General features: G+C 43.5%; 9 protein-coding genes and 1 long non-coding RNA gene across 13 annotated transcripts; 6 read left to right on the forward strand and 4 right to left on the reverse strand.

Moving 5' to 3' along the window:
- The first annotated feature begins 996 nt into the window (after window positions 1–996).
- LOC140546882 (uncharacterized) lies at window positions 997–9,748 on the forward strand. Its single transcript, XM_072670329.1, has 6 exons — window positions 997–1,087; window positions 2,949–3,121; window positions 5,417–6,118; window positions 8,046–8,182; window positions 8,850–8,956; window positions 9,062–9,748. The coding sequence occupies exons 2-6, from the start codon at window positions 2,953–2,955 to the stop codon at window positions 9,261–9,263; spliced, it is 1,317 nt and encodes a 438-aa protein (XP_072526430.1). The 5' UTR covers window positions 997–1,087; window positions 2,949–2,952; the 3' UTR covers window positions 9,264–9,748.
- On the forward strand, window positions 9,722–16,466 carry LOC140546352 (uncharacterized). Its single transcript, XM_072669541.1, has 6 exons — window positions 9,722–9,726; window positions 13,493–13,677; window positions 14,468–14,728; window positions 15,290–15,426; window positions 16,095–16,201; window positions 16,307–16,466. The coding sequence occupies exons 1-6, from the start codon at window positions 9,722–9,724 to the stop codon at window positions 16,464–16,466; spliced, it is 855 nt and encodes a 284-aa protein (XP_072525642.1).
- A 2,710-nt stretch (window positions 16,467–19,176) lies between these two features.
- uba6 (ubiquitin like modifier activating enzyme 6) lies at window positions 19,177–40,284 on the reverse strand. Its single transcript, XM_072670308.1, has 33 exons — window positions 40,215–40,284; window positions 37,635–37,717; window positions 37,338–37,432; window positions 36,493–36,521; window positions 35,978–36,072; window positions 35,493–35,604; window positions 35,076–35,156; window positions 34,796–34,918; window positions 34,244–34,367; window positions 33,657–33,760; window positions 32,578–32,640; window positions 32,363–32,439; window positions 32,205–32,271; window positions 31,418–31,561; window positions 31,159–31,226; window positions 30,896–30,974; window positions 29,205–29,285; window positions 29,019–29,096; window positions 28,608–28,789; window positions 28,407–28,512; window positions 28,161–28,250; window positions 26,766–26,846; window positions 25,315–25,443; window positions 25,042–25,093; window positions 24,827–24,890; window positions 24,175–24,244; window positions 24,004–24,075; window positions 23,713–23,836; window positions 23,227–23,420; window positions 21,754–21,881; window positions 21,494–21,581; window positions 21,241–21,335; window positions 19,177–20,836 (listed from the first exon to the last, which is right to left on the reverse strand). Exons 2-33 carry the CDS (start codon window positions 37,670–37,672, stop codon window positions 20,686–20,688), a joined length of 3,084 nt encoding a protein of 1,027 aa, XP_072526409.1. The 5' UTR covers window positions 37,673–37,717; window positions 40,215–40,284; the 3' UTR covers window positions 19,177–20,685.
- Window positions 40,285–42,211: 1,927 nt separating this feature from the next.
- grhprb (glyoxylate reductase/hydroxypyruvate reductase b) lies at window positions 42,212–49,878 on the forward strand. Of its 2 annotated transcripts, XM_072670336.1 has the most exons (10): window positions 42,212–42,360; window positions 43,277–43,407; window positions 43,502–43,574; window positions 44,463–44,490; window positions 44,707–44,831; window positions 46,025–46,113; window positions 46,482–46,586; window positions 46,694–46,829; window positions 48,173–48,303; window positions 49,757–49,878. In XM_072670336.1, the coding sequence occupies exons 1-10, from the start codon at window positions 42,212–42,214 to the stop codon at window positions 49,876–49,878; spliced, it is 1,089 nt and encodes a 362-aa protein (XP_072526437.1). The 2 variants fall into 2 exon arrangements, with proteins under 2 accessions (XP_072526437.1, XP_072526436.1); XM_072670335.1 differs by lacking the exon at window positions 44,463–44,490 and having other exon boundaries at window positions 44,715–44,831.
- A 2,277-nt stretch (window positions 49,879–52,155) lies between these two features.
- zbtb5 (zinc finger and BTB domain containing 5) lies at window positions 52,156–63,547 on the reverse strand. The gene is made up of 3 exons (XM_072670315.1): window positions 63,269–63,547; window positions 60,515–61,618; window positions 52,156–60,379 (listed from the first exon to the last, which is right to left on the reverse strand). The coding sequence occupies exons 2-3, from the start codon at window positions 61,613–61,615 to the stop codon at window positions 59,291–59,293; spliced, it is 2,190 nt and encodes a 729-aa protein (XP_072526416.1). The 5' UTR covers window positions 61,616–61,618; window positions 63,269–63,547; the 3' UTR covers window positions 52,156–59,290.
- A 1,936-nt stretch (window positions 63,548–65,483) lies between these two features.
- fnip2 (folliculin interacting protein 2) lies at window positions 65,484–88,951 on the reverse strand. 2 transcript variants are annotated; one of them, XM_072670312.1, is made up of 17 exons: window positions 88,685–88,951; window positions 79,383–79,506; window positions 77,469–77,564; window positions 77,275–77,375; window positions 76,907–76,981; window positions 76,741–76,799; window positions 75,439–75,510; window positions 75,203–75,338; window positions 74,818–75,019; window positions 73,845–73,933; window positions 73,611–73,757; window positions 73,242–73,411; window positions 72,277–72,997; window positions 71,956–72,112; window positions 70,781–70,981; window positions 69,172–69,287; window positions 65,484–68,603 (listed from the first exon to the last, which is right to left on the reverse strand). In XM_072670312.1, exons 1-17 carry the CDS (start codon window positions 88,771–88,773, stop codon window positions 68,525–68,527), a joined length of 2,634 nt encoding a protein of 877 aa, XP_072526413.1. In that variant the 5' UTR covers window positions 88,774–88,951; the 3' UTR covers window positions 65,484–68,524. The 2 variants fall into 2 exon arrangements, with proteins under 2 accessions (XP_072526413.1, XP_072526415.1); XM_072670314.1 differs by lacking the exon at window positions 88,685–88,951 and adding an exon at window positions 79,738–79,961.
- On the forward strand, window positions 86,231–87,629 carry LOC140546906 (uncharacterized). Its single transcript, XR_011978372.1, has 2 exons — window positions 86,231–86,556; window positions 87,500–87,629. It is a non-coding gene; the product is annotated as an uncharacterized lncRNA (long non-coding RNA).
- A 920-nt stretch (window positions 88,952–89,871) lies between the features above and the next one.
- Window positions 89,872–95,629, reverse strand: LOC140546876 (uncharacterized). Of its 2 annotated transcripts, none has more exons than XM_072670316.1 (7): window positions 95,390–95,629; window positions 95,201–95,302; window positions 94,153–94,323; window positions 92,029–93,327; window positions 91,450–91,595; window positions 91,263–91,369; window positions 89,872–91,168 (listed from the first exon to the last, which is right to left on the reverse strand). In XM_072670316.1, exons 3-7 carry the CDS (start codon window positions 94,319–94,321, stop codon window positions 91,006–91,008), a joined length of 1,884 nt encoding a protein of 627 aa, XP_072526417.1. In that variant the 5' UTR covers window positions 94,322–94,323; window positions 95,201–95,302; window positions 95,390–95,629; the 3' UTR covers window positions 89,872–91,005. The 2 variants fall into 2 exon arrangements, with proteins under 2 accessions (XP_072526417.1, XP_072526418.1); XM_072670317.1 differs by having other exon boundaries at window positions 94,153–94,378.
- A 2,607-nt stretch (window positions 95,630–98,236) lies between these two features.
- On the forward strand, window positions 98,237–114,999 carry LOC140546353 (uncharacterized). The gene is made up of 8 exons (XM_072669542.1): window positions 98,237–98,768; window positions 99,841–99,984; window positions 101,420–101,690; window positions 110,285–110,549; window positions 113,845–113,979; window positions 114,062–114,168; window positions 114,252–114,298; window positions 114,860–114,999. Exons 1-8 carry the CDS (start codon window positions 98,609–98,611, stop codon window positions 114,997–114,999), a joined length of 1,269 nt encoding a protein of 422 aa, XP_072525643.1. The 5' UTR covers window positions 98,237–98,608.
- An 11,741-nt stretch (window positions 115,000–126,740) lies between these two features.
- On the forward strand, window positions 126,741–131,426 carry LOC140546881 (uncharacterized). The gene is made up of 3 exons (XM_072670328.1): window positions 126,741–126,843; window positions 127,819–127,873; window positions 129,937–131,426. The coding sequence occupies exon 3, from the start codon at window positions 130,028–130,030 to the stop codon at window positions 131,345–131,347; it is 1,320 nt and encodes a 439-aa protein (XP_072526429.1). The 5' UTR covers window positions 126,741–126,843; window positions 127,819–127,873; window positions 129,937–130,027; the 3' UTR covers window positions 131,348–131,426.
- Window positions 131,427–142,666: the final 11,240 nt, after the last annotated feature.

Below are 142,666 nucleotides of genomic sequence, written 5' to 3' on the forward strand. Positions count from 1 at the left end.
TTCCCCTGGGTGTCCGAACAGCAGAGTCCAACACTCACTGTCTTCAAACCCAGACTGAATACCCACCTCTTCTGAGAGTACTTGGGTGAATAGCAGAGTGGTCTCCTTACTGACTTGTGTTTAGTCGTGTCTAAACTTAGAGGATCTTTGGATTTTTAGTCTATTCAAACTACCTGAGGTTATTCTGGTAGACTACTTACTGGGGTTACCTGTGTGTTTCATGTGGAGTGTTCAACTGGAGGTTAGCTGTGGAGAGAAATGGAGAATTATTATGACAGCAAAATCACTGTTTTTCAGTCAGCTTTGCTAACCAGGAAGCATACTTCACCAATCAGCCATAACAAGTGAAGTACAACAACACTGATTATCTTCATCTACAGTGGCTCTTGTCAAGCGGTGGAAATATTAGGCTGCAAGTGAAGGTGACGTGTTAAAATCAAGACAAATGGGCAAGCATAAGACTCTGAGCCTAAGACTCTCTCCTTTAAGAGGAAGCTAACTGTGATGGCTAGACAACTGGATCAGAACTTCTCCAACACATCAGGCAGGTCTTGTGGGGTGTTCCGGGTATGCGGCGGTCAGTACCTACCAAGAGAGGTGCAAGAAAGGACAACTGGTGAAGCCAAAGGACACTGTCGGAGGTCTTGTGGAGTCCATGCTTCAAGTGGTCAGATCTGTAGTGGCAAAACAAGGGGGGCCTAGAAGCAAAGGCAATTGGTCTCTCTTCTCCTGTTGATCAGATATGAGACACTTCGGTCCCACACCAACTGGATGGACAAGGAGGGCTTGAAGTCGACTTTTAACTGAGGGTCCCTTTGCTTTTTTTTTAAAGCAATAAAGGCAGGTGGAAATATAATATCATAATATATAATATACTAATATAATTCGATGAAGTATAGCATGCCACTGGCAGCTCTTCACTTCACGCCTCAACTACAACAGCTTATTTAAAGGACAGTGAACTGTGTGGGTGAAGTGATGCTTGTGACTTCCTTTAGCACTTAAGAGATGAAGCAGCCCTCTGAGACAACACAAGTGAAGAGGAACAGGAGACGTGTTGACTGGTTTGCTGAGACTCCTAACATCGGTGAGTGGAACTGCTTACATTTAGTCAGTTAAATGTTCATGAACTTATGAATTCTCGACTTATTTTTTACATGATTTTTCTGCATTAGCTACATTTTAGGCATTCATGTTTAGATCCTCACTCCATTTGTGTTTCATTTCCTTCTTACTTGACCTCTCAGATAGAGCTGTAGCCAGGGGGGGGGGGGGGGGGGGGGGGGTCAGGGCATCAAGCCTTCTAAACTCCTTCTTTCCCATTACTTTCTAATAGGAACGCCTCCACATGTTCATCTGACAGAACACTGTTTCTAGTTCTCTAGGTCCTCACTGTATTAGCATGATGCTAGCACACACTCCCTCACTGCTAAAGCTAGCCAATATTGGATGTTTGATGTGTGATTCTGACTTCTCGGAATAATATCGAACCACCCTGTTAAAGCACGGCCTTTTCCGCAACGTCAGAATATATATATATATATCGCTGTGAGCAGGGTCATGTGTTAAGAGGGTGACCGCATTGTGGCTTTCATAATAAAAGGACACCGGAGACACATGCTGTGTCTGTACTGTGGTTAGTAGGTTGAGGCCAGAGAGGGGGGTTTCGAGGACAGCGGCAGTGTGTGTGCATGTGTGAGAATAGGAGGGAATCGTGTGAGCTGTGATAATGTAGATTAATACATGCACATTTATGCATTTATCAACACTAATACGTGGCCTTGATAGCCTATATGACTATTTTACATATATATATTTACATATATAAATATATTTTTATACTTCCAATATAAAAACACAATATATCATATATACACATTTTTATAATCATCTATATTCAAAGTGGATCTAAATGCTGGATTAATGTCATGATAACAGGCTATTATTATTATTATTATTATAATTATTATTATCAGGTATCAGGATTCATTCACAGGGAATCCAATTGTCATTGATTAAGTTAATCAATAAATGTAACCGTTCAGGCCATGTCCTGCTAAGTAAATTAATAAAGTAACCTATTAGAGCAAGTGTAAATAAGCATTTTTGTCTGTGTCTACAACAGTGGCATTACGCTTGGCTTAAGTCTGAGTCTATAATAATAGGGGTTCATTTGGAATGGTGGAGGGGGGGGGCCTAATTATCGGATGGGTGTGAACAATGTGGAAACAGTATTGTTCAGTATAGCCTATATGGACACTCAATTATTGGGACACTTGCTTATTCAATGTTTCTTCTGAAATTAAGGGTATATAAAGTTGTAATAATATAAAATATAGAGTTGATCCTGCTTTTGTTGGAGTAACTGTCTCTACTGTCAAGGGAAGTAGGCTTTCTTCTAGATTATGGACCATTGCTGTGATGATAAGAGCATTGGTGAGGTTAGGATGTTGGATGATGATCACCCCTCCCCCTTATCCCCAACTCCCCAACTCATTACAAAAGCATTTATCCAGCACCATCCATCTTTTCAGAGAACACAGTTCTTCCACTGCTCCACAGCTCAATGCTGGGGGGTTAATACCCCCCTCTAACCCATGCCTGGCATTAGGAATGGTGCCAATAAGTTTCTATTTATCTGCTCCAGAGAGTACTATTCTATTGGCAGTACTTCTCTACAGGTCTAGTACAAGCTGTATGTCTGCTCATCTGCATCTGCATAAGCATTAGAAAGCATGTCCATAATCATTTGGACGTATAATGTTTGTGGTAATGGACAGAGCCACTTCCTTAAAAAAACAGAGGAAATAGGCCTCTTTCCTTGGTCATTTCCAAGCCACACATTACTTTAGGTCATTGCTGTGTGTTATTTGGGTTTATGAACTTTGGAACCCTGTAAAATTGTAATGTTCATGCTCTTCTCCACCTCGTTATCTCCTGGATATTAGAAAGATGTCTCAGGATGATTACGAGAATGTGTGCCGTCCCTATCAAAGAGGAGATCGAATGGAGATGGTGGTGGACATCTACGAGAGTGCGGATGCTGTTAGAGCCCCTCAACCCACCAGGGTAAAGAAGGAAGATACCAGCACACATGGGGAGCTACAGACTCAGCACACAGGTATCATTACACTCCTTTGAAAGTAAAGTTGAGTCTGGATGTGAGAATATTTGGTTTTGCTCCCATGAGGAGATTTGCATTTCCCTCTGATTCATTTTTGCAAATACTTTTATAGACATTGAGACTTGCTAGTTTTTCAGACCAGAGTTTTCACAGAAGAATGTGTTAAACGTACCTACTGTGACAGGAAGATCGTTTCTCACTAGCATACAACCAACCACAGAGGGTGGAGTTTACAACTCCACCCTCCAAGTCAGTTACAACAACTACACAAGACAGGGTTACGAGGTTCACAATTTCCCCACCAAATGTGCTCATTGTTAAGAGTCCCTTTTTGTCTCCCTAAATGTACTGAAGGGTGTAGGAAAGGACAGCAAAGCACCATTGCATCAATGCATATTGGTCCTGGTGTTGTAGAGCAAGTGACCCAAAGACAGATATGTGTACAGTAAATGAGGTAGAGGAAAAAGTGTGGTGCAAGGATTGTATGTAATACCAAAAAAGACCTCTAGGACTTGACAGCTGGCAACTACAGCCATGTGAGCAACTGTCTCTACCATCTCTACCGTCTGGACAAAAACATTAATGAGGTCAGCATGTTGGATGATCACCACCCCACCTCATCCCCACCTCTCCAAAAACCTCCTCATCCTAAAAGTATTGGATGGAGTATCACCCATCATTCCAGAGAACACAGTTCTTCCACTGCTCCACAGCTCAATGCTGCTGGGGGGCTTAAAACCCCTCTAGCCCACGCCTGGCATTAGGCAACATGGTGCCAATAGGTTCATGTTTATCTGCTCCAGAGAGTCCTATTCTATTGGCAGTGCATCTCTACAGAGATTAGACAAGCTGTGTCTGTGTGTACATGCATGTGCACATCTAATTGTAATTGTAGGGCAGTGGTGGCTCAGCGGTTAGAGCTCCAGGCTGTCGATAACAGGGTTGTGGGTTCGATTCCCGGGCTCGGCAAGCTGCCACTGTTGGGCCCTTGAGCAAGGCCCTTTACCCTCTCTGCTCCCCGGGCGCTGGAGTTGGCTGCCCACCGCTCTGGGTGTGTGTGTGTACTCACTGCCCCTAACACGTGTGTGTGTGAGTGTGTGTTCACTACCAGATGGGTTAAATGCGGAGGACACATTTCGCTGTTAAGTTGTTCTGTTGTTTGGGCTTGTGGAGGGCTTTTGGTTTTGGAACATCTGGCTGGCATCCTTGCCTAAACCTCACTAGTCTGATGTGGAGCTGATCCAGGACAACTCCAATAAAAAAAGGTGCTAAATAAGGACACCAAGGAAACCAAATACAAATAGTTTTAGGGTCGAGGGTCAAAAAGACAAAGATGAAACATTCTCTTCAACATTTTAAATAATAATAATTCCTCATTTTTGTTTTGTACAGTTTCAGAGCAAAAAGGAAAGGAGCCACAGGGCTCATAGGATTGCTATGCAAAAGACTTTCAGGATGATTTAGTGAAGATTTAGACTCTGGAGTGGTGGTGCACTGTTCTACTGTGCAGTGATACCCTCACAGATCTGACCATCAGAAGAAAACCTCATCACAACATTCAGTGTCAGAAGTTGTAATAGGAGCAACTAAACAATCCTGAGGCAGTTCGCAGTTCTGTGAACTGGTGAAGTTACAACAGAACCGTTTGGTCGAAATGAGCCAAAATATGATGGGAGAAAAAAGGCTGTGGAATTTAATGAAAAGAACACCTTTGTTAAGCACAGGGGTGAATCGAGCGGGTTGTGTTGCAGCCAGTGGCCCAGGGAATATTTTACTGGTAGAGAGAAGAATGGATTTAGTTAAATAGCATCAAATCTAAGAAGTAAACATCTCAAACATGGCTGGCCTCCACAGCAGGATAATAATAATGATTATAAACACACCTTAAAATCCACAATGGAATACCTGAAGAGAAGCAAGCTAAATGTTTTACTATGTCCCTTACAGTTCCCTGACCTAAACATCAGTGACAATCTGTGGACAGACCTCATGAATTTCACTTTAAAGAGCAGAAGTTTGAATCCCAAAAACTCTACAGTGCACCATAATCAGGACACATCATGTTATGGAGGGTGACCTGCTGGTAAGAACTGGCAGTTAATAAACTGAGGGGGTAGTGGATTTAGATGACACCAGTGCACATCATCAGCTTTTTTGAGGAATAGAAACAAACTGCTGAATGAAATATGAAGGTTTGCATAGTTTGAGGAACTGAAACTGCATGCAGCAGATGCTACAGTTGAGCTAGACCAGAAAATAAGAGTGCATGTGTTTCTGTGCATTCACCACTAGGTGGAAACACAGCAGGAAGCAGACGCTACAGACCGGCTGCAGTGTGTCTGGGGCTGCTGTGTGTTTTCCTGCTGACTGCCATCACACTGCTGTTGATCAGCTTCATCAACCTGACTGCAGAGAGAGACCAGTTACAGACCAGCTACACCAACCTGACTGCAGAAAGAGACCGGTTACAGACCAGTAACACCAACCTGACTGCAGAAAGAGACCGGTTACAGACCAGTAACACCAACCTGACTGCAGAAAGAGACCAGTTACAGACCAGTAACACCAACCTGACTGCAGAGAGAGACCAGTTACACACCAGTTACAATCAACTTAGAAAAGAGAGAGACCAGTTACAGACCAGTTACACCAACATGACTAAGGAGAAAGACCAGTTACAGACCAGTTACAACCAACTTAGAAAAGAGAAAAACCAGTTACAGACCAGTAACACTAACCTAAATGTCAAAAATGTAAACCTGATTAAAGAGAGAGACCAGATACAGACCAGTAACACCAGGCTGACTGCAGAGAAAGACCAGTTACAGACCAGTAACACCAGGCTGACTGCAGAGAAAGACCAGTTACAGACCAGTAACACCAGGCTGACTGCAGAGAAAGACCAGTTACAGACCAGTAACACCAGGCTGACTGCAGAGAGAGACCAGTTACAGGGGGAGAGAGATGAGCTGCAGAAGAGGCTTTGTGAACTGAGTAAGTGATTATTGATGATTGATTATTGGGAACTGTAACACATCCTCTTCAGAAAGAGCAGAGCTTATTCACTCACTACAAAATAAAAGCTCCTCATTTAATGAGTTTGTGTTTTTTTTTTACCAGAGCTGTCAAAATAAAAGTCCACATTAGAAATGTAGAAAATCTTCATCTAGATGTTGAAAGCTACCTCAGCTCTGCCTCTGCTGACCATCACTGAAAGTAACCTGCAGTTTAGCTTTAATGAGGTTATTCAAATGTAGAGGAACATCTCCCAGCTCTTCAGCAGATCAGCTCATCTGAACAAAGCATCATGTTCACAAGGAACAGCAATACACTCTGTGCTTCTCTCAGTGCTCTGCCTCACATTTCAGACATTTCTGCAGGCTGAGAACCAACCAATAAGTTCATGCACATATACATACACTATATAAAAAGACACATATGCATTTTTTCTCACTGTCTGACATGAAATCAGAATAAACTTTTCCCATTTTAGGTCAATTAGGATGAACAAAATTATTTCCATTTGCTAAATGCCAGAATAACGAGAGAGACCTTTTTTAAGGCAATTTTTATTACTTTCTTCAAAAGTCAAAGGTTTAAATACATTTCATTAGCATTTGCTACCATTGCCCTTAAACTGTATGACTTGGGTCAAACGTATTGGATATTCTTCTACAAGCTTCTCACAATAGTTGGCAGGAATTTGGGTCCATTCCTTCTGACAGAACTGGTGTAAATGAGCCATGTGTGTAGGCCGCCATGCTCACATATGCCTTTTCAGCTTTGCCCATACATTTTCAATAGGTTCGAGATCAGGGCTTTGTGATGACCACTCCAAAACATTGCCTTTGTTCTTCTTAAGCCACTTGGTAACCAGTTTGGCAGTTTGCTTTGGGTCATTGTCCATTAAGAAGACCCATTTGCGCCCAAGCTTTAACGTCCTGGCTGATGTCTTGAGATGTTGAGGTTCAGTATTTCCACATAATGTTCTTATGTCATGATGCAGCAAAACAACCTCACAACATGATGCTGCCACCCCCATGTTTCACAGTTGGGATGGTGTTCTCAGGCTTGCAAGCTTCCCTTCCCCCTTTTTCCTCCAAACGTAACGATGGTCATTATGGCCAAACAGTTCAACTCTAGTTTTGTCAGAACACAGGACATGTCTCCAAAAATTAAGGACTTTGTCCCAGTGTGCATCTGCATACATTAATCAGGCTTCTTTATGTTTCTTTTGGAGTAATGGCTTCTTCCTGGCACAGTGGCCTTTCACACTCTTACCAGCTTCAGCCAGCATCTCCATAAGGTCTTTAGCTTTTGTTCTTGGGGTAATTTGGGCACATTTCGGACCAAAGCATGTTCATCTCTGGGACACAGAACTGGTCTCCTTCCTGAGTGGTACTGCTATTTTGGTTGTACTTGCGTATGAGGCACCTTCAAGCATCTGGAAATTGCAAATTGAAAGGATGAGCCAGACTTGTGCAAGTCCACAATTCGCATCCTGATCTCTTGGCTGATTTCTTTCGACTTTGTGTGTCTCTAATTACCTCAGATGTTGCCAAGAAACCTATCAGAAGCTTCCAAAGACATGACATCATTTCAATGACATGATAATTTGGGCTGTCCCAAATTGTTTAAAGGCACAATAATCTTAGTGTATTTAAAAATTGCCTCGGAAAAAAAAAAGTTTATTCTAAATTCATGGCAGACAGTGAGAAATAAAATGCATATGTGTCTTTTTATATAGTGTATGTAAACTTCTGGTTCTAACTGTACAGGCAGCAACTTTAGCTGGATTAGAAAAGCAGATTCTAGGTAGTTTAGCAGTTTTGTAACGAGGAGCTACATGCTGCAGACTTTTAGCTGTGTACTGACTTCTATATATCTGAACTGAGTAACGCATGACTTTCTCTCTGAAAAGTGCTTCACCAGGGATGGAGAAGATTTAGATCCAGTCTTTACTCCATCACTACTGAGAAGACAGGCTGGTCTGGGACCAGAAATGAGTGTCAAAGGAGAGGAGGAGACCTGGTGATCATTAACAGCAGAGAGGAACAGGTGAGAGAGAGTTTTGACCCTCTGGTAAAAGACTCAGGACTATCATAGCCAGCTCAGCTACACCTGCTACCAGCTTTTCCACTTCACAGTCACCCAGATGTCTGTGCTGCACCATTCCAACTACCCATCATTGCAATCTTCCATCAGTTTCTCCCTTCCATCCACATCCAGGGAGGTTAGCTACAGTGCCATGGGCTGTAAATGTCTTAATGACGTAGTGCACAGTGGACCCAGGAACATAAAGCTCTCTGGAGATGGACTTGTAGCTTTGAGATTGTCCACACACTTCCACCATTCTGCTTCTCACATGATCACATGATTGAAGTCCAGTTATTTCTGACCGTTTTGAAAAGCCTGTACTTGATTCCAGTCCATTTCTGGAGCAGTTTCTGAAAGAAGTGCAGGGGTGCCAATATTTCTGTCCATGGCTGTACTTTCACAGTGGAGGTTTATGTGCTTCTGTCTGGTGTTTATATCCTTATTAGAAGTGTAAGCCTTGTCCCCTAGTTCGGTCCTGGTCCACAGCCTGTGTTGGAGTCTAGTCTGATTACTGTGTGTGTGTGCACTCAAAGACCAATTCGAATGTGTAACAAACTTCTGATTCTGAGACAGAGACTCTTCTCCAGCTGTATCTGTTCACATGCTGTCACACTGTGCTGGATTTCAGGAGTTCCTCAATAAAGAATTTGGCAGCAGTGAAGCTTGGATTGGTCTGAGTGACTCAGAAAAAGAGGGGGAATGGAAATGGGTGAACGGCTCAGCACTGACCACCAAGTAAGAGACCACTGAACTGAACTCTGACCATGATGCAGTTCTTCACTGTAGCTGTCTGAAGATCTAGATGTGAAATAGTGAACAGTCTGATTCTGTGTGTTTCAGATTCTGGTGGGGGAAGGAACCCAATGATTATGGAGGAAATGAGGACTGTGCTGTAACTGGATATAACGGAGCTACACCTGGTGCAGTAGAAACCTGGGCTGATTTTCCCTGTCTACACTCTACAGTCGGGATCTGTGAGAAACCTTTAGAGGGATGTAAATCAGAGTCAAGAGCAGAGGATGGTGTTAAAGCTCTGCACTAACATCTGTGTGTTTACATGGTAAATCTTCCTCACTGCAGCTGTTCTCACTTCAGTCTCAATACAGAAGACTTAAGATGCTTCACGAATCCAAGTGCAGAGTTTGTTTCATGTATTTATTCATGAGCTGAGTGTGAGGTATCTATCTGCACACCTCTGTCATTCTGTAGTGTGGTAATTGTCATATTCCTAAAATGTCTATGTCTACAGCTTTCCACCAGGGGGCGCTACTGACCTTTCAGTAGCTTTAACTGAAGGATTTACTGTAAATCTACAAAATCTCACAAGCTTCCAATGTCTGTTTAAGCTACAGCTGATCTACCTGCTATTAAAGTGAATGTACAGCACTGTTAGCTTGGTGCTATCTAAGAGGGTTCAGTGGAGTTCTGCTGGTAATCACTCCATTTCCATCATCTGAGATCTGCAGTCTTATTTTTAATAGTGCTATTTTTCAAGTTGTGATGAGGTAACACTGCTACTATGGAAGTCTGTCAGTTATAATAAAGTTTGCAGTGTTTCTTCATTGCGTTGTATCCTTTCTGTGTGATTGTCTTCTGTGGTGGAACTCACCTCAATCACCTGAAATAAGAATATACAGAATATAGAGTCCTGTGTCAATGTTGGAAGCATCTGTGGATATTACTGAAAAGCACTGATGGTGGCAGTGGTCTTGGTTTTGCTTGTAAAGACACCAAAGTCACCTTATTCTGCTATATGGTAAGAAGGCGGGATTACACTTAAGAATAAAGTGATTGACAGCCTTGGCTGGAACAAACCAGTCGTCTTCAGGACCTGCATGGCGCCCTTTCTGTTCATTACATGGAGGAGCTGAGTTTGTAGTGGAACTTCTATGAACTGCGTTTTTACTGTTGAAGCATCCACTTACCGGACAAACTAGGAGCTTCTGCTCTGTAAGCTCAGTGAAGTCGGTCTGAGACACGCTTGGTCTGGGAGAGCATGAGTAGACGAGTCTGGCTCCATCTCTGGTCTCTACTGCACAGATTCTGGTTGTAAATTTGACAGCATGGTTAAGAGTTTTGGCTTAGTTTCTACAAAACATGTCAACAGAACTTGTCAGCAGTTTTTAACCTAGGCTGTAAAGCACACAGACATTTAATGGGTGGAGGACTTGTTTACATGATGACTGAAGGACTGTGACAACACGGTCCTCCTAACAGCAAATGTAAGTTGATTGTATTCAACATGTATTTAGCATATCAGACTTTACTGGCATTTAGTTTTCCTCCCATTAAAGCAAGATAATACAGATGTATTACAGATGTAGGCTGTAATGATGATGATTTAGTCCTAATGTAAAGCAGACTGTATCTGAACTGTAGCCTCCACTGACACAGTTTTCACACCTCTGTCACGGGGTCACTTAAAGGAAGCACAAAGTCACAACCAAAGGGTGGTGACTTCTGTTTACAGACAGCTTCACGAATAAACCGCCATCGTAAACAAACACCATTAAAGAGGAGCACTGTCCTTAAAAACACACACACACACACACACACACACACACACACACACACACCGAGTTCAGAGTTCCTGATTCTCCTGTCAGAGGTGAGTAGCTACTTTATGTACGTGTGATTCTTCAAGACGTTTCTGAGAGATTTATACATTTACTCAGACGTGAGGAAAAGTTTTCCTTAGTGTTATTTAGCCTCACATTTAACCATTTAGCCTCACATTTAACCATTTAGACTAACATTTAACCATTTAGCCTCGCATTTAACCATTTAGTCTCACATTTAACCATTAAGACTCACATTTAGCCATTTAGCCTCACATTTAACCATTTAGCCTCGCATTTTACCATTAAGACTCACATTTAACCATTTAGCCTCACATTTAGCCATTTAGTCTCACATTTAACCATTTAGTCTCACATTTAGCCTCACATTTAACCATTTAACCTCACATTTAGCCTCACATTTAACCATTTAGCCTCACATTTAGACTCACATTTAACCATTTAGCCTCGCATTTAACCATTTAGTCTCACATTTAACCATTAAGACTCACATTTAGCCATTTAGCCTCACATTTAACCATTTAGCCTCGCATTTTACCATTAAGACTCACATTTAACCATTTAGCCTCACATTTAGCCATTTAGTCTCACATTTAACCATTTAGTCTCACATTTAGCCTCACATTTAACCATTTAACCTCACATTTAGCCTCACATTTAACCATTTAGCCTCACATTTAGACTCACATTTAACCATTTAGCCTCGCATTTAACCATTTATCCTCGCATTTAACCATTAAGACTCACATTTAACCATTTAGTCTCACATTTAGCCATTTAGCCTCACATTTAACCATTTAGTCTCACATTTAACCATTTAGTCTCACATTTAGCCTCACATTTAACCATTTAGCCTCACATTTAGCCTCACATTTAACCATTTAGCCTCACATTTAGACTCACATTTAACCATTTAGCCTCGCATTTAACCATTTAGCCTCGCATTTAACCATTAAGACTCACATTTAACCATTTAGTCTCACATTTAGCCATTTAGTCTCACATTTAACCATTTAGTCTCACATTTAGCCATTTAGTCTCACATTTAACCATTTAGCCTCACATTTAGCCATTTAGCCTCACATTTAGCCATTTAGTCTCACATTTAACCATTTAGTCTCACATTTAGCCTCACATTTAACCATTTAGCCTCACATTTAACCATTTAGCCTCACATTTAACCATTTAGTCTCACATTTAGCCATCTAGCCTGACATTTAACCATTTAGACTCACATTTAGCCTCGCATTTAACCATTTAGCCTCACATTTAGACTCACATTTAACCATTTAGCCTCGCATTTAACCATTTAGCCTCGCATTTAACCATTAAGACTCACATTTAGCCTCACATTTAACCATTAAGACTCACATTTAGCCTCACATTTAACCATTTAGCCTCACATTTAGCCAATAAGCCTCACATTTAACCATTTAGCCTCACATTTAGCCATTTAGTCTCACATTTAACCATTTAGTCTCACATTTAGCCTCACATTTAACCATTTAGCCTCACATTTAACCATTTAGTCTCACATTTAACCATTTAGCCTCACATTTAACCATTTAGCCTCACATTTAGCCATCTAGCCGGACATTTAACCATTTAGACTCACATTTAGCCTCGCATTTAACCATTTAGCCTCACATTTAGACTCACATTTAACCATTTAGCCTTGCATTTAACCATTTAGCCTCGCATTTAACCATTAAGACTCACATTTAGCCTCACATTTAACCATTAAGACTCACATTTAGCCTCACATTTAACCATTTAGCCTCACATTTAGCCAATAAGCCTCACATTTAACCATTTATCCTCACATTTAGCCATTTAGTCTCACATTTAACCATTTAGTCTCACATTTAGCCTCACATTTAACCATTTAGCCTCACATTTAACCATTTAGTCTCACATTTAACCATTTAGTCTCACATTTAGACTCACATTTAACCATTTAGCCTCACATTTAGACTCACATGTAACCATTTAGCCTCGCATTTAACCATTAAGACTCACATTTAGCCATTTAGCCTCACATTTAACCATTTAGCCTCACATTTAGCCAATAAGCCTCACATTTAGCCATTTAGCCTCGCATTTAGCCATTTAGACTCACATTTAGCCATTTAGACCCACATTTAGCCATTTAGACTCACATTTATCCATTTAAGCCCTCATTTAGCCATTTAGACTCACATTTAGCCTCACATTTAACCATTTAGCCTCACATTTAGCCTCACATTTAACCATTTAGCCTCACATTTAACCATTTATCCTCACATTTAGCCTCACATTTAACCATTTAGCCTCACATTTAACCATTTAGCCTCACATTTAGCCTCACATTTAGCCATTTAGCCTCACATGTAACCATTTAGACTCACATTAAGCCTCATGTTAGGCTCACATTTAGCCATTTAGCCTCGCATTTAACCATTTATACTCACATTTAACCATTTAGACCCACATTTAACCATTTAGCCTCACATTTAGCCTCACATTTAACCATTTAGACCCACATTTAACCATTTAGACTCACATTTAGCCATCTAGCCTCACATTTAACCATTTAGACTCACATTTAGCCTCGCATTTAACCATTTAGACTCACATTTAGCCTCACATTTAACCTCTCTCAGACTCTCTCTACCTCTTTCAGACTCTCTCTACCTCTGTCTCTGTTCTACAGAGAGATGTCTCTCAGTGTTTATGAGGATGTGAGCTCCTTTGGGCAGCTGAACAGTGAAGACCTAGAGGACTTAGTGGTGGTTGTCTATGAGAGCACAGACACTGTCACAGGCCATGATCCCGACACAGAGATGGAGTACACCAGCCTGAAGAAGAAACTCCAGCTCCTCCACTCAGGTTTCAGCAGTAAGTCTTTTTTCCCACTGAAATGTTTAATCGTTCATTTATTAGTTTTTTCTGATTTAAGGAGAAGCTAAAGTTGCTTAAACTGGTTGTTGGTTTTCTACCCAGTGTCCTCCTCTTCAGTTTATTCATTAGTATCCACTGACCTCCTGACCCAGGAGGTTCAAACCTATGACCTTATGATTGTATGCGTAACTGCACTACTCCACAGCTGGAAAAGCAAATTCTGTGTCCAAGATAAGAATAAAAGGTCAGTTGACTCAGAGCAGAGTGACCTGGGTTTAGGGAGTTTCTCAGGGTCAGAGGTCATTGTCTATGCTAAGATAATGAACCAAAACCAGTACTGGAAACCAGTTTACCAGAGCAGAGTGTTTAAAGTAATGCTTATACTGGGACATTTTCTGACTGAGTGGCGCAACTGTCTAACTGTCTGACTGCCAAGAAACAAGAAACATCACATCTTCCATCATCAGAAATCTCCCAGTCTGGGAAAATCATATGATGGAGGGTGATCTAATGGTGAGAGTTAGCGATGAACAGATTCAGGGGGCCGTGGACACTGAGTAAACACACCTTCAGCAGCTACGTCTTATTAAGAGGCAGCACACTCACTGCTGTTACTGAGCTATACTTACATTCTACTGTGGATTGAGGAGAGGTGAATTATCAGGTACTGTGGTGAATTATGAAGTACTGTCTTTAGTCTGAGGAGCTGAAACTGCAGGCAGCAGATGCTACAGATGAGCTACACTAGAAAATAAGAGTGCATGTGTTTCTGTGCATTCACCACTAGGTGGAGACACTGCAGGAAGCAGATGCTACAGACTGGCTGCAGTGTTTCTGGGGCTGCTGTGTGTTCTCTTGCTGGCTGCCATTACACTGCTGTGGATCAACTTCACCAATCTGACTGCAGAGAGAGACCAGTTACACACCAGTTACACCAACCTGACTGCAGAGAGAGACCAGTTACAGACCAGTTACACCAACCTGACTGCAGAGAGAGACCAGTTACAGGGGGAGAGAGATGAGCTGCAGAAAAGGCTTTCTGAACCGAGTAAGTGATTATTGATTGTTGATTATTGGGAACTGTAACACATCCTCTTTAGAAAGAGCAGAGCTTATTCACTCACTACAAAATAAAAGCTCCTCATTTAATGTGTTTTTTAACCAGAGCTGTCAAAACAAGAGTCCACATTAGAAATGTAGTAAATGTTCATCTAGATGTTAAAAGCTACCTCCGCTCTGCCTCTACTGACCATCACTGAAAGTAACCTGCAGTTTAGCTTTAATGAGGTTATTCAAATGTAGAGGAACATCTCCCAGCTCCTCAGCAGATCAGCTCATCTGAACGAAGCATCATGTTCACTTTTAAGAGGAACAGCAATACACTCTGTGCTTCTCTCAGTGCTCTGCCTCACATTTCAGACATTTCTGCAGGCTGAGAACCAACTAACAAGTTCATGGACATATAGGCAGCAACTTTAGCTGGATTAGAAAAGCAGATTCTAGGTAGTTTAGCAGTTTGGTAAAGAGGAGCTACATGCTGCAGACTTTTAGCTGTGTACTGACGTCTATATATCTGAACTGAGTAACGCATGACTTTCTCTCTGAAAAGTGCTTCACCAGGGATGGAGAAGATTTAGATCCAGTCTTTACTCCATCACTACTGAGAAGACAGGCTGGTCTGGGACCAGAATTGAGTGTCAAAGGAGAGGAGGAGACCTGGTGATCATTAACAGCAGAGAGGAACAGGTGAGAGAGAGTTTTGACCCTCTGGTAAAAGACTCAGGACTATCATAGCCAGCTCAACTACACCTGCTACCAGCTTTTCCACTTCACAGTCACCCGGATGTCTGTGCTGCACCATTCCAACTACCCATCATTGCACTCTTCCATCAGTTTCTCCCTTCCATCCACATCCAGGGAGGTTAGCCACAGTGCCATGGGCTGTAAATGTCTTAATGACGTTGTGCACAGTGGACCCAGGAACATAAAGCTCTCTGGAGATCAACTTGTAGCTTTGAGATTGTCCACACACTTCCACCATTCTGCTTCTCACATGATCACATGATTGAAGTCCAGTTATTTCTGGCCGTTTTGAAAAGCCTGTACTTGATTCCAGTCCATTTCTGGAGCAGTTTCTGAAAGAAGTGCAGGGGTGCCAATATTTCTGTCCATGGCTGTACTTTCACAGTGGAGGTTTATGTGCTTCTGTCTGGTGTTTATATCCTTATTAGAAGTGTAATCCTAGTCCCCTAGTTCGGTCCTGGTCCACAGCCTGTGTTGGAGTCTAGTCTGATTACGGTGTGTGTGCACTCAAAGACCAATTCCTCGAATGTGTAACAAACTTCTGATTCTGAGACAGAGACTCTTCTCCAGCTGTATCTGTTCACATGCTGTCACACTGTGCTGGATTTCAGGAGTTCCTCAATAAAGAATTTGGCAGCAGTGAAGCTTGGATTGGTCTGAGTGACTCAGAAAAAGAGGGGGAATGGAAATGGGTGGATGGCTCAGCACTGACCACCAAGTAAGAGGCCACTGCACTGAACTCTGACCATGATGCAGTTCTTCACTGTAGCTCTCTGAAGATCTAGATGTGAAATAGTGAACAGTCTGATTCTGTGTGTTTCAGATTCTGGTGGGGGGAGGAACCCAATGATTATGAAGGAAAAGAGGACTGTGGTGTAACCGGATACAAAGGAGCTACACCTGGTGCAGCAGAAACCTGGGCTGATGTTCCCTGTCTACACTCTACAGTCGGGATCTGTGAGAAACCTTCAGCTGGAGTGTAAATCAGAGTCCAGAGCAGAGGATGGTGTTAAAGTGCTCTGCAAGTCCTCACTGCAGCTTTTGCTTGTATCATGTATTTATTCACGAGCTGAGTGTGAGGTGTCCATCTGTACACCTCTGTCATTCTTTAGCGTGCTAAATCTCATATTTCTAAAATGCCAATGTCTACAGCTCTCCACCAGGGGCGCTACTGGTCCTCAAGTAGCATTACTGCAGTATTAACTGCAGTCTCATAAGCTTCCAGTGTCTGTTTAAGCTACAGCTGATCTACCTGCTATTATACTTGCTATAATACAGTGTTTATATTCTGATGATGTCGGTCAGTTATAATAAAGTTTACAGTTTTGCTTAGCTGCTACAACCCTGTGTTATGCCATGTTTTGAACACTGTGGTTTGGACTCTGGGGTTTGAATGTCGTGTTTGTACCCCACTAGTAAGAGGAACCCTCTTAAAAAGAACACATTTGAGGCTTTAATCTAAAGTGTAATTAACGCTATCAAGCCTAGCAGAAGACAGCTGGACAGTGATGATGATGATAATGATGAAGAACCATCACCAAAAACACATCTCCTATCAGCTCCCAGGATAACACCACACCTGGGGATACACACTGGGCCCCGACCATTCTCTTCCCCAATCCTCTACTCACCCACTACATCATAGGCTCCTCCTCGGCACCTCCCTTCCCATGTTGTAACACTGGATAGTAAATGAACTAGCACACATATATAAGATGTTCCTACACCTGATAATAAAGGTTGCTGTGGTCGTTTATGATCCGGTCAGCAACGCTTCCATTGGGACATGGAAGAGGACAAGATGACAAGATCCTACACCTAACAGCTAATTACCTTCCCCTCACCCCCTAGACTGCAAACTCTTCACAGGGGTCATCTCCCTTTGTCGGCTTTCAGTGAATTAAGGCCAGTTACACTGACCTGACACAGATACACTGACCTGACTGCAGAGAGACCAGTTACAGACCAGATACACTGACCTGACTGCAGAGAGAGACCAGTTACAGACCAGATACACCGACCTGACTGCAGAGAGAGACCAGTTACAGACCAGTTACACCACCCTGACTAAAGAGAGAGACCAGTTAGACCAGATACACCAATCTGACTGTAGAGAGAGACCAGTTACAGACCAGATACACCAACCTGACTGTAGAGAGAGACCAGTTACAGCAGCCTGACTGCAGAGAGAAACCAGTTACAGGGGGGAGAGAGATGAGCTGCAGAAGAGGCTTTCTGAACTGAGTAAGTGATTATTGATTATGGGGATCTCCTACCTTAATTAGTTGCTTATTCTTCAAGGCTTCTACTTCTTAATTCTTGGGTCGTCTTGCTGCAGTTTGCTCTTTCGAGGACTGTCCACAGATTTTTTTTTTTTTTTTTTTTTTTGGATGATGTTTAGGTCAGGGGACTGTGAGGGCCATGACAAATCCCTCAGCCTCCACATCTTGAGCCAGTCCACAGCAACAGATTTTATGGTGTGTTTAGGATCATTTTCCTGCTGTGTTTGTTCTGCTGGCTGACCTTTTTTATACCGTTTTTACTGTGCTGCCCGCAGAATGTCTGCTCCCGAGCAAGTCCTGAAGCTTGGATTGGACGAACGAACCCACATGATGCAGTTCTTTGCTGTAGCTCTCACTGTAGATCTAGATGTGAAACAGTGAACAGTCTGACTCTGTGTGTTTCAGGTTCTGGTGGGAGGGGGGAACCCAATGATTATGAAAATGATGATAGTGTAGTCGGGATCTGTGAGAAACGCTTTACTGGGTTTTAAATGAGCTCTTCATTGGGGCCCACATATTTAAATCAGGCGACTGTGACGACCACTCCAGAATCTTCCAGGACTTCTTCTGGAACTAAGCCTCGGCGAACTGTCAGGTATGCTTGGGATCACTGTCCTGTTGGAAGGTCCACATGCTGTAGGTGGGGTGTTTTTTCCAGCGGATGCTTCATTCTTCCTCCTCCAGACACACCACCGATCCACAGTACATAAAAGCTCCAGTTCCGTTTCATCACTCCACAGAACAGAATCCCCAAAACGTCTGCGTTTTCATCAATATACAACAAACATGCTACGTTTATTACTACTTTCATTTATTAGCCAAAACTGTATCAGCGGCATATAGCTCACAGACTTTTAGCTTTTATAGAAAGCAGCGATTTCTGCTAAAGGTTTCCCTAAGTACTGACTCTTTGTTGTACCCCTATTATGTATTCAGGCTGACCACAGTCTTCACCTAAGCATGTTGAAACCTGATTTTCTTACTGTTAATGTTTCTTTAAATACTAGTGATGTCTTCTGAAGCTAAGAGACTACAGTACTTACTGCTAGAAGAGTCTAACTTCTTCTTAAACTTTGGAGGGACTCCCAAGTGGTGGAACCACCCAGGCTTGGGCCCTGTGGTTGAGGATTTGAGAGGTGTATTTGCCAGTAATCTGAATAAGGCCAAATTCATCCGTCTCTCCAAGATGCATTCACCAACCAAAACCCCTCACGGTACAACCCAAATACCAGTAACGATTGCCGCACACCGAGCATGAAGTGATAAGCAAGCCTCGCGTGACGCTGGACCTTTTGGCGCTCATTTGGCGGAAGGCAGGCCGACATTAGCACATCACCAACCAACTTCTGAAGCCCCCGAAAATATATCTTAATAATAATAATAATAATAAATAAATAAAATCCCATAATGACAGTTTTGAAAGTTGATGTTTATTGGACTCAACGGAATACTCCAGTCACAGTAATAATGCATAATATCATTCTGCCTCGCGCCTCTATCGCTGGTTTTAGCCGTGGAGTTTCTGACATCATTTAGCCACACATACGGAGGACATCATGACTAAGAGTTCTGTGCCATTTCAAAGGGAGCAACCAAAAAAATTAAAAGAAAAAAACAAAACAGTATTCTCCCTTACAATTAGCTCTGGCTTTTCATTCTTGGGACAGTCAGCTGTCACATGTTCTCACTGGTCATAATATACCATACAAGCCACTTTAGACCCTTTCCCACCAGTTTGTTGCCTAGCTGAGCCGACCAAAGTCCTGCTGGGCTGTATACACCAATGCAGCCAGTGTTCAGTCCTTAACAGAATCGTCCGGAGGGGTTTGAGAGGAAAGGTTCCACTTGTAGAGAAAGTCACAGTCAGAACTGTTTGTGGTGGTGGATGAATGGGAACCGGACACTGTGCTCAGGTGATGTCGGGCTAAAATATCCTTAAAAAAAAATGTAATTAATGGTGGAGAAGCACATGCAGGAGGTTGGTTCCCTGGTGGTTTTGGACAGTACATTAAAAAAGGCCTATATATTTGTTTTGTAGACAGTGTGACCCCAGCTTCCCATCATCACCATCACAGTACAGAAATCTGAGTGGGTTTGTCTCTCTAACATGAACCGTTTCACACCCAAGGACTCGATGGTTTACTTCTCAATGTTTTATTTGAGCAGAAATCTGGAAAACAATGCTGCCACAGCCCACATTCTCATTGCACCCACAAAGATGATCCCCCACTAAGAAACCCTCTGGGCCGAGTTTGAGCTCACCGCTCAGTACGCTGGTCTAACAGCACTGGCTTCCAGCAGGTCAGTGTAACGTTGGCATCAGAAACTCCGTGACCCGACACACAAGCCCTGCACATGGAGCCCAACTGCAGCTTTGGCCGGCCTCACTCTCTTCTTATAATACACCACTGTGTGTAAGCAACTCCCCACCAATCTGCACTACCGAACACTCAGGTCAACCCATTGTACTGTTCTGCTGAATCGGCCGATCTTCGCCCTCTGCCCCTTCAACCTGCACCCGTTTATGGCGTTCTCCCTCACTGAGTAAAACGGCGGGCATCGAAAGCCTTGCGTTCCTCTTGTCTGATTGCAGTCGTGTTTTTTTTTTGTTTTTTTTTTTGGGGGGGGGGGGGTCAATGTTATAATATTCATATCCTATCCTTGATATTATTGTCACATCGACGCACAATATTTGTTTCTTAAGGCATCAGCACAGACAAAGCTATGCAATAAAATAACAAACCCGTAGAAAAAAGGAAAAACCAAACAAACAAAAAAAATGTACTATGTACATCAAGTCTGATCAAGTGCTACTCCACTAGTGGTCCACAGGGCAAGGTAGGGGAGGGGGTAATAGGTATAGGTGTGTGAGTGTGTTTGGGTTTGTGTATAAATGCATGTGTGTATGAGTGTGGGTGCGTCAGGCTCTCTCGCCACTCTCTGTCTCCCGGCTGAAGTGGTAGCGCACTGGGGGGCCGGGCAGATCCTCGTCCCCGTCGGCTTCCGGGGCAAAAGACACGGTGAGGTCAACGTACTTCCTGTCTGCCGAGGGCTTGATCAGCTTCTGCATGCTAGAGAAAGAGAGAGAGAGAGATAGACTCAATGAAAAAGTTCATTTCAAAGCTTAATAGCTGTGGAAAAGGCTCTTTGTCACCCCCTACAGGAACTGTGTGTGAGCTACACATGAGGGAGATGCTCCTCCCTCTTGATACAGCATGGCTAGGTGCGACTCACCAGCTCCCCCTAGGAGTGATGTGGGGAGAAAGCACCATCAACCCACTGTAAATTGTGCTCTCTCTGACTCCGGCTGCTGATGGCAAGCAGCATGATCCGGGATTCAAACCAGCGACCCCCAAATCATAGTGGCAGCACCTCGGACCACTCGGTGCCCCGCATTCTTAGCTGAGGGTTGACCCTAAACGGTGACCATTCAGTGCTGAATGCAGTCGCATGTTTAAACGCAGTGATAGCTTACGTCAGTTTGAGTCTCTTGCTGTGTCCGGGCATGACAGGAACGTAGAGCATCTTCACTCCATGAACAACCATCGTGGGTTCAATCCCATACTTTTCCTGACGACAAGACATATGAATGTTAACAAATCACCAAGGCAACGATCTACTGCTAATGGCACGGTAGCGATGCTGAGAGAGGCTGGCACAGTAGCGCTGTTAACGCCACGGCAGTGATTGTAGTGCAACTAGTGCCGTAGTAGTCTGTCGTGGCTTACCCTGACAGCATTCATGAAGTCAGACAGAGTGAAGTCCTCATGGCCAACGATTGTCCAGCGATCCCAGATGGAGAAGGAGAGGTCATCTCTGAGAAAGAGAGAGAGGAAGAGTCGGACATGTGTGTTCTAGACACCCAATGACCTTAAAATGTGTGTTGTGGCTGCAGTATATAGACAATATACTATCATAAGGCAACTGCAGTATATACCATAAGTCATAGAGTATCAGGTGCACGTGCACCTGCGCATATTTTTGCTACCTGATCTGAGTCCTCTTGACCTGTGCAGTCTCTGTTAGGACCACCACAGGAATGGCCAGGTTGAAGAAGCAGTTTTTAAATGACTCGAAGCCAAATCCTGCAGCAACCTTGATCAACTCCAGCGCCACCTGCGTTCATTCCAACAGAAATAGGTCAACAGCTTGTTTATAAACACTGAAGCTCTTACTAAAGCCTGAGTAGACTGATAAATCACTGTGCTAATCAGTTATTGATCTCAGCGTTACTGAGCTCTACTAAAGCCTGAGTAGACTGATACATCACTGTGCTGATCAGTTATTGATCTCAGCGTTACGGAGCTCTACTAAAGCCTGAGTAGACTGATAAATCACTGTGCTGATCAGTTATTTATTCCAATGTTACTGAGCTCTACTAAAGCCTGAGTAGACTGATAAATCACTGCGCTGATCAGTTATTTATCTCAGTGTTACTGAGCTCTACTAAAGCCTGAGTAGACTGATAAATCACTGTGCTGATCAGTTATTTATCTCAGTGTTACTGAGCTCTACTAAAGTCTGAGTAGACTGATAAATCACTGTGCTGATCAGTTATTAATCTCAGTGTTACTGAACTCTACTAAAGCTTGAGTAGACTGATAAATCACTGTGCTGATCAGTTATTAATCTTAGTGTTACTGAACTCTACTAAAGTCTGAGTAGACTGATACATCACTGTGCTGATCAGTTATTGATCTCAGCGTTACGGAGCTCTACTAAAGCCTGAGTAGACTGATAAATCACTGTGCTGATCAGTTATTTATCTCAGTGTTACTGAGCTCTACTAAAGTCTGAGTAGACTGATAAATCACTGTGCTGATCAGTTATTTATCTCAGTGTTACTGAGCTCTACTAAAGTCTGAGTAGACTGATAAATCACTGTGCTGATCAGTTATTTATTCCAATGTTACTGAGCTCTACTAAAGCCTGAGTAGACTGATAAATCACTGTGCTGATCAGTTATTTATCTCAGTGTTACTGAGCTCTACTAAAGCCTGAGTAGACTGATAAATCACTGTGCTGATCAGTTATTTATCTCAGTGTTACTGAGCTCTACTAAAGTCTGAGTAGACTGATAAATCACTGTGCTGATCAGTTATTTATCTCAGTGTTACTGAACTCTACTAAAGCCTGAGTAGACTGATAAATCACTGTGCTGATCAGTTATTTATCTCAGCGTTACTGAACTCTACTAAAGCCTGAGTAGACTGATAAATCACTGTGCTGATCAGTTATTTATCTCAGTGTTCCTGAGCTCTACTAAAGCCTGAGTAGACTGATAAATTACTGTGCTGATCAGGTATTTATCTCAGTGTTACCGCGCTCTACTAAAGCCTGAGTAGACTGATAAATCACTGTGCTGATCAGTCTTATTCATATGTACAGTACAAATGCAGTGCATTACAGGACGCAAGGTAGAATCTGTATTTGCAGTCCAACTTTTTACACAAATTCTCACCAGGCCAGCAACAGCAGCAGTTGCCGTAGCAATGGCAGGGATGATTTTTCCTGCGATGCGTTTGGTCTGGAGGCGGTCAGCGGCCTCGATGGAGTACATCCTTGCCCGCAGCCCGGATGCCGACTCTACAAAGTCCATGTGGCCGTTGGAGTCGTCATCCTTTTCAAAGATCAGCGGTGTCATGCGCAAGCTCTCTGCAGAGATTAGAGGCAACGTGTTTGATGAAAACCGAACACTGCATTCCCTTAGTAGAACTGTATCCAACCTTGGGACCAGGATCACTTGCTATTAAGCACCTGTGAGGTCTCGACTGTACCAGCAAATTCTTCAAGAGAACATCAGGTTATCTGTCAGCGACTCTAAGCAAATCAGCCAATGTAACATTTTGGAATGGACAAGTCTAAGCTCAGACCTTGCAAAAATGGCAAAAAATGTTGTGCCATTGGCCAAATACTTGCTGTACCATATGAGCGTGTGTGTCTGTACCTGGTCTGATGAAACCAGAGCTGATGGCCTCCTCTAGTTGTGATATGGCTTCTCTCTCCTCCTCACTGCTGACAGTCAGCTTCATCTGATCAGGCTTCTTCGCGGTCTCATCTGTCTCAATACGCTAAACACACGCACACACCACCACAATTACAGGCGTTTTAACAACTCAAGAATCAATCAAAATTAAATGCAAATAGCATTAACTAAAAGGTACCAAAAGCTATTTCAAGGCCTAATGGCACCCTTGTAGAGAGGTAGACTCATGAAATGATGTGAAGCATGGGCTACCTTCTCTGCTGGTTTGTATTCTGGGACATCCACCACCGCTAAAATGCTGGATACAGCCTCGTGAGAGAGACACTATTGTTGGAACAAACACAAACACTTAATCAAAGAACACAGCAAACAAAGGCATTCAAAGAATTTGAGAAAAATAGCAAGACAGTATTTCAGCGGTACCTTTTCTGAATATGGCACGTTGTAAATTCCTGCGAACAGTCGAGCTGTGCTGACCACGAAACCAAAGTGCCTAAAAAAGAAAGAACAAATCGTACAAACTTATCTAAATAAATAAATTATGAACCTTGCTGTGAACATCTGGAGACAGATAACTCGACCGGAAATGACTATAAATAGATCATTAGTGATTAGAATTAGTGGACACTGCTGTTATCTGCATGTTCGGTCATTAAAACAGAACAGAGCTTTATTTGAACTGTTAAGTATGGTAACGTTACCAGTTAGCCGCTAATACAAAAGCTAAAATTGGTTCCAACTCAATTACATTCAGAATACCTTTATTAATTAATCTGCTTATTCGTTTCTTAGGATGTGCTGGTAATGAAGACATTCTGGACTGATTGATTTAGTAACGCTTTCTTTAAAATGAACATTTTAATAGCTTACAACCCAGTCTGACCTCCCTGACCATTCATCTCCCAGCTCCTTTACAACACTGTGCATGTATGTGTGTGTGTGTGTGTGTGTGTGTGTGTGTGTGTGTGTGTGTGTGTGTGTGTGTGGTGGTACACTCTGTGAAGTGATGTCTGTTGGGAATCTGCTAGGATTTCGTTCAGAACTTGAGCATCATCGTTGAAGTGCTTTCACTCACAGTGGGTCCTTGACATCAAATTCTACAGGAGACGGGGGACGTTTGGGAGACTGCCAGAAGAGACCTGGGGGGGGAAAAAAGAGGGGGGGGGGTGTTGATAGATTTTAGATAATATTATATATATTTATATCTACTACACATCGATACAAAAAACGTGTGTGTGTGTGTGTGTGTGTGTGTGTGTGTGTGTGTGTGTGTGTGGGAGAGAGACTTACTGCCGTCTTTTAGTCTGGTATCCAGTGGAAATGAGTGCAGTAGTTGTAGTGCCTGACAAAGCAAAGGACATTATTACGGTCACGATGCAGGAAATTCTACGTGACGTAGCAGCTTAAGCCACCATGCCTTACTGTTCTCGTGATAAATGAGGTCACTGCTACTATAGAGAACGTTGTGAGCGTTACTGATCCTGATCTAAAACAGGCCTCCACATGGTGTTCCCGTCTAAGGCCTGAAACGGCAAAGGTGCTAAAAATGAAAGACGACAGTACCTTTCTCTTGAAGTACTTGTCGAATTTGAGGCGTGCGAGGGTCAGGCAGTGCTCCCAGTGTGTGGGTCTTCGGCTCAGCAGCTTAATGACCTGAAACGCCCCCTCCATGCTCTCCCCCGCCTTCATTCTCTACACACACATACACACACACACACGCGCACAGAAAGACAGACATATTTAACTTTCGGAGAGGAACCTTCTTGAGGTTCAGTGGACATTGTGGTGCATTTCTATTGGTCTATTCATTCGCACTGGCTGCAATACAACCCCCATGCTTAACAGTTGGAGAGGCGTTCTTCTAATGAAATGCTGCTTCCTATCTTTCCTTTCAAACGTTTGATGAATTTTATGGCGAGGACGCAGGAAAGGTCTTCTTCTGATGACTCTCCCACGAAAGTCATATTGCGTGCAGGTGTTAACGATAAATTGTGCGTCATGTAAATGACACATGGGCTTATCTACAGCTTTTGGATCAGTCCAATAGTTTTTGAACAGGAAGCGGATGAAAAATGCTAGTGTGGCCAAAACTGCCCCATAGGAATGCGTTGACATGCGTCCATTAACTTTATCCAAAAATTCGGATTTCGACAGGACACGCTTTTTGAGCAGCAAACATCAAATTTGGCAAAATCATAAACCCAATTGCGTAGTTGAACCGATCCGACGTGCAGCTTTCCAAAAAAAATAAAATATATATTTTTTTCATACATTCTTTCCCCCCACAGGAATGAAAGGCGCAATGTTCGGAAAGGTCCCACTGATGAGGTCACTCTACCACAGATCCTTCTCTCCCATGCCCTCCAGGAGGAGGGCTCCTTGGAGGAGCTTATGGGCAACCGCTTCGGCAACACCACACCACAGTTTGGCCAAAAGTTTGTAGACGCAGCTCTTAGCCAGATGTATTAAAGGAGTCCTTGGGCCGACCATCTTTTGGTCTAAATATTTGGCACCCTATCGCTGCTGAGCTGCAATCACACCCGCAGCGTTTATTTATGGTCTGAGATCTTCTGCATGGTGTTCATTTTTTTTCCCCCACTCAAAAACTGCTTCATCTTATGTAAGCACACACACACACACACAGTGAGAATAAGGCGGCGGCGTGGCCAAAAAAATGCCATGCCCTGCACTGTAAAGGTGCCAGACACCTGTCTGCAGCTTCTCAGCGGAACTCGCTAACCCCTCATGAACTGTAATGAACTCGTTTGCACTTTCAGAAACCCTGAATGCACTCGCGCGCCCTCTCTGCAACCTCTCTCAGCCACCAACCCGCCCACGCTCTGATGAATCGCAGCGCACTCAAAGGACTCCGGTGACCTCCTGTGCACTCTGAGGCACTCTCTGAACTCCAGCACTCCCTTTCTGAACTCATGTGCACCTAGGACTCAGATGACAACTGCAGCACAGTTCGGACACACACACACACACACACACACAAACGCACACTCCCTTACCTGTAATACATCTTCCGCTGACAGGTGGTTCTGCCAGAACATGTTGAACATGGAGGGCTTGTGTGAAAAGGCACTTTCAAACTGAACACAAAGAGAAACAAACAAATAAATACCCTGAATTAAACCTGCCCGATCCTGCCGCCTGAAGAACCTAAAGGAAGTGATGTAAGGACTGTAGTTTTTCTGCAAAGCTGGGTTTACGTGGTGATTGGATGACCACTCAGTAGATTGCAAACTGCTCAGCAGTGTGATCCAGGGTTCATGGTTTTGCATGTATGGTTGTAAAACTACAGAAATATGTTTTAATAAGGCTAATACGTGGTGGTCTTGCCCATTAACCACTTTGAATATAAGTGAGGTAGAAAGTAGAGGCTAGAAATCGGTGGTTACCCATAGCATAACAGGCAGAAATGGGGATAACACAGGATAACACTGATGAACTGACTGGCCCGGTGGGCTTTTTGTGGGGGTTTATTGATGAGGATCTTTTTGGGCACATGAATCACACTGTATCCTGAACTAAAACTGTCCAAGTATCAGCCGATACTGATCAGATACCACTGTTGAATTAATAAACCATAAACCTGACCATCTAGGAGAGACTTAAGGCATCAGGATTGATCCAATCATTACTTTACTAACTTTGTAAAACAAACTACAGCAAATGAACACAGATAGAAATGAACCCAGTTTCTGTTTATTGGTCACTAAATTGAATACATTTTTAGTTACAGGACTTTTATTCTGAAATTCGAAGTCTGTGAGACTAAAGAGGAGCGAGCAGCCCCTCCCTTCTCTGTTCTTATTATATGGGAGATGAGCTGGATTGGTAGTATTATTACTAAAGGAGTAGAACTGGACCCCAGTGGTGGAAAGACACCATATATTGTAAGAAGAGTAAACATGGACCCAGGTACTTCAAGCGGCTCCTGCGGCCGTTAACGAACTAGCTGAAGATCTGGGTGTGTTTTGAGAGACTTCAGAGAGATAAAATTGGTGAGAGCCCATATCCAGCATTTGTTAGCAATATTAGCATTAGGATGTTGGATGATCGCTACCCCACCTCATCCCAAACTTGGCTGGAGTGCCATCCATCATTCCAGAGAACACAGTTCTTCCACTGCTCCACAGCTCAATGCTGCTGGGGGGCTTTGTAATACCCCGCTAGCCCACGCCTTTAGGCATTAGGTAGCCTGGTGCCAATAGGTTCATGTTTACCTGCTCCAGAGAGTCCTATTCTATTGGCAGTTCTTCTCTACAAGGACTAGACAAGCTGTGAGTGTGTGTGCATTTGCACATCAGTGTCAGCAATGAGTGCAACTGGATGCTTCTATTAGAAGGAATGTCCAGTGTATCCGTTTGTGCTTGGATATGGAGTGTGTGTGTGTGGCTGACCTTGTCCCTGGCCCACTGTATGGTGTGCTCAATCACAGCAGGGAAAGACTTAAGAGTGCAGAAAGGAATCTCCTCCTCTGGTGGATCCCTCTGTAGCACACAACGACCAAACAGCGTTAACACACACACACACACATGCTCCCATCATTTGGCCCATACTGGCCTGTACTGAGGACTGGTTTTACTGGTATTGGTAAGCTGGTATAATTTTCCAACCATTCATTTTCCCATTAGCCAGACACTCACGTGACTGTTGTAGGACTCGGTCAGGTTTGGCACGATGATCTCCGTGTGACCTTTTGTTCCCATGGTACCCGAGTCGAGCAAGGCTTTCTGATTGGACACGCTCCGACTGCAAAGCAACAAATCATCCAATCAGGGGTGACTAACAATAAACACACGGCGCCTTCAGCAGTCTTCGAGTGAATCCAGACGCCAGTCTCTTACCTGTCCACATATCGCCTGGCCTCCACGTTGTCCAGTGCGGTGACCACCAGCTTGAGGCGTGAGTAGAAGGCGTCGCTGTACGTGTCCTCTGTGGCAGGGCACACTTTGTTCAGGTGGGCGTCTATCTGCAGCTCTGGATTGATTTCTAGCGTAGCTCCGGCGGCCGTGATGCTCTTCGGCTTCTGCGCAGAAGAAGGAAGAAGCAAGAGGCGCAGAATGTCTGATCAGTGAAGACGAATTAGTTACTGCCCAGTGAAATAACCCTGGTATGGATACCATAGCAACCACCTAGCAGCCTGGCAAGTACCGCCAGGTGATATCAGGATTTTTTTTAAAAGATTCGGGTGGTTTCAGGGTATAGGTAGGTGTGTCAGTCAGTGTGTTTAGTTCATTGAATAAGGTTTACGCCACCTGTATATGACGGGGTCTGAAGAGAAACTGGCGGTTGAGGTTGGACTTCTCTATTAGATCTGGATCAGTGATGCAGATCTGTTGTGGCAGGAGCACAAACACAAATCAAACGTTACGTATACAGAGGACAGCAGTTCGATGTACTTCAACACACCACTTCCACAAAGCTGAAACCGTGGACCCTACCTCTCCTGAGCATCTGGCCAATCCCACGCCGAGCAGTGCAAAATTCTTCAGCATCTCGCAGCCAATGGCGCCGCAGCCCACCTGCGAACACAAGCATAAACATTCTAAAAAAAAAAAAAAACACAAGAAATTCACTATATGGCCAAATGTTTACGGACACTATGCGTCACGAAGATGGCCGCGCCTACTATGTGAGAGTAACCATTTTGTGAGCGTTTAGTGTAGATACCCAAGGCTTTTCTCGATACAGCGGGACCTTTAAAACACACGTAGCTGGTTCCTCAAATGGCTCTCTGCCAACATATATATATATATATAATTTACAAAATGTCTTTAGGCTTTTAGTGTTTTTAACCATTTATACATCAGGTGCATTTAAGATAGGCTTTAATACAGTTTACCCTTAAATACAGTCTAACACAACTAAAGGATCTGACTTCTGCACTACTTTGAGTCATTCTGTTAGAAAAAAAAGTTCACATTTAAGTTAACTATAACTGAACTCATTGAGAATATTCTTTAAAAATGTGCTAGTTTAAAAAAACTACTTTTTACTGAATTTCTTTTGATTTTGGACTGTAAAATTAGCTCTAGTGTTCCTCTGGGAAGTGGCTTGACTTTTACATTGTTAAATGTAAAAGTCCAGGCTTTTTTCTGTCCTGGCACCAAAGTGGTGGAACGAGCTGCCCCTGGATGTCCGAACGGCCGAGTCGCTCGCTGTCTTCAAACGCAGACTGAAGACCCACCTCTTCAGAGAGTACTTGGACGAATAGTTCTATGGTCGCCTTATTGTCTTGTGTTTAGTAATGTCTAAGCTTGGAGGTATCTTTTGTATTTTTAGTCTATTCTAACTAGCTAAGGCTTTTCTTGGGTAAATAGCAAAGCACTTTGTAAGTCGCTCTGGATAAGAGCGTCTGCTAAATGCCGTAAATGTAAATGTAAATGTTGCACCTTATTTCTTTTACTTGAATTATTTCATCTCTTGTGGTGGAGATGTAATGCTTGACTGTATTTTCATTCCTAACACTTACAATACAGTAATCTAAAATGAGCTGTTAGATTAATGGACTAATATGGAAAAAAGAATCATTAGATTAATCGTTTAGGTGCAGCTCTAATGGACACCACTTCTAATTGCACCCATTGCTGACACCGGCGTGCAAATGCGCGCTCACACAGCTTGTCCGCGGATAGACCACTGAACTCATTGACATGTTCCTAAAACAGCAGTTTGAGACACCTTTTGCTTCGCGGTGCGGTTCATGATCATGCAGGACGTAGCTGTAAGATGCTCCACTGCACTGCACCACTGACACAAGGCAGGCTGGGTCCATGGGTTCATGCTGTTGGCAACAAATTCCCACTACTGCCCCTGCAGTCTCAGCTTTCTGTTCTAGGCTGACAGGAGTGGAACCCATCTGACATTGTCATAGCCCATCCACCTGAAGACCTGAGCTTGACCTCTCATCAACAAGGCGTTTTCCTGCTGCAGAACTGCGTTTACCGTTTTTTTTTTTACTCTAGAGACTCTGCTGCAGCGCGATTGGCCGATTAGATAGCTTAGTGAATGAGTACGGTGCAAAGGTCTTAATACAGTAGAATGGAACAGAGCAGAGTTGGAGGTCTATAGCGATCAGAGTGTTCCCTGGAGAAGACTGAAGAGATTTGCGATGACCACAGTGGTCACTCACCATGAAAACCTGAAGCTTATGAAGCTCCGAACACAACGTCTCGCCGATACACGCCCGTAAAGCGTCGTAGCGATCTCCCCTGTGCGTACAATTACAAACAAACAAGAGTGGTTCAGAGAAGACTTGCTGGCTTCACATTAGCATTGCTAGCGCTGGGGAGAGCTTAATTGGAAGTACCATATTTGGAGAAAAAAGGGAACAGATATGTAACATATAAAACTATACACCTGTAATCCTGCACCGTCCCTAGAACTGCCACTTACCTTGGTGCAAACTCTTCAATAGGAAGAGACTGGAGCGGCTGAACCACCTCTAATGCGTCCAGATAAAACTACACACACACACCAAATGGCATTTCAGTGACATAAATAAAAAAAAAAAAAAAAAAAAAAAAAAATATATATATATATATATATATATATATATATATATATATATATATATATATATATATATACACACACACACATATGTTTACATTAATAATAATAATAATATTAATGATGTCTAATTCTAGCTTACCCACTGTTGAAGTGGTGTGAATTTTCCAGTGAGGGCCTTCAGCACTTCTTGACTGGCCACGCCCCCCACTGCCGCTGCCAAAGGCGAGAGACAGCCTCTCGCACAGCGCGATACACATCGTACCAGCGAAGGGTTCACACACACCTGACCAGATGCACACAAGCACACAAACAGCCAAGACGTGCGTTTATAATCACAGAATCAGCAAAACAGTTAAAGCAATAGTTCACAAAAAAGAAAAGATATTAAAGGAACAGTTCATAAAATAAATAAATAAATAAATGAAATAAAATATAAAAATTACACAAATATCATTTCCCACTGATCCCAGTTTCAGTCAATCAGCCAAGACATGCAAGACAAGACAAGACTACTGCTTTAAATCCTGGGTCATGCTGCTTGCCATCATCAGCCGGAGTCGGAGAGAGCACAACCGGCTTCGCTCCCTCACTCCTACTGTGATGTTGGTCAGCAGAGGTGTCTGTTAGCTGTTGTGTGGGAGCTGGCTGCTAAGTGCTGCGTTAGGGGCGGATTGAAAAGTCCTAGTTTTTTTGGGGGGCAAGTTCACATGAACAGGGATTGGGTAATTGGCCAAACTGGGTACAAATAAAATAAATAAATAAATAAATAAATAAAGCAATATCTAGAACCTGAGGTTATAGTCACTCATAGTGTGATGTTGGTGTCTAGACAGGTGTTTAGACAGGTGTCTAAATGTCTGACATGATGCATTCGGACACTGAGAAACAGTCGCTAATGACCTCATCAGAGTTAAAACCTGACTCACCTTGTTTTTCAGCGTTTCATTGACCTCCTCGGCGAGCTTCAGCAACAGCTCAGAATCCTGCAAGCAGCTACAGACAGCAGCGGGACTCATCAGTGAGGCTCATCAGTGAGGCTCAGAATGCAACAGAGATGAGCGATGAGAGGAAAGTGAATCCTTACCCTGTGTTGGGGAGCCTGTTGTGCTGTTCCTGAAAGATATCCAGAGCGAGCATAGTCACGTGGATCTGCAGCGGAGCCTGATGGGAAACGGAGTCTTATTATTGAGCTACGGAGAGGACGCTTAACTCTACTATTAACACCTAAGCATCAATTCCTGCGGCGGTAGTGTTTTTTTTTTTTCATAGATCGTGCAGCCCTAGTAGGTCTAAGCTCACCTCGGGTTTGCTGAAGTCAGGAATAAGAAGCTGAGGATCATGTAACTGCTGCTCCATCGTCTCCTACAAGAACACACAAATGCACACATGCTACATTGTAGTGCACAACTGCACACAAATGAATAGATAAACAGTTTTTGCTAAATACTTAAAAAATAGGAAATCATGCTACAATATGATGTAATGAAACGCGCTGTATTTGTACTAGCGGCCTCAGACTACCGGACATCACACTGCAAATGATGCTATAATTGCTAATAATAACCGTAAATACTGACATTACTAATAAACTAACGATACACGTCCACTGCACACGAACTCGTCTCCATTCATTTTTAATGGGCAGTAGCCAATAAAGGCACGAGGGGTCGTGGGATCAGTCGGTGAGGGGTCGGTGGCGCGAACATGACCTGCGGCTGACCAATCAGGCAAAAGCAACACCCAGCAGGGGTACGTTTCCAGTGCATGTAGAAGCCCGGCAGCTGCCCCAAACTCACTACCTCCCCCGGTGCACGGGGTAGCTCATTCAGAGGGTTTCGTCTCCAGATTTATAGTCGAATATAGTTTTATATAAAACAGCTCATCTGAGCAGGAACGCGTGCCATTGGATGGTGTTGTAAGCAAATGGAAATATAAGCAAGAAATATTTATATTACTGCCAGACTTCAAAGGAATATTTCACTTTTTTCACCTTTTAAGAACCAGGTTTGTGAGAGTGGTCTACTTGAGAAGATAATTATTCTTATTTTTTTTAATTAATCATTAAATTATTACATTAAATGAATTAATTAAATGTATTAAATGAAAGTAGATGAACTACTGGTGTCCTGGAGTCCTGGTGAGGCGCCGTGTGCAGTGGACACGTACCGTAATCTGTAATCTGTGTGGGTATAAAAGTCATTCACATGACTAAGATATCATAAGCGCCACAGTAGTGTTGCTAATGTATGGTAATAGTGGAGTAAAACAATAAGTCGGTATTACGCCTGTAGGCCTGTAGAGCTTATAGATCGCTGAATGTTATTGGGTCTAATCCCGGAGAACGTGTGGAGAGGTGAAGAAGGCTCATGTTTACGCACAAAGCTGTAGGTTTTAGGGGTCTTGACCATGCGGAAGATTCCACCATGGAGATACGGCTGAAAGGATGAGGTATCACCTATTGCAAAGCTGTAGGGAGAGATAACTGCACACACACGCGCGCACACACACACATATACACAAAGCGTGCATTAGAAGAAGATACAGTGTACATTTTCTCCTCAGTGACAGACAGTGGGTGAAGACTAGTACAGGTCTCCTCTGACAACTGCCGCTGATGCAGCATCGCTAGATATCCAGGATGCTCTAAGGAAAGCGGGGCTCCCCAGCTTCGCTACAACAGCCAACAGACGTCTGTGCTGACCAACCGCACACTAGTAGTGATGTGGGAAGGAAGAGCCATCAGTCCACCCCTGAGAGAGGTTGGCAGAGGTTGGTTAAGGTACCTTTTGTGGTACAGATTGAGCCGTAAAGCAGTCCATCCATCAAGTTCAGTCAGGGCCTTTAGAAATGAGGAGCTAGCCACTGGTTGAAATATGAACGGGAGCTCTCGTAACTCGTAGCTCTCACAAATATCAGCAGCATTTCTCAGCCAATCGGACTGTGAGGCGCGTGGGTGCGTGTGTACCTGTAACATGCCTAGAGGTGCCATTAAGCTCAGTCATGCCGTTGATTTCCCTAAAACACACGCTCTGCCCCGTCTGCAGGCCGTGTGTGCGGCTGTCCATGCAGGTCACTATTCCAGGGCTGTCCTATATTTGACAAAAACACACACAAAAAAAACAACATTAATCAATGATGACAACAATATCAAATGTTTTAACTGGCCCATTTATTAATAACGAGGGAAAAGAAATAAAGGGGAGCTTGTAGAGAAAACTGGAAGATGACAAGATGACAGTGGGAATCTGACAGAGACAACATTGCCCCCCGGTGGTCAAGCACCACTAGTGCAGCTCTGAACGAAGCACAATGCACTTCTAAATGAAGCCTGACATGATTCAGTTTAGTGATTCATATGAAGCCTTGTGTAGACATTTGATTCTTTTGGATGTATGGATTGATTAGACTGATTAGATAAACTAGAGGTTGGGAAATACATGCTGACTCAGAGGGTCTGAGACTTTTGCACAGTATTAGCAGGTTAAGGGGAGAGGTGGAGGAGGTTTGTGTGTAGTACCTGAGTGATGCTCTGAATGAAAAGCTCTTTAGACTCCTCCCCCGTCGGGTCCGACACCTCAAAGTTCTCGCCGAAGTCGCAGAACACCCGCGAGCAGATCCCCAACACATCGCAGCCAATGAACTGCGGGAAAACATGACGACATCCCATTCGAATGAACTTTGAGAGACACCAGCTTACAAGAATAATAAATGAGGTGCATATTTTAGCCAGATTTCTTAATAAAAATATCAGATTTGTCCAATTAAGTGATTTTAATAATAATTATTTTATACAGTACCCTGATCGGGGGCTGCTGAGAGTGGCAGAATTGATTGATACGCTTCTGCAAGTTCAGCCGCGTCTCCGTCAGCACGACACACTGTGGACAGAACACACACAGACCATAATATGCTGTAGCTCAGTGGATCTTATGGATCAATAAAGAACCACATGTTGTGGAAGTTTGAAGAACCTTTAAGCAGGTAAAGATCTGAGTGATTGGAGGATCGCTGGTTCGAATACCGGGTCATGCTGCTTGCCATCAGCAGCCGGAGTCCGAGAGAGCACAACTGGCCCGGCTCTGAGCGTGTCTCCACGCTGTGTTGTGTCTGTGTTTCTAATAAAATGGCCAGTGTAGCTACAAGCCAGGTAGTAGTTAATTCTGGTAACTCAAGGTGTGTGGGTGTGGATGTCAGCGTGTGGTATGAACTTATACCTGATAGTTAAGCAGGAAGCTGAGGTCAGTGCTGTCATCGAGGGCAACGCTTGAGACGCTGACCTGAACATAGGGGTTCAATTCAGCCACCCGAGAGTGGACAGCCTCCACCCTGAGAGAGAGGGACATAGGCATAACCATGAATACATAAAGTGTGCTGTCAGTTACATAGTTACTACATAACAGGGTTGTAACGATAACGGTAACGATAATCTATAGCCCAACAGAAGATGCCTGGCATTGGGCATGATGACTTTAGGCTTAGTGGCGCAACTGTCTAAGTGCAGGTTTCATCCCTGGTGAGTCATCCGCGATTGGGAGTGCCAGGAAGCAAGCCAGAATAAACCCTCTCAAAACATCACAAGCTCTATGGGGGGAGGGGTGGTGAATACATAAGCCCCTCCCCCTTTCTCTTCGCTCAATTTACTTCAATAGGATGCAGCTACATTAAATTCATTGAAATTCACTAAATGGGAGCCCCCTACCTTTTCTTCTGGCTCTGAACGTCCTCCTCTCGTATAAAGAAGTTGGTACCCAGATCCCAGACGTCACACTGTCTGCTGTCGTGCAAAGTGACCGTCTGCACAGACAAAACACACAGCTTTCAGAAACGGGGGGTAACCCTCTGGAGTTAAACTGTGACCAACAGACACTCGGAAACCCGTCTTCTGGCATTTACATACTACTGTATTCATAAACTCCACTGCTCCACTTAGCTCTGCACGCGGTGCTCTAGGCCACAGGGGGTCTCATTATAGCAAGAGCTGAGACTTTTCTGGACAGTTCGATATAAAGCATGTGGGCATTCTCTTACAGACAAGTGCCCTTAGGGGCGAATGGAAGAAGATATGCAAAGATGGAGAAAATGCCCCTATAGACACGGACAGCTCCAAAAAGAACGTCCATCTTTGGACGTTCCTAACATTTTGCACATGACAGGACCAGCAGCGACAACAAATTTGATGAGTAATGGAGAAGACCACAGAAGACACCTTCCTACCTTCACTCCAGCCAGGACGATGTTCTTAGCTGTATAAAGACAAATATTTTATACAGTCAAATTCAGTCTTAGCAGACTAACACAGAAACACACTTCACAGTGCTGGAGGATGGGCTCTTAGAAACACAGTGACTCCAGTGACTCGGGTAACGGCCGTTCCAGGCATATATATAAAGAGAGAGAGAGAGAGAGAGAGAGAGAGGACGCCAGATGGCACTCTGCTGCAGCAGACTTTCAAAGCCGAAACCCAATCCATTAAAAAATTAAATTAAATTAAATAAATAATTAATTTAATATATTAAATTATATATTAATTAATATATTAAATATATATATTTATATATATATATATATATATATATATATATATATATATATATATATATTGTTTTTTTGTTTTTTTTTATGGATTGGGTATGCGTCCTCTAGGTGCCAGTAATAGACGTGACCCTCAGCTGCTGCAGACGGACCTCTCATTATTTCGGAAAACTACCCCAGATGGGAGTTGATCTGTGAGCTCATTTCGGTGAGTAAAACTAAACAGAGCTTCATTTAATTTGATTAATTTGACTTAATTTGATTTCTTTTAGCAGAACCAAACCGAAGGCTAAAGTTAGCTCCAATGCCAACTCTCCGTTCCACCTTAAACAGTGCCGGAGTTAAGCGTGTGAACAGATCAACAGCAGAGCGTAAAATGCTGCGTTGTTTATTTAAGGTGGAAGGGACAGTTTGGGGAAGTGGAAAGCGTTAGCTCAGAGCCTCGCTGTAAGCCGATTGGTCAGGTAGGTCAGTCAGACTGGACTGTGAGATATTAAACACTGTAGATTTTCAAAACCACCACTCACCAATTTCCACTCCCACTGCCCCCAGTCCACTCAGAAACACAGAGGACTGGGCCATCTGATGCATGGCACTGTCTCCCAGGACGTACCGCTGCCGACTACACACACACACACACACACACACACACACACACACACAGAAAGAATTTAGTCAGCAGTTATCACTGATGTGCATAAGCATTCCTGACTGCTCTATTATGGTAATAGTGACAAACTGCAGTACACTACAGGAAGCGTAGGGGGCAGTATAGTATTTGGCTGCATCCTGCAAAGCAGTTTGACCCAGATTTGAAAGATTACCTGTACAGTGAATCGTCTATCTCCATGGAGTCGGCCATGTCGGGTGGGGGAGAGGGGGCGTCTTGCTGTTCCTCCTGCGGACTCTGCAGAAACAGGCAGTGCTCGATGGTGATTTACTGGGTAATGATGGGTTGGTCAATTTTTCTCCTTCACCAATCAGCCAGAACATTAAAACCACTTGTCTAACGCTGTGTGAGAACCCCCTCAAGCCTCCAAACCAGCTGTGACCCGCCGAGACTCGGACCTCACAAGACTCCAGACTCGAAAAGACACATCCACTCAACCGCTACATCACAAAACAGAGCACGTCAAAGTAAAAGTCTCTAATACAAACCAAAAACAGAGCGTGTCAAAGTAAAAGTCTCTAATACAAACCAAAAACAGAGCGTGTCAAAGTAAAAGTCTCTAATACAAACCAAAACATAGCGTGTCAAAGTAAAAGTCTCTAATACAAACCAAAAACAGAGCGTGTCAAAGTAAAAGTCTCTAATACAAACCAAAAACAGAGCGTGTCAAAGTAAAAGTCTCTAATACAAAGGATGCAGTAACAGAAAATACTTTTAACCTGAAAGCTTAACCGACTGCTTCATATGTGCCTGTTTTATTTCGCTGATTCAAAAAATGTTTTAAACTTTTGTTATTTTATTGTTGCTATTTTGCATATTCTTGTTTTAAATTAAGGTTTATTTATTAATACATGTATTTATTAATTTATTATTTAAATTTAAAAGCTGAAAGTTATATAAGAGTTATTATTTTTCAATAATAATTCAATAAGTTTCAATAATCAATCGACTTATTCACTGTCAAAATATCCCTACTGTGCTGTCCTGCAGCATTAGTATTCTCCCACACAGTGAATTACAGTGGCGGGGGCAGAAGCAGCAGAAACCGGACAAAGGCTTTCTCAAACTCTGTGAAATCACTACAGACTTACAGATATTAGATGAAGTTTCCATGTTTCACTGCAAACCAGTTCTTTTTGGCTGATGGCAGTCAAAAGGACATTAGAGGGCAGTCTGCTAGAACCCAGTAGTAAGAACAGTGGAGGACAGACACTGGATTGGGCTTAAAATTAAGGATGCACGGATCCATCGTTTTCTGTTCCGATACAGATACCGATACATGAAATCTGGCCGATACCCATCACTGAATCAATACCACCATTGAGAATTAATAAACCATATACCTGCCCATCTGGGAGAGACTTAAGGCATCAGGACTGACGTAATTATTTCTTTACTAACTTTATAAAACAAACGATAACAAACGAACACAGATAGAAAAGAACCCAGTTTCTGTTTATTGGTCACTAAAATGAATAACTGTGCGGTACGTTGGCACCGTGTTGTCTGGGCTCAGGACTTTTATTCTGAAATTCCAAGTCTGTGAGACTAAAGAAGAGCTAGCAGCCCCTCCCTTCTCTGATCTTATTATATGGAAGAGGAGCTGGATTACTCGCTGATGGTTGATGACAGGTCAAGGTCTTGCCGTTTGTTATTATGCGTGTATGATGTCTGTAGGTTACTCTGATCCTGGCTTATGAAGCCTAGAATACCGGCGGTGCGAGAATCGGGTTCGATAAAGGGATCAGCCGAAGATCAGCCGAAGATCAGCCGAAGTCGATGCATAATCCTAATAATAGATTAGGATAGTGGTTATATATATATATATATATATATATATTCCTATAGAATAGAATTCCTATAGAATAACTGGGCTCATGTTGTTGGTGTTTATTATGAGGAATTAAAAAGCACCAAAATATTAGAAATTACAGACACATGACACAGCAGTACAGACATCTGGTATTATGGGAGATTTCCCTAGCCACAACACTGGCAGCTCTCTGAGGGACCATGACTAAGGGAATAGGTGGTCCACCATACAAGATCTGCCCTGACAAGAGCACGAACTATTCAATACACCCGTGAAACCCTCATAAACACCCTAACCTCACAGACACGCTGATGAGCCGGGGCAGGGGCAGGGGCAGGGGACAGGGGCAGATCTCAGATCTGTTAACGGGCGGCTGGATCTCCTGTTATTCAGCGTCTTCCTCAACATTCAGATAGTTAAGCCTTCATATCATTTAAACACAACTCCACTAAACCAAGGGAAATAAACGCCTCGTTTAACATTTAACAAATAACCAACTCCTGTGAACTAAACTAGCTAGCTATATTTTTATTGCGGTCGTTTGAATCAGTAAGCGCTCACTAGCTTAGCAGCTAATCACTCCGACTCCCAGGCCGCATCTCAATTGGCCCCTACCTCCCTACGCAGTGCACTACACGGGTCGTGCCGGTAAACCAGCGCCGACTACACCCAAGTAGTGCCCTACGCGTGTCTAGGGGCGTGGTTAGGGACGCAGCCCGACTCCGCTTACTCACAGCACCCGGCCTGAACTCAGAGCTCTCCGGCACTGACAGAAGGAAGGAAGGACTGGGTGGGAGTGAAGAGCCTCCCCACCCCCTCTTTCACAATAAACGGGAGCTGCGTAATGTCTGTCCCGGACTTTTGACACTAAACCCGCAGTTTCTAGAGCAGAAAGGGGAAAAAGAGCGCAGAGTTAGATACCTGTCAGTGTGCGTGAGGGGCCGAGAGCAGTAGACTTCTTCTGCGGGCTGCTGGTTCGGGCGGCTGCAGTTTCAGCGCCTCACAGCGCCGCCTACAGCAGCGGAGCTCCGCTTAGTTTAGCCTCTCAGTCATTGTTTCAGTTCATTTTAGCTTATATATTTATATTGTATTAGATGTTATTTCAGTTTAATGTAGTTCTATGTCACTTAATTTATTACTTTATATTTTTAGACAAAATTGACACGATTCCTGTTCCTTTATTAATTAAGCTCAGTCAATAAAGTTGCTTCGCCACGATGCTAGCTAGGTAGCTAACACTATACGGACAAAAGTATTGGGACACCTACTCTTTTATCGTTTTCTCTGAAATCAAAAGTATTAATGAGTTGATCCTGCTTTATTTGGACTAACTGTCTCTACAGGATTTCTCTCTGGTATTTTGAAGCATTGCTGTGAGGATTTGATTGCATTTAACAAGAGACTAGAGTGTTACAGGATGTTGGATGATCACAAACATTACTTATATACCTAAAATATAAACGAGATAAAATAAGATTAAACATTAAAAATATTAAAAAAATATAAAAACGTTTAGTAAAAGAAGTACAAAAATAAAATAAAATAAATATACATATATTATTTTACCTGCACCCCATGCACAGAGTCGCTGATCTACACTGTGTGTCCAAATGTTTGTGGACACCCCCTCTAATTAATGCTTTCAGATACTTAAACTAGCACCTCTTGCTGATACAGATTTGCAAACGCACGCACACACACACACACACACACACACACAGCTTCCAGTCTAGTCCCTGTAGAGAAGTACTGCCAATAGAATAAGACTCTCTGGATCAGATATACATGAACCTATTGGCACTGCGCCATGCTAGAGGGCTAGAGGGGTATTATTAAGCCCACCAGCATTGAGCTGTGGAGCAGTGGAAGAATTGTGGTCTCTGGAATGATGGATGGGGTAGGATGGTGATCATCCAATCTAGTAGGAAGCCTTTTTCCCTGGACGCTTGATTTTAGAAGAAACAATGAATGAATGAGCAGGTGTCCCAATACTTTAGTCCATTTAATGTAGCTCATTCACAGCACAATATGGGGAGATTTTTTTTTTTGCATTTCACTGATAGTAGAAAACAGAAAAGAGCCTGGAGGCTGTGTGTGTGTGTGTGTGTGTGTGTGTGTGTGTGTGTTCATGTTTGCCAGACCAGTCAAACATTGACCACAGTTCATCTGCAAACACAAACTGAGGGCATGATTGAGAAGATACTCTTTCATCATTTTCACTCAAACACACACACACACACACACACACACACACACACACACATACAAGCTCGTATAGCTGTCTTTGTGGGGTCTTCCCCCTTATCTAATGAATTACTGCAGCACAGTGCTGCTGTAGATACACCTAAACCAGCCTAATCTGACCTCAGCAACTGGAAGGTAAATATTTTGGCTTTTACATACACACACACACACACACACAGATTCCCCCCTCAAGGGCCAGAGAGCATTCTAAAGGTCAGGGTCCACATTGGGTCCACATTAACCAGCCTGTTCTGGTCACCCTTGGAGACAACAAGTTCTGGACATGACCACACAGACCAGTCTTCGAGGAAGGCCAGGACTGACAGTTACCATCCAACACCTATCCATAAATCCGGCCAGGGCCGTAAATATTTGGACATTCAATTGTGTCCAAATATTACTTCTGATCCCCTAAAAATGTGATAAAACGTCAATACGGTTCAAATTACACTTCAACACACTGCACTAAACTTTTGGACTTGTTGCTTCATACCACTGTCCCCCTCCCCTCCTCTATATTGGTTAAGACCACCACACACCTACTGCCTCCCCCCTCACACAGAGTCACACAAACACACTCCTCTGTGCAGTCCGCTTGGTCAGGGCTGAAGTCCTCGTGCTGCTGGCTGCTGTCCGGTGTCCAGCCTCTTGTGCTCTTTAATCGTGTTGTTGCTATGTGGTGCAGCAGAACGGCGCTCCGGCGGCTCGTGCTCCAGGAGGCTCCGCTGGCAGGATTTCAGCGAGACATGTCCTCTTTACCACGCGTCTACGTCACCCGCCAGATCCCTCCACGCGGACTGCAGATCCTCCGAGAGTCCGGACAGTAAGTGTGTAAAGATTGGAATGGCTTAGGATGGTACTTATAGTACCTTAAAGTACCACTGTGCAAGACTTTACAAGGGCCGTCTAAAGTACCTTGAAGTACCACTGTACTAGACTTTACAAGGGAAGCCTAAAGTACCTTAAAGTACCACTGTGCTAGACTGTACAAGGGACACCTAAAGTACCTTAAAGTACCACTGTGCTAGACTATACAAGGGCCGTCCAAAGTACCTTAAAGTACTACTGTACTAGACTTTACAAGGGCCGTCTAAAGTACCTTAAAGTACCACTGTGCTAGACTGTACAAGGGACACCTAAAGTACCTTAAAGTACCACTGTACTAGACTATACAAGGGCCGTCCAAAGTACCTTAAAGTACTACTGTACTAGACTTTACAAGGGCCGTCTAAAGTACCTTAAAGTACCACTGTGCTAGACTGTACAAGGGACACCTAAAGTACCTTAAAGTACCACTGTGCTAGACTTTACAAGGAAAGCCTAAAGTACCTTAAAGTACCACTGTGCTAGACTAGACAAGGGAAGCCTAAAGTACCTTAAAGTACCACTGTGCTAGACTATACAAGGGCCGTCTAAAGTACCTTAAAGTACCACTGTGCTAGACTTTACAAGGGAAGCCTAAATGACCTTTATTAACCACTGTGCTAGACTTTACAAGGGAAGCCTAAATGACCTTTATTAACCACTGTGCTAGACTATACAAGGAAAGCCTAAAGTACCTTAAAGTACCACTGTGCTAGACTTGAAGTGGGACGCTTTAGGTACCTTACAGTGCCTCGGTACTATACATTAAGCCATAAGCTGTAGGTACCTTCAAGTGCCACAGTACTGGACATGTAAATGTGAATTGTTAGGTAACTTAAAGTACCATTGTTGTTCCTCATCCCTGCGCTCCTCAGAGTGCAGTTTGAGCTGTGGGACTCTGATGACCCTGTACCTCGCCAGGAGCTGCTGAAGAAGGTCAGAGGTTGTGATGGCCTGCTCTGTGTGTTGACAGAGAAGATCGATGCTGAACTATTGGATGCTGCAGGTCAGTCGGGAAACCTCTCATCTAACAGTGAAGGTCTGTTCATATACTTGTATATGAAGGTGGAGATGAAAGTGTGTATGTTTGTCGTCTGCAGGTCCAAACCTAAAGGTGCTCAGTACTATGTCAGTGGGGTTTGACCATCTGTCACTGGAAGAGCTAAAGAAAAGGTCAGTAAGCGGTTCATAGGCTGTGGGTGCCAAAATATGGGTGACCAGTATGAAAACAATTAGGTTGCAGATGTGTGAAAGGTCTTAATATGGCCTTAATATATTATCTTGTAGCCTCAATATATTATATAGCCCTAATATACTGTGTTATTCTGTGGCCTTAAGATATTATGTTATCTTATGGCCTTAAAATATTATCTTGTAGCCTCAATATATTATCTTGTATCCCCAAAATATTATATTATTCTGTGGCCTCAACATACTATCTTGTGGCCTCAATATATTATCTTGTATCCCCAAAATATTATATTATTCTGTGGCCTCAACATACTATCTTGTGGCCTCAATATATTATCTTGTAGCCTCAAATGATTATATTATCTTGTGGTTTCAATATATTATCTTGTGGCCTCAAAATATTATCTTGTGGCCTTAATATACTGTTTCCCCAAAATATTACATTATTTTTAGGCCTTAATATATTATCATGAAGCCTCAAATGATTATATTATCTTGTGGCCTCAAAATATTATCTTGTGGCCTTAATATACTGTTTCCCCAAAATATTACATTATTTTTAGGCCTTAGTATATTATCTTGAAGCCTTAAATGATTATATTATCTCGTGGCCTTAATATATTATCTTGTGGCCTCAATATATTATCTTGTGGCCTTAATATATCATATCCCCAAAATATTATATTATTTTGTGGTGTCAACATACTGTCTTGCGGCCTCAATATATTATCTTGTAGCCTCAAATGATTATATTATCTTGTATCTTATATATATAATTTATTTTGGGTCCTTAATATATAATTGTATGGCCTGAATATATTGTCTTGTAGCCACAAAAAACTTAATTTGTGGTCTGGATAGTAAAAACAGCCATCATGTCATCTTGTGGCTCTGTATTATTCCAGCAAACATACATTGTTCCCTGTTCACCATGTGTTGGCTTCAGTTCTTTTCCCTAGACTTTAAGAAGACAGTAATAATTTATACATAAATTTATACATGGCATGTTTTCAGAGATCCATATTTAATGTGTTTTAGTTGGAAGATGATGCTTATGATATTTTAGCTCTCTTGACTTTTTACTTACTTCAGTTATTATAATATTCTTCTTTACGGGTCCAGAGGGATCCGTGTAGGATACACTCCAGAGGTGCTGACGGACGCTGTGGCCGAACTGACTGTGGCCCTTCTCCTCGCCACATCTCGAAGACTCATCGAGGCTACACACGAGGCCAAAACGTATGTTGTATCAGAACTGGCCATCATATTCACTGTCATGTCCATGATCTTTTGGGCAGTGACTGCCTCGAAATTTGGAAAATTAAGCTATTAAGATCGGAAGTTCCGACTTTCAGCCTTAATTCAGGGGATTTAATTAAAATACTGAGGAATTACAGCCTTTTTTACATTACATTACATTACATTTTCACAGGCCAGGACTGGGTTGGTGCCACCTGGCAGGGCTGGGTTGTTGGTCCTATAGAGCAAGGCTGGTGCTATAGAGCATTAATGGGGTGTTGGTGCTATACAGCAGAGCTATACTGGTGCTATTGGTTAAGGCTGGGTTGTTGGTGCTTTAGGGCACAACTGGGCCGTTTGTGCTATAGGGCAGGGCTGGGTTATTGGTGCTGTAGGGCAGGGCTAGGTTAACGCTATAGGGCACAGCTGGGCCGTTTGTGCTATGGGCAGGGCTGGGTTAGTGCTATTGATTAGGGCGGGGTTATTGGTGCTGTAGGGCAAAGCTGGGTTGGTGGTGCTATAGGGCAGGGCTAGGTTAATGCTATAGGGCACAGCTGAGCCGTTTCTGCTATAGGGCAGGGCTGGGTTATTGGTGCTGTAGGGCAAAGCTGGGTTGGTGGTGCTATAGGGCAGGGCTAGGTTAATGCTATAGGACACAGCTGGGCCGTTTGTACTACAGGGCAGGGCTGGGTTATTGGTGCTCTAGGGCAAAGCTGGGTTGGTGGTGCTATAGAGCAGGGCTAGGTTAATGCTATAGGGCACAACTGGGCCGTTTGTGCTATAAGGCAGGGCTGGGTTATTGGTGCTGTAGGGCAAAGCTGGGTTATTGGTGCTATAGAGCAGGGCTAGGTTAATGCTATAGGGCACAGCTGGGCCGTTTGTGCTATAAGGCAGGGCTGGGTTATTGGTGCTGTAGGGCAAAGCTGGGTTATTGGTGCTATAGAGCAGGGCTAGGTTAATGCTACAGGGCACAGCTGGGCCGTTTGTGCTATAATGCAGGGCTGGGTTAGTGCTACTGATTAGGGCTGGGTTATTGGTGCTGTAGGGCAAAGCTGGGTTGGTGGTGCTATAGAGCAGGGCTAGGTTAATGCTATAGGGCACAGCTGGGCCATTTGTTCTGTTGTGCTGTGAAGATTTAAACCAGATAAGTCTGCAATCCTAACCTGGTGTGTGTGTGTATGTGTGTGTGTTAGAGGTGGCTGGGGAACCTGGAGGACTCTGTGGCTGTGTGGACATGAGCTGGCTGACAGTACAGTCGGCATCCTCGGACTTGGAAGGATTGGTGAGAGACCAGTTACTTTAACCTGTTCATATCAATCTACACAAAAGTATTGGGACACCTGCTCATCCCCAGTTTCTTCCAAAATCAATAGTATTAAAAAAAACGTTTATGCTGCTTTTGTGGGAGCAACTGTCTCTACTGTCCAGGGTAGAAGCCTTTCTACTAGATTTTATTGTGAGGATTTGATTGCATTCAGCAACAGGAGAGCAAGTGAGGTCAGGATCTTGGGTGATCACCACCCCATCTCATCCCCAACTCGTCCCAAGTCCCCAACACATCCCAAAAAACTCCATAATAGAGAAAAGCAATGTCATATAGTCTCATATAGTGCACAGCTGTAAATTGTGTGTGGTGTGTGTGTGTGGTAGGAGTGGCCATCGCTGAGCGCCTGAAGCCCTTTAAGGTGAAAAAGTTCATCTACACAGATGTGGCACCAAGACCAGAGCTTGCAGAGATGATCCAGGCGGAGTACGGTAAAGACTGAGCTCTGCTGTACTTTGGCTCCTTCTGTAAATTCTACTGTAGATGCACTTGTGGGCTAACTGTCTGTGGGCTAACTGTATGTGGGCTAACTGTGCAGTCTCCATGGACGAGCTGGCGAGGCGCTCTGATTTCCTGGCAGCCTGCTGTGCTCTGACTCCAGAGACTCAGGGCATCTGCAACAAGAATCTGTTCTCCAAGATGAAGAGCACCTCCATCTTCATCAACACCAGCAGGTATCGCAAACAGGATCTGTACCATCTCATGGCATGGTGCAACCATAACACCACTAAGCACATTTATGCTAGTCAGCGGTGACCCTGGACTACAACGAAGCCCAGGAAAAAACACCAGTGCTAATGCTAATTTCCTGCTAGCCTCCCTAATGGATTTCTAATCTTATTTTAGCACTAAGCTAATGTCATTTCTCAAAGCACTTTATCACGATGGGTTTGAGTGCAACACAGCGGAAGTTGTCCAGGGACACGTACGGGAACACCACCGGGGCCAGCAGTTTTCATGTGTAGACCACCCAAAATTGGTCCCACCCAACTGTACACCAGAATGTGATTCGTTGAGTCTATGGTCACATCTTAATAATATTTGTAGTCAATCCAACCTGTAAGGCCTTCAGTTAGGGCTTCAGTCCCACTCCTGAAGTCCTAACCAATGGGAGAGCTTGCTTAGCTGCATCTGCTTAGATAATACAGTGAGAAACAATCTGATTGGATCATTTCCTTTGATTGATTTTAAGAATTGAACCCCTTTGTGTAAACTAAGACTTTACACTGGAATTAATGAAAATGAATGGCTGGTTAACCTCGTAGATCAGTTTAGCTGATCATGCTAGTGGACCAACAAGTCAGGTCAACCAGCTTGGTTGTGGTGGTCGTGCCGGTCAACAAAACCTGTCATGCTGGTGATGTAGATCAAGACGACAAGCTTAGTCATGTTGATTGTGCTAGTCAAGCCGCTTGGTCATGCTGGTAATCTTGGTCATACATGTTGGTCGACCGGTTTGGTCTTGTTGGTATACCAGCTAAACCACCAAGAGCTAATGCTGTTTTCCATTTACTTTGGTGGAAGTTGGGTGTCGGAGCTGAGAATAACGCCACACTTTCACTGGTGTTTTATGGTGAATCTAACCACAATACGTCAATAAGCAATAAGCTCCTGGTTAGCATTGCTAGCATTGTCTCAGGTTGGCAATGTTAGTGATACCAGTTGATAACAATGCATTATACAGTATTTTGAGAATTCCAACCAAATACCATAAAAACACTTCCACAGACAGAAGTTGGACAGTACTGTAAAACACTACTGCTTTAACTACTGTTAATGTAGTGTCCTTCATCTTGGATTTTGAACTTCCTAGACTTTCCTTGTAGGAAATTCCACACAGTGTTCCAGTTCAAATGTTCTACTTGGAACTCGGAAAATCCGACATCCCAGTTCAAAAGGATAACCATGTTGAGGAGCTTGGTCTTTTTGGGGGGCAGGGACAATATATTATTGTTCTTTAAAAAAAAGTATGTTGATGAATAATAGAGTTATTAATATGACAGTTGATGTGTTGTAGGGGTGGAGTGGTGAACCAGGAGGATCTGTATGAAGCTTTGTCCACGGGGCAGATCGCTGGAGCTGGACTAGACGTCACAGTGCCAGAACCACTGCCCACCAACCACCCACTCTTCACACTCAAAAACTGCGGTGAGCACTAATGTGTATAAACTGGAGTATTCCTTCCATAGAAGTTAATAGTCCAATGCACACAATTCTCCACTTATTCCATATGTAATGAATCAGTCAAGGCTAACATAGCTAACACATTAGAGAAGCTCAAAGTTAGCATCGTACACACTGCCCAATCATCACACCTTTTTGTCGTCTCCACTTTGTGGTCATATTCAATTCCCAGTAGTTGGAACATGATGCTACCAGCGCATCCAGAAATCTGGAATATGGCAGTATATGTATTTTGAATAAAAGGCATATATAAGAATACATATATAGAGTTCCTTTATATTCAACATGTCCACGCAGGTCAGGTCAGAATGTCATGACCACCTACCTAATAGTGGGAAAAACCACCTGTGGCTCGGATGAGACGTCGTGGCATGGACTGTGTTAGGTGACAGAAGGTGTTCATTATAGAGGTTAACTGCTCCACAGTTAGGCCAAGTCCTACTACACCAGCTCTAGAATATCCTACAAAGTTAAGGCTTTCCAAGATGCAATCACCCTTCACCCGGTACCTATGTCATTTTTTGGGAATCAGTCAAATTTGGCCTTTTCCAGTAAAAATGGTTCTGCATTCTGCAACAACTGACTGGTGTGCTTGCTCATTTGTACGTGCAGCATGATAAGATGCTACCACCCTTCGCCCACTGGGACAGGCATATCAGAATGACCACCCCTGGCTTTTCATGCGTTCAGTGCGGCATAACAGCGGTGCCCCACAGGCCATTGATGCCAGAGGGGAACGTCGACTTTGGCGAGTGGTGATGTACCACTGTATAGCTCAGTTAACCTCTATAACCCAGTCCATGGCATGTATATTTATCAATATGCTATAGAAACAAAAAACATAACATTTGTATCATATATCATATTATACATTTTTTTACTATCATTGATATTTATGTATTTGTCTACCAGTCTAAAACATATGTATGATTATATATGTTATTATGCATGTATCCAATGAGATATATATATATATATATATATATATATATATATATATATATATATATATATACATGAACATATAGTGTATACATATATATATATGAACATATATCAGATTTCTGAATGGAAGTGCTGGGAAGGTGAAAGCCAGCACCACTGCCGCCATCACAACATCACCACCCCACTTCATCCCAAGCTCCCCAACTCACCCCGAAAATACTGGCTAGAGCACAGTCATTCCAGAGAAGCATCCCTGCTGTACTTCTCAGCAATGGGTGCAACTTAAAGTAGCTGAATGCATTCATTAGACGGGGTGTCCACAAACATTTGGACATGCGGTGACCAAATTATCGCTTTAAGCTTAAAATCTTTTTCATACTTTATTGTAATAGCATGGCTGTCCTTCAGCAGGTCTAACAATGTGTGTGCTGTTCTGACCATAATCCTGCTGTGTGTGTGTTTGTGTGTTTAGTGATCTTACCCCACATCGCCAGCGCCTCCTACACTACGCGCAATGCCATGTCTGCCCTCGCTGCCAATAATCTGCTTGCCGGACTGCGAGGAGAACCAATGCCCAAAGAACTTCAACTCTGAAGCCTCTATGCTGGACCTCAAACCCCATAGTCTACAACTCTACCATATACTAAGCTATACCACCCCTTTAGCCTAGACCCATGCCTGTAATACCCAAACTCTAGTCTTCCCTCGAACCAATGACGTAAGAACTTCCAGATTTAAGGTAGCACCGATGAAACTACAGTAAGTGTAGAGAGAACACGGTCTGGTAAAACCCAAACTGCTACATTTGCTAGCTGTAACTTAACATTACAGTTAGTGCTAGACTAGGTAATGACCGTTATGCTAGGCCCACCATGTCGGAGCTGGGAACGACGTCACAACCCGACTCGACCCCGTTCCAGTTAAACATTCAGATTATTGTACGCTATTTCAAAACACTTCGCTAAAGACTTCGGAGTTTACCACACCTGGTTTGCCGATCCCCAACCCCCAGTGTTTTATGGCAAATCGAACCCAAAAACGTCCCATTTTTATGCCCCAGGGTAGCACTGTTAGCGATACAAGCTGTTAGCGACGCTATATACGGTATTTTGCGCTTCCAAACATCATGAAGACACAAATAGAGAGAAGAGCTGATCAGCTGTATGATCAGCCATCTTGGATTTGAAACTCCGGCTTGGTGAGGCTCTCCTGACTTTAGAAGTGGGAAATTCCGATTGTGGAGGGCGTTCCGGTTTAATTTTCCAACGTAAAATGTGTAAAATCTGACCCCAACTTAACTACAACTACAACAACAATACTCTACCCCCTTCAACCCATCATAAACCTTGTATGAACTCCAGCTCAGGAACTCCAGCTCTGGGATCCCGTTTTTAAGGGCAGGAGCACTGAAACGACAAATAAATGTAATGAGAACATGATCTAGTACCCTGTGTGTTCTGTTGATCCTTCTTTTACCAACATTTTGAGTCTTTTACTCAGGAAGAAATATCTTGGCTAAACTTGCTAGACACGAGTTCTGTTTTTCTAGCTAATGACAGTAGCTAGCTAGCTGTAACATAGCTAATGTTAGTGCTAGCCTAGCTATTGACAATTCATTCAGAACCCTGAAAGACTAGGAACATGGTAGCATGTTAAAAAAAAAAAAACGCCCCTAAAGCTTCTTTTTACTCTGTGTTGTAACTTGCGGATGAGGTGAACTTGCTAATGCTTGCTAGCTAATGATGGTAGCTAGCTAGCTAGCTCCAACTCACGCAGCGTTTCATTTACCTCAGAATGAAATCGCAAGTCGGAGCTGTGAAAGCAGTTAAATATTCAGAGAATCTCAAAAAACAGTTCGCTAAAACACTTCAGAGTTTACCGCAGCCGGTTTGACGATCATTTACTGGTGTTTTGTGGCAAATGTAACCCAAAAATGTCCCACTTTTTTAACTTCCCAGGTTAGCATAGTTAGCAAGACCAGTTGATAACACATTATGCATTATTGTACAGATTAAATCATGATGGAAACACGTCCACGGATAGAAGTAGGACAGTACTGAGTGTTTGACGAATTTGATGAGACACAAACAGACTGTTGGAAAACTACTGCTATTACTACTGTTGATGTGCGGTGCCGCCATCTTGGATTTTAAACATCGAGTTATTGAGGCCCTGCAGACTTTCTGAGGAATTTTCTTCTTGGAACTCTTGGAAATTCCGACATCCCAGTTCAAGTGCAAGAATGTAGCATTGGCTAGCTAATGGGCTAGCTAATGATCATGAACTCAACTGTACAGTAGCTGTACTGTAAAATCCAGAGGAACTTGCTAACGCTTGCTGACCTCGCTAGACCTGTGTGTTTTTCTTGTTGTAGCTAGCTAACATTAGTGCTAGCGTAGCTAATGACTGTTCAGGACGAATCCGAGAGAAGGGAGGCATGTCGGTAGCTTGTAAACCCACTTATTCAACTCTTGTCAGTGTTGTGACATGAAAACAGTCCGGTAAAAGACGAGGTCTCTGGGACAAAAAGGTCAAAAAGTTCTTGGTCAATCATCTACACAGAACAAACTCTACGACTGCTAACGGGGCATGCTGAAATCTGAGTGACGTAGGTTGAGACTCTCTGGAAGGTCTCCAACATGCTAGGCTCATTTCACAATTTTAAAAAAGCTACGGGCAGGATTTGGGGGCCGAAATTTCATTGAATTAATAAATCCGTTGAATTAATAAATCATCGAGGTTTCGCTAACGTCCGTCCTGGCTTTCTCCTCAGTTTACGTGCAGCGTATGTGGTAGTATTCAGGTTCTACACCTCATTCAAACGTGAAAAGCACTGGAAACACACCAGAAAAAGAAGTCTCGACCCAGTCGTGAAGCATAACAGCCGTTTTATTTCCGAGCTACATCTTCCACTGGTTTCTTAACAGATTAAAAACCATGATTATTTCTACAGTATGTGATTAATGATACAGTAAGCGCACAAGAACCAATAGGAAAATCCTTCTCTTTTGGCGTATCTAGGCCTCGGTCCCCTAGCTTAAAGCACATAAGGCAGTCAATGTGTTTGCATTGTCAGACAGCAGAAATCGTCAAATAGCACAGAATCCTTTCCTCCATTCATTCTGTTTACGTTCAGAAAGGCGCACCGTGTTTTACGCCAATCAACGTTCATCACAGTCTACTTTGTAACCGTTCTGTTTGACACGTTAAGTCCTTTTAGGTGCTTTGGGTTCAGGTTTATAGACGTTACTGACAGTAAAAAAAAAATAAAAATAAATAAAAATAAAAAAAGACAGTAGGAATGTCAGGACTACAAAACCAAGCGCTAAGGGCTAATTTCAGGCATCGTCCAGATGTCTTACGTTTACAGTGCTTTAAAACCAAGAATCCATTATATTTGACACACAGAATAAGATAATAATAATAATAAAATAATAATAAAAAAAAAAGATCTGCCCCAAATTAGCATGGGTTGACGCACTTAACCTCTAAACAAAGGGGTGCACAACATAACAGTAACAGGACGCTGGACATACACCTTCACTTCTACTGAGCCTGTATACGGTTTCTAGAACCGAACACTCCGCATGGCAAGGTCACCCCAACCCAAAGACCCCGTTCACACCTGGTGAACAGATTTCAGCCCCATGCGTTTACACTGGGTGGTCAAATGCGATGGCGGTGTGGGACGGAATATGCAAATCCGCTCCTTGCGCAGTAATTATTACTGGTGTTTCAGTTGTACTGGGAGGTACTGGTTTTGGTGGTCGATGCATCCTGAAGAGACTGGGGTGTTTCCACTGCTAGAATGTGGCCTGGCGGCGTTTTAGATCAGACCACCTCCTGAAGTGGTTTGAGGGATGGGATTTGAAGTGATCTGCATTAGCTAGCTCGGTTGACGGTTTTTCAAAAGCCCCTCCCACTTTTCCGATACTTGCTCAAGACGTTACTGCAGTGCTACTGTAAAAGCTGAGCAGGCATGTTTACTACAGATCTAGCGAAGAATGCACTGCCATGTGGTCAGTCATGGTTTTCGCGCTAATCCTGATTTCAGATTTGTAGCGCTTGGTATATACGTCATTAATTATTACTGACAGAACCATTCCTTTACATCTGATTTACAGTTAAACCCATACACACACATACACACACACACACAGACGTACAACCACTAGCTGGTGATTACCATATAAGACCTTACACACTGCTACTATAACAGGACTACTAGAAAGGATTTGACAACTGGAGCATTTCACCACAAAACCCACTTACAGTTCAGACTTGTAACATCGATTTATCAAGAATTGTTTTTTTGTTTTTTTGTTTTTTATCAAAAATGAAGTTAAAGATGTGCAAAAAGCTGAAGGTGCGATATTTACATTGTGGTACGTTGGCTTTCTTTCGTTCGTCCTTTAAAAAAATAAAATAACTGAATGCTACATACAGTACGTGCACGAAAACAATCCATACAGATGCAACGTGAACAACAAAAGCCTGTTCGGAAACAGTCGGACAGGACAGAAATACAGAAAACTGCCACGATGACTAAAGGCAGCTCTCTGTGTTACTGATAGCATCGCAAAATTAACCCTAAAAGATCAAAATTGGGCAGGGTTTAATTACATCTAACTATGCAATAGCCTAGTGGTGCTGAATCCTGGTCCTGGTGGTCTGCCACCCTGCTCCAACACCCAAACTGTTCAAGGGGGCCTTCAGGGGCATCTGAACCGGTGCAGTAATTAGCATCGCAGCATTAGCATATGTCTTGATCGGTTTAAACACTGACCATTTCCGATGGAACGGAGACATCCCTGAACCACAGATAAGAACGATACAGTTAACCATTGCAAGCGACGGACAACAATCAACAACCAGGGGCCCGATTTACAACAGATTTCCTAAAAAAAACCTTACGAACGATCTTAAGAAAAACTGTAAGAAGTTCTTAAGAATGTTCTTCTTAAATATTCTCTGAAGAAACTCAGTTTGTTTATATTTTCTCAAGTCAAAATTTGGCTAATTTGTAACAGTCTTTTATGCGGCATTTTATAGTTTACCATTAACAATGTAAAATAACTTTGTAAATTTTCCAATTAAAGATTCTGTTAAATCCATACAGTGGAGAGAATTGAAATCATTTCTTTAATTAAACCTGAAAATTCATTATTTTTGAAGAATAATTTCTTAACTTTTTTCGTAAGCATAAACATTAAGAAAAAAGCACATCTGAAAATACGTTTTTTTGTTTTTTTTTACTGCCATGTCAAAAGTGCTTTCAATGAAAAGTCCTAAATTTCTGTCAAGAAACATGGTCTGATTCTCATTTATGAATTTACTTTTCTTTAATCAATTCTTCATTAGGGTCTCGTTATGGAAGCCTGTTCCCAGCAGGTTTAAGAAGAATCAGCCCCTCCCCTCTCGTTCTTCTCAGTTTCTGACAAAATGATGACTTACTATTCTAAATCACAAGTAATGTATATGTCTAAATGATGATATACTGTGTCGAGTAGTTGATTTTTTTCAATTGTTTTAATGAATGAAATTTTTTAAAACTTATTTTAACATTTTAACCTTATTCTTTCCCCAATTTCTGACTTCTCAGAGTAATACCTTGCTGTGACTTATTTAAGTAACTTATTCTTTTATTCAACTGTGATTCCTAATATTTTGATTTGTTATATCAAAATGACCTAATATTTACAAAATAATTACAAATAGTTTTTTTTAATTATGACTATTTCTGAATAATTTATTTAAACTAAAAAGATAAGAGCCCAGACACTAGGAAGTTTTAAAAAATTTAACATTATAACAATTTTACTTAATCCAAATTTGAATTTATTTAATATCTTCTCTTTTAAATTATGTTTATATTTTTCCCTCTTAGTGAAAAAAAAGAACTCTGAATAACCTGAATATGTGCTGTTATACTGAAATAACCAAAAGGCTGTTAAATGAGACTTTGTTCCTCAAAATGTTTCACTTATTTTCTAAATCGTTTGGTTTTAACACCTTACATTTTTAAATCATCTTAAAAATGGGACAAAGATCTGAGGCTGGATTCACAAAAGCTTTCCTATGAAAAAGAATGTTATGTCTTCAACGCAATTTCAAAGAAATCTTAGGTTCTTAAATATTCTCTTAAGAAAGTCTTATTACAATTAAAAATAACATTGAAATTGTCAGTGGATTCAGGATACTGGACAAAAAACTAATTGTTTAACACTTTCAATAAACAAGAGCTGGAAGTGAGGACATTAATAACAATCTGTACTTTTTATTAGACATTATTTCTGTAATTTATGTATTTATTTAAACTGATCATTTTAGAGAGTGACCTTCTGAACTCTAAAGTGTAAAGTATTTTATTCTGAATACTAATTGTTCTTAGAATCTTAAGTTAAATGTTAAGAAGGAAAATCAGAAAGTCTTAGGACTTTTGAAGGCTATCAATATATATTTTTCTTCAGTAAAAAAAACAACATTTTTGTGAATCCGGACCACTAGGCCTGTCATAATTTTTTTTGAGAAACTGTCCCAGATATCATTGCGATAAACAATTTTTTTGTAATTTTAAGACCATTTTATGCCACTGATATTAAGATAACACAAAGCGAAACAATGTTGTTACACCCTTTAAAAAGCAATGGACTTAATAATTAAGAATATTCAGACACTGCAATCGGAAAATATTATTTTTTTAAATATCGTAAATAAATAAAACATGAGTAAAATAAAACACCTTTTAAAAAAATGTCGGCATACCGGCTCGTTCATGTGAATGGGCTCTCCTTGGTCTTTTTGCCAAATTGTTTCCAGACCGGAACTGTGAAATGGAATTGGACTCCGCAGTCTGATATATCGAGGTCATGTCCATTCATCTTATGATAAGTCGATAACGTAATTATCGTGACAGGCCTAGACCTAGGCTATTACTTTTTTTCCTCAATCTGGCAGGAATGGGCTTGGAAATGTCTTAGGGACGATGTTACACATTTCACTTGATTATCTAACCAGAAGTAGCCACTAGTGCTTCAAAAAAAGCTAAACAGTGCTCATAAAAGCCATCACTTTCTGCTTTTCCCAATGCCCCACATGCCCAGGTTTACCACCTGACTCAACTCTACAGTATTTCATTCGGAAGCTTAAACACATTCCCCTCACAGCAGTACATCCTTATGCGTGATCCACACTTAATAAGTATAAGACCCCTAGCACTGTAGGGGCTGTAGGGTCATCCAAAATCACCACTTGCCCTCATCACTAATGCTCTTGTGCCTGAATGCACTTAAATCCTCACAGCAATGTTCCAACATCTAGTGTAAGGCCTCGTCAGAAGAGGTCCCCTCTTACTACCCTTGACCCGATCCGATCCGAGTACCCTAATGCTGACCGTCAGCTGGTACCCATCCAATCCAATCTGTGTGTTTATAGACAAGCCCCACAATTTAGTGTTAATGACCGTTTACAGTGTGGTGATTTATTGGACCAGGGCCAACAGCAGAAATAAATAAGTAAGGTCACAAAAGGTCACGAACAGGGTCGTTCTCGAGTTCCTCGCTGCGGCAGTCGGCTGCTGAGAATTAAGTCTGGTAATTGCGGTTAGAGGACGCCAGAGGGCGCTTAGCTACAACAAAACCAAGGATCGGAAATGGATCAAGCTTTAAAAAAATAATAATAATAATAAAATAAAATTAGTAGCTACAGTACTGGCGAGTACAAGCTTGAGGATGAGTATTTGTGCGTGTAGAAGTTGGGGAGTACTGTAAATAGGAAAAGGCCATCTTTGGCACTATGAAGAGACACTAGACACTAGACTAGTGTGTATGTTGCTTGGCTAGCCCATGCCTCTGTTTCGTCATCACACATGGGGTGCATTTTAAGCCATTTACACCATTTACAGTACAGCATGCACCAGGGTTGGGCGGCATTCAGCCTTTCAAAAATACCGACAGGATTTTATTTTCTGACCTTAGCAAAGATGACGTCAGCATCCTTAACCTTAACTAACGTTTACGGGCTAACGTTCAGTGGCTCAGCCGTCTCCTGCAAGCCAAATCTCGAGCCAATGCCGCTTTTCCATCGGCAGCCGGAGTCAGAGAGAGCACAACTGTCTGTGCTCTGTCCAGGTGGGTACTATGTCCGGGTGGGCACCAGGTGGTGCTGTCTCTCCCCTTACAGACGTTTGCCTTCGACCTGCTGCACCGGTAGCAGGTCGAAAAAAGGCGGTGACTGCTTTTGTGTGTATCGGAGATGATGGAGAAGTCCTTACCCTAGTGTCGGGAGCACTAGGGTATGTCCTTATCTTAGTGTCGCTAGTGCTAGGGGGATTTCCTTCAGTTAGAGGGTTAACTGGTAGTACCAAATTGGGGTAGAATTTGAAAAAAGTTTATAATCGAAATAAATAAATAAATAAATAAACAACGACGTTTTTGTCTTTTTCCAGAAATCAGCTGGAAGGCCGCAGCAGAAACAGCTGTTTAATAATAATCAATTTCTCTCTTTTTTCTCGTAACAAGCGTTTGATATAATCTGTAAACACTGCTAATTCTTCACTCCATATATGGACAGTAAGTTGTTTTTGTGGGAAGAGAAAAAAAACAAACAAACAAACTAACAAACTTTTGAGCCTGCAGCGGTTTGGCCCCGCCCATAAACGCTAAGGTTGTAAAAGGTGCATTTCAGCCTAGACTGCACCATAAAGTACAGCCAGTGGTTCCGACTCCGGTCATTTACATATACAGTCCTGTGCAAAAGTTTAGGCACCCCCGGTCGGATATCTGTCTTAAATGCACAGTCACAAAAAATTGTTTTTATAATCTAATAAAAAAAAACAAAAAAACATGTAAGAATAAATAAATAAAACCAACAAAATATGTCACAATAATTAAATAAAATGCAAAAAAGGGGACTTGGGGTCTTATTTAATGGATTACGGCCCCTTAAGTGAAGGCCTAACTCTTATACATCTCGAGTACATGACTGGGGATTATTTTTGTGTATTAAATAAACTCAAATATGGGTCAAAGTGGCCAACGGAGGTCAGGAATATCACTTAAGCCTAGTGTGAATGACAGTGTTTCTACTGTAAAGCAGACTACCAGGCACACACTCACTCTGCTGCCATAGACATGCTCTGCTGAATGTTACTTATGTATATATATATATATATATATATATATATATATATATATATGTGTGTGTGTGTGTGTGTGTGTGTGTGTGTGTGTGTGTGTCTTTCAGTTACTTAAACCTTAAACCAACCAAGGTCCCATCCACGGAGCCATCCATACGCTGCCCTAAAGATGTGTTCTTTCCTAGCTACTGTTGTGAAGTTGGAGCATCTTTAGATGTCCATTCTTGGAACCCCTTATTTACACAACACCCTGAACTCCCTCGAAAGCAAGAGTCCGCCCATCCAATCAAAACAGCCGTGACATACAAGCTATTCAGGTTACAGGAGACATTTGAGAAGATCAGAAGAAGGATACTGCACACTGCAACTTGCGTGAGGCAGAGGAAACGTCCACTGAGACAACAGAGCTTAATACTGTGGAGCTGATGACGACGCTCTTTCCTCCAGACCAGACCTCTTGGATGGAGAGGACTTTTTTAAGAGGTGTGGATAAGAGAATGGAAGAATAGAAATCAGAGGTTTCTGGGCCATTTTCAGGTAAATAAACGGTTCCTGCTTGAATGACTTGTACTTCATGACTGTTTTGACTGGAACTACGATGGTGTCTGGCATTTGCAGAGTTCCTTAAATGTCAGTGTGAAAGTAAGAACACCCTGAATGAAGGTGTCAAAAAAGGTTTGAATGTTTGGTAAAGCTTGTCCACCCACGCAATGGTAGCTATGAAATGAGTGCAGAGCACAGATGGGTAAATTCCCCATTCGCACAATGACTATATCCCTAACTAACACAGTTTCATAGTGTTTAGCGAATAGCCAGAGCAGTTACCGTATAATAAGCCACGAGATCAAAGCCTGCATGATAAAAGCAGGCTTAAAGAAGAGCATTTGACATGTTGCTACTTTGCCACCGGAGGCAGGTTGTTTTCGAATGTTTGTACAGATGACTGGACTGACTGAAGCGCTTTCCACACTTGAGACAAGCGTATGGTTTCTCTCCTGTGTGAACACGGATGTGCTTCTTGCAGTCCGTGAGCGTGAGGAAGGTTTTGCAGCAGATCTTGCAGGCGTACTTCCGTGCCCCCTCCACCACCAGCACATTGTGTTCAGAGAGCGCCTTCTTGCACTTAGAGAGCACATCAGCAGACGCTCTGGTCAACTGGGGCGGCGGATTCAAAGTCGCGCCGTTTCCGCGTTGGCCTCCCGATACCATTCCATCGAAGCCGGTGCCGTTCAGCAGCGCAGACGAAGACGACGAGGCGACGTCTTGCAGATTAGCCCCATCTGTGCGCACTGAACCGCCCCCTGCTGCCAGCTTGGGGGCAATGCGGCGATAAGCAGGAAACCCACAGCCACCGCCGCTGCCAACGCCGCCCCCGCCGCCCCCGCCACCTCCTCTGGACAAGCGCGGGAGGGCGTGGAAGCCCAAACTGTTCCTTTGAAACGAGAGAGTGAGCTGCTCCGCTGAACTGCCACGAGAGTTCCCCAATGAGGAAGAAGAAGACGACGACGCGAGACCGTCGTGCAGAGGCCGCAAGACAAGAGCGTCCGGCGGCAGGGCTGGGAAGTCCTGCGCGTCCCCGGAGAGGAGGTTCTGGGAGGGAGGGAGAAGCAGGCTGGAGGACGTACCCGCTGAGTCCGTATCGAAGAGGAAGCGAGAGGGCTCGCGGTCCAGCCGGCACTCCCCTGTGGTGGTGTTGGGGATGTTCTCAGCCGGGTTCGAAGACAAGGTGCTGCACTCAAAGCCTTTTGTGCTCAGGAAGCTGGAGATGCGGAATCCGGAGTCTAGAGCCTCGCTGCAGGACAGCTCCTCCCTCCCGGCTCCGACTCCTCCTCCTCTTTCTCCTCCTCCGACCGGCCCCTTGCTGCCTGGAAGAAGCAGGTCGGAGCTGGGCTGGGCTTCAGTGAAGCTGTGCTCGCTGCCCTCAGGACTCAGTTCCAGCTTCTCACCTGCTGCCTCCACCTGCAGACGTAGAGCAAACAGGCTGACTTACCCACAAAACACCACAAAGTCCCAAAACTAAAAAAGTAAGGCAACTCGTGTTCAAAGAGAACACAAACTAGAAAGTCATTTTTTTAATGAATAAATTCCAGTTACCTGGTCACTGCCCTCAGCCTGCGAGGTGACATCGCTGGTCTCGTCGACGGGCTCAGGTGAGCTGAGCGGTTCGCTTTTCACCACCACTTGCGGTGCTTCCTCGTCCTCGCCTCCATCCTTCACCTGCACCCCGTCAGGATACTCCTCCTTGCGTGGCAACATCAGAGGTTGCTCCACCCCACTTCCTCTCCCACCGTCTGACTGGCTGGGCAGCTGCACATCCTCCTGGCCTGCGGACCTCCGGTAGTCCCTCCCCTCGAGCAAGTCGCTGTCGTCCCCAGTGACCACCCTGGCGACCACCACGTCCAGTTTGGAGTCCTCTTCCACGACTTTATTGTGGGAATCCGGGGAAAGAATCTGGTCCCCTCCAGTTCTACATTCCCCTTCCCTCAGGGTTCCCTCAACTGGTGAGGAGAGGCGTGGCCTCTGCCTCAAGCGTTCCGCTTCAGAGCGAATCAGGGAAAAGGCCTGTTTGCGCTTATGGAAGCGACGCGAGGGGTAACCGTCTCGCTGATCTGCCAACCCGCTTCCCGAAACGGATCCCGCTCCTCGGCCAGCGCCGCCCCCTTCTTCCTCTGTCCCGCCAAGGGCGGAGCTTACCAGGCTCAAGCCGAGCTGCTGTAACAGAAAAGACCGCTGGAGACGAGAGTTAGCTGCAGCGGCCACCTGGCTTCCAGGGTGCTGGCTCCCAGGGTGCTGGCTCCCGTGCTCACCAGGGGGCGACATGGGCAAAGTCCGGGTGGTCAGGTAGTGCTTACAAGCCTTCACTACGGTGTTCAGATGCAAGTGTGACGCAGCCAGCAGCACGTCCATGACGTTACTCTCCCCTAGCATCAGGGTGGAGGTGTACATCATGTCCACAAGGGCAGCGAAGGCCTCGGCGGTCACCACCTCAGAGTCCAGCTGGATCATGCTCATGCTGGCATCGCCCTCGGCGACAGTGAACAAAGCGCGGAAGTGCGTGCTGCAAGCGGCCAGCACGGCGCGGTGCGCCTTAAAATGCCGGTTGCCCACAACGATCACGCAGTCGCACAGCTGCCCGTGGACCCGCTGGTAGTTCAGCTGCTGGAAGATCTGCTCGAAGTGGCCCGGGAAGTCCATGATCTATGGGGAAGAGAAAATCAGACGTTCAGCAGAAGTTACTGTTACTGTAAATAGAGATTTTTAATAGTATATCTTAAAGAGTATATCCAGCCTCACCCTCTCAGCACATTAATACACATTAGAGGGCTGAATCGAGTGTGTGGAGGTGGGGTTTAGTAAAGAGGGGGTGGGACAGAACAGATCTGATCAGAGACAGTGGCAGCACCAACATAGGAAGGTCACTGCCCACCAATTCATAATGGAGATTTAGGGGAAAACCCCTAACCATCTGTGAGACCTTAACGCTCAGCCAACAAAGCAATGAAATCCTCCTCTTAATAATAATAATAATAATAATAATAACAACAACAACAACAACAACAACACCACAGTCCTTCTGCAAATAGCCCTTGATGACCGCAAATAAATTAGCCATGCAAATTTACTTACTCATTATGATCGTAATAATCGCAAAGGTTAAAGAATTTATACCCCAGTGCTTTTCACAGCGAGACTAATCCAGATTTAAGGATTAAGGCTCAGACTAGCCCGTCTTATCTGATCTGACACACACTCAGACATGTCTTGCCTGATTTTGGAGACACTGGATGTATTTCAGGGTGTATGAGTAAACCGCTGTCTGTTCAGGTTTCAGTAATGCTAATGGCCTGCCAAACGTCCGTTCAGTAGGGTCGGGCGATAAAACTGTGTGTGGGCTTGCGGCTGCCTATCTATATTAGACGCAGAACGGAAATATGACAGATCAGACACGGGGTTACTTTAAATACCGCGGTACACAATATTACTGTATTACCGCCTGAGCTTACCACTCTACTGGCTGCATACGTTTCTCTATGGTCTCAGTAGAAGGTTAGAGGATCAAGGTAGAGTTTGTTTGTTTTTTTAAATGGACAAAAGTATTGAGACACCTGCTCGAATCAAATGTGGTTAAGAAAAAAAGAGTGCATCCTGCTTTTGTTGGAGTAACTGTCTCTACTATCCGGGAAGAAGGCTTAGATTTGGGAGCAGCATTGCTGTGAGGATCTGATTGCATTCGGCCACAAAAGTGATGATTAAGTAAACAGCCCTGAAGTATTGGATGGAGCAGCATCCATCATCATTCCAGAGTACACAGCTCTTCCACTGCTCCACACCTCAATGCTGCTGGGGGGGGGGGGGGGCTTTATAATACCCCTCTAGCCCACGCCTGGCATTAGGCAGCCTGGTGCCAATGGGCTCATGTAGATCTGCTCCAGAGAGGAGTCCTATTCTATTGGCAGTACTTCTCTACAGGGACTAGACACGCTGTGTGTGCATGTGCAATCAGTGGGTGTCCACAAACATTTGGACACACAGTGTCCGGTCTCAACGCAGCGTTATCGATCGGGTTGCTGAGCTGAGTAACCCTAGCAACACGACGTCGCATCCTAGGCAACGACTTGGTGCGGGCGAGCTAGATAGCCAGCTAGCTTAGCAGCAGCTAACCAACTAACCTAGTTAGCCAGCTAGCCAGCTAGCTAGCCAGCCAGCCAGCCTACGCGCCGTTATTTGCACCGACACCCAGAAAACGCAGCGTGTTAGCGCGACATGGTGGACATGACCAAACATACACGACGTTTAAATGAACGTGTTTAACATCGCAACAGCAGCAGAGACAGAGGACAGGCTTACCGTAGCGCGCTAGCTACTAGCTAGCTAGTGCTAGCTCCTCCGCCCGGCTAGTTAGCCTGCCTGGTAGTCAACTCACAGCGAGAGAGCAAACTAGCCTGTTAATAATACCACAAATAAAGGCTCGTAAACGACTGAGGCCCGACTCCTGTATCACATAGCAGCTGGAATATCCTGCTTTAGGGCCAAAACAGCTGTATTAACGGGCTACAAGGGTCCATTGTGAGTGAACGGCGCGGTAACATTAGCGAAGGCTAGTTAGCTAGCTAGCTACGTGCTGGGTTGCCAGATGCCGCACAGCACATCCCTCCCAACTGCGGTGAAAACCCGTTATGTGCTGCCAGTTTTCACAAGAATCCCCCTCTTGACCTGTTGTGTTTTTTTTTTTTTTTTTTTTTTTTTTTCTGGCTCTATAACATCATATTAAATTCAATTAGCATTAGGAATTAAAGTTACCAGTGAATTTATTTATTATTCATTTATTAAATATTGTTTACAACCCTGTTACTCAGCCTTGTACTTTGACTGCAGGTAAAATGCAGACTGCCTTGCGCTAGTTACGCTAAAACTTCAGCGTCCCTAAGAAAAACGACATAAAAGTGAGCCGTAAATGGCTTTTATTGCCCCTTTTTTATAATACATATTAAGTAAGTAAAATAATAAGTGGATGGGGTAAAAAAATGCTCAGATGCTGTTTTCCAAGTCCGTTTACCACCCTGTTATGTGGCCTCAGACTGAAACGGGCTGTTTATCCATCTATAGAGGGATATATTGGATATATTATTGGCTGGTTTGCAGCTGAATAGCCTTGCCTATCACAGCTTTTAACCATGAACTGAACCCCGAACGTTTTTGTAATTATTATTATGCGTGTGCTGTCCTTTCAGTCTCCTCTTGGTGTCCAGTTGGCACCATGTGTGGTTAGCTAGCTGAAGAGACTGTAGGGTTCGCAAACGACACGCGCTATACCATTACTTCTGTGGAAACCCCCCCTACAAAAATCAGGCCTACCACTGTGGCGTCCACTTCCTCAGTATTCCTGGTTTCGAAAACACCTGCTGTTTTTAACCTGCCCTGAATTTGCAGAGAGATCCTGCATCGTCTGCATCCTGCTCTGTTAGATATCTGAGTACTGTCTGTGTGAAAGTCTTGAGCGAAGTCGTGAGGAGGGGTCAGGAAGCTGGTGTGTGCTCTGTGGTCCAGACCAAGCAGGTGTGATCACACCTCACGCTCACAGCTCTAGTACGTCATAGAGAAGGTGTTAGATTCTGCTGCTCGCTGCAGATCTAAAACTGTGAGCCTGCGAGAACCTGCCCGAAGGAGTTGTTTGTCTAGTTTGTAAAAACGTAGTTTACCCTTATTAATATGTTTATATAAATCTTTTCACACAGTGCTTATGAAGCCGTCCACTTCCCTGTGGTCCTATGATCAGAAAAGTGGAGAACGTAATTCCCAAACAGCTCAAACGCTTAGCATCGTATTGCCAGCGACAGTCTTGTAGTCTAGCACACGGAACGTTCCCGCAGGACGTCCAGGCTGGTTTTTACGTCCGTCTGCTTTGAAGTTAACCCACCCGCCTCTGCCGGTGAGACCTTTGGGAGAGGTCGTCGACCAGCGGAGTGTGCGAGACACCACAGCTACAGTGAACTTTAACATAGTCGGTAGGCAGATGGTCTGACGCAGTTGGCAGGGGCGCCCAGCGGTCAGTCTAGAGTGGGCGGTCACTCTTTGAGAAGAGACAGAGATAGTTCTGATTGGATTTATGGAGAGCAGAGACTGTTGAGCACAATCAGTGTGTCTGACGGCTCCGGCAGGTCTGACATTAAAAGGAGAGAGCCAGAAGGTAACACAGACATGGGAGCACCCTGAAACACTGGTGTCCATCTGCTCCACTGTCACCAAACCTAAGTAATCGCGTACAAGTGGCAGTCCATGTGTCAAGTGGCAGTCCCTGTGTCCATGAACCCCTGGATCTGCAACCTTTATCTAAGGGGAAACATAAATTTTACCAAAAGCCGAACTAAACAGATGAGGTTTCAGCCTAGCCTTGAAGATTGAGATAGTGTCTGAGCCTTGGACATCATCTTACCGCCCAGCCCTACAGTAGGTGTCCCAATAATGTATTTTGGTATGCAGTTTTATTATGTAATGCTAATTTCAGAACTATTCTTTTTTTTATCCATTTCCATGAGAGAGAATGTGAAACAGCACACAAACAGAGCGTCTCAACTATGGACAATTTATTCAACATCAACTTTCATCAACATCCCAATCTCACATTGAATGAACATCTGCACTAACAAACAAACAAACAAACAAACAAACATGTAGACGGCCTGAAAACGGAACAGCCAAAACATTAGTGTATTTCCTTGAGCCGCACTGCTGTTCTCCTTTCACACAAAGACAGATCAGTTGTCCTCCAAGAATAAGAAATTCCAATTCACTCTTAAAAATAAAGGTTTCAAGCGCTTCTTGGCTTGGATGCTCCAATTTTAGGAAAAACTGCAGAAAATGTAGCCATAGCAGTGATTCCCAAACTGCTCCCCAGGAACCCCCAGGCAATTTTTGTGTATTCCTAAGGTTGGAGCCAAAAATCTGGACATTCCTAAGGTACCAGAGACTGGTTTGAGAACTCCAGGTATTCGCCCTCCAGGTATCACCAGACCGGCCACAATTTGGCTCCATCCCTACAAGTTGAGTTGTTTTGCCATAACCCTTTGGATGGAGCAAGAATGTAGAATATGTGGCGCCCCCTAAAGACTGATTTCAGAACTCATCCTTTGGGCACATTGGTTGAAGCAAACAACTGGATGGGCTTGGGTTCTCTGAGGACCCTCCACCACAATGTTTGCTATGGCAGTGGTCCTCAAACTGGTCTCCAGATACCCTCAGGCACTCCACAATTTTGCTCTATGCGTCTTGGGGGGGGGGGGGGGGGGGTCTACGAGGCCCAGTTTGAGAATTCCTGCTTTGAAAAACCTTGTCTTAAACCAGTCCTTGGCGACTCTCAGACGGTCCACAAGGTTTGGAGCAGCCTGGAGCAGTGTGTCCACTCCCAAGAAGCCTTCAGTACCTTTGTTTTTAAGAGCGTACTACACGAAAGGCAACACTTTCAAGGCCTTCGTCTGAGGTAGAACGTAGCGTACAAAAATACTTAAGAGTTTTCTTGCGTTCTTTTGAATATTAACGACATGAGAACCACGAAAATCTAAAAGAATGTATTAGTGAAGTATATTCTGAAGGAGAGAGTAGAAAAGTGTGTGTTATTATATGTCTATACACAGTGTACAACATGGTAGCACCTGACATGAAGGACGGGCTCGACGCATACAAACTCTCACAGACACTGTGCTTCATTACCAGTCTAGTCTTGTGGCTCCATTATGTAAACATTCTCGACTTTGACTTTGACCGAGGCGTACCCAGACAAAACCCGCTCAACTGCTGCTTCATTACCAGTCTAGCTACGTCTCTACATTGCGTAAACAGTTGCCCCCTTCTCTTCGCCGGAATCACACGCGCACACGCTCACACTTACAGAACAGGCCATTATGTAAGGCTACTTGATGCTCATGTCAATGAGACATCAGTAGTTCATAGCACAACAATTACCAGATGAATACTTCCACTGTTATTACTGACAAGCACACCAACTTCCAACAGGACTGACTCATGTAAACCTGCTTTCCACCACAAGGGGGAGCCGCACAAACAGAAATCAGCACCTGTGGTAGATGGTAGAACTGGTCATCATTCCAAAACAAGCAAAGCCTTGTTGAACCAACGTGCCAACTTTGAACTGTACCTGGTTGGAGCAAAAAACCTAGAGCACCTGGGACCATCTGGTGGTCTCTGAGGACCGGTTTGGAAAGATTCCTTAGGTTCTTTAGCGCACTGCTTCTCAAACCAGTCTTGATGGTCTCCCAGACCAGTCCAATAGGTGGCACAATTGGCCATCATTGGCATGCACCAACTGCGACCCTCAACATTCGATAAACCAACGTGCCAACTTTAACTTTACCTGCCCACTCATTCATTCATTTACTTTGGAGCAGTGGTTCTCAAGCTTCTCCTCATGGACCCCCCAGAGGCTCCTTGACTTTATTCAAGCCCAAAAGTCAGGGCAAAAGTCTGGAGAGTCTGAAGGTGCCGGAGGACCACTGCTTTAAAGGAACCAGTCACTGAAAGGTTCCTTATGGCAAATTCTAGCAAACCAGTCCTTAGGTTCTCCACAATTCAACCAAGATCAAAATCTGGACCACCCTAAGATCCCTGAGGACTGGTTTAAGTAACAGGTTCTTTAGGACAATGTTGCTCAAACCAGTCCACAGCGACCCCAACCCCCCCCCCCCCCCCACCAATTTTGCTCTATCACTATATTTGGAGGCCACTGAGGACTGGCTTGAGAGCCCCTGCTTTAAAAGCCTTTGACTGAAAGCAAATTTAATCATCTAAAGACATTCAGAGAGGTTCGGTGTGAAGCAGTTCATTGCAGAGAAATTGTCTCCGATGTCTTCAGAACCAGGAGTCACGAGGAGTCACAAGGAGTCATATTTTCGAACCGAAGCCACTGGTGAACCTACTCTTTTTGTATGAAATATTATTGATGGTAAAATTCAGCTAACACCGAAACCTTCACGAAACTACAGGTAGCGCATCCGTAACCACTTCGTGTAACAACGTTGTGAGGTAGCTTTAAGAGGCATTAAACTCTGGCTTTAAGACATCTGGTTCCATTCACCACCACTGTAAACGAGGTCTCTACAATGACCCATTTCACATCATGCTGCTAGGAATGCCTTTGTTTACATTATGCAAAAGAATCGGAAAAAAAAACTCGGTGGAATTCCCCGTTGTGACGAGTAGCAATACTGGTAAGTTGTGAACTTGGTGCTTTGTGGTCTTCATCCCTCCCTTTAAGACCAAACAAAGTCCGGATGTAAACAAGTGTCCGTTCTAGAGAAGTCCAGTCTCTGGGAGAAGGCAGAAATGGTGACACACGCACAAACGAACAAACGCACACACTCCGTCTTTATCCATCCGGCTGCAAAGGACGTGAACCTGTCCGGCGACCCAATCCGTTTTTCGAGGACTAAGGACAAAGTCCTGATTGGTCCAAATAAGGCCGGGTGTGGGCTCTGATTGGCGAACCCAGACTTCTGTGGTAAAACTCCAACCTGCTCCTAATTGGTCTGTAGTGAGAAAGGAACACATTCTGATTGGTCGGTTTAGTGAAGCAACGCCTCCGTGGTCCGCTCACAGGAGGATCTGGGCGACGTAGGGCGAGTGCGTGCTGGCGACCGCCGCCAGTAACGGAAGATCACTGGACTCGATCCTACAACACACAACATACAGAGAGAGAGAGAGAGAGAGAGAGCGTAAGAGAGCGAGAGCGAGAGAGAGTGTGGTGATATTATACACAGTGAAATATCATGAATAATTAAGTGAGCTCTCACAACCCGGGTAGCCATTTGCTCGGTTCATAATGTAAAGCTAAGAAACCGTGGCTGTGCTGATATTAGTGGAGTTTTTAAAAACATCTCAGTGTCACCGCAGGCCTGCCATCAGTCCACCAACCACAAATATCCGTCCTGCGAGCACCGATGAAGGACTAGAGAATGACCAACATAAGCTGTGTAGCACAGATGAGCTTCTGTCTCTGTAGTGGATACAGGGTTTAAAAACTCCAGCAGCACTGCTGCCAACACACCACCGCTGCAGAAATACTACCTGCTCTGTGGTGGCCCTGTGGACCCTGACCCTTGTAGAACAGGTGGACAAAGGAGGCGAAAAGTATGCAGGTAACGCTAAAACGGACTGAGTGTAGAAACAAGGAGGTGGTGTTAAAAAGACAGACAGACAGTGTGTTTAGGAGTGAGCGGCAATGTGTGTACGTGTCGTACCCCAGTGCTAGTCCCAGTTCTTTCACATGGACTCTCCTCTGTCCCCTCAGATACTCTGCCAAAGAACAGCTCTTAAAATATATCTCCTGCAACCGATCCTCCAAATGCATCACACACTGCAAGGCAAACACACACACACACACACACCCATCATTAAGAAAGATGTGTTTTAAAGCAATAGTACATCAACCACAAATATAGTCAACCAGGCAAAACGTGATTGGTGCATCAAGGTTGCTTGTTTAGTGTGGCAGTGGAGTTAGAAGGCTAGGTCAAAGGCTGTACAGTAGGCCTCAGCAAATCCACTGGCATTTAAGAACACCACACCGTCCCGCAAAAAAACACCACCTGAACAAGTCAATATGGTCAATTACCTAGACCCCGCCCTCCATAGGTCAATCTATATGTACATACATTAGCTGATTATGCTGTATATCTAAATGGCTTATTGTGAACACCATGACAAATTGGTACTAAAGCAAAGTGTGGTGTATGTGGAGTACTGTGTATCCATGCTGACTTCTATATTTGGCAGCGCCTAGCATGAGGTACCTTTTGGATTCTAGCTTTTACAAACTAGCTAAGGGTACAGTGAAGCACTTGTGGAAGTCGCTCTGGATAAAAGCGTATTGGTTAACGGTGTCTCAACGTGTCTGATTCTGTGTCAGCCTGCAGTGCATGGCCCAAAATGCTAATTTCCCCATGTGTATTTAAGAGTGGTACAGGTTGGGGGCGCTGAGGATGCTCGCTGATTGGCGAGGTCAAGCCAATTGTAAGCTGCAAGTTAAGCGACGTGGGGTTAGACTGAAAGACCAGGATGAAGGGATTGGAATGAACCAGTCTACTAAATGTAGCCTGTAAACATTTCGCATGGACATAAGTATTCAGACCCTTTGCTATGACACATGAAATTTAGCTCTGGGGCCTCCCAGTCCATTTACCACAGATGGACAGGTGTTCTCCATAATTCTTGAACGGAAAACCCTTCCTACGGCTGGCCGGCCCACCAAGAGAAGGGCCTTGGTAAGAGCGGTGACCAAGAAACCCAATGGTCACTCTGACTAAGCTCCAAAGATCCTCAGTGCAGATGGGAGAAGCTTCCAGACGGTCAACAGTCACAGCTGAAGATCTGGGCTTTACGGCAAAGTGGCCAGACAGACGCCTCTCCTCAGTAAAAGACACGTGAAAGCTCCTAAAAGACTCTCAGACTGTGGGAAAACTGATTTTATGGTCGGATGAAACCTAAACTGAACCTCAGACTCGGTCGAAGGTTCACCTTCCGACAAGACCATGACCCTAAGCACACAGCCAAGGCAACAAAGGAGTGGCTTAGGGACGATTCTGTGAATGTCCTTGAGTGGCCCAGCCAGAGCCCTGACTGACCCAATTGAGCATCTCTGGAAAAGGCTGTCCATCCACCCTGACAGGTGAAGGCTGTAACTGCTGACAAGGTGCTTCAACTAAGTACTGAGTAAAGCGTCTGAATACTTTTGTCAAAGCAAATTTTGTATTGTTTATTATTTTTACTAAATTCTAAAATGCAGGTTTTTGTTTTAAATGCTTTAAGTGTGTGTGTGTGTGTGTGTGTGCGTGCAAGAAAGAAACGCACAAAGTCTGCGGCGATATTGAGCGTGTGCAGCTGCAGCACAGACGTGAGGAGCGTGTGTATGAGGTTGGAAACCATCACGTCTCTTCCTAGCCGGCCCGGCTCACACACACGCCGCTGGCTGGTGGCCACTTGAACACACAGCCGGTCTGTGTCCGCCACGATACACACTGCCTCTGCAACAGGCTCGTCCAGCGCTGGGTGCTGCAAAAAACACACACACACACACACACACACACACACACACACACACAAATAACCATCATTAAGAGCAATGAGACAACTAGCCTTTGTAAGTAGTAGCCACTAACAGTACAGTGGGTCACAGTTTCCGTCGTGTGTGCTTCGGGTCCTGCACTGTGTTCCCTTTCTAGCAACTGCCTAACAAACCTCAGAGCAGATGCAGAACTAAAGCTGCAGCAGCTCCTGACTGGCCTATAAAAATGAACCATTATACAATAGCAATGCTACAGTTTCAGCACCCCTGGTCAAGATTTCTGTTACTGTGAAAAGCATTTGTGTAGCAGCTGAAGAGTGTTTCAGTCCTCCAGTCCTCCTGTTTCAGTCAGACGCCCTCTTTTCATCCTCAGCCTTTTAACTGATGGTGTGATGTTTGCTCCCAGAGTTTGTCTGTATTTCATTGAATCTATTCTTCCCTTAACAAGTGAAAATGTTTTCCCTGTGCTGCTGTCTGCATCACGAGCCCAAAGCATGACTGATCAGGCTTCTGCGCCAGACGGCGCCCAGACGTCACACAGACGGCGCCCAGACGTCACCAGCCAAATGCTAGCATAAGAAAGCGTCTCCTGACTAAAAATGAAGGAAATGCCTCAAAACTTAATGCCCCAAAAAGTAAAAAAAGTAAAAAGACACATTAGCCCCGCTAAACTCAAGCCTTAGACAGAAGACGTTAAAGCAGAGGTGTTATGTTGGTGGGATGAGTGGAGAGGGTTAACCCTAGATCTTATGGAGTAGGGCAGGAGTGACCCTGTGCCTGAGCACAACCCTGTGCCCTAACCCACCTGCTTAGATCGTCCAGAGCTGGAAAGGGCAGTGTTCACGCCTACTCTAGCAAACTGCACTGAAGGATCAATCGCACCAGGGTTCTTTTTTAAATGAACCAAAGCGAACAATTATAAATGTTAAATAAAGAAAGAAAGAAAGAAATGATCACTCACAAGCACGGTGTGTTCCAGGTCAGCCATGAGGCACTGTTTAAGCCTCTGGTCAGAGCTGATGCCGTGCAGAGCGAAGTCAGGCATGTACTGCGGACAGTAACCTCCCAGCAGGGAGCGGCCGAAATGGTTCACGCTGGGTCGGCTTTCCGTCTGACAGCTACACAAGGACACAGACACACAGGCACAAATCTCACAAAGTGTCATATAAGTGCATGCATGACAGCTCTACCACACCAGCTAACAGATGCCTGTGCCGGCCAACATTGCTTAAGGGGACAGAGCACCATGTACACACGGCCAACTGTGCTCTCCCGGACTTACCTTGGAAGTGGAAGCTCATACTCCCGCGCCTCCGTGGCTGTGTACGGCTGCCTAGGTGACGGCTCCTCCTCGTCACTGTCGCCCAAAGAACTGTCCGAGCTCTCGTTTCTCCGCATGTCCGTCAAGCGCCTGTGAGGCAACTTTCTGTGCAGGCCCCGCCCACATCGGCGCTCATCGCGCTCCGACTCTCTAGGACTGCCGATGGTAAACTGAACCCGCTGCACCGGAGGGCTCTGACTGGCCAAAATGTGCTCCAACCCCACACCCGCGGGGTCATTAGTGTCCCCAAACGATTCCTGCCCATGCTCCGCACACGCTAGCCTCTCGCTGGTCATTTCAGAGAAGGGGGCGGGGCCAGCGGAGTCCGATTCGGGGGCTTTTTCGCTGGTCCTTTCTGAAACTGGAGCGTCGGAGTTAGCTCTTAGTGTTTTATCATTGGTCCTTTCAGTGCTGATGGTGGGCTTTGCAGCCTCTGACTCAGGGCTAAGCGGTATCTCATTGGTCCTTTCAGAGGAGGGGGAGGAGTTAGCCGGGTGTTGAGCCGGGCAGGGATTGGCAGGACTGTCCGTGTGTCCCGGAGGCTGTGCACTCTCCTGCAGGTCGGAGCAGCGAATGAAGTAGGACAGGACGTACAGGACGCGCTGCACCAGCTCTCTCCTTCGGCCCACGACCACCGTCCGACACACTCGAACGGGGGAACCCAGCGCCCCGTACAGATCACCTACACGGCAAAGAACACAGCAAAACACTGAATTAGCGCATAGCTGGGTCCATAGCTCATACTCCCATGCCCGAGCATGTGCCTGAGGCACCCCTAATTAGGGCTTGATTATATAAAGTGCATGCAAACGTCAACTGCTGTGGTCGATTTGGCCATTCAGTGGTCAGGGTGCAGCAGTACAGCGGTCATTCAGCGGCGTCTCTTCTGCACCATGCTGTATGTATGTGTATGTGTGTGTGTGTACCTAGCTGAGCCCACAGTGGGTTGTATGGGTGAGACTTGGCCAGCAGGTCCACAGTGTGGGAGGCATGTTTCTGGCAGACGGGTTTGATTGGCAGGTGGTTGCTAGGCATCACAGTGGGAACCCAGGCCAAGTGGTACATGAGGACCGCAGAAAGCAGCGCAGAGAGGAACCTGGCGAATAAAACAAGGTGGAAACTCATGAGTTTGGGTGTCAACACTAACTGCCCAAACAGTGTCCAGTCAGGAGCAGATACGTGGTCAGAAACTGTCCGGTTATGAATAGACAGATGACGGCCAGATGGACTACAGCCTCCAACCAGCAAGGAGAAGCTACTAGGTACTACTACTACTAGGTGAAGTAAGCACTCACTGGTTCTTGGCACCGTGCTCCATGAGCGTGCTCATCTCCTTCAGGAAGCGCTGACACAGCTGGTTTCGCTCAGCACTCTGGGACACCATGGTCAGCCAGACTGGCTCGGTAATCCGCGGGGCCATGTATAGATTCCATACGGTCATCCTAGACAAGCGTAAACGAATACGGACTCAAATAAAGAGACTCAAAACAGGCTCCAAACACGTACTTAACACACACAAACACCCTCACCTGAACTCTCCCAGTGCTTCCATGACCCGACACAGATACACCTGCACTCGCTGACTTGCCTCTGCTACTCTCCTGCACACAATCATGGCCTGGAAAACACACGAACACAGCCTCACACAGCTGAAAGCCCTGCGTCATGTGTATTACCCAACTTTCCCCCCCCCCAGCTGAGTCATTTCCAGGTCCCACCCCCTACATATCACATGGTACTACCGGTGCTGGGAGGGTTAAGGCTAGCACATGCTTCCTTCGAGTCACATGAATGAGTAACAGCTGATGTACGCGATATTGACAAAAGTATTGGGACACTTGTTCATCGTTTGTCCCAAATTAAGGGTATTCAGAGCACCATCGTTCCGGATGGGTCGAGATAATCTCTCCGCCGAATAGTCTCTCGTCGAGTCTAACTGGTGGATTTGTGTGAAACTGACCAATGGACAGTCAGAAACTCGGCTTCTGCCTCTCGCTGTCTATTCACTATTATATTTATACATCCCGCTGCTTTTGTGAACCCGTTTCATGCACCAAAACAATTCGTCCCCATGAGTAAAGGGATGCTTTCACAGGAAATCTGAAGAATTTCTTAAATCTGGCTTCAACTGCCCTTTGGGATCGGACCACCCCTGAGGCATGCTGCTTTAGACTGGAGTTTTGTGTTTGGTGGGCTTGGTCTGCCGCAATCGAAGTGGGAAGGGTGGTCATCCTTTAAAGAATAGAGAAAGAATGTCTATAATAATAATAAATATATTTAATATGCTGTACTGTCATTTTCCAATGAAAATATTCCAAAATATTTTCCAAAACTTCATAGACAGTCATATCGCCCACCTCAACATTTCCCTCATTCAGACAGATACACAGATCCTAAGGGAACACAAAAGACCTCAGTGTCCCACAGCAAGCGCAGGCTGCAAAGTCAACAATTTGGCCTTCTCTGACCTCAGCGAAGGCCAGGCCGAGCTGGCGCGCTCACCCTCTCGATGGCGGTCTTGAGCTTGTTCATGTGAGACTCGAACAGAGGGAAGTGGGAGAAGAAGAACTCCTGGAAGCTGTGGCTCTCCTCCTCTTTCTCAGGCAGGCTGATGATGATGCTGACGGCGATCTTCTTCCTCCGCGCCATCGCCGGGTTCGAGCTGCAGCTTTCGTCAGACAGGCTGAACATCTCCTCTGTGCTCCTGCCAACCCCCCAAAACACACACACATGCACCACATGAGAACAGTGGTCTGCACGCCAATGCCGGAGGAGGCGTGTGCTAGTCTTAATGTGCCCTCCTAATGTTTGGGGCATTGCTAGTGATGGGGGCGGGGGGAGGGGATTGTCTGCAGGTTATTTCCATTGTCTGCAAACACACACTCACCAGCGAGGAAAGGGGCCATGCTGTAGGCTAGTTGCTTGGCTACGAAGCCACCGCCGTTGGTAGCTGCTGGCGCAGCCGCTGCTAGAGGAGGAGCCAGGCGAGGGCATGGGCGTGGCCAGCAAACTGCTCAGCGACGCTATGAAGTAGAAAGTCAAAACTGACAGCTCAGCGAAACAAGCAGCCACCAACGGTACATCATTTTATGCAGATTAGGCTAACTACGTGCATGTGCGTACCTGAGCGGGCGATGCCACTGTCCCCGTCCTCGCTATGCCCTCTGCCTGGCATGTCCACAGGATTACTGTGAGCTAGAGAAAGAGATACTAATGGAACAAGCTCTCAGAGACCACACACGAAACACACGTCCATGCAAGTGCTGTCAATCACTGCTGTTCAATCAGGTGGTGTGGAGCATGTTCCTTAAAAAAAAAACCATGCTGGTTCATTCTTACACTCATACACACTTCTACACACACACACAGGCACATAGGTTCACTATTTGGATGCTTTTAGTGTCAGAAAGAGAGAAACACAGGCCTCTTTTTTTCCACCGCTGGGCCGAGCGGCTCTGAGCACAGAGGGATGACCGCTCCTGTGGCTTTTTCAGTGAATCAGCTAGATTTAGCCTTGCAGTTGTGGTGCGAGACTACAGAACCAAACTGCTGTACACCTCCTGGGCCCTTAGTAGCCATTTGGCCCTGCTGTGGAAGAGAAGCGATAGAAACAGACTCTAGCAGGGAGGTTTAGTAGGTGAGTCTGGGTCCTGTAAGGCAAAGAACAACCGTTACTGTTAGTGTAGCATCAACTCAAGCGAGTGTGTGTGCGTGTCAGTGTCTGCTGCGTGCTGGGAGCTTCACGCGGTCGCTCACACTGCATCTGCACGGGACACACCTGCGAAGAAAGACGCACTCCGAGCGAGGAACTGAGGGGCGGGGTCTAGGGGGTAACCCAGGGCAACAGTGGCGCTAGACAAACTCCAAAATCCTATAAGGGGGACACCGTTACAGTCAAGCGTACATTACGAACCGTAGCACTTTCCCTTCACTGGCTTGTCCTGATCCCACAGTGCATCCTGGTGCCATCCCCTCCCCAGGTAAATGGAGCACAGCCTAGTTGGCTGTCCACGGCTACTACAGGGGTCATCATGGGCACTTACGCCTTCCCATTTTTTCCCAACAATGAGAACCATCTGCTCAGTTAACCATCTCAAACGTGCATTCGTATGACGTCCAAATGTTTGTGGACGACACTTCTAATGAATGCATTTAGCTACTGCTGACACAGATGGGCAAATGCACACACATCCAGCTTGTAGAGAAGTACTGTCAATAGAATAGGACTCTCTGGAGCAGATCAACATTATGAAGCTATTGGCACCAGGCTGCCTAATGCCAGGTAAGTGCTACAGGGGTGCATTGAGCTGTGGAGCAGTGGATGAACTGTGTTCTCTGGAATGATGGATAGTGCTCCATCCAATACTTTCGGGATGAGTCAGGGGATGAGAAATATCTAAGTGTGTGCGTATGTAAGCATCTTACCAATGCTACTGGTGTGACTTGGGCACGTCTGGCTAATTGACTCAAAACTGTCCTGCAGGCTAAAACACACAAACAGAGAAGAGAGAGAGAGAAAAAGAGGGCGTGTTAAGCTCTGTAATAGGGAGAATGGCCGCTAGTCTACTAAGAGCCCATCAGAGAGACTTACGTGTTGGTGCTGCCAGTGTTGCTACTGCCATATCGCGTGGAGAAAACTTTACTGACCATCAGCTGAGGGGGAGATCTGCCCAAAACACAAACCCAAAGTTCACGATTTTAATGACACACTGTAGTACAAGCCTTCATCAGCCCACCCCTGAGAGAACACGGCCCACTGTGGCCAACTCTCTCGGACTCCATCAACCTCAACCCAACCACCCAAGAGACTGGCATGGGGGCTCCGAGGGGAGCAGCCCAATGAACTAGGGCACTGCCGCTATGAAGCCGTGAATTGCAGGTTCGAATGCTTGCCATCAGCAGCTGGAGCCAGAGAGAGCACAATGGGGCATGTTCTCATTTGCACTTGCACCCACTTACCGGATATGATGGATCTTCAGCGTGGAACCCTTGTAGCTCATGGCGACGGAGCCAAACATCATCTCTCCGAGCATGTTCACGTCTGAAGCCGGTCTTGTGTACTGCACACACAAACACACGATTACTCTTCCTCTCAACCCGTAAGACTCTGCGCTCTGCGTATTGCTGCTTGTCTATGTGGGTTATGAACCTGCCTGGTACGTAGGAGGGCACTCTGGCTTCGGGCTGGCTTTGCTGCTGATCTGGCACGCACCGCTTCGGGCAGGTGGAACTTTCGGCTCCTCTGCATTCTGCAGGGTGAAACAGCCAGTCAGCTCAGTAGCACTAGCAACCATACATGCATATACAATGACAGCCTCTGCACTACATCATCATCATCAGTCAAACATGCTGATGTTCTCACTACAGCTGATGTTTCCACTGCTTTGCCATCAGCAGTCAAGAGAGTCTGAGAGAGCGCAATTGACCATTCAGCGCAGACGTCTGCTGGCTGGTGTGAAGGAGCTGGGGCCCCCGGCGCTTTTCCTCCGGAGCGTATCGGCTGTCTGGCAATGCTACATCGGCGGCAGTTCGAAAAGAGGCGGTGGCTGGCTTGGCCAGGATTTGTGTCGGAAGCATTGCTAGTGCTAGGGGGAGTTACGTACGGATGGGTTAGCTGGTTAACTGACAGACATGTGAATTGTGTCCCATCAGTGGCTGTTTTGGTGGCACGGGGAGGACCAAACGACAAAAACAATCAGGCTTTGCATGAAGAAAAGCTGCAGGCTTGCAGATAAAAAGGGAATCGGACTAATCTGCATTAGGAGAGATTAACATCTTCAGCACCTGGTAAAGCATTCTAAAGCCTTTGCAGTTGGGCAACAAGCAGAAGTGCCTTAGCACGTAGCAAAAAAGTGGCTTAGCATTTGAGCAATTAAGATAACAGCTCTGCAAGGCACAACAAGATAGCAATGTAGCACACACACACACACACACTCTCGCGCACTCTCTCTCACTCTCTCTTGCCAAAGCCTAAGAACTAAGAACAAGAACAAACAGACCCTCATGTGACCATCACAACAACTGCCCATGAACCACTTTCTGTTCTGACCCACAGAGTCCACAGTGAGATGTTCAGTAGCGCCTGTAAACGGACCCTTTTAAAGGGTCGAAAAGAAAAGCATGATTTACAAAGATAACCGACAGATAGAGCAATGAGACCATCCAGCTGACGTATACGTGTCACAGCTGTCGGTTATGTTGACACCCCGAAATACTACAGGGAAAGATCGGGGGTTACACACCAGGCTCAGCCCATTTCACCTTCACCCCCCTATTCTAATCGGCCACTACGTTGCAACCCATTCGCCGGGGTAGTCAGCATGGTCATGGTCCATTGTCTCCACCGAATACCTACACCCAGCCCATCCCCTTTATTCACACACTAACCACCCACTGCGTCGCAAGCTCGTCACAGGGACAAGGGTCCCACAGCGACCCACCTACTTTGGGCAATTCTGTCAGGAAGGCACAGAGCCTCTGGGTTTAGCGCTGGCTTGTCTTGAGAGGCAAAAGCACAGACATCAGATAGAGCCAGCAAAAGTGCTGCATGAGGAAGGCAAACCTAGGGAAATGAGCGGGTGCTAGGCTAAAAGCTAACCCGGCTACAGCCTCCACGGTTAGCTAACCGCACAGCCCGGCGAGAGGAGAACACCACGGCCCGGTAAGACCGTGCTAAAAACTTAGCTACGCTACGCGGTTCCTGACAAAGACGTCAAAGTGTCGTCAACCAGCCAATCAGAGCGGAGCTCACCATTCCCCACCCCCCAACTCCGGCCAAAATCAAATTACTGTTGAAGTAAAACCTTCGACAAAGACCGAAGCAGAAAACATCAGAAATCAAAAGGCAACTGGACACATTTTTGCATGCACACACACACACACACACACACACACACACACACACACGAGTGCAAAACTCTTTGACCCGGTTATCGGATCAGTCACACCTGTCATGAGATGCAAGCAAGTGGGATTACAGAACATGTGACTCCTCCTGAAACAGCACGCGCGAACACACACACACACACACACACACACACACACACACACAGAGTAAAGTTACCTACCGGTTCAGAGGGGTCCAGCTTCCGTATTGCTTTAGAGTCAAAGAGAACCTGCCGACCCCTTCTTTCACAATCCTGATACACGATCAATCGGATCTGAGCTAGATCAAACTCAGCAGAAGCCCAACTGAGTGCGCGAGAGTGAGAGAGAGAGCGAGAGTGAGAGAGAGAGAGAGAGAGAGAGAGAGAGAGAGAGAGAGGGAGGTTTTAGTACAGTGCAACATCAAACAGTGCATGCAATCAATTGACATTCAAGTAAATACAATTTATAAACACACACACACACACACACACACACACACACACACACTAACGCATTCTCAACGCTCGCTCTCGCTCTCCCGCTCACACCCAGTACCTGCTCTCCATCCTACCCGGTCATCAAAAGCCCATTTTGTGATTTCAGCCTCGTCCGCACACATGTACACACACGCCCAGACGCCCGAACAAACCGGCCGAGCGGCCGAGGCACTCAGGGCTGCCGAAAAGAGGCTGGACAGAGGCTGAGAGGACCGCTCCCTCTTTCCCCTCATGTTTGTATTAAATAATGCTGCATCAGCAGCAGAAAACTCTCTGTCTCGCTCTCTCGCGCGCTCTCTCTCGCTCTCTCTCTCTCTCTCTCTCCCTCCTTCTGCCAGCCGAAGTCCCGTGCTAAGAGATACGCAAACACTCGCGCACACAATCCTCCTTTGAGGGGCGTCCCATACGAGGAGAAGGGGGAGGCATGAATAGTAAATACATTTTTGTATGCATTTTATGTAATAGAAATGAATATATTAATATTGATTTGATAAATCATTTTTAATAAATTGTGCTCCAGGCCTCCGACAAACGCATCTGACAAGATCCAGGAGCGTGACGGTTCGTTAAATTCTACATTTTAATGGGATTTGATTCGGTGGAGACCAGATTTGCTGGCATCTGATACAGCTGAAATGAACAGGACCTGAAAAAATGCCTCCTGTTAATATCTTGCTTTAAATGATGCTCAGAGCTTAGAGGCTAACGTTAGCATTCGTGTGTGTCTCGCATGCTAACGTTAGCCGCAAAGTAACGCTGCCTTCCATTCACCTCGGAAGCTGGGCTGGACATCACTCAACTGGTCTGACAAACCTTTACCAGTGTGAACTGGCGAATCTGCCTCAGGTTAGCACTGTTAGCATTGTCCCAGGTTAGCACTGTTAGTGATACCAAATAAACAAACACTCGGGCTAGTGAGTCAGCCCCAAACAAACACTCGGGCTAGTGAGTCAGCCCCAAACAAACACTCGGGCTAGTGTGTTGGACCCAAACAAACACTTGTGCTAGAGTGTTGGACCCAAACAAACACTCGGGCTAGTGAGTCAGCCCCAAACAAACACTCGGGCTAGTGTGTTGGACCCAAACAAACACTCGGGCTAGTGAGTCAGCCCCAAACAAACACTCGGGCTAGTGAGTCAGCCCCAAACAAACACTCGGGCTAGTGTGTTGGACCCAAACAAACACTTGTGCTAGTGTGTTGGACCCAAACAAACACTTGTGCTAGTGAGTCAGCCCCAAACAAACACTCGGGCTAGTGTGTTGGACCCAAACAAACACTTGTGCTAGTGTGTTGGACCCAAACAAACACTCGGGCTAGTGAGTCAGCCCCAAACAAACACTCGGGCTAGTGTGTTGGACCCAAACAAACACTTGTGCTAGTGTGTTGGACCCAAACAAACACTCGGGCTAGTGTGTTGGACCCAAACAAACACTCGGGCTAGTGAGTCAGCCCCAAACAAACACTCTGGCTAGTGAGTCAGCCCCAAACAAACACTCGGGCTAGTGAGTTAACCCCTAATAAACACTGCAGCTAATGTTTTAGCCCCAGACAAACACTCTGGCTAGTGTGTTGGACCCAAACAAACCCTCTGGCTAGTGTGTTGGACCCAAACAAACCCTCTGGCTAGTGTGTTGGACCCAAACAAACACTTGGGCTAGTGTTTTGGACCCAAACAAACCCTCTGGCTAGCGTGTTGGACCCAAACAAACCCTCTGGCTAGTGTGTTGGACCCAAACAAACACTCGGGCTAGTGAGTTAACCCCTAATAAACACTGTAGCTAATGTTTTAGCCCCAAACAAACACTCGGGCTAGTGTTTTGGACCCAAACAAACCCTCTGGCTAGTGTGTTGGACCCAAACAAACACTTGGGCTAGTGTGTTAGACCCAAACAAACACTCTGGCTAGTGTTTTGGACCCAAACAAACACTCGGGCTAGTGTGTTAGACCCAAACAAACCCTCTGGCTAGTGTGTTGGACCCAAACAAACACTCGGGCTAGTGAGTCAGCCCCAAACAAACCCTCTGGCTAGTGTGTTGGACCCAAACAAACACTCGGGCTAGTGAGTTAACCCCTAATAAACACTGCAGCTAATGTTTTAGCCCCAGACAAACACTCTGGCTAGTGTGTTGGACCCAAACAAACCCTCTGGCTAGTGTGTTGGACCCAAACAAACCCTCTGGCTAGTGTGTTGGACCCAAACAAACACTTGGGCTAGTGTTTTGGACCCAAACAAACCCTCTGGCTAGCGTGTTGGACCCAAACAAACCCTCTGGCTAGTGTGTTGGACCCAAACAAACACTCGGGCTAGTGAGTTAACCCCTAATAAACACTGTAGCTAATGTTTTAGCCCCAAACAAACACTCGGGCTAGTGTTTTGGACCCAAACAAACCCTCTGGCTAGTGTGTTGGACCCAAACAAACACTTGGGCTAGTGTGTTAGACCCAAACAAACACTCTGGCTAGTGTTTTGGACCCAAACAAACACTCGGGCTAGTGTGTTAGACCCAAACAAACCCTCTGGCTAGTGTGTTGGACCCAAACAAACACTCGGGCTAGTGAGTCAGCCCCAAACAAACCCTCTGGCTAGTGTGTTGGACCCAAACAAACACTCGGGCTAGTGAGTTAACCCCTAATAAACACTGCAGCTAATGTTTTAGCCCCAGACAAACACTCTGGCTAGTGTGTTGGACCCAAACAAACCCTCTGGCTAGTGTGTTGGACCCAAACAAACCCTCTGGCTAGTGTGTTGGACCCAAACAAACACTTGGGCTAGTGTTTTGGACCCAAACAAACCCTCTGGCTAGTGTTTTGGACCCAAACAAACCCTCTGGCTAGTGTTTTGGACCCAAACAAACACTCTGGCTAGTGTGTTAGACCCAAACAAACCCTCTGGCTAGTGTGTTGGACCCAAACAAACACTCGGGCTAGTGAGTCAGCCCCAAACAAACCCTCTGGCTAGTGTGTTGGACCCAAACAAACACTCGGGCTAGTGAGTTAACCCCTAATAAACACTGCAGCTAATGTTTTAGCCCCAGACAAACACTCTGGCTAGTGTGTTGGACCCAAACAAACCCTCTGGCTAGTGTGTTGGACCCAAACAAACCCTCTGGCTAGTGTGTTGGACCCAAACAAACACTTGGGCTAGTGTTTTGGACCCAAACAAACCCTCTGGCTAGCGTGTTGGACCCAAACAAACCCTCTGGCTAGTGTGTTGGACCCAAACAAACACTTGGGCTAGTGTTTTGGACCCAAACAAACCCTCTGGCTAGCGTGTTGGACCCAAACAAACCCTCTGGCTAGTGTTTTGGACCCAAACAAACCCTCTGGCTAGTGTGTTGGACCCAAACAAACACTTGGGCTAGTGTGTTAGACCCAAACAAACACTCTGGCTAGTGTTTTGGACCCAAACAAACACTCGGGCTAGTGTGTTGGACCCAAACAAACACTCGGGCTAGTGAGTCAGCCCCAAACAAACCCTCTGGCTAGTGTGTTGGACCCAAACAAACACTCGGGCTAGTGAGTTAACCCCTAATAAACACTGCAGCTAATGTTTTAGCCCCAGACAAACACTCGGGCTAGTGTGTTGGACCCAAACAAACCCTCTGGCTAGTGTTTTGGACCCAAACAAACCCTCTGGCTAGTGTGTTGGACCCAAACAAACACTTGGGCTAGTGTGTTAGACCCAAACAAACACTCTGGCTAGTGTTTTGGACCCAAACAAACACTCGGGCTAGTGTGTTGGACCCAAACAAACACTCGGGCTAGTGAGTCAGCCCCAAACAAACCCTCTGGCTAGTGTGTTGGACCCAAACAAACACTCGGGCTAGTGAGTCAGCCCCAAACAAACCCTCTGGCTAGTGTTTTGGACCCAAACAAACCCTCTGGCTAGTGTGTTGGACCCAAACAAACACTTGGGCTAGTGTGTTAGACCCAAACAAACCCTCTGGCTAGTGTGTTGGACCCAAACAAACACTCGGGCTAGTGAGTCAGCCCCAAACAAACCCTCTGGCTAGTGTTTTGGACCCAAACAAACCCTCTGGCTAGTGTGTTGGACCCAAACAAACACTTGGGCTAGTGTGTTAGACCCAAACAAACACTCTGGCTAGTGTGTTGGACCCAAACAAACCCTCTGGCTAGTGTGTTGGACCCAAACAAACACTTGGGCTAGTGTGTTAGACCCAAACAAACACTCGGGCTAGTGTGTTGGACCCAAACAAACCCTCTGGCTAGTGTTTTGGACCCAAACAAACCCTCTGGCTAGTGTGTTGGACCCAAACAAACACTCGGGCTAGTGTGTTGGACCCAAACAAACCCTCTGGCTAGTGTGTTGGACCCAAACAAACACTCGGGCTAGTGTGTTGGACCCAAACAAACACTCGGGCTAGTGTGTTGGACCCAAACAAACACTCGGGCTAGTGTGTTGGACCCAAACAAACACTCGGGCTAGTGTGTTGGACCCAAACAAACACTCGGGCTAGTGTGTTGGACCCAGACAAACACTCGGGCTAGTGTTTTGGACCCAAACAAACCCTCTGGCTAGTGAGTTGGACCCAAACAAACACTCAGCCTAATGCGATAGCCCCAAACAAACACTCATACACTGTGTGAGTGTGTATGCATTTGGACGCGTGTAAAAATACACAAGTGTGTGGCCTTAAGTTTAACCAACTCTATGGAAACGCGTCTGTGTGTGTGTGTGTGTGTGTAAACCGAGGCTGCGTTTCTTTCTAGCCCAGCTGCAGAACAATGCCCAAACATTCATTCCTACACACACACACAGCTCACAAGCTCTCTTTATACTCACACACACTATGCGTGTGTGTGCGTGTGTGTGTTTGAGCAACACTTGCTTGGGCTGGTACTGCCACCACACACACACATACACACACTACACAGCTAGCAAGAAATCAATGTAAAGTATTTCATTAAGATGGGAAGGAACAAAAAAGATGTGCGCGCACACACACACACACACACACACACACACCCCTCTTAAGACACTTTCTCTAAAGCAACAAAAAGACACTGATGAAAGTGGGTTTGTCACACATCCTCTTCTGGCGCTGGACTGACTCTGTAGGTCACATGATCAGCTGTGTGTCATATGACCCCAGTGGTCAGTAAACACACTCATGGTCCTGAGTGAATCACAAAGCAGCATGAAATCCTGCCCATACGTTTGAATGGAAAGCAGGGGGGGGGTCATACAGAGGGATCTGAGGGACGTGCCTGGTGGACCATCCTCAACTGTCCGGCCTTGTGAAATTCCTCACTCGGGTCTCCTCCTCCTCCTCCTCCGACGACGACTGTGGCTCTTCATTTGAGACTACAAGCTGGGAGGCTGGGAGGCGAGTGGTGCAGGACACGGCCATGCTGGAGTGGGCTGCTGATTAGTGATGGCTGCTTCCTAATCTTCATTCCAGCAGCGCCCCTGCATTAGATACCCTCCATCCCTCATTACACCCGATGCCCTAGAAGATCCACCTCTGGCTCCATAAAGAAGTAGAACCAGGTCCTGAGGTCAGGTTGCATTTCTTAGTGTTGCTACCGTGGTGACCACCGTCCCTGTCCAACATCGCTACCGTGGCGTTAGCACTGCTGCTGTTCACTGTACACAAGCAGTGCTGGGACACCCCTTCTAATGATGCATTCAGCTACTTCAGTTTGCACCCACTGCTGACACAGATGTGCAAATGCACACACACACACACACACAGCTTGTCTAGCTGGAGCAGATAAGCATGAACCTCTAATCCCAGGTGTGGGCTAGAGGGGTATAAAGCCCCCCAGCAGTATTGTGTTCTCTGGAATGATGGATGGTGGAGCTCACTTCAAGGGTGATTTTCCAACGTCCTGAACATCCTCGCTAACGCTTTTGTAGCTGAATGCAATCAAATCTGAAGAGCAATGCTCCAAAATCTAGTAGGAACCCTTGTTCCCTCAACTGTAGAGACACTTGCTCCAAGAAAAGCTGCATAAACTCTTTCTAATAACCTTGATTTAAGAAGGAACCCATAAATGAGTACGTGTCCCAATACTTTTGTCCACAAAGTAAATTACAAATGTAGTAGAACTACTGTTTTCCAGGTGACCCAAGGTGTGAACGTGAGTAAACGGTCTGATCCAAAGTCACAAATCACAACATCTCAAACCTTCACGCACCGGTGTATGGACTCAAACACACACACACACACACACACACACACACACACACACACACACACACACACACTCTCACTCTCTCTCTCTCTCTCTCTCTCTCTCTCTCAGAGTACCTGTCGTGCAGACGTGACTGCATACTGAGGAGCCACGCCGAGCTGGACTTCCTTTGACTCTTGATCTTCATCTTTAAACCCGGACGAATCGACAACACGTCGACACGCAGACCACCTAGCCACCTCACCGTGAGACTTAAGACCTCACTCGCCTCAAGTTTCACTACAAGTGAGTGAGAGCGAGAGACTGAGAGGTACACCCATGCCAGTGTGCGCACACACACACACACACACACAGGCATGGGGGGGTGTTTTCAGATAGCATGTGAGGAGTTTGACTTTCTTATCTCTCTGATGATAGACTGGACACAACTCAAACATCACATGACCGTCTCTCTCTCTCTCGCTCTCATGCACTCACACTCAGCATGTGATCCAACAGTCATATGACATTCTCTGCAGCCAAAAGTTGCACACCTCAGCACAAACACACACACACACACACAGAACGTTTATGATGTGTGTGAGCCGACTGCAAGCGTAACTAATCATTTATGAAAGGTCCAGCAGCTCCAACGTTGCTGCAGAAAAGAGGGAACTGACGTCTGGATCCGATGTGACTGTAAGGCATGAGATCTGGGTCATGCGTCTCGCGTCAAGGTATATTTCTAATTTAGGATTGGTGTGTGTGTGTGTGTGTGTGTGTGTGTGAGAGAGTGTGTGTGAAAGAGAGAAAGAGAGAGAGGTCAGTGGGGAAGGGGGGGGGGGGTCAGCTGATTTAGAGCATTTGAGTAGCCAGTGTTTCGACAGGAGTGTAAGGAAAAAAACTTATAGTGTGTGTTTGCATGTGTGTGTGTGTGTGTGTGTGTGTATAGCACCCTATTCACTATCCCCTATATATAGGGGCTATTTTTATACATGGATTTTTCTTCTAAATACAGTCTAGGGATGCACCGATCTGATATCAGGATCAGGTATCGGCCCCGATATTAACAAAAATAGCTGGACTGGGTATCGGATAATTAGGCCGATCCATTAGTTTGGTGGTGTGAGACTATAAATAAATGACAAATGGCAATTTAGTACATTTATCTCTGTGTGTTAATTTATTATACTATATAAAGTAATGTTGAAGTCAATCCTGATGCCTTAAGTCTCGCACACATGGTGAGGTATACGGTTTACTAATTCAGCAATGGTATCGGATCTGTATCGGGTATCGACCGATATGCAAAGTTTATGTATCGGTATCGGAACTGAAAAGGCCGGATCGGTGCATCCCTAATACAGTCCCACCGCTTCTCAATGAGGCTGGATCCACTGACTGTGCTGCCGTGAGATCATCTGACAACTCTTTCAATCCTTAACCCACTCCATCACGTGATGAGTGGTGCAGCATCATGCACAGTCATGATGGCCTGTCAAGTGATGTCAAGCGATCCATCCGCATTTTTACGGGTGGATTATCGGGCTATTTTAAGCATGCAGTGTCCTCGCGGCTCCACCAACGCAACAGAACCGTATACAGTGGAACATGGAAACCACAAAATATCAATATGCATTTGAGCTGCTTTTCCTTCACACTTGTGTCCATTTTTTGCAGTGTTTTTCTGCCGGCGCACCTGTGAACCAGGCGGGGCAACCCTTGCAGGAACTGCACAACGTTGCATAACTCGAGAAATATTGGTGTAAAATCCAGTAATGAGAAAAATAAATATGTAATAAATATGTAATACCGCCTCAGTCCACATGCTCCTTTCAGTCTTTTAGTGACGGTTCGGTATCTCTCAGCTTGTCCAGAAATGCATGTGTAAAGCATGTCCTTGGCGAATTACACTTACGACTCCTTGTTTTTTTCCCCATTCTAAATCTGGCCCTACAGAAGCAATATTTTACTTTATTTGATAATAATTTATTGGATAAAGTAACAAATTATATTTTTTGACTTTATTATTATTAGGTAGTTATTATATGTGTAACTACTTTACTTTATTATATATGTAACGGAGCCAAAAGCGCATAGATTGAACCAAGCTAGCAGCTAACTGATTTATAAAATTCATATAATTATTACTGGAATATTTTATTCATATCTCCTGCACGTCATCAGAGAACTCACTCCTGATAGGTCAGTGTGTCACATGGGGAAGCGGGCGGCTCTGACCGGGTTTAGTTGCACCTATGAAGGGGGCGTGGCCGTTCGGACGACAGCGCAGTGACGTGTGACCGCCCTCGTGGGCCCTTAAAAACAATAGACGCACGCCGTGGCGTTGAGTGACAGATGACGTCACGCGCTGGTCAGAGAGGCGTGCGTGAAGCTGCACGCGCAGACAGTTTCAAGAAACCTGATCTAAGAGAGAGACGCACACACACACACAGAGACACGGACGTGTTGGTATTCCTATCTTTTAGGGTCTCTGCACGTGCGTAGACTGTGTTCTGAGCAGACACCTGTCCTAAACTTAACCCCAAACTAAAAAGGACAGTTCTGTCTTTAGATAAGCCGCCTTTCCTATTTGGAAAAATAACTGCCCCCTCCCAAAAAAAGACTCGGGTCCCCACACCGTCGTGCGTTTTCCCCATCAGTTTGGGGGCTACGTGCGTAAACAGCGTCTTCCTCCGCAACACAGAGATGCCCATGCCGAGTAAACTAGTCCCTTCCGCGTGCAAACACGCACAGTAAACGTGCAGCGAAGAACAAGCAGACATGATCGCTGCTAGCGCTGGAAAAACACTACCGTGCCCACCGTGCACGAGCTAACGGAACAATACTCCCTCCCTCGCTTACCACTGCTCCGCCACTCTCGCGCAGTCTCTCGCGCCCCCGGTGGTGGTCGCTTTCTTGCTGAAGAGTTTCTGGAGGAGGGTCGGGGCCATGCTGCTGCTGCTGCTGCTGCTGCTGCTGCTGCTACTGCTGCTGCAGCGCCAGTTCCCGGCTCTCGCGCTCACACAGACACGCCGGTAGCCCGACTAGCCAGGCTCCTCCATGCCGGCTCGGTCGCGCGCACGCCTACCAGTCACGCGCCAGGTGGCACTCACGTAAAGAGCGTGTGGCACAGCCTCACCGTGCAAGCAGCCTTGTTTCGCTCCCCACCCGTATTCAGGCCAAGCCCCGCCCCGCCTCCTACACTGCCATTGGCTACTAGTGCTCAGCCTGGAGGCGGTGCTTGCCGGAAAACGGGTGGGAAATGCAACGGCGAACACAGAGGCCGCTTCATTCATTTCAGTCAGAGGACTCAGTGTTATTTATTCAGAAAGATGCGGAGAGATTTCTCTCCTAAACAACATAAGGAGCTTTAATAATATAATACTTCATATTAAACAATAATATTCATCATAATAAATGTGGTATATGCAAAGATTTGGACACCTTACTGAGTACATGAGGTGTGCCTATGGTCATTATCCTGCTGTAGAGGCCCTGTCCAGCTTCAGCCTCTTAACAGGTGGTTTGACTTGCAGGTATCATGTGGAACCCACTTATCTGTCCATTCATGCAATACTGCCAATGCTACCTTCAGCAATGTAGCAGCAGCTCCACAGCTGGCCAGTAAAATGTAGTTGCAATCAAAACTACTCAACCCTGCTCAATAAGTACTAAGCAAAAGTTTACCATACACCAATTAAATAAGAGCAATTTACATAGCAACCTCAGAATTCCTCAGCCCGCCCCCCTCGAACTGAATCCCTCTTAAAGGAGCACACATTTGCAAAAATCAGGCGTCAAATCAAAGGGCTTCATTAGTTGCCTCAGGGGTGCTTCAGGTAAAACCAGGGCCGGCCCGAGCTTTTATCAGGGTTCATACACTTTAACCAGGATTCCAGGATTCCAGGACTTTCCAGGACTTTCCAAGAAATCCAGCACCCCAAATTTTTCCTTTATATGTTTACGGGAAAGTTTGGCCCAACCACGACCAAAACTGTGCATGGTCATATGTGCTATATATTATTATATAAAATGACGACAGTAGCTCATTACAATATTTACCATTGACTTTTAATTACTTTTCTCAATGTCGTTACTTTTCAAGAACTACTCAGTACTGGATTTTAGCATGTTTGTTTTCCATGACTTTCCAGCTTTTCCAGGACCTGTATGAACCCTGCTTTATGGGACCCTAAGCAGGTTTTCATTTGGGGATCCCCCCTTACCACCACCATACCACCACCACTGTCTGTGTAACGTACCCACTATCGTTAGCATTATTATGTAATTAGCTTATATCACACCGGTGTCATTCTGGCTATTGTTTTTAACCTAACATGAGGAGCAAGCTCACAAAAATGATGTAATTATTTTTCACCTTTAAATACAGAGAGGTGTCATTTTATAATATTTATATATAATTACTATAATAAGTTGTGAACAGATGTGCAAACGGGAGGCGGAGCTTTTTTTTCTTCCTTAGAGCTATTTGTCGAGAAAGAGATATTGTGCAATACGCTGAAGCGTCCGACCTAGCACTGGTGTGCCAACTATGAAAATAAATGTATATAAAAATGTAATGTTGTCTTATTATTTAATGTTATTTGTCAAATATGTATATTTTTCTAATAAAGTCTTGTAGCTCTTGGGGCCCCCCTGGTGACGCTGGGGCCCTAATCAGCGACGTAATTGAAGCATGCCTTAGGCCGGCTCTGGATAAAACACATCAAATACCTGGACTGGCTCGGGAGGGGTTTGTTGGCTGTGAGGTTTGACTGCATGTTAGAAATATGGCCGATTATTTCACTGGAAACCTGCACAGTGTGTGGAGGGCAAGACGGATTCAATAAAGTATCAGGAAATCCTAGAAAACGTCCCCAAAAAAGCATGTCTTCTGTGCGGAAGCTGAAGCTTGGACGTCACTGGACCTTGCAAAAGAACAATGATCCCAATCGTACCTCAAAGTCCACCTGAGGCTTGGTTTCAGAAGAAGGTTTTTAAGAAGGTGGATGTGGTGCGCAAACCTATGAATATTAGTGAACTGGAGGCCACTGGCCATGAGGAATGGTCTTGGATTTCTCAGGAATGCCATCAGAAGCTGGTGGGTTGAATAATTCTGAGACTGCAGTCGTCGCCTAATTACACCCCTTCCATTCTATTTCTACTGGTTTTCCCTGTAAATGTTAGAGAGAGCCTCCAGGAAAGTGTTTCTCACAGAGCCCGACCACAGGGTGACTACAGGGGTAATCAGCCCAGACTGATAGATTAGACCTAGCTCCTCTGTATCCAGTTATAGCACAGTCCTCATCTCCTTCATAGTCATTGGGTTCCCCCTCCCACCAGAAGCTGAAACACACAGAATCAGACTGTTCACTATTTCACATCCAGATCTACAGCGAGAGCTACAGTGAAGACCTGCATCAGTTCAGTGGTCTCTTACTCAGTGGTCAGTCCTGAGCCGTCCACCCATTTCCAGAGCCCCTCTGTGCGTTTGTCACTCAGACCAATCCAAGCTTCAGTGCTGCCAAATTCTTTATTGATGAACTCCTGAAATCCAGCACAGTGTGACATCATGTTAACAGATACAGCTGGAGAAGAGTCTCTCTCTCTCTCTCTCTCTCTCTCACCTGTTCCTCTCTGCTGTTGATGATCACCAGGTCTCCTCCCTTTTCTGTGCAGGTCTTTCTGTTCTCTCCCCAGCTGTTCTTCATAGCAATGATGTAATACATGCTGGAGTTGAAAAACCTCCATCCTTCATCAGCGACTAATTGCTCTTTTAAAAGAGAAAGTGATGCGTTACGCAGTTCAGGTCAATTGTGGGGAAGTCAGTACACTGCACAGCACAATAAAGCTGGGCTCTCTGGTCTAGTGAGGATGTTCTGGTGTTGGGTTCCCCTCCCAAAATGGTAAGAGCAGATGTACAGACGTTTGGGTGGGTTTTTCAAATTTAGTGCCTATTTAGCCCCTCCTCCTCCTCCTCCCCCAGTGATGACCACACCCTCTAACTGAGCACAGCACCCCCCCCCCCCCCCCCCCCCCACTGTAAGTTTATTATCACTGTGGTTCTAATCTATATCAGTGGATCCGCTGCCGCTCTGGAAGCTCTACACAAGGTTAACAAACATTTGTAGTGAGTGAATAAGCTCTGCTCTTTCTGAAGAGGATGTGTTACAGTTCCCAATAATCAATCATCAATAATCACTTACTCAGTTCAGAAAGCCTCTTCTGCAGCTCATCTCTCTCCCCCTGTAATTGGTTTCTCTCTGCAGTCAGCCTGGTGTTACTGGTCTGTAACTGGTCTCTCTCTTTAGTCAGGTCAGTGTATCTGGTCTGTAACTGGTCTCTCTCTACAGTCAGGTTGCTGTTGCTGGTCTGTAAGTGGTCTCTTCCTTTAGTCAGGTTGTTGTTGCTGGTCTGGAACTGGTCTGTTTCTGCAGTCAGGTTGGTGTATCTGGTCTGTAACTGGTCTCTCTCTCTAGTCAGGTCAGTGTATCTGGTCTGTAACTGGTCTCTTTCTTTAGCTATGTTAGTGTATCTGGTCTGTAACTGGTCTCTCTCTACAGTCAGGTTGTTGTTGCTGGTCTGTAACTGGTCTCTCTCTTTAGCCAGGGAGGTGTAACTGGTATATAACTGGTCTCTCTCTTTAGTCAGGGAGGTGTAACTGGTCTGTAACTGGTCTCTCTCTTTAGCCAGGTTGGTGTTGCTGGTCTGTAACTGGTCTCTCTCTACAGTCAGGCTGGTGTAACTGGTCTGTAAGTGGTCTCTTTCTTTAGCCATGTTGGTGTTGCTGGTCTGTAACTGGTCTCTCTCTCTAGTCAGGTCAGTGTATATGGTCTGTAACTGGTCTCTCTCTCTAGTCAGGTCAATGTATCTGGTCTGTAACTGGTCTCTCTCTCTAGTCAGGCTGGTGTAACTGGTCTGTAAGTGGTCTCTTTCTTTAGCCATGTTGGTGTTGCTGGTCTGTAACTGGTCTCTCTCTCTAGTCAGGTCAGTGTATCTGGTCTGTAACTGGTCTCTCTCTCTAGTCAGGTCAGTGTATCTGGTCTGTAACTGGTCTCTCTCTTTAGCCAGGTTGGTGTTTCTGGTCTGTAACTGGTCTCTCTCTTTAGTCAGGTCAGTGTATCTGGTCTGTAACCGGTCTCTCTCTACAGTCAGGCTGGTGTATCTGGTCTGTAACTGGTCTCTCTCTTTAGTCAGGTCAGTGTATCTGGTCTGTAACCGGTCTCTCTCTACAGTCAGGCTGGTGTATCTGGTCTGTAACTGGTCTCTCTCTTTAGTCAGGTCGGCGTAACTGGTCTGTAACTGGTCTCTCTCAGTGGTCTGGTTGGTGTATTTGCTCTGTAACTGGGCTTTCTCTATATTCTGGTTGGTGAAATTGGTCTGCAGTCGGTCTCTCTCTGCTCTAAACCTGAGCTGCTGGGCGGTTATGGCGGTCAGCAGGAGGACACACAGCAGCCCCAGGCACACTGTAGCCAGTCTGTAGAGTCTGTACACAGTGATTTCTCCTGTTGGTGAAGAAAGACTAATTACAGTACTTGATCTTCTCCTGGTGAAGTGCTTTAGTCTCATTTATCTGTACATTCACAGCAAGCATTTCACATTTAGGGTCAACACAGCATAAACAGTGAAGAAAGTGGGAGTGGGGATTGGACTCCAGACCTCCACTGGGACTCTCAGAGATGTGAGCATTAATTCAAACAGCCTTGAAGGAAACCAAACACAGGCGGTTCTCGTAGTCGGTGTGTTGGATGTGGGCGCCTTTGACATGGGCAAATTCCATGACCAGATTACTGGGTCTGAGCATCTCCACAGAAAGGCTTGTGGGATGCCCCAGTCTGCAGTGGTAAGTACACCAACATTAGTCCGAGGCTTATTGACGCGCAAGGACAACAAAGGCTATCCTGGCCGGCCCACACTAACAGATGGGACTGGACCAATGAAAGCTCCCACACTGGGCTCTTACAACAAGCTGCAGACCTGGAACTTCCAGAATGGAAGAAGCTTGCCTGATCAGATAAGTTATGTTAAAAAGACATGTTTTCTTTAATTGTTTAATGAGCTGTGTGAAGGAGGTAGCTAAAGATGCAGGTGTATGGAAGCATACGGTCATACAGGTCTACCAGCAGTGGCAGAAATTCCAGTCTACAGGAAATTCTTGAGCAGAGGTGAGCAAAGGCCTCCTGCATCTTTCAGAAACTGGTTGAGGGGCTCTGACCCCACAGGTATTTATAGCCCAATTTACAAGAGCCCGAAGTTACAGCCATCTTGAACAGACAAGTTGACTTTTTCTCTGTTGATTGTTTTCCTCAAAAAGGCTTTACTGCTGATACCTGTGTGGCGAAATCGAAACCTCTCCTTCTGGCTGCCGAACTCTGAGTCGGGGTCATCGTCTGTAACAGTATCGGTGCCATCATAGTCAACCATCAGTAGCACATCTAGGTCTCCTCGTTTCAGCTCCCCAAGGCAGTTCATCTCCTCATTACGGACATTCTGAGACATCTCTATGTGGCAGAGAGTTAGAAAGAGTCAGGAAACTCTTCTGAGATGATGGGTCAACTGTGGTCATACAGGGATGCAGATGGTCAGCATGTCATGACTGAAACAGGCCCAAAGTTTGCCAAAAGAACCTCCCCCCACACCAATACACCACCACCTCCACCAGCCTGGACTGCTGACACATGCCAGGTTGGATCAGTGGATTCATGCTGTAGGACAGCGTAGGCCACTGGGGCTGGAGTCCGGCACGGTTTACTGATTTCCTTGCTCTAACAGACGTAGCATTGCTAGTGCTATGTTAGGTTAGGGTGGATTAACTGGCAGTAACAGACCCTCCAGGACTGGAATTGCCCATCCCTGCTGCAGTGGCCTGTTGGCACTGCGGCCTCAGCTTTCTGTTCTTAGCTGACAAAAGTGGCACCCAACACGTCTTTTACAGTTGCTGCCCATTGAGATGCCTCGATGCCCCCTCTTGGACATGGACTTCCTTCGTCTTCCTTCTCGCTCGTTCTGCTTCTTAGTGGTGGGCTTTCTTTATTACACCATTCTGAGTAAAACCCCAGGAGATCATCAGCTCTAGAGACACTCCAACAGTCAGGCCCTCTGACACCAACCATGTGTCATGCTACGTTCAGCATCCCTAAGATCGCATCCCTCCACATTCTGATTCTGGGTGATGTGAACATTATCTGAAGCTGCAGGGTCCTAGATTACGATGGCCTTCTAATGTTTGTGGTATTAGGTGGAGCCTATTTACTTATTTTAGTATATATTTAGTAATATTCAGTTTTAATATCATCTGAGGTCAGAAAACCCTAGTTTAGCAATAGGTCTATTAACTATTAGCTAGAACCTGGAGCAGAACAGTGGGGAACATCTCACCGGGCTGTCAGGGCTTGACTGAACACCGTCCTCCTGTTTAACCAGGTTCAGATGGAGCCCCTCAGGGACCAGGAGCTCCGCAGCAGACCCCTCAGACTGAACCTGACAGATAACGGAGACATAGCGGTAGAAGCAGGCTGGACACCCAGGTTCAGTTTTGAAAAAGTTTAGAAAGGCTCTAATACTTACCAACACGAGGGTGAATTTTGAAGCAGAAGAAGTGAACTCTGAACCAGAGGGGGAGGAGGAAGAGGAGGAGGAGGAGGAAGAGGAGGAGGAGGACCCGCTGGAAGAAAAACAAGTGAACCTTAGAACCGAGTTCAGTTGGTTGCTCATAAACAACGTCCTAAAACCTGTAAAATGACATTTTCTAAATGTTGGAGGAACAGAGAGATCAAACTAGCATCATTATATCTGCTCTCAATTCCCAATCTTTCCATTTCTCCCAGTACGTTTTTAATCGCTGCAGGGACCGTCTAAAAAGTGCGGCCAATGTATAAAAACGTAGATCACTTACAGCGACTAACCTTAACAACTTACTGTACTCTATTTCTATTTCCTTCTATTTTTTTTTTTTTTTAGCACTTTTAACATTTATTTGCACGTAGTGAAGTTTTTAAAACATAAATAAAGACCTCAAAATTACTTGTAGTGGGCAGACACAGAATTATTTTTTTAATCAAATAAATTGCTACATCTTTATGACATATACATGTAAAATGTAGAGCATACCTGATAAACATACTACAACAAACTATTAGTTTGCGAAAATGTTTTTTAGTTGAATTTTAATTATTTTTTTCAGATGTTAAATTGCTATGTATAGATCTAAAATCACCTGTAGTCTACAGAGACACATCTGATACACATACTATAACCTTTAGTTTAAGACATTATGTCTCGGTTGAATTGTAATGATATTATTATGTATTAAATTGCTCTTCGTTTTTATACAATGCTCGAATTTTTGGAGACGGTCCCTCTTGCTGCAACGATTCCGGCTATTCTGACTAAATGTACTAATCACGCTGATTGATCTACGTGGCCAGGTTGGTGATGCTGGTTAACCAGCTTGCTCTCTTTTTTTAAGAAAATGTCCCCCACTTTTTGCCATACAGCATGCAGTGGTGAGTCCTGTAATGCGGTCTGCAGTGGTGAGTCCTGTAGTACAGTCTGCAGTGGTGAGTCCTGTAATACAGTCTGCAGTGGAGAGTGCTCTAGTACAGTCTGCAGTGGAGAGTACTCTAGTGCAGTCTGCAGTGGTGAGTCCTGTAATACAGTCTACAGTGGTGAGTCCTGTAATACAGTCTACAGTGGTGAGTCCTGTAATAAAGTCTGCAGTGGAGAGTACTCTAGTACAGTCTGCAGTGGTGAGTCCTGTAATACAGTCTGCAGTGGTGAGTCCTGTAATACAGCATGCAGTGGTAAGTCCTGTAGTACAGTCTGCAGTGCTGAGTTCTGTAATAAAGTCTGTAGTGGTGAGTCCTGTAGTACAGTCTGCAGTGGTGAGTCCTGTAATACAGCCTGCAGTGATGAGTCCTCTAATAAAGTCTGCAGTGCTGAGTCCTGTAATACAGTCTGCAGTGGTGAGTCCTGTAATACAGCCTGCAGTGGTTAGTCCTGCAATACAGTCTTTAGTGGTGAGTCCTGTAATACAGCCTGCAGTGGTGAGTCATGTAATACAGCCTGCAGTGATGAGTCCTCTAATAAAGTCTGCAGTGCTGAGTCCTGTAATACAGTCTGCAGTGGTGAGTCCTGTAATACAGCCTGCAGTGGTTAGTCCTGCAATACAGTCTGTAGTGGTGAGTCTTGTAGTACAGTCTGCAGTGCTGAGTTCTGTAATAAAGTCTGTAGTGGTGAGTCCTGTAGTACAGTCTGCAGTGGTGAGTCCTGGAATACAGCCTGCAGTAGTGAGTCCTGTAATACAGCCTGCAGTGATGAGTCCTGTAATACAGTCTGCAGTGGTGAGTCCTGTTATACAGCCTGCAGTGGTTAGTCCTGCAATACAGTCTTTAGTGGTGAGTCCTGTAGTACAGTCTGCAGTGGTGAGTCCTGTAGTACAGTGTGCAGTGGTGAGTCCTGTAATACAGCCTGCAGTGGTGAGTCCTGTAATACAGCCTGCAGTGATGAGTCCTCTAATAAAGTCTGCAGTGCTGAGTCCTGTAATACAGTCTGCAGTGGTGAGTCCTGTAATACAGCCTGCAGTGGTTAGTCCTGCAATACAGTCTGTAGTGGTGAGTCCTGTAGTACAGTCTGCAGTGCTGAGTTCTGTAATAAAGTCTGTAGTGGTGAGTCCTGTAGTACAGTCTGCAGTGGTGAGTCCTGTAATGCAGTCTGTAGTGGTGAGTCCTGTAATACAGTCTGTAGTGGTGAGTCCTGTAGTACAGTCTGCAGTGGTGAGTCCTGTAATACAGCCTGCAGTGATGAGTCCTCTAATAAAGTCTGCAGTGCTGAGTCCTGTAATACAGCCTGCAGTGGTTAGTCCTGCAATACAGTCTGTAGTGGTGAGTCCTGTAGTACAGTCTGCAGTGCTGAGTTCTGTAATAGAGTCTGTAGTGGTGAGTCCTGTAGTACAGTCTGCAGTGGTGAGTCCTGTAATGCAGTCTGTAGTGGTGAGTCCTGTAATACAGTCTGTAGTGGTGAGTCCTGTAGTACAGTCTGCAGTGCTGAGTTCTGTAATAAAGTCTGTAGTGGTGAGTCCTGTAGTACAGTCTGCAGTGGTGAGTCCTGTAATGCAGTCTGTAGTGGTGAGTCCTGTAATACAGTCTGTAGTGGTGAGTCCTGTAATACAGTCTGCAGTGGTGAGTCCTGTAATGCAGTCTGTAGTGGTGAGTCCTGTAATACAGTCTGTAGTGGTGAGTCCTGTAATACAGTCTATATTGATGAGTCCTGTAATGCAGTCTGTAGTGGTGAGTCCTGTAATAAAGTCTGTAGTGGTGATTCCTGTAATACAGTCTGGACTGCAGTGGTAAACCTGTTGTGAATGGTGCTGTTGGACACCTGGTGGTTGATGCTGGCATTGCAGATGGAGCTGGAGGTTTAGGATAATTAGTCAGATGGGGTTTCTTCTTCATACTGTGCTTAAAGTCTACTGTACCGTGTTTTTCACGATGTCCTGAAGGAACCTTATTTGGTTCCTCACTCAGCACTTCTTTGGTGAGAAGCAGTGACAGTAAAGTTGACAATGGCCTGGACCTGCACTCATAGCTTAACCACAGGAATTACAGGTTAGGTGACCTGGACGACTTCCTTTTCTGACAGCATCACAACAGGTTACTTCCCTATTTGATGGCTCCACATTACTTATACCACACTGTCCCAGTCAGACCAGCAGAGTGGTGTGGCATTTACAGGCAGAGGGGCACATACCCACATTCAGTGCTTCGGTGAATCGTTTACAGATCAAAGATGTCTGAAGATGTGATCTACTGTAATAGTATCAACAGACGAGAGCGGGTGGAGGGGGTGAAGCATATATATGAGAATGCAGACAGAGGTAAAGGCCTTGAGGCCAAAAGAGAGAAGGAGGACACCGGAATACAGAAGGACCTACAAACACAAAACGCAGGTGGGACTGAAACTTTTCTCTGTATTTCTAGAAGACATTTGTGTGAATTCTTTTAATGGATCTTAATTTAAAGGATCTTATAGTTGAGGTCTGACGGCTCCTTCAGACTGTAGAATCTAATTCAGACTGTGGGACCTAATTCAGACTGTGGAATCTAATTCAGACTGTGGGATCTAATTCAGACTGTAATTACTGCATAATTCATAGTGGATATTGAATGAACCATATTTGTTACTGAATAATTCATAGTAGATACTAAATAGGTTATCGTAGTAAATAATTCATAGTAGTTAATAATATATAGTAGATACTGAATAATTCATAGTAGTTACTTAATAATTCATAGTCGATACTGAATAAGTCATAGTACTTAATAATATATAGTGGATACTAAATAATTCATAGTAGATCCTGCATAATTTTTTAGCAGTTAATAATTCATAGTAGACACTGATAATTCATAGTAGACACTGAATAATTCATAGTAAATAATAATTTATAGTAGATACTGAATAATACATAGTAGATACTGAAAAAGTCATAGTACTTAATAATTCATAGTAGACACTGAATAAATTATAGTAGTTACCTAATCATACATAGTAGATATTGAATAAGTCATAGTAGTTAATAATTCATAGTAGATACTGAATAATTTGTAGTAGTTAATAATTCATAGCACTGTCAGGCCCTCGTTATTGTCATATATATACTGAATTAGTAGTTCTGGAAGCATTGATCTTAAAACTCAAATAATAGGTGTTAAAATAAAAAGCCTACACTTCAGGGCTAATGAAAGGAAATAATCACGGGACAGTGACTTATAGGATAGCTTCTTGTAGCACTGCAGTTTCATGAATCTGGCTCATAGTGAGGTTCGGGGTCCATGTTTACATTCTGTGAAGAAGTACTGGAAGCTGTGTGGCCTAATCTTGTTAGTGAATGTTCACAGTGATACGGGTAGGGCTGAAATTAGGTAGGACATGCTGAAATCCCTCAGAGCTCAAAATTTAAGTTTGACTAATGAAAATTAAACCAAAGAAAACCTGCATTTGTATCCATTCACGTCTAGGAGGAGATGTGATCTACTATAACATCAACAGACGAGAGCGGGTGGAGGTGGTGAAGAACATATACGAGAGTACAGACGTGTTAAAGGCCAAAAGAGACATGGAGGACACCAGAATAAAGAAGGACCTACAAACAAAGATCACAGGTGGGACTGAAACTTTTCTCTCTATTTCTAGAAGACATTAGTGTGAATTCTTTTAAAGGATCTTATGGTTAAGGTCTAACGGCTTCTTCTGAAAAAGATGCTTTTAGACTGAAATGGAAACATCAAATATTTAACATCAGTGGCATGGGATCTAAATCAGGCTGTGGGATCTAACTCAGACTGGGATCTAAATCAGACTGGGATCTAAATCAGACTGGGATCTAAATCCGACTGAGGAATTTAAATCCAACTGTGGGATCTAAATCCGACTGTGGGATCTAAATCCGACTGAGGAATCTAACTCAGACTGTGGGATCTAAATCAGACTGTGGGATCTAAATCCGACTGAGGAATCTAACTCAGACTGTGGGATCTAAATCAGACTGTGGGATCTAAATCAGACTGTGGTATCTAACTCAGACTGAGGAATCTAATTTAGACTGAGGAATCCAAATCAGACTGTAGGATCTAAATCAGACTGTAGGATCTAAATTAGACTGGAGGATCTAAATCAGACTGAGGAATCAAACTCAGACTGTGGGACCTAATTCAGCCTAATTCATAGTAGTTACTAAATTGTCAGCCATGAGACTCCTCTGCTGCGTTCTCTTCACTGGCTTCCTGTAGCTGCCTGCATCAGATTCAAAACCCTGACGCTGGCCTACAAAGCCAAGAACGGACCAGCCCCTCCATACTTGATGGAGGCATACTTGGCATCGGTCAAAAGCCGATCCGCACCACGAGCCCTTTGCGCTTCAAGTACGTCTCGGCTCGACCCGCCATCTCTCAAAATCCGCGGAAGACAAGCGTCCAGGCTTTTTCTATCATGGCACCAAAGTGGTGGAACGAGCTTCCCCTGGGTGTCCGAACGGCCGAGTCGCTCGCTGTCTTCAAACGCAGACTGAAACCCTCCTCTTCAGACAATACTTGGATGATTAGAGTACTATGGTCACCTTATTGTATTGTGTTTAGTAATGTCTAAAGCTTAGAGGTATCTTTGAATTATTAGTCTATTCTAACTAGCTAAGGTTTTCTTGGGTAAATAGCAAAGCACTTTGTAAGTCACTCTGGATAAGAGCGTCTGCTAAATGCCATAAATGTAAATGTAAATTAGTAGTTATGGAATCGTTGGTCTTAAAACTCTCATAATAATAATAAAAATGATAATAAAAAATAAATCACTGGCACAGTGAATAGAAATAGCTTCTAGTAGCACTGCAGTTTCATGAATCTGGCTCATAGTGAGGTTCTGGGTCCATGTTTAAAATCTGTGAAGAAGTACTGGAAGCATTGTGGCCTAATCTTGTTAGTGAATGTTCACAGTGATACGGGTGGGGCTGAAATTAGGAAGGACATGCTGAAATCCCTCAGAGTTTAAAGAAAGTAATGGAAAATAATCCAAAGAAAATCTGCATTTGTATCCGTTCACATCTAGGAGGTGCTGCTCCATGGAGCAGGTTCTACAGACTGACTGCAGTGTTTCTGGGGCTGCTGTGTGTTCTCCTGCTGACTGCCATCACACTGCTGTGGATCAAGTTCAACAACCTGACTGCAGAGAAAAAACAGCTTCAGACCAGTTACACCAACCTGACTGCAGAGAGAGACCAGTTACAGACCAGTTACACCAACCTGACTATAGAGAGAGACCAGTTACACACCAGCAACACCAACCTGACTATAGAGAGAGACCAGTTATACACCAGATACACTGACCTGACTGCAAGGAAAGACCAGTTACAGATAGAGAGAGATGAAGTCTTGAGGGGGCTTTCGGTTCTTGGTAAGTGAATATTTGTCTGTTAGACTCTCAGATCTACACGTCCAACACTTTTGGCATAGTCACCATCAAGCCTCACACTATCATTACGGTTTCTAAATTGAGTCCACACCTTCTGCAGTGGTTGGAATTCTTCTGCACACATTTCCCAACACAGTCCCACAACTTCTCACTGCTGTTAAGATCCGGTGACTATTTAGCTCCGGTAATTTAAAGGGAAGTCTTCATAACAGTGTTTAGAACTTACCCACATGTCTCCATCTTTCCTCTGAACAAGGATGGCGTTACTTCAACTCCAGTCTTTACTTCATTACAACTGTGAAAAATAACTGGAGTCAGAGCCAACAGGACTGTCAAAGTAAAGGAGCAGACCTGGTGATCATAAACAGCAGAGAGGAACAGGTGAGAGAGAGAGAGAGAGAAAAGGAGAGAATATGAAAGAGAGAGAGAGAGAGAGAGAGAGAGAGAGAGAAAGAGGGAGAAAGATGATGCCATTCTTACCCTGTTTCTCTTTATACTGTGCTCCACAATCACAGGACTATATCAATACAGCATTCGCCAGAACTGAAACTTGGATTGGTCTGACGGACATTCAAACAGAGGGGGTCTGGAAATGGGTGGACGGCTCAGCACTGACCACTGGGTAAGAGACCACTGAACTAAACTCTGATCATGGTCAAGGTCTAGATGTGAAATAGTGAAGATGTTCATTATTGTGTGTTTCAGGTTCTGGTGGCCGGGGGAACCCAATGATTTAGCAAGCAGTGAAGACTGTGGTATAACTGGCTTCAAGTATTCTACATCTGATACTTTAACCTGGGCTGATTATCCCTGTGAACATAGTGTAGTTGGGCTCTGTGAGAGAAAGCTTTAGTGAGTGTTGGATTTGCTTTTGAGCAGAACAGCACGAGTAGCCCAGATTTCATTTCTAAATATGTGTATAGAGCTTCGCAATAACTCATGAATGAAAAAATGAATTTTTCTTACTTGAGTGGAACTGGTCTGAATTCTTTGTTACTTCAGTGATTAGACATTACATCTCGAGTTCTGTAAGGAAACATTACTCTGGTGTAACGTTTGAGAGCTGTGTATTTTCTTGGGGATCGTGTGAGGAGAGCTGGAGCAACTAGTGAAATTAGTTTAATTCATTTTGTCTTATAAACTGTTTCCTTTCCTCTAACATTTCTCAGTACTTTCATTGTCCTATATTCATTTCAGACCAGAAAATAACAATGTAATAACAAATGTAATGCTAACTTGTATGCAAACACTAGCAAGCTATCCAGATACCATAAGTACCAAGGCCTAAACTAGACTAATACCAGCCTGGTATTAGCAAACTAACTTCACTAGCAAGCTGCCAAACCTTGTTGCTTAGCTAAAACATTTCTTAACAGTATCATAAATATCCAGGTGATCTGATATTAAATTACAGATGTTTTATGAAGTAGCTTCTCAGCATACAGGGCCTCTAGTCTTTTGAAAGCTTTCTTGTCAGCTAGCTAAAGTTGTGCTAATTTTCCTGTCAGTTTTGGGGTCTAGGAAGGTACTGCTGACTGAAACAGCCTATGTTAATTATACAGTCCATGTATCTGTCGTATGACAGAGGACTAGTACTACTATTAGTATGTAGTATACATACTACCACTAGTATGTAGCCAGCAGTATGTGTCTGTATGTTCTGCACTGGATGAAAATGAAAAAGCTGATGAATAAAAGTGTTTTCTCTTAAAAGTCTTTTGGCTAAACATTTGATACCTAGCTCTAATTATTCATATTTCTTAATTATCTGGTTACAGTTTAAGTTTTTTTCTCAGCTGAACATGTACACTGTTAATGTGGTTCTCAGTTTTCTGTCTAAAAAAGTTATAAATTACTTTGAACAATTTCACTTCAGTAAAGTAGGATTTAGTCACTTGCAGAATATTCATCAGTAAAATGTGTTGGAAATTAAGAAATGCTGTTGTAATCAGTTAGTTTTACAGTGTTGTTTGGAAGGATGGCTTAAGATCAGTGTACAGTGGTCAGAAAGACGGTCACGTCTGGCTGACCATTTCCATCCCTCTGCTTTTAATAATAAACTCTATGTTTAAAGGGCCTTTGTTAGCCAAATGTTACACTAGGGATGTAGCGGAATACTGGTATGGTAATCAGTATTGTGTTAAAGTGGTAGTGGTCAGCTAATGGTTGTGGTTCTGATGATTCCTACAAACCTGCATCACCTTGTCCACTGACGAGGTCAGCTGAGCTTTTGTTTACAGGTGGTATTTTGTTATAGTGGTATATTGTTGTTGTTGTTGTTGGCTAGTTCCAGAGTCTGCTTCCTTAATTTACTGTGAAAAAGTATTTGCCTTCTTCCGAACTTCTGTTTTTGCAAATTTGGATCATCCAACTAATTTAAATATAGGATACAAACAACACAAGTAAAGACACAAGAAGGTGGGTTGGGTTTAATTTTACTAGACACACAGAGCAATGATTACTAAAATGCTTGATGAATATACCCAGCTAACATGTCCATGAGGGGCCCTGTATGGGTAGTACAACTGGGAACCACATATGGGTGCCCACCAGGGTCAGCGATGGGACGAGGAGGGGTTAAACATGGGCACCATCTGGGTTGGCCCATTTGGAAAGCCCAACTGGGTCTCAGTAACAGCACATGTACAAACCCATTCAGAGACCATGCCCTCTTAGAATCCACTTAGCCCACGTTCCACCAATGGGAGCCACAATGAGCATGTTGTCTGAGTAAACATCAGTTAAATAGAACCAGTCTGGCAAGGTGGAGCAGGCTAGAAGGCCTCAAAGAGCAGCACATGATGCCTGGTTCTGAAGAGTTTGGAATACAGATGTGGAACAGCATCATTTTAATCTACCAGTCTGGAACAGGTTACAAAGCCTCTGATAAGGCTCTGAGACTTCAGTGAATCAGAGTGAGAGACATTATCCACAAATGGAGAAAACATGGAACAGTGGCGAACCTTCGAAGGAGTGACCAGCCAACCAAATTACACGAAGAGCACATCGACAACTCGTCCAGGTCATTCACTTGCCTCAGTTTAGGTCAATGTACAGGATTTCACAATAAGAAAGACACTGGGCATGATTTATTAATTCTTAAAAACTGAATATAAGTATAAGTAGATTCATTTTTTACATATTTGTAGTATTTTAAACCACACTGTAGAAGTTACCATATGAAGTTACCATATAAAAAAATAACATGGAGAGTGAATCCACAAATAACTACAGTTTCTCATTAGGGGTATCAGACTGGGGTATCAGACCCTTTGACTAACTGTTCCCTACATGTTTATTTTGGAAAGGTTCATTGACTTCATATGATGGGGAAGGTCAAATAAAATAAATAATTAAGTAACTCATGCCCTCTGCTGGATATACATATAGTATTACAGATCTGTAGGATATGAATGTTAAGCTTCCTGGGCTATGAGCTCCTTTAAGCAGCTGCCCTGCACTCTGAAACCAGGTAACAGGAGTGGTGAAGGTCAAGTTGAGGTCTGGAAGGCCAAAAAAACATTCAGAGAGAACTGCTATGTAGCATTTGGCAATCACTGCAATCAAACGACCCCTGTAAGAGGGAGGTGAGACCCCCTGAGACTTGCAGGTGTTTTGGCCCACTCCTCATGAGCAAACTACTCCAGTTGTCTCAGGTTTGAAGGGTGCCTTTTCCAGACGGCATGTTTCAGCTCCTTCCAAAGATGCTCAATAGGATTTAGGTCAGGGCTCATAGAAGGCAACTTCAGAATAGTCCAATGTTTTCCTCTTAGCCATTCTTGGGTGTTTTTAGCTGTGTGATTTGGATGATTATGCTGTTGCAAGACCCATGACCTGCAACTGAGACCAAGCTTTCTGACACTGGGCAGCACATTTCTCTCTAGAATCCCTTGATAGTCTTGAGATTTCATTGTACCCTGCACAGATTCAAGACACCCTGTGCCAGATGCAGCAAAGCAGCCCCAGAACATAACAGAGCCTCATCCATGTTTCACAGTAGGGACAGTGTTCTTTTCTTGATATGCTTCATTTTTCCATCTGTGAACATAGAGCTGATGTGCCTTGGCAAAAAGTTCCATTTTTGTCTCATCTGTCCATAGGACATTCTCCCAGAAGCTTTGGGGCTTGTCAACATGTAGTTTCAGTTAATTCCAGTTTGGCTTTTTTATGATTTGTTTTCAACAATGGTGTCCTCCTTGGTCGTCTCCCATGAAGTCCACTTTGGCTCTAACAACGGTGGATGGTGCAATCTGACACTGATGTTCCTTGAGCTTGAGGTTCACCTTTAATCTCTTTAGAAGTTTTTCTGGGCTCTTTTGTTACCATTCGTATTTTCCATCTCTTTGATTTGTCATCAATTTTCCTCCTGCAGCCATGTCCAGGGAGGTTGGCTACAGTCCCATGGATCTTAAAGTTCTGAATAATATGTACAACCGTAGTCACAGGAACATCAAGCTGCTTGGAGATGGTCTTATAACCTTTACCTTTAACATGCTTGTCTATAATGTTCTTTCTAATTCTTCTGGTCCATGTTAAGTGTGGTACACACCATGTCACCAAACAGCACAGTGACTACCTGTTGCCCTATATATAGGCCCACTGACTGATTACAAGATTGTAGACACCTGTGATGCTAATTAGTGGACACACCTTGGTTTAACATGTCCCTTTGGTAACATTATTTTCAGGGGTGCCATCATTTCTATCCAGGCCTGTTTAATGAGTTTACTTTTTAAAATAATTCAGTTGAAGCATGGTTCAAAATCAATTTCATAGATTTTTTTTTTATTCTTATTATCAAATTCAAGTTATTTCTGTGACCATTGTGGGTTTTTCTTTCATTAACAGAGGGGTACCAACAATTTTGTCCAAGTGTGTAGGTGCCCACCTGGGTCAGTGAAGGTATTTGAGTCTTTGGTGAAAAAATGATTCAGTCAAATGAAGACAGAGTCTGAAGATATGCTTTGCCAGTTTAATGATGGAAATATGCTGGTCAAAACAAGTTTTGATGATGCAAAAAAATGATGAATCACAGGATACAAATCAGGTTCAAAATCTGTTTGAGGAAATACAAAGTAAAAAATCAAGAAGTCTGGCCTAAGCCAGAGTCAAAAGCAGAACTTCCATGAGGAAGAGTTGAGCTGAGAGAATTTTCTAAGTATCGGCTGTCAACTTAGAAAGTGCGTTCAGTCTCAAGTCATCAGGCTCCGCCCCCAGTGCACTTTTGCTGGAGGTTTTATACCCTAATGGGTGAGGTCGCATCACCAGTGCCCTGCTAGAGGGTCAGCATGACATTTAAAGATAAGTGTCTTCTCAGCAACCTTCGTCCTGAATGTTCAGTACCTGATACAACTATTACAAACAATACCTAGCGATTAAAGGGAAGAGGAAAGGATGGAAAGATTTATTAGAGATTGTGGAATGTACACATGTGAGGGTGGGGGTTGTACTGATTAGGGCGGGTGTTGTAGGCCTTTCTTTAGAAGTGTGTGTGTGAAGGTGTGTTATCTGTGTGGCCAGTGAGTATGTGTATGAGGCTTTGTAGGAAAGGAACAGTGTGTGATCGATCTGTCTTTAGCTCTACAGCTGTATGCGTAAGCATGATAAAGCGGATAGAGTAAGGTGTCAGCTTGTTCCTCTGGGCCTGCTGGAAGACAAAAACTTTGACACATTGGATTCATTTCAAATGAACTAATACCACATTAAAGTTATATCATTGTTTAAATGGTTCTAAATATGATTGTAAACGATTAATATATATGATTAGCAACTGATTATATAATATTGTGAATAAGTAATGAGCTAGGATGGATGTAGACCATGCATTTTTCTCTTACAAGGGGTTAAACATGGACGCCATCTGGGTTATGGGTCTGGGTCTCTGGGTCTCAGTAACAGCACATGTACAAACCCACTCAGAGCTAACGTAAATTATCCCTATTAAGCAAACAAAGAGCAGTGAAACCATGAAAAACCAGGAAAAAACAGTAAACGGTCTGAGGAAGAAACAGTAGGAGGAAGTAAAACCCAAACGGGGAAGTCATTCTTCTACACTGGAGAGTAGAATCAGGATGAACATTTGAAATAACAGTGGTGTGGTCAAAAACCCTCAGATCAGATGAACAAAAGATGGTGAGACAAGTTCAACCCTGGATCTTAATCTTCATTTGGCTGAAGGCACCGGCCTGAAGCTGGAACAAGCGATGGTCAGAGTGCGGACCTTCCCTTTTAATGTGTTTCTTATGCGGAACTGATACAGACTGATTAGTTATTCTGTTATATTGTGTTATATTATTGTGAATTAATTATACATTACATTCATACATGCAAACCCATAATGGTCAAAAAGGTGGCATGCTAACAGTGCTGAGGCCTCTCCTGGTTCTGTGTGTGTTTGAGGCCACAACTAGACATGTTCTCTGGCAACATCCTCATCCACACCCACATTTATAAATATGTACTCAGTACTATTCAGACTCATCTAGCTCATCCCTGTTCACCACTTCATCCACTGCACTCTGTCTAGTCTCACTCAGCACTTCTTTGGTGAGAAGCAGTGACAGTAAAGTTGACTTCGACTGTGGATGTCCCAAATAGCCAATGGCTTGAATCTGCACTCAAAGGTTAAACACAGGAATTAGAGGTTAGGTGACCTGAACGACTTCCTTTTTCTGACCGCAGCACAACAGGGACTTCCCTATTTGATGGCTCCACATTACTTAAACCACACTGTTCCAGTCAGACCAGCAGAGTGGTGTGGTATTTACAGGCTGTGGGGCACATACCCACTTTCATTGCTTCAGCAAATCATTGACAGGTTAAAGATGTCTCGGGGTAATTCTGAAGATGTAATCTACTGTAATAATATCAACAGAGGAGAACGGGTGGAGGTGGCGGTGGACATCTACGAGAGTGCAGACGGTAAGGCCAAAAGAGAGATGGAGGACACCAGGATACAGAAGGACCTACAAACAAAGATCACAGGTGGGACTGAAACCTTTCTCTGTATTTCTAGAAGACATTAGTGGGAATTATTTTAAAGGATCTTATCGTTGAGATCTGACCTTTCCTTCTGAAGAAGAAGCTTTTAGACTGAAATGGAAATGTCTATCAAACATCAGTGGTTTAGGATCTAATTCAGACTTCCTCAGCTGGACGATCATGGGCAGTCTTGCATTCACTACGTTTTAGTGGCAGACTGATAAATCTTCAGCAGGCCAAAGAGAGAGAGAGAGAGAGAGAGAGAGAGAGAAAGAGAGAGAGAGCTCTTGTCCTTCAGATCTCTTGTCAATTTTCTATTGAGATAAAGTCCATAAGTACATTTTTCCAGTGAGTGACACTAATGGTATTTCTTGGTTTCCAGTATTCTGTTGTTGTCTTCTGTCATTTTGAATGCTGCTATGTCTCCCAGCAGGCAAAGTAATGGTGATGCATAGATAGGACTGATCAAGGTGTGAAATAGAAGGATGATGTCGTCTTGATCTGCCCCTCTCTCTGCTCCAGTTTAACCTTTAAAATCAACCAATCAGACCCCTCCCATCATAGCTCCTTCAGAAGCACCCCCCCCCCCTGAAAATTCATGCATACACATTGCCAAGGTAACAACACTGGGCTTACACACCAACAGCTAGTAAACAAAAAACAGCTTCCAAAACATCGCTATCAGCTTCCAAAACATCGCTATGTTAACGTGCAGGCTAATGGCCTTGTCGAACATGCTGGCACCATTGGCCTGCGTGCTGACACCTAGGTAGCAGTGTTGGATGAGGAGGTTGTCAGGGGCACTAACACCACAGAAGCGATGTTAGATGTCAGTGGTAATGCTGTTGACAGTGAAAGCAATATTTTTAAATCATATTTATTTATACTCAATCGACACTTAGCATGAACAATATCGAGCTCTTAGTGGCTCAGAGGTCTTATATGCTACCACTGAACCTGAATCCAGAGCCATGCCGCTTTGCCATTATCCTAGTGATCACTATTAGAACATGCTCCCTCCGGGTGGGTAGATGGCGCTCCCTTCATCCCTTCAGGAGTTTAAAAGCGATGTTGGCCGGCACAGGCGTCTGTTAGCCTCACAGTAACAACATGTGCAACAGGCTAATATGCCAATATGGCTTTGAAGAAAAATAAATCCCTTAAAAAGCCTAGGGCCCACACTTATTATCAAAGCCCCACCAGTAATAGTCCCACCAGTTTGTACAGAAGTCCCCGTAGTTTCACTGAGTAATACACCTTAGCGTGTAACAAGCGTTTCTACGTTAGGAGGATGGATGGTGAATGAGGCCCATTATTAGTCACTCTTCACAGTAATATGGGTAATGGCTGAATTAGGTAGGACATGCAGTATTTCCTCAGTGAAAATTAAACTTCACTCAATTTCTGTTCACGTCTAGGAGGAGACGCCTTATGGAGCAGACGCTACAGACTGGCTGCAGTGTGTCTGGGACTGCTGTGTGTTCTCCTGCTGACTACCAACACAGTGCTGTGGATCAAGTTCAACTACCTGACTGCAGAGAGAGACCAGTTACAGACCAGTAATACCAACCTGACTGCAGAGAGAGACCAGTTACAGACCAGTTACACCAACGTGACTGCAGAGAGAAACCAGTTACAGACCAGATACACCAACCTGACTGCAGAGAGAGACCAGTTACAGACCAGTTACACCAACCTGACTAGCAACAGGAACCAGTTGCAGAGCAGGTACAACAGCCTGACTGCAGAGAGAGACCAGTTAAAGACCAGTTACAACAGCCAGACCATAGTGAATGAACAGTTACAGAGCATTTATACCAACCTGACTGTAGAGAAATACCAGTTACAGACCAGGTATGACAGCATGACTGCAAGAAGAGACCAGTTACAGATAGTGAGAGAGGAAGTCTTGAGGGGGCTTTCGGTTCTTGGTAAGTGAATATTTGTTAGAACCAGTCTGTTTGACTCTCAGATCTACAGCACACATCAAAGTTAAAATTCCTCCTCAAGCCTCACTAATGGTTTCTTTAAATGATCTAAATTGAGTCCACACCTTCTGCAATGGTTGGAGTTTTCTTCTGCACACATTTGATAAACACAAGCTCTCAGTGCTGTTACACACGTGGACAAAATTGTTGGTACCCCTTGGTTAATGAAAGAAAAGTCCACAATGGTCACAGAAATAACTTAAATCTGACAAATAAATAAATAAAAATGCTATGAAATTAACTATGCTATTAACCAATGAAAGTCAGACATTGCTTTTCAATCATGCTTCAACAGAATTATTTCACAAAATAAACTCTGAAACAGGCCTGGACAGAAATGACTTAATATTTTGTTGCACAACCTTTTGAGGCACTCACTGTAATTAAACGATTCCTGTAACTGTCAATGAGACTTCTGCACCTCTCAGCAGGTATTTTGGCCCACTCCTCATTAGCAAACGGCTCCAGTTGTCTCAGGTTTAAAGGGTGCCTTTTCTAGACGGCATGTTTCAGCTCCTTTCAAAGATGCTCAATAGGATTTAGGTCAGGGCTCATAGAAGGACACTTCAGAATAATCTATTACTAATAATCTATTACTCTTAGCCATTCTTGGGTGTTTTTAGCTGTGTGTTTTTGTGCATTATCCTGTTGCAAGACCCATGACCTGCGACTGAGACCAAGCTTTCTGACACTGATGTTCCTTGAGCTTGAAGTTCACCTTTAATCACTTTAGTTTTTCTGGGCTCTTTTGTTACTATTCGTATTATCCATCTCTTTAATTTGTCATCATTTTTCCTCCTGCGGCCACATCCAGGGAGGTTGGCTACAATCCCATGGATCATACATTTCTGAATAATATGTGCAACTGTAGTCACAGGAACATCAAGTTGCTTGGAGATGATCTTATAACCTTTACCTTTAACATGCTTGTCTATAATTGTCTTTCTTATCTCCTGAGACAACTCTTTCCTTCGCTTCCTCTGGTCCATGTAGAGTGTGGTACACACCATATCACATAGCTATACCTATATAGGCTACATATATATATGTATGTATATATATATATATATATATATATATATATATATATATATATATATATATATACTGATATATATGATTACTGATTACAAGATTGTAGACACCTGTGATGCTAATTAGTGGACACACCTTGATTTAACATGTCCCTTTGGTCACATTATTTTCAGGGGTCCCATCATTTTTGTCCAGGCCTGTTTAATGAGTTTACTTTTTAAAATAATTCTGTCGAAGCATGTTTCAAAATCAATGTCAGATTTTATTTTCATAGAATTTTTAGTTATTATTACTTTTGTCTGATTGTCTGAAGTTATTTCTGTGACCATTGTGGGTTTTTCTTGAACTTCCCCATTCCTTAAGCCGGGGTTACACTACAAAAATTTTACCCTGATTTTAGCCCTGATTCCAAGTGTATGCTAGCTGGCCCTTGTCTGCAGACTTTTCAGTCAGTCTGATTTTTTGGCCTGCTTATCTCGTTTCAGACCAGTTGAAGTATATCAAACATGTTGTTTGATTTTTTTGGCCTGACTCTGAGCATAACCTAGTGGTGTATATTGGTCAATAACTCAGTCTGAACAAGTCTATATCCAAAGAAAACTAAGAATGAAAAGGGACGTTTTTAGACAGTTTCTTATTTTAAGTTTCCGTTCCACCTTAAATGATGCAGAAGCTATATTCTGAAGCTAATACACGTACGATACTGCAGCACCATTTAAGGTGGAATGGAAATTGGTATGAGAAGCCAACACCTGATTTGTACGTAGGGTAGCAACCAATATTTGCTGTGCTACTCACCTACACCTCCCTCTGCAGTCAGTACAGGCCATGCTGACCCAATCTTCCCACCCATGACTTCACCCAAAGCCGGTTTTTACCTTTCTTTAGTTTTAGGTTAGTGTCATGGTGGTGCGAATCTGCGTCTCCATTTGGTAACATTTGGTCAGGTCCAGCATCGTGTAGTGGATGATCCCTAATTGTTTTTGTGAAATTCAGCAAAACCTCAGTGGGGAAGTGTGATATATCTAGGCTTTTTACAAATTGCTACATCCTTAAAGGTTGTGTAGTGTACCCAAAGCTTTAGTTCACTCCATCACACATGGCATACTGTCTTCTTGGTGTTGGATGGTTTTGATGGTTATACATGATCAAAATCCAATTGAGCATTCTGACAATATGTAAAAATATAATTTGAAGGTTTGAAGTTTGAAGGTTAATGAATTTGGAATTACTATTTACTTCAACTCATGACTTTGTGTCTTGTTTGGCTTTGAATCCTTCTTCTTGAATTATTTGACTATATAGTTGTTTACATTCTGCCATAAAATTCTTAAAATCAAGATTATGTAAAAACATTTATGGTTGGTTTCCTGGGCAGGGATTAAGTCTAGTCCTGGACTACACAGCAGTTTGAATGAAAAACATAGTCCATCTTAATCCTTGTCTGGACCACCGACATAAAGTCAAACTCAGCAGTACAGCAAATGACAACATGCTCATACAGCCTTTAACACTAAGACCGGGCAGTCAACTTATACAGAACATAATAGCATACCTAGGAGAAGGTAGCCTGGGGGAATGACTACACACGTTTGGTGCATCAGGTGCAATTGGAAAGGTGTTAGCTTTACTCAAAAAGGCTACACTGCACACTATCCAATGTTTTTGCCAATGGCAACCGACTCAATTCCATTGTCCTAAGTCAATTTAAAGATATTGAAAATGATCACAAACATTCATTTAACTCAAAACTGTTGAGGTAGATCTGGCATACATCCCCTTTGAGTTCAAAGTGTTGAGATCATGGGACTACCTTCAAATTTCCACTTTACTGAACTAACTGAGCTGAACGTCTGACAACTCACAAACTGTAGTTCAACCCCCCAAATATGTGTCAATTTGATGAGTTAAGTTGAATGAAAAAGGACGTTATCATGAGATCAAATATTTTACAGTGTAGTTTGTAAGAACAAGAAGATTGAATAACAATGCTGTCATGATGGAGGTTGAACCTACATGACTTCATAATAGAACTTACCCACATGTCTCCATCTTTACTCTGAACAAGGATGGCGTTACTTCAACTCCAGTCTTTACTCCATCACAACTGTGAAAAAGATCTGGAGTCAGAGCCAACAGGACTGTCAAAGTATAGGAGCAGACCTGGTGATCATAAACAGCAAAGAGGAACAGGTGAGAGAGAGAGAGAGAGAGAGAGAGAGAGATGATACCATTCTTACTCTGTTTCTCTTTATTCTGTGCTCCACAATCACAGGAATTTATCAATAAAACATTCCTCAGTACTGAAGCTTGGATTGGTCTGACGGACATCCAAACAGAGGGGTTCTGGAAATGGGTGGACGGCTCATCCCTGACCACTGGGTAAGAGACCACTGAACTGAACTCTGATCATGGTCAAGGTCTAGATGTAAAATAGTGAAGATGTTCATCATTGTGTGTTTCAGGTACTGGTGGACGGGGGAACCCAATGATTATGGAAATGAAGACTGTGGTATAACCGGTTTCAAGCATTCTACATCTGATACTTTAACCTGGGCTGATTATCCCTGTGGACATAATGTAGTTGGGCTCTGTGAGAGAAAGTTTTAGTGAGTGTCGGATTTGCTTTTGAGCAGAACAGCATGAGTAGCCCAGATTTCATTCCAGAGCTGCTACCGAGAGAGAGTCGGCATTAACCACTGAAGATTAAAAGAAGAATTTGGACTCAATCCAGAGCAGAAAAGTAAAACTAGCTGGCTGGCTAAGAACTAATTCACATTGACCAATGTTACACCAAAATCAGACTTACCACAAAAGAATCTGCAAAGAAATGTGTACAGAGTGTCTGTTAATGCGAGTAACAGCACAACACCACATGATAAACTAACTGTTAGGACTAGATACTGTTGGGATTAGACATTGGAAAGACAGTTTAGAGCAAAATGAGATTTAAATGGAGCAACCAGCCAGTGGAGGCGCCACACCTGTGGTGGCTTTACATTTGAGAGATGTTATGCTGTCCATGTTTTCTGCGATCATTTGGTTAAACTGTATGAATTCTTTGTTACTTCAGTGATTAAACATGATATCTCGAGTTCTGTGATCAAATATTACTCTGGGGTGAAGTTGGAGAGCTGTGTCTCCCCTTGGGGATCGGGTGTGGAGAGCTGGAGCAACTGGAAACTGCTAAATCTGCCCACCTTCACCAACTAGTGAAATTAGATTCATTATATTTGTTCTTTGAGGTGTTTGCTTTGCTCCAACACTACATTAACTTCAACATTTTCATTTTAGGATGAGAAAGAAACCATGTAGCTTGCTTATTATTTTTGCTAACCATTTGCTAGTAGGCTAATGCTAGCGAGCTAGGTAACCTGTAAAGACACAGGGACACTTTATTGCTGAAATGGCTTTGGATTTATGGTTGATATGAGTTAGCTGGTTGTTAGAACATTTTTATGTTGGTTTATGTGTATTAGGACTTAAAGAAGACTAATATCGTCCTGGTACTAGCAAGCTAACTTCACTAGCTAGCTGCCAAACCTTGTTGTTTAGCTAAAATACATTTTTAATAGTACTCATAAATTTTGTGCCAGTCTGATATTAAAGCTCTTTTCTGTTTGAACTGGGATGTCAGATTTGAACTGGAACACTTCCACAAGCAGATTTCCTACTCAGAAAGTCAGGAGAGCCTCAATAAGCCAGAGTTCAAAATCCAAGATGGCTGCAACGTACATCAACAGTAGTAAAAGCAGTAGTATTATACTGTTTATTTGCACAGGCTCATTAAATCAGTCATACATATTTTTGCCATATGTCTATCTGTGGAAGTGTTTCCATAATGGATGCAAAAAATACTGAGTATTGTGTAACCCGGGACAATGCTAACAGTGTTAACCTAGGACATAATAAGTGAGACATGTTTTTTGTTGCAAGGCCGCCAAAACACTGGTAAAGTATTGTTAAATCAGGTGATTTAAACTCTGAAGTCTGGTTTGGAAATAGTGTACGGTCATCTGAATGTTTAACTGGAACACATGACCTCTAGGTTTTTGAATCAATGCTTTGCTTATTAGCTGACAAAATAATGTTCTGCTGGGATTTGTTGAGGTGGTGGAAATTCTGCAGCGTTATTTAGTGCCAAGCAAGACGCTCTAGTAAAGCTCTACTGACTGAAACTAACAGTCCATATTCAGCATTTTCAGTACACTGTTTCTGTTGTATTACAGAGGGCATACCGGTAGTATGTGTGCATTGTATATTTTGGTTAAACATTTGATATCTAGCTCTAATCATCCAAATGGATCAGGTATCTGGCTACAACAGACCTTTTGAGTTTGCAGTATTTAATTGTGTTTATCAGCTGAACAAGCACATTGTTAATGTCACCTAAATTTGAGCACGGTCTAATATACATTTCTGAGTAAGGCCGGATTTATTATAGTGATTTACAGTTACTGGAGCTACTGGTTCTTATTAATTGGTTCAATTTCACTTCATCAGTTAACACAAGAGAATATCTTGTTCAGCGAAGTAAGATTTTCCATCCCTGTGCTTTAAATAAGAATACACTATGTTTAAAGGGCCTTTGTTAGCCAAAGGTTACACCCTGGATGATTGGTCAAAAGCCCAGACGTGTTTTTAAAAATGAACTTACCAGACTTACCAGACTTACCAAATAACATTATCATTCCTCCTCACTGTCTCTGACTGGGCTGGCAAAATAATTGCCCCAAATGTGTTGAGAAATTATGGCCATCTGTCCTGTCAAGAGAGTTGTGTTGGCAGGCATTTAGTCTGTCAACTCAGACAGAGCCAGTTCAAGTTATGTAGCTAGAAGAGGGAGCTAAGCTAACTATGGATATAAGAACTATGAATATGACAATAATAGCTGCGGTTCGCTCACTGGGATCACTGGCTAACCTCAGAACTCTTGGGATACACCTCTGGTTCACGTTAGTTGACGTTTACTGTAAACGCATTGGAGGTGAATACATACCGCAACGTAATAAACTTGACTAAAGATAGTAGTTACTGTGTTGAAACTAACATAAGCAAACTTAGATCATAACATTTGCTTCATTTATGTAATATTAATATGACACAAAGCATTGCCTAAATGTAAATCATCATTCTGTTTCTACATTCCTTTTAACTTGGTTAGACATTACACTAAGTGTAGCACCTCTGCAAAACCTTGCTAGAACACTCATTTACGCAATTTAATTTTTACTCTCATCTTCAAAGAAAAGCAGAACTCTATTACCATCAAGTACTGCCCCCCCTTCCACTTATGTCCACAGCATTTGAGGCACTGTAGTTAGCCACCATATCCTCCAACTGTTATTGGAGGCAAGGGCACACTCTGTATGGATACAACCAAGATAAAGGCCCCATCCTACCTTTAGAAGTGGAGGCACTGGCTTAAGGGGCCAAACACCTTTTGTAGCTTGGACCCACCATGGAAGAACCTGGTGGGGCAGTGAAAAGGTTTTGAACCTCCATTGCCAAGGTTGCTGGTTCAAACCCAGCTGGGAGCAACTGTTCTCCTACAGTACACAGAAGCATACATGAACCACGTCCTTACATTACTTAAGGCCTGTCCTTACAGGTTTTCCTCTCTGCGTCTCTGGGTCCGTTCCCTGACCGCCCCGTAACAATTGTTAATAATACTTTGACTTCTAGCAGAGTTTTGTGTTTGACTCTTCAATAGGCAACAATAAGTTATAAACACTTCTGACCAGAGGAGGACGGGTCGGGTCCCCCTTGTGATTCTTGGTTCCTCCTAAGGTTTCTTCCTCCAGCTCTGAGGGAGTTTTTCCTTGCCACTGTCACCGTTGGCTTGCTCACTGGGGGTCTTGGATCCTTCATGTCTTTTAAATGTTATTTATTTTTTTCTGTCTTTTACTAATTACTAATTTTGTAAAGATGCTTTGTGACAACAACAGTTGTAAAAAGCTATACAAATACATTTGACTTGACTTGACTACTTCATAAACAGCAGGAATTCATGGAACCAGCCTGACCTTGAGACAACAGTTCAACCTGATGTTTAGTGTAATGGTGTGGGGAAGGTTGTCATGGCTCAAATTGAGACCCTTGTATTGGAATAATGTCCCTAATAAAGTGGCCAGTAAGTGTAATAAAGAACTGCAGTTAATCACTGTCCCAGTTCAGAAAGCCTTTTTCAGAGCCCATCTCCACTGGTGTTACTGCTGTGTAACTGGTATCTCTCCATAGTCAGGTTGGTGTAACTGGTGTGTAACTGGTCTCTCTCTGCAGTCAGGTTGGTGTAACTGGTGTGTAACAGGTCTCTCTCTGCAGTCAGGATGTTGAACTTGATTCACAGCAGTGTGATGGCAGTCAGCAATTTAAATATCTCAACACAACTAATAGAACAATTGCTTTCTCCAAATTCAACACAGTGGCAATTTACTGACTACTGCAATTATTCAACCCCTTCATGAAAAGCATCTTACTTAGTAAAGCACCCTTCTGCTGTTATACCCTGCTGCGTGATGCACAGCCAAACACCACCTTCTGACAACATTCTTATAGAATCTTAGCCTATCCTTCATGGACAGTGACCTCTTCATTTCATATTACTACCATGTAGTGCTGTGAATGGTGCACCACACAAATAATAACTGGTCAGTAGTTGTCATATGGTGGTCGTTTTCCACTAACAGACATGTTAGAGGAGGCTGATAAATTGTACAGAAACAGATGAGCTACAGTCAGTGCCTTTAAATGTACGAATATTACTTATATAGGAGGTGTTTCTGATAAACTGGCCAATGAGGGCAGTTACAATGTACAGTAGATGCACTAAATAAACTGCCAATCACAGCACAGAGCCAGCACAAATACGACAATTGACAATTTGTCAAAAAAGTTGGAAGAGAGATTATAATCAGTCGCGACTGTTATGCAGATTTTGCTTTTGAAAAAGGAACAACAGTGTTTGCGGTTCACAGATCTGACTAATGTCTGTATTTCTGAGTTCCTGAGTTTAAATTTATTGATTATTGAGCTTGGCTGTTCACTGTGCTTATGGATGATACATTCATCCCATGTTAGTGGAACTGTCCGTGGTGCTGAAATCCCTCATCTTTTATTGAGCAGAAATGGTGTTTGTGTCATTTCCTATTTTCCTGTGTTTTATCCGAGTAGATATTGAAGTCAAAGGCAGAGGCATAGCCAGAGCGAGCATTACCTCTAGGATTTTTTGGAATAATCTAATCTAATCTTTTTAATCTTCTGTTAAATTAATCTGTCATGTTTCTTAATGTTTTAGCTGTACGATGTAATTTATATTATATATGATCTAACAGTGTCATAGACACTGCTTTAATGTTTGGTTGACTGTGCTGATTGGAACAGTAGGTTCCTTCAGTCAGTGATCAGTCTGTGAATCAGTGTGGTAAAACTTTTAACATTAAAGTGTAATGGATGCTACAGCTTTGATGAAGAAGCCATTAATTTTGCTAATCTTCTTATGTAGGCAGCTAGCATAAACTGTGCCCAGCTTTGGGAGCTTGGCTCCTACAGTTTGCTGTGCAGTCTTAAATATCTTGTGTCTTAAATGTCTTTCAGCAGTGCAGCTAATGAACCACACTGTAGTACAGTAACAGAGAATGCTCTCGATTGTGCTCCTGTAGAAATTCACTAGTAAGGTCAGGATCTTGGATGATCACCACCTCACCTCACCTCATCTCCCCAACTCATCAAAAGTACTGGATGGAGCAACATCCATCATTCCAGAGAACACAGTTCCCCTGCTCCACAGCTCAATGCTAGTCTATGTCTGGCATTAGGTATGATGCTAGTAGGTTCTGTTTATTAGTACCAGAGAGTCCTATTCTATTGGCAGTTCCTCTCTACAGGGACTAGACAAGCTGTGTGTGGTTTGAACATCTGTGTCAGCAATGGGTGCAATGGGTGCAACCATGCGTTAAAAGGGGTGTCTATAAACATTGGATATATAGAGTATCAGCAGCATTATTAATAAATAAATTGCACAATATGAATAAAAATATGTAATATAAATGATAAATAATAGAAACATTAAACAAACCACAGTGAGGAATTGATTTGATAAAGAAATGTAGAATTTATTAAGCAGAAACATTATTAAGGAAATGATAAAAAGTGAAGAATACATGTGTATTAATGGAAGACTAATTACACATTAAACCGAGACCAAGTAGAGATTGATGTAATGAAATTCAGATGAGTGAAGTTTCACCTCTGGTCTGAAGTTTTACTCCTAGAAAGAAGGTTTTTATAAGAATTCAGAGAAGAATTAGGTTTAGGTGTAGATTAGAGTGCAGGTTAAGGTTAGGTTAATATTAAGTTTAGGTGTAGATCAGAGTGTAGGTTAAGGTGAAGATTAAGTTTAGGTGTAGATCAGAGTGTAGGTTAAGGTGAAGATTAAGTTTAGGTGTAGATTAGAGTGTAAGTTACGGTGAAGTTTAAGTTTAGGTGTAAATTGGAGTGTAGGTTTGGGTAGGTTAATATTAGGTTTAGGTGTAGATTGGGGTGTAGGTTAAAGTAAGATTAAGATTACGTTTAGGTGTAGATTAAGGTTAAGATTAAGTTTAGGTGTAGATTAGAGTGTAGGTTAAAATGAAGATTAATGCCTGTATGTAAGTTGTGTGAAAAGAATGGACCAGCAGCAATGGTTACATGTAAATTGTGTGGAATCTTTAGACCAATAGCAATGCTTATATGTAAACTGTGTAAATAAAATATGGATAACAATACAATGGATATAAATTGTGTGAAATCATTTGACCAATAGCAATGTTTATATGTAAATGTGTGAGAGGAATGAATGGACCAATAGCAATGCTTTTATGCAAACTGTGTAAATCAATGGACCAATAGCAATGCTTAGATTAAAACTGTGTAAACAGAATGGACCAATCACAATGCTTCTATGTAAAGTGTGTGATAGAATTTTCCAAAGACAATGCTTGTATGTGTGTAACTGTGTAAAAGCAATGAACCAATAGAAATGCTTTGAGATAATAGTTGTAGAAACAATGGACCAAAACCAATTCATAGATGTAGTGTGAATGAGATGGACCAATAGCAATACAAAATTAACACAGTAGCATTGCTATTGCGCCATTGATTTTACACAATTTACATATATATTATTGTCTAAAAGCAATGGGCCATGCTTATATGTAAGCTGTGTGAAGGGAATGGACCAATAGCAAATCCTTTATGTAAATTGTGTAAAATCAATGGCGCAATAGCAATGCTACTGTGTAAATTTTGTAAAATGAATGGACCAATAGCAATGGTTATTATATGTAAACTGTGTAAAAGCGCTGGAGCAAAAGCATTGCTTAGATGTAAAGCGTGTGACAGGAATGGACCAATAGCTATGCTGCAATACAATATTTGTGAAAGGAATGGACCAGAAAAAATTCTCAGATATAAATTGTGTGGAATCAATAGACCAAGAGCAATACTTACAATAGTAATGCTTATATGTAAATTGTGTAAATCCAATGGACTAATAGCATTGCTTCAATATAAAATTTGTGGAATTGGACCAATAACAATTCCTGGATTTACAATGTGATGTGACATCAATAGACCAATACCAATGTGCATGTGTAAACTTCATGAGAGGAATGGACCAATAGATATGCTTATATGTAAACTGTGTAAAAGCAATAAACCAATAGCAATACTATTGAATGACCAATTACAATGCTTATATGTAAATTGTCTATCTATCTATCTATCTATCTATATATATATATATATATATCTATACATCTATCTCCTATCTTATCATCTAAATATAGATGGGAGGGGGAGTAGTTAGGATGAATTTAAGGGGCTTGTGACTGACAAGGCCCCTAAAAATGTGTTATTTATTATTATAAGTTGTGGGGTCCAGTGAAGTATTTTTTTTTGGCCACTAAAGTCCCTGACAGCTCCCTGCCTACCTATCAAATCCAACATACATTTTTTCTTCCATCCACCATTTCACCTCCATCCATCCGTCCACCCTTTGATCTATCTTTCCATCTAAATATGTTTTATATTCCTGTTCCTAATCCTATTCTATTGGTCCATGTATTTTAGACATGCTACATATAAGCACTGTTATTGATCCATTTTTTTTTTACAGTTTAAATAATTAAATTACCATTTGTTTCATTTCATTGACACAGTTTATATATAAGCAATACTATTGGTCCATTTCTTTTACACAGTTTTTATATAAGCATTGCTTTTGGTCCATTCCTTTCACACAGTTTATATATAAGCATTGCTATTGGTCCCCTGCTTTCACACAGTTTACATATAAGCATTGCTATCGGTCCATTTTTTAAACAGCTTACAGAAAAGTGTTGCTATTGGTCAATTACTTTCATAAAGTTTTCAATGAAACATTGTTATTGGTCCATTCTGTTTTACATATTTTACATCTAAACATTGCTTTTCATGTGCTCTTACACAGGTTTATATCTCAGAATCTGAAGTATTACTATTGGTCCATTGTTTTTAATCAATTTACATATAAACATTGCTATTGGTACATTGCTGTCACACAATTTAAATGTAAGCATTGTAATTGGTCCATTGTTTTTATGTAAGCATTTCTTAGCATTGCAATTGGTCTTTTGATTTCATATTTACATAGAAGCGTCCCTTCCGGTTGGTCTATTCTGTTTACATTTAAGCATTTCTATTCCTTTCACATATTTTTTAATTATGCATTGCTATTGGTGCATTCCATTTACACAATTTACATATAAGCATTGTGATTGGTCCATTTCTGTCATATTATTTACATTTAAGCTTTGCCATTGGTCCAATCCTTTCGCACAGTTTAATTGTAAGCATTGTTATTGATCCATTCATCTCACATGGTTTAAATATAAGCATTGCTATTGGTGCATTCCATTTACAAGGTTTACATATAAACATTGCTATTTCTCCATTCCATTGATAAAGTTTACATATAAGCATTATCATTGCTCCATTCATTTGACAAATTTTACATATAAGCATTGATGTTGGTCTGTTTCTTAAACACAAATTTTTACATATAAGAACTTGTATTGTTCTCACATGTTATATAGAAGCATTGTACAGTATCAATGCTTCTATATAATATGTGAAAGCAATGGACCTGTAGCAATGATTACATATAACCTGTGTTAAAGCAATGGACCTGTAGCAGTGATTATATATAACCGGTTTTAAAGCAATGCACCTGTAGCAATGCTTGTGTATAACCTGTGTTAAAGCAGTGGGCCAATAGCAATGCTTCTCTATAACCAGTGTTAAAGCAATGGACCAATAGCAATGCTTCTGTATAACCTGTGAAAACAATGGACCTGTAGCAATAAATATATATATACATATAACCTGTGAAAGCATTGGACCTGTATCAATCATTATATGTCACCTATAATAAAGCAATGGACCTGTAGCAGTGATTATATATAATCTGTGTTAAAGCAAAGGACCTGTAACTATTTAGAAGCATTGCTACAGGTACATTGCTTTAACACAGGTTATATATAATCACTGCTACAGGTCCATTGCTTTAACACAGGGTATATTGAAGCATTGCTACAGGTCCATTGCTTTAACACAGGTTATATAAAATCATTGCTACAGGCCCATTGCTTTAACACAGGTTATATATAATCATTGCTATAGGGCCATTGCTTTAACACAGGTTATATATAATCATTGCTACAGGTGCATTGCTTTAACACAGGTTATATAAAATCATTGCTACAGGCCCATTGCTTTAACACAGGTTATATATAATCATTGCTATAGGGCCATTGCTTTAACACAGGTTATATATAATCATTGCTACAGGTCCATTGCTTTAACACAGGTTATATAGAAGCATTGCTACAGGTGCATTGCTTTAACACAGGTTATATATAATCATTGCTACAGGTCCATTGCTTTAACACAGGTTATATATAATCATTGCTATAGGGCCATTGCTTTAACACAGGTTATATATAATCATTGCTACAGGTGCATTGCTTTAACACAGGTTATATATAATCATTGCTATAGGGCCATTGCTTTAACACAGGTTATATATAATCATTGCTATAGGGCCATTGTTTTCACTTGTTAAATAGAAGCATTGCTATTGGTCCTTTGCTTTTACACAGTTTAAAGAGACCCATTGCTTTTGGTCCATTGCTTTAACACAGGTTATATAGAAGCACTGCTATTGGTCCATTCTCTTTACATAGTTTATATTGAGACACTGCTTTTGGTCCATTGTTTTTGCAAAGTTTTCATATACAGTATATGCAGTGCCATTGGTCAGTTTTGTTTAAATATAAGCATTGCCATTGATTTCATACACTTTACATTTAGGCACTGCTATTGGTCCATTCCTTTCATGTATTTTACATTTAAGCATTGCTGATGGTCCATTCCATTTACACATTTTAATGAAAAATGGTAATGGCTTTGCTTATTTCAAAATAAATCCCATCATTTAAGTCTTTACCTTCAGCCTTTTTTCACCCTTTTTTCTCTAAAAGAGGGGATGTAAACCAACTGGATGAACTACAACAGCTGAGAAGAACCACCCTGAGCAAGAACCCCTTCAGCAAAGTGTAGTGTAGTGTACTGATTATACACCGCTTATCCTACCTTTGATGGCTTGATGTGTGGAGAAGATCCTGGCTGGTGTTCTTCAGCTGGAGGTTCATAGAATGTTTCATCATAGAAGATTATTACATCATAATCCAGCAGTTCTGCCACTTCAGCAGCAACCAGGAACAGGAACACCCCCTCCACCTCCCAGTGCTCCCCATTAACACACTGTATTAGTAATTAGTTTCAGTAATTATTAATTACCTGTAATTACCTTTAATTTCAACCAGCCTTGATACAGTGTCCTTTACTTTCACTCAGTTTACATAAATGCATTGCTATTGGTCCATTCCTTTAACTCAGTTTATATATAAGCATTGCTATTGGTCCATTCCTTTCACACAGTTTATATATAAGCATTGCTATTGGTCCATTCCTTTCACACAGTTTATATATAAGCATTGCTACTGGTCCATTCCTTTCACACAGTTTATATATAAGCATTGCTATTGGTCCATTCCTTTCACACAGTTTATATATAAGCATTGCTATTGGTCCATTCCTTTTACACAATTTACATATAAGCATTGCTATTGGTCCATTCCTTTCACACAGTTTATATATAAGCATTGCTATTGGTCCATTCCTTTTACACAATTTACATATAAGCATTGCTATTGGTCCATTCCTTTCACACAGTTTATATATAAGCATTGCTATTGGTCCATTCCTTTTACACAATTTACATATAAGCATTGCTATTGGTCCATTCCTTTCACACAGTTTATATATAAGCATTGCTATTGGTCCATTCCTTTCACACAATTTACATATAAGCATTGCTATTGGTCAATTGATTTTACACACTTTACTAAAAAGCTTTGCTATGTGTTATATATCTATCTATCTAATCTTCCACATATCTATCCACATTTCCATCCAGAACTTCATCTATCTGTCTATCTGTCTGTCTGTCTTTTTCATCTGTCCATCCAGCTACTGTATTAAAACTCATAGTGGTTATTCTTTTCACAATTTACAGATAAGCATTGCCATGGGAACGCTGTCAAGTTTCCCACATCAGTCTCAGAAAAGATGGTTATGGTTATGATCATTCCTACATAAATCTTCATTATAAGCCTTTTACTGTTACCTTTTTACCCTTTTACTCTAGTAAAGGGAAATACAGGGACTGGCTTTACTCCAACAGCTGAGACGAACAACCCTGAGCAAGAACATATATGCATATACACATATATATATATATGCAAGATGTGAAACATGGTACATTTAAAGTGACCAACTGCTCTTACGCTTGGTCAATACACCTCCACACATCCCTTATTACAGATACCCTACCCGTTAACTTGAGTGTCTCCATGACCTCAGCTTTGGACAGGTTGTAGAGTGTGTGTCAGTAAAGTATCTCAGAGATGGGACGCTGCCGTATCTCAGTTCAAAAGAGTGCAACAATGCACAAAAGCTCTGGTTCTTAATGACTAAATACGGATCACAGCAAATCTTAGGCAATAAAATTTGTGATAGTATCTTTCTGAGCTGGGTGGAAGCTTTGACAGCGCTTGCTCAGTGGTCCTCTACCAGCTCGAGCCAAAGTGCAAAGAGCTACAAACTACGATTTTTTTAATATTTGTAAAATGAAATAATACATATACAATATGAAAAGAACTTGAAAATCCAGGACAAAGGGGACAAGGTTCGAATCCAGCCTGCCAAACACGACATGATATGGAGAAAGGCAACCATCCTCAGGCCCATTGACAAGAGATCCTATTACAGGAGGTTCTCTGGAGAAACTCTGGAGGAACCGGCACCACCTCAGATGGGACTATGACCAAGCCACAGACTTTGTGGGGTGAGGTTTGACTTCGGACACACACAGAGGGCCTGATCCAGCTCCGAGTACGGACTGGTGGTATTACCAGGTGTGGCAGGGAGGTCGTGAGGCCTAAATACCTGCATGGCTATGTGCAGTAACAGACTTGGCGGAGGAGGAAAGGGGCCGTGTGAGTTTTTATACACAGGAATAGAGAACTCAGGACACTTACACTAACAAGAGAACTTGTTAGCAGTGAGGTCCATTAGCCACCATGTGAACAGCCTCCAGAAAGAGAGGGGTACAGTTACAGTGGGACTTGATAAGTGTTGCAGCACGGACAGATTAATGGGTGCACCAGTGAGAGGAGGCAGGTTAGATTATAAGTCTAATAAAGGTGAACTGCGTTACTCGTCCATTCTGTAATGAGGACCAGGGAGCAGCAACCGGGCTCCTCACTGATGACGTGTCTGACGCTGCTGAAGCCCCCCGCCGGACTGGCCGGAGGTCCTGCAGCACCAGAGCGGATTCACGAATTCACTGTTTAGCTCATAACTGATCCCCCACTTCGCCCGGAGGATTGAGCTACACTGATCGAGCGAGTCATAGTGAGAAACCCTGCTTTTCTGCCTCTGTGGAGTCTCCTGGTGGGCTTTGGTGGGTGGGTTCGCTTAAATTCGCTGAAAATAGCAGGAATCTCTGCAGCGGGGATCGAAGACGGCAAGGGACCGTCTGTAAAGTGCGGGCACTGTTCAAAAACGTCCAACCTTCAGAGATGAGGAGCCTGTGTGTGTTTACGGTAGTGAGTAAAAATGAATGAAAAATGAAACCTACTGAAGAACAGAAATGATGTAGAATGTAGAAATTAGTAACTATCATTAACTTCCCCAGTTAAGTAACAGATGGCTATATTTTGCACTTTAGACCTTCAAATGATCCCTTTGATCGATCCATCAATCCTTCATTGCATTCCCTAAATAAAAACTATTTTAAAATCATGCTGTGTAGTAAAATTTTCATTTGCCCCTTACACACCGTCCCTTTGCTGTAGAGGAACCCCCTTTTTTTGCTATAGAGGAGCCCATTTTTTTTGCTATAGAGGACCTGTAGAGGACCCCTTTTTGCCTGTTGATGAGCCCATTTTCTGCTGTAGTGGAGCTCCTTTTTTACCGTAGAGGAGGCCCTTTTTACCCATAGAGGGGCCCCTTATTTGCTGTAGGGGCCCTGCCAGGCCTTTTTGCTGTAGTGGAGCCCCCTTTTTGCTATAGTGGACCCTTTTTGCCCGTAGAGGAGCCCCATTTTGCCCGTAGAGGAGCCCCTTTTGCTGGCGGAGCAGTTTGTAGTAGGACATGTTGATATGAGCAAAAAACTCATATCTCGATCTGCCTAAAAGAAATGGCGATATACGATATTATGAAACATAACAAAATATAATGTCAGAGTATTCATGTTTATTTATAACACCAAAAAGAACATGCTGCATTATCTAACTGGAACTGTCAAACTGTATGTCTAAGAAATATTGCTGCACACCCTGCAGACATGATGTTGTAACTGTGGCCATGTCTCTTCTTCTTTTCCAGTTAAATGAAAAACTGCTGGCAACCTTCTTGCACAAAGCTACAGCACGGTGGATGGGTGGGTCTTTCGTATTTCTTCCTGTTGGAGTAGAGATAAATAGGTAGAAAAGAAAGGTGTCCATCAATTTGGCCTCAGACCTACACAAACATTTTAATCAAGGGAAAATAATACTTAATTTACTTAAGTTTATTGAACACATTCTAGGGCACATCATCATCTTTCCAAACAATTTCCAAATAATTTAATAATTACTTTAGTCATGAAAAAGTTCTCCAGTATTATAGGATGTTGCTGCTAGCTTTCTCATTAAAACAGTACTTACCAATTGCTAAATGCAAGCGATGACCAAAACACTGCAGCCTCGTCCTTTTGTTTAAGCTGGTGGCTTTTGTCATTGGTACAGTTTAGGCAGTGCCTGCTTCAGAGGGAATTTACGTCCAGAAGGCTCATATTTGGGGTCAATCATTTTAAATAACCTCTTGAACCCTTCTTTATTCATTGTGCTTAGCACTAAGGCACTATGTAAATAATAAATAAATCTGTAAATAATATTGTTGTTGCTTTTTTACTTCTATTATTTATATTGTGTGTATATAGTGGTAATGTATCTACGTTTTTGCATCTGAGTGTCTTAGGATTATCTTATCTTTTTGTCCATTGTTGACTTATTCACAGTTATCAGAGAGGCGGACCTGAGTGATCAGGATAAATGTGCTGAGAACTTCTACTGCGGTATACCAGAACAATGGCAGGGCAATATTTTGTGTGCATGCACGAGAAAGAAAGACAGAGAGCTAAACAGAAAAATTGCGCCCTGTTTTGAATGAACTCCTATTGAAACCTGCGTATCCTTGGCATACTCTATAATACATATGGTCATTTTCAAAATCGTGTAAAAAATACTATCAGATATATTGATAATTGTGACATAGCTCCAGCTCTAGTTTGCAGTTCTCAGTAAATTAACTAAATAAGCTAACTTCTGCTATTTATACACTAGAAGACTCTTAACATACTTATAAAAGACTAAAGTCTGACACTATCTTGCGTCCAAAGACAGTCTGTCATTACAGATGATTTTGCAAAGACTGAGAATTCTGAAGGGGCACTATTGGTAAAACCGCAACTAGATTCCTTTCGAGACGATTTCCCATCCTGCTGCTGGTGGAGATTTACCAGAAGAGAAACTGTTGAACAATGGAGCAGAAGCAGAAGCGGCTTTCAGCCACAGCGGCCCTCTTGTGTGAGCAGTAGTTTATTCAGAAACAAACAAACAGAAAGACTGCAGAATGTGGACACGGCCCTGGTTACATGAACAAGGTGCTTCCTGTCTGGTGCTGGAGAGAGAGAAGGAGCTTACCTAATGGTTATTCACAAAGCCCACATCACAGATTGCCGGAACCAATGCAAAAAATCTGATGTGATTAATCTCAAACACGGTTGATGTGATCAGAACGTCAAGACGAGTAAAAGACTGAGTTAAGATAAAAAAGTAAGATGGCTGTCCTGACCATCTTAACGCCAGACGATCGGGATGGCGTTAGTGTGCTTCAGCACTAGTAAGACTTACCTCATTTTATTCCGATATTGGAAATTTGTCTGCAGGGCTTGAAAAGACCTGTATTTAATGCATTTCATACCTGTATTCATACCTGTATTCATACCTGTATTTAATGCATTTCATATCATACCTGTATTCAGTTAGCCCTGTGAGTTTAGTTTTCCTCAGCTAAAATTAACTGGCCAATGCGCCCATTCAAAATAAATTATTAGAGTTTAAATTATTACAGCAATGCAAAAGTTTAGGCATTTCTGATCAAGTGACTTAAGTGACCATTTATTTTATCTCTGTTCTGGCTGAAACATGTTTAACAAGTCTGATTACTTAAAACACTGGATGGCTTGGATGTTCAGACCAGTTGAAGCAGGTTATCATCACCTATTAAACAATAGGAGAAGAAAAAGAACCAGAACAGAAGCGAAACATCGGGAGGCAACGGGAAATCAAATGCAACAATACAATATTTGTAGGCTAAGAACGTTTGATTGTTTGGAACTAGTCTTGTACTGCGATTAAAGCTGAAGCTGCTGGTAGTAATGGCATTTTTTTTCTCTTGCAGACATATTGCAGGTCTGGCCCTGATACTAGTGGTCTTTTCAACAAACGTCTCAAGGAGACTCCATGAAGAGGAACACTGCTGAAATTCAACAATGTTAAGAATATTGCATACAAAAACTGATATTCAGAGAACAGGATCTGATTCTCTCCACACTGATACATCTCACAGAGTAATGCAGGAAAACTCAGGCAAAGAGAGAACTCACCACTGCTCTGAGTGTGGAAAGAGTTTTACTCAGAAAAATCATCTCCAGCAGCACCAGCACATTCACACAGGAGAGAAACCGTATCAGTGCTCAGACTGTGGAAAGAGTTTTAATCACCAAAGCAATCTTCAAACACACCAGCGCATTCACACAGGAGAGAAACCATATCAATGCTCGGACTGCGGAAAGAGCTTTAGTCGTCAAAATAAGCTTCAAATACACCAGCGCATTCACACTGGAGAAAAACCGTATCATTGTTCAGAGTGTGGGAAAACTTTTCGTTATCTAGTTAGTCTCCAAGGACACCAGCACTCTCACACAGGAGAGAAACCGTATCATTGTTCAGAGTGTGGGAAAAGTTTTCGTTTTCTTGTTAGCCTCCAAGGACATCAGCGCATTCATTCAGGAGTGAAACCGTATCTGTGTTCGGAGTGTGGAAAGAGTTTTACTCAGCAGATTACTCTTCAAAGACACCAGCGAATTCACACAGGAGAGAAACCGTTTCAGTGCTCAGACTGTGAGAAGACTTTTACTCAAAAGAGTCTTCTCCAGAGACACCAGCGCATTCACACAGGAGAGAAACCATATCATTGCTCAGACTGTGGAAAGAGTTTTACTCAACAGATTACTCTTCAAAGACACCAGCGAATTCACACGGGAGAGAAACCATTTCAGTGCTCAGACTGTGAAAAGAGTTTTATTCAAAAGAGTCTTCTCCAGAAACACCAGCTTGTTCACACAGGACAGAAACCATATCACTGTTCAGACTGTGAAAAGAGTTTTACCCTAAAGAGTAGTCTCCAAACACACCAGTGCATTCACACAGGAGAGAAACCATATCAGTGCTCGGAGTGTGGCAAAAGTTTTACTCAGCAGAGTAACCTCCACAGACACCAGCGCATTCACACTGGAGAGAAACCGTATTACTGCTCAGAGTGTGGGAAATGTTTTCGTTATCTAGTCATCCTCCAAGGACACCAGTGTATTCACACAGGGGAAAAACCATACAAGTGTCCAGACTGTGGGAAGAGTTTTACTCAAAAGAGTAATCTCCAACAACACCAACGCATTCACACAGGAGAGAAACCGTATCACTGCTCAGACTGTGGGAAGAGTTTTACTCAACAGAGTAATCTCCAGAGACATCAGCGCATTCACACGAGAGAAAGTGTATCAGTGCTCAGACTGTGGAAAGAGTTGCAGTGACAGACGTGATCTCCATGGACATCAGAACATTCACACAGGAGAGAAACTGCATCAGTGCTCAGATTTTGGGAGGAGTTATGCTTACAGTCATTGTCTCCAGGAATACAAGTGTCTTCACCCAGGAGAGAAACGTATAAGTGCTCAGAGTGTGTGCAGAGTTTTAAAGATCATGGATCATTCAGAATCCAGCAGCACATTCACTTACAGACTTCTTAACCTCATAGTAGACAGACCAGCTAGGTCAACATTGTTAGCAGAGCCTGGGAACTCTCCATGATTAGTTTCAGTCTTTAGGTTTTGTAGCAGGAACTGAGCTCCCAGATCACAGATGAAGCAGAAAAAGATTAACAATTAACTTGTTTAGAATTTTAAGGTCCATAACATGTTCATGTCGTAAGAGATTGCTTAAATAAATGCCATTAAGATCATTTGGAGTTGTGGATTGAGTTTAAGCTTGTGAGGATTTGAACAAAGCCAAAACAACCTTCTACAGATTTCAAGCTAACACATTCTCTGAAGTTCCTTTTCAGCTTTCGAATCTGAGCAATCCATTTATGCAGGTGTTTTATGGCGTTTTATGATTGTTTCAATGACTATTAGAAGTGTTGACGAGAAGATTGCACACTGTAAAGTGTGGCCTCTTTAGCACTGACCAATCAGAGGCTTTATCACATAGTGTGAGCTGCCCTGTGAAACACAGCAAATGAAGTAACAGCTGGGATGTTTTCTTCATTACAGCACACATCCAGAAAGTCAAGACTTGACTAAGACTCAAGCCCGAGTCTTGTCTCAGGCTTGCACTTCAGAAAATCGAGACTTTTTTTTTTTTCAGAGAGTCAGGTCTGACTTAGCAGAAAGTGTTCATAAGTCATTATTACATTATGTGTTCAGTATTTATTAAGAATAAGAAGCTAAGGTGGAATTTACTGAATTAAAAACATATTTAAAAGCATATTTTATAAATCATGACATACATTACATGTTTGTTGACATTTCTTTAGAAGGATATCAGTAAAGAAGCACATACTCATAGCTCAAGATCATTACAGCTCAGACCAAGACCAGTGTAAAGCAGCACTGTTAAAACAGATCAATGGTGGGTAAGGGGGCTTTAGTCCCTTTAGTCCCCTTAGTCCACACCTGACATTAGTAGTTTATCTGCTCCAGAGAGTCCTATTCTATTGGCAATAATTCTCTACAGGAACTAGACAAGCTGCCAGCAATCTAATGCATTCAATAGAAGGGGTGTCCACAAACATTTGGATATATAATGTATTAGTTTGTGAGTTGTGGTAAGAGACTGTATGACTGTATTAGGATGAGTTCTGGTAGCTTCTGGAGCTAGAGGGCCAGATTTACCTGTTCCTCTACACTGTTAATGATCACCAGGTCTGCTCCTCTCTCTTTGCAGTCTTGTCGTCCCTCATCCCAGCCCTTCTTTTCAGTGGAGATGTAGTAAAGACTGATGTTGAAGAACTTCCAGTTCTGCTGCATTGCCTTCACTATGCACACACACACACACACACACAGTCAGATATACCAAGCTATATTAACCTTTCAAACCACAAAGTCAAGTGAGCAAGTGACAAAATCTATATACAGTGGAACTGTGTTCTCTGGAATGAGGGTGCTCCATCCGATACTTTTGGAATGAGTTGGGGAGTTAGGGATCATCCAACATCCGACCTTTTGTCACATTCGTCACTGAATGCAATCAATTCCTCACAGCAATGCTCTAAACTCTAGTAGACTATGACAGTAGGTTGCATACTTATAGGGTGGCAGTGAAAGGAACAGTCATAAGCTACATATAAAGCTATGAAGATATTCAGGTCCTACCAGCGCCTCCTTGTGGACACTGTTTAGCCTGCTACACATGATTGAGAAAGTGAGTTTTTACGCCAAGCCTATGAGGTGCTTTGCAAAATCCAATGAAAACATATACTATGCTGGTCAAGAGCTAAGCTAGTCTACCAGTTTAACCAGCTGGTATTCCAGTATGGGTATGTTTTTCCTAGATAACCTGCTTTTCAACTACCCTGACCATCAAAGACTGAAACCAGCAACTGGGAAACAAGAAAAATCTTTACAAAATGTACAATTTAAAGGTTTCCAATATAGTGGCCAGTGACTGTATATCTGAAGGGTTCAGTAAAGTTTAACCTTGTTTTTGTAAAAATCAACCAATTTTCCTGAAGCCTAAAGTTCTTCTCCTACCCAGGACAGAAAGGAGTCCAGTGTTCTCCCTTTGTAACGTATCCCTCTTTGCAGTCAGGTTGGTGTAACTGGTGTGTAACTGGTCTCTCTCTGCAGTCAGGTTGGTGTAACTGGTTTGTAACTGGTCTCTCTCTGCAGTCAGGTTGTTGAACTTGATCCACAGCAGTGTGATGGCAGTCAGCAGGAGAACACACAGCAGCCCCAGACACACTGCAGTCAGTCTGTAGGATCTGCTTTCTGCAGAGCTCATTACTGAAATAAATGAGTGAATTGTTAGGATGCTGTCCATTAGAAAAAGATCATGGGCTTAACAAGTATCCAGTCTGCTCCACCTTCCAGCACAAAGACGTCTGAGAGCAAAACCATGTAGCTGGTGGTTTGGGAATGCCAGAACTGGCCATACTACTGTAGATATTCTGTAGGAGGAGAAACACCACCACTGGCCAGATCTTCTCCCAGTCATGGTACAAACATATTATGCTGCCAGGCTGAGTCTCCCTGTCACTTCTTATGTGATGTCTTGCTTGGCTGAAAACCTTTGTTTTACATGAATGGAGTAACAGGTCTAGTGTACACAGCATCACTGACCCTGAAATTGATCATGAGAGCCTCAGCTTCCTTAAATCATCTCTTTAAATCATCACCTGAACAGTGAAACAAGTGTGTAATGTTTTTTGGCCTGAACTGGCTGTCAGCTAAATTATGGCGATCATTTCCATTTTGGTCTTCATTCTAATCCTGAGTGTCAGAAGTGGAGCCATCATAAGAAATATCATCATTATCAGTTTCTTCTTCTTCTTCTTCTTCTTATTATTATTATTATACCTTGCATTGAGAACTGCATATACTAACATTACTGCCCATAAAACCACACAGTGAACTTTCCTCTCTTTCCCCACCTGCTCTGTTTCCATACAGTTGTGTCCTCTAATAACACTGAATAGTATATTATTATGACTAAGAACAGTGCCAGTTTCATGGCCCAGACAGCAAAACAGTGCCAGTTTCAGGGCTCACCCTGCAGGACAGTGCAGTTTGATGGCTTAACCAGGAGAACAGTGCCAGTTTGATGGCTCACCCAGGAGAACAGTGCCAGTTTGATGGCTCATCCAGGAGAACAGTGCCAGTTTGATGGCCCAACCATCAGAACAGTGCCAGTTTGATGGCTCAACCAGCAGAACAGTGCCAGTTTGATGGCTTAACCAGCAGAACAGTGCCAGTTTGATGGCTCACCCAGGAGAACAGTGCCAGTTTGATGGCTCAACCATCAGAACAGTGCCAGTTTGATGGCTCACCCAGGAGAACAGTGCCAGTTTGATGGCTCAACCATCAGAACAGTGCCAGTTTGATGGCTCAACCATCAGAACAGTGCCAGTTTGATGGCTCACCCAGGAGAACAGTGCCAGTTTGATGGCTCAACCATCAGAACAGTGCCAGTTTGATGGCTCACCCAGGAGAACAGTGCCAGTTTGATGGCCCAGGCAGCTAAAAATATTGAAATGTTTCATCTTTAACCTTCTTTCACTTTAAATCAACAGGTCATCGTCTGTTTATTTTTGGCAGTAATAGATATTTTAATCAGGGGTGGCCAAACATTTGAATGCCACTGTATGTTCATGCCCTGAGAAGAAGGTTTTGGACCAGCAGCTGATGACCACTGATTTGTACAAGGTTTGGTTCGTCATTAAATTAACTTCTGAATGTGTTTCGCTCCCTAGGAGGGTAAGTACTTAACATGTCTGCTCTGATAGAGTGAGTGGCCAACGCCTCTTATTGATCTGCCACCGATCTGGCATTGCCGGAAGTCAGAGACACTCGAAGGAAAGCATTTCAGCATTACAGTAGAGCTCCTACAGAATACAGCTCAGTGTTCCAGTATTCTAGTATTTACTGTCTCTAAAGAAGAGATTCAATAAAGGATTAGTAATGATACCTGCTTGTTGTGTCTGTAGCTTCCTCCTCGTGTTGGGGACAAGGCCTTCAACAGCGTCTGCACTTTCATAGATAACTACAGTTATCTCCTCTTCATCCACTCTGGTCAGCTCCTCAAAGTAGATCACTTCATCATAAACACTGAGAGACATCTCTAATCTCTGAAAGACTGAAACACTGAATTACTGCGTCTGTGTAGGAACACTACAGCACTGCTGCACGGCTCGGCTAGTTTAACTATTTTAATGGTGTTAGTAAAGGAAGTGACCAAACAGCTATCTTTAAACAGTTTCCTGTCGGTGCTGGAGGTATGAATGCAGCAGAGCCGCTCATGCTCTTTCTTAAAGCTGGTTCTCACCCTCATACACTTTTACATTTATGAGATATTACAATAAAATCTGAGTTTAGCTTCTTTATGTCTGTTTAGATTTCCATGCACGGTTCTGAATGTCCAGCCCATCTATCATTCCACATTTCTAATGAGTGTTTTACCCCCTGTTTCACACACTGATCAGTAGCAGCAGTTTGATTCTTTCTCATAGATGAACTGAAGATCATCAACTGATCCATTCAGAAAACCAGAGTCCAGCAGATTCACTAAACCGTGCTTTGAAGATCCAGCACTGTTGCTCCTCTTCAGTGATGGAGCTGCAGCTGTTTTCCTTTAGAGGGCAGTAGAGAAGTGTGTGTGCTGTGGAAGTAAATCTATTTGATAAATAGGAAGCTTTATCTTTTATTTATTTGTTCATGTTTTAAGTTGAAACAGCTTTTTTAGTGAGATATAGGGAGGTAAACTGCTGATAGTGCTGTATTAAAGTAAGAAGTGTTGTTAAGTCATTAGTAGATTATTTATTCAGTATTTATTCATATTAAACATGTAGTTACACTTAGCTGAATAAACAACACATTTAAAAGCACATTCTGACCTAGTTTTCCTCCCCAATTTCAGATAGCCAATTACCCATCCCAATCAATGGATGATGATGACAGGCAGCAAGACCTGGGATTCGAACCAGCGATCTTCGGGTCATGGTGCAGTGCCTGAGCCACTCAGAGTCCCCATGAGTACAGAATTCAATATCAGTAATTTAAAATAGCTGTGAATGTGGATCAACCAATCAGATGAAAAGATCAGATATAGAAACTGTCAGGATTTAAAGACGGTCACTTTAACTTTACTGTAAAAGCACTTTCCACATTCCACAGTTTCTGCAACTGAAGCAACATTCCAGACCTGGACTCCACAAGACCTCTGAAATCATCCTGTGGTATCTGACACCAAGGCGCTAGCAGCAGATCCTGTAAGTCCTGAAGGTTGTAGGGGTCGGACCTCCATTGATTTCATCAATGAGCCTTAGGTGCCCATGTCTCTGTCGCTGGTTCATAGATGGTTCTATTTTGGAGCAGTTTTGGTAGGTACTGACCACTGCATACCTGGGAGCACCCCACAGAACCTGCCTGATGTTTTGGAGATGTTCTGACCCAGTCGTCTAGCCATCACAATTTGACCCCTATGAATACTGGACCATTTTTACTGCTTTTAATATTAACTTTGAGAACTGACTGTTTACTTGCGTCCTGATAAATTCACCCTTTGACAGATGCCACTGTAGATGAAGATAATCAGTTCACTTCACCTGACCTGTAAGTGGTCTTAAAGTTATGGCTGATCATATAAAAATTTCAATGTAAATTAGAAAATTAAATAAGTCATTTGTTTAAAACTGCATTTGCTACGTGAGAGTGCAGGGGCAGTTTCATTGAAATGACTGTATTTTGCCATTCTAATTTCACTGTCTTCATGGTAGCACTCTTTAAACCATTTATTGTAACATAGTAGGTGAGGCTGGCTGCATGTGCAAATGGACTTTATTAGGGCTAAAGAAAACACTTATCGTCAGGACAGGCAGGCAGGTACAATACAGGCAAATCCATAATCCAGGTCAATAAACAAAACAGAATCAGCAACAATGCACCACAAACATGTCAAAGATTGATAGAGTCACAGTGACTTCACCAAGAACCCTCCAAACTGAGGAGCTCAAGAGGAGTCCTACTCAGTCCAATGATGAACAGCACCTCTGTGCTGGAGGTGAGCCTCAGGTGAAGGGCGAAGCTTAGCCCTTGCACACTGAGGCACTGAGGCCAGCAGAGGGAGACATTACAGTGAGCTTCAGCTCTGCCAACATGCAAATACATGCAAATGTATTTGTAGCCCCAGTTTATGGACATGAGGTCACTCCTAAAAACACCACCCACCCACAGCTTGTGATTGACAGAACTGCCCCATTGACCTTGAAAATGCAAGTGCAGGCAGAGCTGTTAAACTGATGATTTTATAAGGTTGGAAACCTGAGCCTTAAAGCAGTCTACCAGTTACACCAGTACATACAGTCATGGGAGAAAGGGTATCTCACAGATCCAGTAGTAAGGTTCATCGCATGGTCTGTCAGCCCATCTGTCTCCTTCTAAATACCTGTTTACAACACAGTCCTCCTCGTCTTTGAACAAATTTCTAGGCGTCCAGTACCTGAAACAGCATGCAGATTGTTCACTGTATTGAACTGTACTGAACATGTTGAGTAATGATGTAAAAGCTCATGAATGCATCATAACTCAGTGATCTCTTACACTGTGGTCAGAGCTGTGCCGTCCACCCATTTCCAGACTCCTTCTTCATCTCGGTCAGTCAGACCAATAGAAACCCCATGATTCTTACTCTTGCTCAGATCATCCACAAACTCCTGTTGAGGTGAGAAAGTTCAGGATCATTACAGCTCAGACCAAGACCAGTGTAAAGCAGCACTGTTAAAACAGATGAATGGTGGGTAGGGGGGCTTTAGTCCCTTTAGTCCCCTTAGTCCACACCTGACATTAGTAGTTTATCTGCTCCAGAGAGTCCTATTCTATTGGCAATAATTCTCTACAGGAACTAGACAAGCTGCCAGCAATCAAATGCATTCAATAGAAGGGGTGTCCACAAACATTTGGATATATAATGTATTAGTTTGTGAGTTGTGGTAAGAGACTGTATGACTGTATTAGGATGAGTTCTGGTAACTTCTGGAGCTAGAGGGCCAGATTTACCTGTTCCTCTACACTGTTAATGATCACCAGGTCTGCTCCTCTCTCTCTGCAGTCTTGTCGTCCCTCATCCCAGCTCTTCCTTTCAGTGGAGATGTAGTAAAGACTGGTGTTGAAGAACTTCCAGTTCTGCTGCATTGCCTTCACTATTCATTGAAGATACACACACACACACAAACACACACAGATATAGGTCTGACCTATATTAACCTTTCAAACCACAGTCATCATAGTAGGTGGGGTTGAGTACATAGGCAGACAAGATTAAACAATTGACAAATTCATTATAAAAAAGTGAGCAAGTGACAAAATCTATATACAGTGGAACTGTGTTCTCTGGAATGAGGGTGATCCATGCAATCAATTCCTCACAGCAGTGCTCTAAACTCTAGTAGACTATGACACTGGGTTGCATACTTATAGGGTGGCAGTGAAAGGAACAGTCATAAGCTACATATAAAGCTATGAAGATATTCAGGTACTGCCAGCGCCTCCTTGTGGACACTGTTTAGTCTGCTACACATGATTAAGGGAGTGAGTTTTTACGCCAAGCCTATGAGGTGCTTCACTTCCAAAACTTCATCATAACCATGCTGGTCTACCAGTATGACTACCAGTCAAAATCCAATGAATACATATATTATGCTAGTCAAGAGCTAAGCTAGTCTATCAGTTTAACCAGCTGGTATTCCAGTATGGGTATGTTTTTCCTAGATAACTACCCTGACCACCAAAGACTGAAACCAGCAACTGGGAAACAAGCAAAAGCTTTACAAAATGTACAGTTTAAAGGTTTCCAATATAGTGGCCAGTGATTGTATATCTGAAGGGTTCAGTAAAGTTTAACCTTGTTTTTGTAAAAATCAACCAATTTTCCTGAAGCCTACAGTTGTTCTCCTACCCAGGACAGAAAGGAGTCCAGTGTTCTCTCTTTGTGACGTATCCCTCTCTGCAGTCAGGTTGGTGTAACTGGTGTGTAACTGGTCTCTCTCTGCAGTCAGGTTGTTGAAGTTGATCCACAGCAGTGTGATGGCAGTCAGCAGGAGAACACACAGCAGCCCCAGACACACTGCAGTCAGTCTGTAGGATCTGCTTCCTGCAGAGCTCATTACTGAAAAAAATGAGTGAATTGTTAGGATGCTGTCCGTTAGGATATGATCATGGGCTAAACACGTATCCAGTGCTGACATGCTTTCAAAAAGTCTGCTCCACCTTCCAGTACAATAACATCTGAGAGCAAAACCATGTAGCTGGTGGTTTGGGAATGCCTGAACTGGCCACACTACTGTTGATATTCTACTAATGTATCTGGCCACTGGCCAGATGTCCTCCCAGTCTTGGTCCAAACATATAATACCACCAGCTATGCTGCTCCTTATTTGATGTTTTGGTTGTCAAAGGAGGCTGCCAGCAGATGTAGAATCAGCAGGCCAGTTATGACTGGAATAGATGTTATACTCTCATTCACAGGGGCAGATTTAGGCATTTCGGGGCCTGGAATAGGACCCCCTGGATACAAATTTTCATTCAGATCTTGTCATACCTTGTGTCTAAACCTGAAACCTTTGCTTTACATTAATGGAGCAACAGGTCTAGTGTAGATAACACAGTGCAGTGAAAACAGGTGTGTACATTTTTTGGCAGGATTCTGTTTTTGGCCTGTGCTGGCAGTGAGCCACATTGGCTATGATGAACATTTCCATTTTGGTAGTAGTCATTCTTATCTTTATCAATATATAGAATATATATTTCTTTATCAATAAGAAAGAGCGGCCCACCTGAGCACAAAGCAAACGAGTATTTTAGCTGCTGAGAGGAGATGTTTTCCTAGGTAAGCTGAAGTCGGGTCTCCTTGCTTGAAATATTATTGCGAAAGGAAGTGGTGTGAAGACGTACTGTGGCAATGACGTGTGAGTCAAAAGCCAAGGCAACAACATGTTGGCTCAACATTGCGATGTTTGCACAACGGCTACTGTTTTTTTTAAATACATTTCTTCTGTTTGATGCGCTTAGTTATAAAAATCTTCATTTCTCATTATTGTAAAAATGTTCAGAGAGTGCCCTAATTAAATGACTTAATACATTGTAGGTTTCTTAGCTCCTACTCTGTTAAAAAACAGCAGTCAGATCTCACCCAGACCCAGTTCACCTAGTCCAGAAGTACAGCATTATAGTAGAGCTCCTACAGAATACAGCTCAGTGTTTCAGTATTCTAGTATTTACTGTCTCTAAAAGAAGAGATTCAATAAAGGATTAGTAATGATACCTGCTTGTTGTGTCTGTAGCTTCCTCCTCGTGTTGACGGCCTCCATCTCTGTGTTGGGGTCAAGGCCTCCAACAGCGTCTGCACTCTCATAGATCTCCACCACCATCTCCACCCTATCTCCTCTGTTCAGCTCCTCAGTTCCAATCACTTGATCATAAACACTGAGAGACATCTCTAATCTGTGAAAGACTGAAACACTGAGTTACTGCGTCTCTGTAGGAACACTACAGCACTGCTGCACGGCTCGGCTGGAGTAACTATTTTAGACGTGTTAGTAAAGGAAGTGACCAAACTTTAAACAGTTTCCTGTGTGTGTGGTTGAGGTCTGAATGCAGCAGAGCCCCTCATGCTCATTCTTAAAGCTGACCCCCATACACTTTTACATATATGATTATGAGTGTTTAGATTTCCATGCACAGTTCTTAATGTCAAGTCAAATTTATTAGTATAGCACTTTTTACAACTGTTGTTGTCGTCACAAAGCAGCTTTATGCAATCAGTAATTAGTAAAAGACAGAAAAAACATAAATAAATAACAAAAACAAAAGCTAGCTGGTCAGACTGGTAGGTTGCAGCTGGTCTGATGCAGGTAGAGGGGACTCAAGCGGGCAGTCTTCCAGCAGGTCGGGCTGGGTGACCATTTACTCAAAGAAGATAAAGAGACAGAGTTAGTTACTACAGAGTTAGTTACTATAACAGCCTAATTAAAAGGACAGAGCCAGAAGGTAACACAGACATGGGAGCACTCAAAAACGCTAGCAAACCAGCATCCTGAGAGTCTTGAAGTATTCTTGATGGTTCATAATATGTAATTAGATCCCGCAGGTACTCAGGAGCAAGGCCATGTAGGGCTTTGTATGTTAATAGATAAAAATTTGTAGTCAATATGGAATTTAACTGGGAGCCAATGCAGTCATAGATAGATACTGATAGAACTGGACTGATATGGTCAAATGGTCTAGTTTTAGTAAGGACCCTGGCTGCAGCATTTTGAACTAGCTGAAGTTTACTGAGGTTCCTCCTGGAACAACTGGAACAGTAGTGCATTACAGTAATCTAGCCTTGCGGTAATAAAAGCGTGTGCTAGCTTTTTCTGTGTCCTGTAGAGATAAGGAGTTTCTTAGTTTGTCAATGTTCCTAAGCTGCATAAAGACAGTCCTACTAATATTGTACAGTGGGCCTCATCCACTTAGCAGGGGCCGCCACAGTGGGCGTCATCCACTTAGCAGGGGCCGCCGCTGAGGACGCAATCGCCGTGAAAGTCAGGGCAGCTAGCAACACCATGGCAGATGCCACTGCCGAAACGTGAACAGAGGCGGGCTGGGCCGCCGATGTGACTTGGCTGGCGGGCTCGTCCGCCGACGTGACTACTCCGGAGGGCGCCAGGGGTGCCGGCGACGTGACGACTCCGGAGGGCGCCAGGGGCGCCGGTGACGTGACGACTCCGGAGGGCGCGAGGGGCGCCGCCATGGCTTCGGAGGGCACGAACCAGGGCGTGAGGTGGCACACGCCCGCCTCCATGGGTTCGATGACTGAGGTGGCGGTAGGCAGGACAACATGGCTAGGGACCGTGACATGGCTAGGGACTACGAAATGGGTTAGCCCTGCTTCATCAACACCTGGCCCCCCAGCACCCTGGGGCCTGATGGAGGAGGGACGGCCAGAGAGCTGGTCGAGCCTGATGGCGAGTGCTATGAGCTCGTCCAGCTCAAGCGCCTCACCTCGGAACGCCAACTGTTGCTGCACACAGTGAGCCAGCCCGTTGCGGAACATGACGACAAACGCGGTGTGACTCCACCCACTACGCGCAGCAAGTGAGC

Source organism: Salminus brasiliensis, chromosome 24, assembly GCF_030463535.1.
Source record: "Salminus brasiliensis chromosome 24, fSalBra1.hap2, whole genome shotgun sequence".
Classification (NCBI taxonomy): Eukaryota; Metazoa; Chordata; class Actinopteri; order Characiformes; family Bryconidae; genus Salminus; species Salminus brasiliensis.

Coding starts and splice junctions, on each gene's coding strand:
- fnip2 (XM_072670312.1), bottom strand. CDS start 88,773: ATGGCCCCGACCCTCCTCCAGAAACTCTTCAGCAAGAAAGCGACCACC. Junction 75,511..76,740: donor AAGTCACACCAGTAGCATTG/GTAAGATGCTTA, acceptor CTCTTTCTCTAG/CTCACAGTAATCCTGTGGAC. Junction 72,113..72,276: donor TATGAGCTTCCACTTCCAAG/GTAAGTCCGGGA, acceptor GTCCTTGTGTAG/CTGTCAGACGGAAAGCCGAC.
- LOC140546881 (XM_072670328.1), top strand. CDS start 130,028: ATGTTAAGAATATTGCATACAAAAACTGATATTCAGAGAACAGGATCT.
- grhprb (XM_072670336.1), top strand. CDS start 42,212: ATGTGGTGCAGCAGAACGGCGCTCCGGCGGCTCGTGCTCCAGGAGGCT. Junction 43,408..43,501: donor TGAACTATTGGATGCTGCAG/GTCAGTCGGGAA, acceptor TGTCGTCTGCAG/GTCCAAACCTAAAGGTGCTC. Junction 44,491..44,706: donor TCATCTTGTGGCTCTGTATT/ATTCCAGCAAAC, acceptor ATTCTTCTTTAC/GGGTCCAGAGGGATCCGTGT.
- LOC140546353 (XM_072669542.1), top strand. CDS start 98,609: ATGTCTGAAGATGTGATCTACTGTAATAGTATCAACAGACGAGAGCGG. Junction 99,985..101,419: donor CCTACAAACAAAGATCACAG/GTGGGACTGAAA, acceptor GTTCACATCTAG/GAGGTGCTGCTCCATGGAGC. Junction 113,980..114,061: donor TAAACAGCAAAGAGGAACAG/GTGAGAGAGAGA, acceptor CCACAATCACAG/GAATTTATCAATAAAACATT.
- zbtb5 (XM_072670315.1), bottom strand. CDS start 61,615: ATGGACTTCCCGGGCCACTTCGAGCAGATCTTCCAGCAGCTGAACTAC. Junction 60,380..60,514: donor AGGCTGAGGGCAGTGACCAG/GTAACTGGAATT, acceptor CTACGTCTGCAG/GTGGAGGCAGCAGGTGAGAA.
- LOC140546876 (XM_072670316.1), bottom strand. CDS start 94,321: ATGTCTCAGAATGTCCGTAATGAGGAGATGAACTGCCTTGGGGAGCTG. Junction 91,370..91,449: donor TCAACAGCAGAGAGGAACAG/GTGAGAGAGAGA, acceptor GCTGGATTTCAG/GAGTTCATCAATAAAGAATT. Junction 91,169..91,262: donor GGCTCAGGACTGACCACTGA/GTAAGAGACCAC, acceptor TGTGTGTTTCAG/CTTCTGGTGGGAGGGGGAAC.
- uba6 (XM_072670308.1), bottom strand. CDS start 37,672: ATGGCCGACTCCATGGAGATAGACGATTCACTGTACAG. Junction 34,919..35,075: donor CTCAGCAGCCCCCGATCAGG/GTACTGTATAAA, acceptor GTTTTCCCGCAG/TTCATTGGCTGCGATGTGTT. Junction 23,837..24,003: donor AATACAAACCAGCAGAGAAG/GTAGCCCATGCT, acceptor GCGTGTGTTTAG/CGTATTGAGACAGATGAGAC.
- LOC140546882 (XM_072670329.1), top strand. CDS start 2,953: ATGTCTCAGGATGATTACGAGAATGTGTGCCGTCCCTATCAAAGAGGA. Junction 6,119..8,045: donor GAAGAGGCTTTGTGAACTGA/GTAAGTGATTAT, acceptor CTCTCTGAAAAG/TGCTTCACCAGGGATGGAGA. Junction 8,957..9,061: donor GGCTCAGCACTGACCACCAA/GTAAGAGACCAC, acceptor TGTGTGTTTCAG/ATTCTGGTGGGGGAAGGAAC.
- LOC140546352 (XM_072669541.1), top strand. Junction 15,427..16,094: donor TTAACAGCAGAGAGGAACAG/GTGAGAGAGAGT, acceptor GCTGGATTTCAG/GAGTTCCTCAATAAAGAATT. Junction 16,202..16,306: donor GGCTCAGCACTGACCACCAA/GTAAGAGGCCAC, acceptor TGTGTGTTTCAG/ATTCTGGTGGGGGGAGGAAC.